Source organism: Ixodes scapularis, unplaced genomic scaffold (assembly GCF_016920785.2).
Source record: "Ixodes scapularis isolate PalLabHiFi unplaced genomic scaffold, ASM1692078v2 PGA_scaffold10__122_contigs__length_95168666, whole genome shotgun sequence".
Classification (NCBI taxonomy): Eukaryota; Metazoa; Arthropoda; class Arachnida; order Ixodida; family Ixodidae; genus Ixodes; species Ixodes scapularis.
This window is the reverse complement of record NW_024609836.1, coordinates 24,070,645-24,214,823: the sequence shown is the minus strand read 5'-3', so window position 1 is coordinate 24,214,823 and position 144,179 is coordinate 24,070,645. Positions and strand designations below refer to the sequence as shown.

The window sequence follows — 144,179 nt, the reverse complement described above, 5'->3', positions numbered from 1 at the left end:
ACTTGTTAAGGAAATTGGGTGATAATTAGTTGGGCTGGATTTGTCACCACCTTTATGGATAGGAATCACCTTCCCCACCCTCCAGTCCTCGGGAAGGCTTCCGAGTTCGAGTGATTGCCGAAATAGCTTTGTTAAGATAATAGAGGAATACATAGTAGTGTTTTTGAGAAACTTAGAGTTAATATTATCAATTCCACAGGATGGCGATAGTTTAAGATTGGCGATGACTCTCACTATACCGGCACATTCTATATCAATGGAATTCATAGCACAAATATTGTATTCATAAACATCCGGATAGGAATTAGTGGTTAAATTCGAAAATGATTTTCTGAATAATTCGTTTAGCACAGCTGCACACTCATTCGGTGCTATCGTCTCATCATCCTCGTTGTTCAGCACTCCGTCAAGCCTCTCAGAAGGGTTTACGACGTTCCAAAATTGTTGAGGGTTGTTGCGCAACATAGTGGGTAGGGTACATTCGAAAAAACTGCGCTTGGCTTCGGCAATAGACGTCTTATACACTGCTGCAGCAGAATAATATGCTGCCCAACGATGCTCTGCGTTGGGAAACATGGACAACTTTGCAGCACGAAACATCCTTTTTTTCCTATTTGAGAGCCTTCTGAGCGTCTGGTTGAACCATGGGGAGTGTGTGTAATTACGTACAGTCCGTACAGGTACATATTTATTTGTAAGGGAGGCAACTTTTTCTTTGAACAACATCCAACTATCCTCGACAGAACGCTCAGAAAAATTACGCAGATAATCGCTTAAAAAGTACCCAATTCATGATTAATACCTCCAAAATCTGCTCGGGCATAGTCAGATATCCGTTTTACTTGCACTGGAGAGCGACACACCGGAACAACAAGGTCAAAGTGGGGCAATGAATGATCACTGAGACCAGGTAGGTACGTGAGAGACGATATAAGCTCGCGTGACGTCGTCAGCACAAGGTCCAGCACCGTGGCCGAAGAACAAGTAACCCGAGTAGGCTGCGCAACAACCTGAGTGAAGTTAAAGTCGGCGCACAGATTTAAAAAGTCATTGGATTTTGTGGAAAACGTACTTAAACAGGGGCCGTCGTTTGACCACGTAATGTTCGGATAATTAAAGTCTCCTAACACTAAGACTGGGACTTACTGTTAGTGACAAAGTGACAAAATGGTTACAATTTCACTAGGTAAAAAAATCCATTAGTTTATTGCCCCATGGAAGAAAGAAGAATATTTGAAGTCATCATGCATATTTCTATATTGTTTAATTGTTCTAGTATAATTTAGTCTAGCCGAAATGTTTTTGGAAAATTCGATGTATCCGTCACTATTGACAATAAAGATTCCATTATTAAAATATTATAAATTACTAAATCTATTTTCGGTCTGACCTCCATTGGCTGGATGATTATTCCAGCAGTCTTGGCGCAGGCACAGAATATGAAGCTATTATATATAAATTTCCCCGCCAGTTTTTGCAGGCGTTCAATTTTATTAATTCCATCTGCTGTGCGCGGGTACCAAATTGTTTGAGTGCATTGCGGTATTGGTCGTACGAGTAATTGGTAATAAGTCTTCTTTGTTTCGCTGTCCGCGCCATTTAAGGTGCGTAAGTGCATTCAATTTTCCTTTAGCCGTATTAGCTATGTCATCTACATGCTGGTTCCAAAGTAGTTTATTAGTAATTGCCACTCCAAGGTGCATGTAGCGGTCAACAATTTTGATGGGGTTCGCATTTATTGAATAGCTATATTTAAAAGTATTCTCTTCCCAGATTACTGACATCGCAACGGTTTTATCGTAGTTCATTTTAATTTGCCAGTTGCCTGTAAAATTCGTTAATTTAATTTTATCCCTCATTGAATATTACCTGATATTGGGGTGATTTTATTTGAGAGTAAATAGCACGTTCATCAGAAAATTATTTAACCAGAACATGAATGCCCTTAACGATATCATTTATATAAATTAACAATAAAAGAGGCCCCAACACTGAACTCTGTGGAACCCCCAATGATACTGGAAGCAGTGAAGAAATATGGACATCTATATATAAATGTTGCGTTATTTGAACAGATTAGAGGCCACCCAAGTAAGTAATTGATTATTTTTATAGATAACATAAAGTTTCCCGAAAAGTGTAGGATGCGAGTGATTGAACGCCTTTGAGAGATCAAGAAATATTAGTCCTGCCTGACTCCTAATATTTATTGAATTTGAAAGCTTATGAACTAGTTAGATCAACTGAGTACTCATACACAATGATCTAAACCCGCGCTGGAATGTAGTAGGAATATTATGATCCTCAAGATTTTCAATCATATGTGAAAACATCATATGTTGGAGAAGCTTCCAACACGTAGTAGTTTAAGGTACAAGCCTATAGTTCGGTGGGTTGATTCTATCTCCTGATTTGTGAATAGGAATATTTTTCCCAATTTCACATTGATTTGGTAGTAACCCGTAACGCGAAGACACCTTAAATATTATGAATAGATACATGACACTCCACTCTGCGTAACGTTTAAAAAACTCATCATGAATGGAAGCAGCACCAGGGCATTTCTTTAGATTAACGTTATTTAAAAAAAATGAAAAACCCACTCCTCCTATAATACTACGTCGTTGATGCCGGGAGATAAGTCGGGGCTTATAGCTGGGAGACGTTCGCCATCCATGGTAAATACCGATTCGAAAAATTTGTTAAATTTAATTGGTGTTATAGTTGCCATCAACGATTCCCTCTGTGAAGTTGGGAGATATCGCCAAAATTTCTGTGGTGCATGTGATAGGAATGATATCAACGCCACGTTAAAGCAATATTGTTTTGACTCAGCTATCATTTGTTTTAGTTTGTCACTTAAGCTAAAAAGTTGTTCCCTCAGGAGCATGTACAGCATCATGTCGCTTATTTATTTATTTTTTCTTGGGCAATCTTAGGCTTCGGATAAAGAATATTTCTGCTAATCCAAGAATTTTTTTACATTAATTTTCTTATTTGTAAAAGGCACATAAGGCTAGATACAGGTGTTCACAATATTCACAAAGCACAACGACAGTTGATCTATATCCGCACCACAAGTATTGTCATAACTAGCAAATCTCTCAAGTGACAATCTCTTTTGGTAAAGCCTCAGCAGCCGTTGCATTCATTTTCGCGCAAGAAACAGCGACTCGCAGGGATAGTAAGAACAAATTATTACCGCCTTTATTTTAAAAATGTACACACGCCGGCAATATGAAGGTGAACGCCGGACCGTCGACCGGTCCGTGCTATCAGCGCCATGACGCGGCTGCGGTGGCGGCTCGCTTTTTTATGGTGCGCTTCGCCGAGATCAAGCGCTTAGATCGAGCGCTGTTCTCAGCTCTACTGCTACTCCCCGCAGAAGGCTCGAGGATTGCAGAAGGAGCCTTTCAGAGGCCATCGGTAGACTATGTGATTTAGTAGTTCTTTGTTGTGATATCTGCTAAACCGGAAGGGTGCGGAACAAATAAAAAATTAACTTATACTTTCTACTTTAAAAAAAAAAAAAACAGTTATTATCGTTCGTTCCAGAATGAAGAAAGCGAGTGAGTCACTGATAAACGACAAACTATGCCGAAAAACGTCCGCTCTAGTTCACGTGCAATGTGCGAATCATTTGCCGGCAATGACGTGGGCACGGCGCCCACAAAAAGCGATGCTGAAATCGAAACCCACTTCCACGCTTTCTGCGGGGAGTAGCAGCACAGCTGAGAACAGCGCTCTATCCAAGAGCTTAGGCTTGGCGAAGCGCGCGATAAGAAAGCGAGCCGGCACGGCAGCCGCGTCATGGCGCTGATAGCACGGACCGGTCGACGGTCCAGCGTTTACCTTCATATCGCCGGCGGGTGCTCACACTTGCGGGCTTGCGCTTATGAAGCTTCAAAATCGAAACCCGCGTATCGTGATTGCGCTCCTAACTACCCAACCGCGTTGCCGCACTACTTTTGCAAAACGCCATTGTAAAATTGCGTGTAAACACACAAAAACGACACCAATATAATGTCTTGTAGAATATCACCTTATTTAGTAACAATGTGCCAATATGCAATTTAAAAAAAAAAAAAAAAATTTTTCTGACCGAAAAACAAAATTTTATCTGTTAAATTTGGAAAATATTGCACGCTAACTTATTCCTCGAAACGTAATCTATAAAAATAACAATGACTAACCAAACCCTTTAATGGTTAGTGTATTTGGACCTCAAGAGAGCGTACAAAAATGTGAGCGAGGAAAAACTCTGGGGTCAGCTGAAGGAGTATAATTTAGATGAAAATTTGATTAGGTTTGTTCAGCAGGTGTACACAGATAATAAGGTAGTTTTAACTTGGGAAACACAAACCACACAACCTGCAACAATAAAACGAGGGCTCGGGCACGGCTGTCTACCGTCACCTCTACTCTTCATGATATATCTCAGTGAAATGGAAAAGAAATTAGAACAGAGAAACTTGGGTTTTGATGCGAGCTATATAAAAGGAGGGAGGAATAATATACAGGGCTATACCAGGACCGATATATGCGAACGACATAGAACTTAAGGCAGATAACCACGATACATCAGAGGAAGTAGCTGGAATATCAGGAGAGGAAGGAGACATCTTCGACATGAGTATTTGTAGTGACAAATCTGGAGTAATGGTGTTTAACGACGAAAAGAGGATAGCCTTCACGACACAAGACATTGTAATATACCAACGAGGAAAATACAAATATCTGGACGTCTTGCTCAATGGGGGAAGGAATAGTTTAGGGGAATAAAATGATAATATAATTAGAAAGGGGAAAAGAAAATTATCTATTATGAGGCTCAAGGCACTATGAAACTATAATAGATATGAAGTGGTAAGAGGCATATTCAAAGGAGTGATGGGGTTAGGACTGCCTTTTGGCCATGGGAGTTTTGTGGATAAAATCAGGGGTTCAATCAGGTTTAGAAATTCGACAAAGAAACGTAGGCGGATTGGCTTCTGGAGCACATAAAAAGACACCAAATTAGTGTGCAAAGGAGACATGGGCTGGTCGTCTTTTGAGGGCCGGAAGGCACTTAGTAAGTTAACATTTGAACAAAGGTTACCATAATTAATGATACGCAGTTGGCACGGAAGGTATTCAAGCATTTATACAGGAAATCTTAAACACAAAATGAACAAACCAAACCCGAAAGCTTGCATTTAAATGTCTATACATTAGTGGTGGCGCCGAGTAGAGAACTTCAGTGGAAAAAGGGAGTGAAAAGACAGAAAGAAAAATGTGGGATATAAGCATGTAGGAAAAATTAGCTCTAACAATGTACAGATCACAAAAACCGGAAATAAGAAAGGAAAATGTGTTTGACGATTCATTGGGAATTTCATTACTGTTTGCGGCGAGAACAGGAGTTTTGAGGACGAGGACGTGTAGGGTAAAATTTCAGAAGACAGACACATTATGTGCCGTCCGCCATAATGACAGCGAGACAATAGAGCACTTGGTTTTAAAGTGCACGGTACTTCGCCCTGCCTTCCCTTAAAACGGATTTGGCCGGGGCCCTGGGTTTTGCTGGCGACGATGGAAGGTGGAAGAGAATAGGATTACAGTCACAAAGAGGCGATTAGAAGATTTGTAGAAGTTATTTAAGAAAATGTAATGATGTACAAATAACTAACACTCCTGGGGACAGTCGGGAAAGAGAATAATTGGGACTCCCGCCCCCCGTGGCTCCGGCCCAAAGTCTCAACCCCGTTTTCCAGTGGGTTCGGCGCTGGGGTAACGCCGACAAGGTTTGACCAGAGGAAAGTTGGCGACTGCCTCGCCGGGGAGAATAGGCGGGTTTGATATTTTAGTTTTTTTACCCGAACCCTCAAAGGTCATCCTGGTGAAACCCTACGCTGCCTAGTGATATTTATGGGGAGAAAAATGGTCTTAGAAAGGCGGAAGGAATCATGTTTGTCTTTATAGACTTAGGCCAGGTGGCGCAAGCTACCGCCCGTTACAGAATGTATATAGTTCGGCAAAACTTTGAATATTGACGAATTCGGCGGCAAATGTTTCATTCGGAAAACGTTCAGCCCATCACTACTACTAATACAGCCGGAAGTTAGTCGGCCTCAATGAGCGTCTGGTGTCTCAGCCGTAGATAAGGAATTTAGCCTGTGCGGTACAACCGCTTGCCTGGGATCTTTAACGTGTTCCACGCCATAGCGGTATACGACCGCTCGACGGTACGATGCTCATCAAGATTGAAATGGGCAGGGGTTCATATCAAAGGAACATGGTAGCAGTCAAACTTTCAATATAGCGGAAACCTGTCTCAAAAGATGAAGAAGCTATGTAACCTGTCAACACACGCGCTGCACGCAGTGCGTGTGTTGCGATGAAACTCTTCGCCACCGCGAGGGGCCCTGCAGTCTGCATGCGAGTAGTTTTCATAGCCACTCTGTGCATAACTTCGTTCCCGCCCGTACACTCCCGCTTAGAGGCTTTATACCTAATCCACCAATTTAACAAGCCTTTAAACTTTCTCGGGTGATTCTGTTTTTATTAGTGTTAAGCACTGGACAACCAACGAACGTAGGTCTGCAACAGCAATCACTGCAAAGTACGCCAAGATGCCACATCACCATACTGTACCGGTGCTCCCGCAATCGATCAGCCAGACATCCTTCTGTCTGTCCGTCATATTGTCGTCCAGCAGATAAAAGAATGGAACGCAAAACCTCTTTTACGCATTCTAGATAGCGGTTTTGATGATATTTTATAGTTTTGTTTCCCTTTAGAATTTGAATTTACCATCTTACACATGCCAGACATAGTTTTCGAGGTTAAAACCTCACTTAAGAAAAAGAGTAGTTGCGAGAGAACAGAAGGCACGGGAAGGCAAAAAACAAAGTTGTGGTAATACTCTATCTTCAGAGGATTTACCATCACCAAAAAAGTGTGGATCATAGTATTGGCCTTGAAGTTATGTTTTCAACCCGAGAAAATATAGTTGGCATCTGTAAGAGGGTAAATTTAGACTTTAAATGGAAACAAAACTGCGGAAAAACAAAACACCGAAGCCACTATGTGGAATACGTAGTAGGTCTTGTGTATTCTATCCCTTTATTGTGTGGACGACCTTATGGGGCGCTGACAGGCCGTTGTCTGAATTACAAATTACGGTAGCACTGGTAAAATTTAGATACAGTGGCGATGGGGAACCTTGGCGCAAATTGCCGTGATCGCGGTTGCAAACATGCGTTCGAGGATTGTGCAGTGCTGAACACTAAAAAAAATCAAAATCACTCGATAAATTTCAGGGGCTCAAACAATTTAATATAAGGGGTAAAGTCTCTTGGCGCCCCCCCACATTCGCTGTCAAATAATTAATTGCATAATTTGGACGAATCGGAGCAACCCGTGACAATGTTGTAGATGTCGTAATCAATACATGAATCTTGGCGTTTTAGTTCTAGGTAGCAATGCTTGGGTAATAACTCGAGAACCATAAGGTGAGGCAATAAACGTGACCAGTTGGCGCAATCCACTTGACAGCTAAATTATACTAGTTTAAAACATTAATCGTCGTGTCAGTACTTTAATGTTGATCAAATTAAAAACACGACTCTTGTTTTATACATAAAATACCATCAATTCAAAACCGCCTTCACAACTTAATTTCCAATTCATTTATTTTTCGTTAGTATTCAATAGTAAGGCAGGGAGAAAATCTGAAAGCACCCACTATCTTCGGTTACGAATAATTACATTAGTTAAGATAGGTTACACTTCGCCAGGCTCACATAAGGTTTTCGCTTCACTGCTGCTTTTAATTATTACGCGACTAAACGCACTGGAAAACACGCTTCGAATCCTTGTTGTCTGAGTTTTGTTTTTCGACGAAATAAACAAATTTGCTTAAGTTCTTACTCTTGAAAGAGGGCCTGTGAAAACAAATAATTTAGTCATTTATCTTCTAGTTTCCGAGCACATGCACTACAAATTTCCGCTGCATTAAATTTTTCACTTATCAGGCTTCGGAAGGTGAGTGGTATACTTTTCCAGCCATCATGCACTCTCTGTGAGAAAGAAAAACGGTAGACGCATCATTGCCACGAGCGCATCACTCATGGCAAGAATGCGTCTAACAATTTTTTTTTCTTACGCTTTACGTTTTACCAACAAAGTTTAAAGTTTTCATTTCACAGTTCGTCGCACCGTTGGTTTTATGTATACGAGAATTTCTTACGGTACCTAATAGTGTAAAGCTAACGAACAACAAGACGTATAAATTATAACAGGTTCGTCTCTGAGCAATTAATGTATCTTCTCCGATAATAAAATTATTTTTAACGCTACCACCGAATCCCCAAATTTTGTCCGTCGGTCAGTCCGTTCGTGCATATTCCGCTAAATACAGGAAAAAAAGTGACGTTACGTGATGTCACGTCACATATACAACTTGGGGAAATTAAAGGCACCTGACCTATACGTTAACTCGGTTTACCCGCAAAATTTGGCGGGAATTTTTTCCCCCGCTAAATTCATCGAGAAAAATGGATGTCATATGGCTTGAAGTCACGTGACCTATGCAACCATTTTGTTTCCCCGCTAAATTTTGCGAGAAAATATACGTGACGTGACACACCCTCACCAATTCCCTAGAACACAACTTCATGACTTAAAGGAGTTTCAAAGTAAATGACCCTGCCCATTTTTTTGCCGCTACTATACACATGGAAAAGAAAAGCTTCCTAGGCAGACTGTCAAGAAAAACGACTTGCAGCCTTCTCAGTCGGTGACAGCTGAAAAAACGCACGACAAGGCGATTTGCGTGCATTTTGTTTTTGATCCGCTGCACATAAGAATACAAAAGCAAAAAAAAAAAAAAAAAAACTTAAGGTTACAAGCGTGATTAATAGATTACGCCCCTCTTTTGTTAAGCAGTCAGTAATATACAGGGTGTCCAAAAAAATGACAGGCTTTTGTAATAGCGTGAAAATAAACTACGCTATACAAAACGCTCATTCTCTCACCAAATGTAGCCCTATTAGCCCCGAGAGCGGTCGCCGCGCCCTGATTGGGTGAGGTTTACCGTGACGTCAGGGGAAGTACTCTGCTTCGCAATCTCGAATCCGGCTTGCTTCCCTGCCTTGGTTTTCTGGTTTGGTCGTTGTGTGCCGCAAGCACTTCGAGGAGCGGGACCTTGTTGACCCGGTGTACAAGACGCTGGTTTGGGCCGATAGCGACGTGCTTCCGTGCCGTCTATAAGCGTGCTTGTCACTTTTACCTTTATAATTGGGTTAAAAATCTCGAAAGGTATCGGCGGAGGCGATTCCGCCAATGAACCTCCCTGTCGGTTCACACCGCACAAGGCAATCGTGCGAGGGGTGGGTGAAGCGGCGGCGTAAGTGTTTCAGACGCTGGGATTCTATTCCTGGCATATTCATGATTTTGGAGAATATTACATCCCGTTTTTCATGCCTTTTAAATGGCATTCATACCAAAGTTGGTATGAATGCCAACTTTGGTATGAATGCGGTTGGCAAATTAGCTCAAGACCCCGACTCTGCGCCTACCACTTTGCGTGCGCTGGTTCGCAGATGTCTTAAAGGCCACCGGTCTGGAGACCTTTTAACTGCTCGTAAAACAGGGTTGTTTTGCATAAGTGTAGCTTCTTCGTGAATTAATTATATAGTTCGTACACATATGCAGGCATGTTTTATTTTTTAAAACACGCACGATTACAGGAATGAGTTTCTATGGTAGCAGGAGAAATGGCCTTTTTTCGTTGCCCCCAGTTGCTTGTATGAGATATATTGAACTGCCCAACATATGCGCAGAAATAGTACCGTACTTTGGAATGTTTATACTTTTTCCTGACATTCTTTGCTTATTCCAGCCTTCTGTATTCGGAGAAACAACACTGTTTAATATGAATTGTCATTTCTAATTAAAAGAGACACTGCTGCAGGGGCCGAAACACTTCCTCAGCCTCCAATCTTCCTACAGCCGGTCTATCTGACAACGGAGCAAAACAGGAGGAACAGCGAGCATTCGAACGGCTGTCCAGAGGTAGATGATGCATTATTAACAGAAAATGTAAAACCTCTGAAGGGCTATAGTTTTCGTGATACAATCTTTGGTATTATAGCTTCAGAAAGATTTGATTGATCTAAAATTTCAATTTTAGAGCCTAAGGGACTAATAACGAGCTAGACACCTTCGCTTGCGTTTGTTATGCACAAGTTGAGGAATGATATAAACAAGTACACATACACCTCCAGTGGAGTCTATTGAAGTACTATCCGAATCCAGCAAAGGTCAAATGCGAGCAATGTATATAAATAAACGTTTCTTTTTCTTTCCTTTGCCCCCTGTACTTTGGCTGTCTCACTTGTTTGCTGTCTCACTCAATATTGTTGCAACGGTCCAGAATGGACCGTTGCAACAATAATAAATAGGGTGTAAATGTTCCCGTGTTCACTTAAAAGGGCGTGGAAGGTCCACATTTGCTCCCTCTTCAGAATCCAGATGGCGCGTCGAACAGCCGTCATCCTCGCCATCCGGCCTTTGAAAGAGTTAACAAAAGAGAGGTTCAACGCGCTGCTTTTAGGTGGCGACAGCATCGCGGGGAGTGTCAAGGCAGGATTGTCTGCTACATTTTTTATGAAGAAAATAGACTCCCCAAACGTGGTCACCGTCAGGGTGGCCAGGTTGGGCTATTAATAGCCTGATTTGGCTACTTTGTCATGCATTTGGCGTCGAAATTTGGCGGTTGGCTATGTGGCTATTTTGGGGCTATTTTCAATGCTGGCGCAACGCTTTTTGTTTGCCTAGCTTAGAGTAGATGTACAAAAGACGCATCAGCATGGACACAAAGCGAGAGTCTACCGTTCCTGGATTCCTGCTTTCGGGGATTTCCTGCGTGAAGATTTGAAGGCGTGATGCCAGAACCTATTAGCTCAAGTGAGCTACCGTGACAGATTTAGCTGCAACGACATCACTTTTGTATTAATTGTGGCTTATTTTATGCTCCCAAGTTCTTTCTGCTTCCTACTGGCGTCTCTTGTTCCCTCGAGTTTCCCACCATCCTCCAACAGGAGGCGCCTCATTGTGATGATGTGGGAGAACCAACGATGAGAAAAACGACGCGCGTGAAAACTGTGAGTTGGACTGAGCAACGCTGTGGACTGGCCAAAGGACGAGGAAGAAGACGCAGTGAACGTGGGGAAGATGGAAATGGTTAAAAGACAAAGAAGTTCAAGGCAAGAGTTGGATATACGGAAAAAACGAAGAGGACGACGAGAAGGGAAGAGGGGACACAAGCTCGTGCCTCGTGAAAGAAGGGCGGGCACGACTCGGAACCCGGCTCGACAGCGGTGGTCTCGGCAGCCAAGGAGGAGCCCGGACGGACGAGTCCAGGCCCGTGGGGCTTTCACCCAAGCTCGCTGAAAGGCTCCGCCTGTGCCTAGCAAGCAGCATTTTCTGGACAAGACGAACGCCATGTCTACGTCGACGTGCACCACCGGGCCGTAAGCGGATGCGGCGAACTGAACTTTGTATATATATCCACACCATTGTTTTTCTAACTTTTTGTTTTTACGATTGTAAATAATATCTGCCTTCTTATATTCACCGCACTGGAAATCCGAGTCCTTTTAATTATTACTTTTTTCCATCACAATCTGGCGTCCGCGACAGGACTCTCTCTTTTTAACATCTTATAGAAAGCAGAATTCCAGACGGTGCTGTAAGAAGAGTTACAACATGAATCCCGATAAATTGCTATCGGTCGGGAGAGAGCTGGGGTATGCGGGCATAGAACTCCGCGAATGGGTCGAAAAAGAAATAGTCAGGCAGAAAGAAGAACGGGTCAGAATGAGAGAAGATGCAAGAGAGGCAGCTAAGGAGGCGCAAGAAACGGTTGACAGAGAAGCTCACAGATTCCAATAAGAACAGGCGGTGCTGCAGATGCGTCTTTAGTTGCGAGGAAACAACAGTTCACCTCGAGATGAGGATCCGCAGGATACTGGCAGTGGAGAAAATTCAGGGAGGCAAACATTTTATCGTAGCCCACATAAATTAATCCCACCGTTTAATGACAAAAGGGATGACCTAGATGCTTACATCCGACGTTTCGAGCGAGTGGCGACCAGGCAAGAATGGCCCCAAGAAAAGTGGGCGATGTCTTTAAGTCTCTGCCTCACCCGTGAGGCATTAACGGTCGTTGTAAGGATGATGCCCGAAGAGTCATTGAACTATTCAAAAGTAAAGCTTAACCTGCTTCAGCGGTTTCGCTACATCGCAGAAGGCTACCTGGAAAAATTTCGGCAAAGCAAGCCAGAAGAGTCAGAGACCGAGAGACAATTTGCAGCTCGGCTCTTCGGTTATTTCGACCGATGGCTAGAGACGGGTGACACCATTAAGACATTTGAAGGGATCAGAGATCGCATGGTCGCAGAGCAGTTCTTAAGAAGATGTAGCACAAAACTGTCTATATTTTTGAAGGAGAGAGACTGCAAAACCCTCGAGAGTTTGGCAGTAACTGCAGACCACTTTTTGGAAGCGCAGGGCCAAACTAGCTTGTCTAGCTCGAAAGAAGAGGACCTAAGCCATAAGAGTGGATATCGTAATAAAGAGGGTAGTCGACTGGAAGTTCCCACCAAGGGAGTGAGCCGATGTTTCCTCTGCAACAAGCCTGGACATAAAGCCGCAGAATGCTGGACCAGTTCCAGAGCTCAACATGGATCTGCGTGCTGGAGGAGCGGCAAGCCAGGACACAAATCAGATGCGTGTCACTGGAAGCCAGAAGATAAAGGTAGCAAGACTCCTCAGGCATCATGTATGTCGACCGTCGCTGACAGCGAAAATCCAGAAGAGACATACATCGTACTGAGAAACGGAGAACGGATACCGATAGTAAATGCGGCACTCGGAAAGGCTCCACGGTTCCTGGTAGATAATATGCCAGTGGTGAGGGGAGAAGTGTCCGGTCGTCCGGTCATCGTACTGAGAGACAGCGGCTGCAACACGGTTGTGGTAAAAAGAGATCTGGTTCCCGATCATAAGTTAACCGGTGTCTCTAGTCCGGTTTTCCTACTTGATAGGACTGTAAAGTACCTGCCAGAGGCAGAGATAGAGGTGAGAACTCCGTTTTTTACGGGCAGTCTAACAGCCAAGTGCATGGACAACCCGTTGTACGACTTGGTGTTAGGAAATGTTCATGGGGTGAGAGGAATTGATGATCCCAATGAAGAATGGAATGACAAGGGAAGACTAAGCGGGTCTCAACTGAACGAAGAAAGACAGACAAACAAGGGGACGTCAGGAAAAAGTGAGACTGGCGAAGGACTCGTTCTTGACGAGAGTGGAAAAGGAGGCTGTGACGTCTTGGTGCGGGAGATCAATTCTGCGGGAGCGCTGAAGAGAGTAGCCGGCAAGGAAAAAATTACTACCAGTTATGACTCTCGAACCGACGGGAATTGACCACAACAAGCTGAAACTATCTCAACGTAATGACGAATCATTGAAGAAATGCTTTGATGCCGTCGGCAAAAAGTATATCTCGGGAAAATCACACGAGTCTGAATTCGTATTGCTTAATGGGATCCTCTACAGGAGGTACAAGACGCCGGCACACAAGCAATGGGAACAACTAGTTATTCCGATAGATTTCTGAACCATCGTCCTGAAATTGGCGCACGAAGGAATCATGTCCGGACATCAGAAAACTAAGAAGACCACTGATCGCATCCAGGAGGAATTCTACTGGCCTGGAATTGCAATGGACATCAAGCGATTCGTGAAGTCGTGCTACATGTGCCAGAGAACCGTTCCTAAGAACATGGTGCCGAGAGCACCCCTTGGAACCATGCCGATCATCGACACTCCCTTCCAAAGAGTCGGCATTGACATCGTCGGACCTATTGCGACCAGCTCAGAGACGGTCAACAGGTATATACTGACAATGGTTGACTTCGCTACCAGATACCCAGATGCTGTCGCTCTGAAAAGCATTGACACAGTAGAGGTAGCCGAGGGCCTACTGCAAATGTTTTCTCGAGTAGGCCTGCCACGAGAAATCGTCAGTGACCAGGGATCATGCTTCACCTCGGCTCTCATGAAGGAGATCAGTCGCGTATTGTCGCTCAGACTGCTGACGACAACCCCCTACCATCCAATGTGTAATGGGCTGGTTGAACGATTTAATGGGACTTTAAGACAAATGATCAAGAGAATGTGCCAGGAGAAACCGCGATGCTGGGATAGATATCTCACCCCGGTACTTAATCGACCAATTTTACGAGCCTTTAAAATTTCTCGAGTGCTTTTGTCTTCATTAGTGTTAAGCACTGCACGATCCTCGAACGTAGGTTTGCAACAGCAGTCAGTGCAATGTACGCCAAGGTGCCACGTCAACACTGTTTCTACACTGTACCGGTGCTCCCGTACTCGATGATTCAGACAACAAGCTCTCTGTCCCTCTTATTGTTGTCCAACAGATAAATTAACGGAACACAAATCATCTACGAATTCTACATAGTGGTTTTGACCATTGCTTTGATGATCGTTTATACAGTTTAGTTTTCCTTCGGAATCTGAATTTACCCGCTTACATATGCCAGCCATCATTTCCGGGGCTGAAACATTAATTAAGCATAAAAAATAGCAAGCGAAGAGAAGGGCACAGGAAGGCAAAAAACAAAGTTGGTTGGTGTGTGTAAGAGGGTAAGTTTAGACTCTAAGGTGAAACAAAACTGTACAAGACAACTGCAACAACAGCACTGAAGTCACGATGTGGAATACGTAGATCTTTTGTATGTAGTGGAACACGACACGCAGGGTCCGAGAGCCGGTGAGGAAGAAGAAGCAGCTCGCTCCCGGCAGCTTTATTTATAACCCCCTTAACAAACACGTGGCGCCCTCTAGGTTAGTGGCGCTACTGTACGTCTCTCCTTCTAACAAAGATCGAAGATACCGTTGACGTCTAAAACCTAAAACCATAAAACCGTCGACTCCTCCCAACACCACAACAACATCACAACACCACCACAACGTTGGAAAGAGTACATCTCCTTTCGTAGCACAGACGGTAGTTATAGGTTGAGTCTTTTGGGGCGGACTATCGCCCGACCATATCGAGACCTATGAACTACTTCAGACTCAGTACCCAATGGTTTCTGACTGACGACGTCAGGGGTTGCTGGACGGCTCAGAGTCCGCTGCTGCAGATCAAGAGGTCCATAAGAAAGTGACTCGTCCGACTCCCGTAGATCAGGAGGTTTTGGAACAGGCGCCACTGGAGGCTTTTACGGCACCAGATGCTTCCGGTTCCGCTGCAGAACTCCTCGGGGTGTCTCCAACACGTAAGAACGTGGTCGCTGTGCTTCGCTGCGAACCTTGGCACCGCACTGGACGTCCGTGACCCAGACATCCTCGCCTGTAGCGAGCGGATGCAGTTCCTTCGCCGCATGTCGACGATTGAAGTCGGTGGCCTGCCGACGCTTGTCTGCCTTGTCCTTGTTGAGGAAGACCTCCGTCGATGGCCACCAGGGTCTCAGCTTCTCCGACGGCTTCGGTAAGCTCGTCCGCAGCCGTCGTCCCATCAACGGCTGTGCGGGGCTGAACCCAGACGGCCCAGGGGTGTCTCTGAAGACCAGTAACGCCAGAAAAGGGTCGTCGTTCTTGGAGAAGAGGCCCTTGATCGTCCTGACCGCGCGTTCAACTTCCCCGTTGGATTGAGGATAGCGCGGGCTGCTCGTCACGTGCTTGAAGCCATAGTCACGTGCGAAGTCCGCAAACTCCTGAGCCGCAAACTGCGGGCCATTGTCGCTTCGGATGAGCTTTGGAATGCCAAAGCGTGCCACTACACTTTTCACCACCTCGACCACTGATGAGCACGTTGTGCTTCTTAGTGTGATCACTTCAGGGTATCGTGAAAAGTAGTCAATGATCAGTAGGAAGTCCTGGCCGTTAAATTGAAACAAGTCAATTCCCAGCTGCTGCCAGGGCAGCTCGGGCGAAGGTGATGGCAAGAGAGGCTCTGCACGTTGGATTCGTGTAGTCGCACACTGCTCGCAGTTCTTCACCATAGACTTGATCTGCTTGCTGATTCCTGGCCACCATACAGAGTCACGCGCTCGAGCGCGGCAGCGGTTAACACCTTGGTGACCCTCGTGGATGATCAGGAGGACCGCGTCTTGAAGCGACGACGGGATGACCAGGCGACTCCCTTTGAGGAGCAGCCCATCGCACACTGTAAACTCGCCACGGTGCTTCGAGTACTTCAGAAGGTTGACTCCCACCTTCGGTTTTACGGGCCAACCATGGTTGCAGTGCTTCATGAGCGCCATGCACTCGCCGCCTCTAGCCTGCTCCTGACAGAGCCTGTCGAGTCCAACGGGCGATGTGTCTTGGATCCAATGGACCACATTCTCCACGAAGAGTTCCATTGCGCCGACCACCGCTGACGCTTGTCCCAACGGTGCCCTGGATAGGGTATCGGCTGTCGCCAACAGCTTGCCAGGAACGTGGAGTATCTTGAACTGGTACCTCATTAACTTGAGGCGGAGACGTTGAATCCTTGGCGGGAGGACATCCACATCCATGCTGCCAAACAAAGACGTCAGGGGAAAGTGATCCGTCTCTACGAAGAATTGCAAGCCTCGGACGTACTCATCAAAACGTTGAACCGCCCAAGTGACCGCCAAGGCCTCCTTTTCGGTCTGGGTGTACCGTTGATCAGTGAGAGTCAAGGACCGAGACGCGAAAGCCACTGCTCTTCGCTCTCCTGAGCACTGGTCCTGCAGGAGCACAGCACCAAGTCCGAACGAGCTGGCGTCAGCGGACACAATAGTAGCCAGCGCTGGATGGTACCTTGCCATGCAGACCTCTGAAGACAGCATCTTCTTCAGCTGCAGGAAGGCAGAGTGCTGATCGTGTCCCCAGGTCCAGGCGCTATTCTTGCCCAGCAAAGCTCGAAGAGGTGCAGTCGTGTCCGACAAGTGTGGCAAGAACCTGCCCACGTGATTCACCATTCCCAGAAGTCTCCGGACGCCTCCAACGTCGACGGGTGGTTCCATCTGTTGAACCGCTCCACACTTCTTAAGGTCCGGTGAAATCCCATGCTCGTTCACGACGACACCAAGGAAGTCGACGCTTGTCACGCCGAACTTGCCCTTCGACTTGACGAGCGTCAGTCCGGCCTTGCTCAGACACTCGCTCTCGGCAGCTTTATTTATAACCCACTAAACAAACACGTGGCGCCCTCTAGGTTAGTGGCGCTACTGTACAGTGTATTCTATCCCTTTATTCTGTGGGCGATAATATGTGGAGCTGACAGGACGTTTTCTGAATGATGAATTACGGGAGCACAGGTAAAATATAGATACAGTGGTGACCGGGAATCTTGGCGCGCATTGCCGTGACCGCGGTTGCAAACTTACGTTCGAGGAATGTGCAGTGCTGAACACTAATAAAAACAAAAAATATACGATAAATCTTAGAGGCTCATAAAATTGAAGATATGGGGTACAGTGTGTTGGCGCAACCTCAAAGTCGTTGTCAGATTAGGAATTGCATCGTTTGGACGAGTAGGAGGAACCAGTAACAATGCTGTAGATGGCAAGCGTCCTGTACATGGATTTTTTGGGGGATTTAGTTTTAGGTGGCAATGCTTAGGCAATACCATCCGAGTCATAACCTGAGCCGAAAAACGTGGTTAGTTGGCGCGATTCACTTGACAGCCAAATTAAACTAGTTTACAACATTAATAATCGTTTCAGTACTTTAATGTTAATCAAATTCAAAACGACAAGTTTCGTTCTGATATGCAAAACAACATGAATTCAAAACAGCCGCCTCAATTTAATTTATAACACATTTTATTTACCTTGTATATTGAAGAGGAAGGCAAGGAGCGAATTTAATTGCACCCACTATGTTCTGTCACAATTAATTGCATTAGTTAAAATAGGTTACACTTCGACAGCTTCAAAAAAGATTTTCACTTCACTTGTGTTTTTTCGTTTTTTTTTTTCAATTGAATAAACGCACATAAAACATGGTCGAAATCCTGGTTGTCTGCGTTTTGTTTTTCAACCATACAAATAATTTTGCTTGAAAACCTATTTTTAAAGCGGGCCTGCGAAAAGAAATAATTGAGTCACTTAGCTTCTAGTTTCTCAGCACATGCACTACGATGTCTGGTTCATTAAAGTTTTCATTTATTAGACTTAGGAAGGCAAGAGTATACCTTTCCAGCCATCACGCACTTTCCGTGAGTAAAAAAAAAATGGTAAACGCATCCTTGTCACGAGCGCATCGATCGTGGCAAACATTCGTCTAACATTTTTTTTTCTCGTTACGCTTAATCTTTAACCAACAAAGTTTAGTGTTTCCAATTGACATGTATTTTGTCGCGCCGTCTGTTTCAAATATGCTAGAATATCTTATGGTGCCTAAGAGTGTAAAGCTCACGAACAACAGGACGTGTAAATTATGACAGGTTCGTCTCTGAGCTATTCATATATCTTTGATGATAAAATGCTTCTTGCGCTACAACCCAATCCCAAAACGTTTGACGGTCCGTCCATACGTCCGTGCATTTCCGCTAAATTTAGCTGGGAAAGTGGCTTCACGTGACCCATACGACTTTCGGAAATCGACGGCACGTGACCAATAGGTTACCTCAGTTTCCCCGCTAAATTTAGCGGGAAAATGTACGTCACGCGACGCGCTCTTGCCAATTCCCAAGAATGCCACTTCATGCATTATAGACCTGTCTGTATTATGCAGGGTGTCACAAAAACCATTTACAGGGTTTTTTAATAGCCTCACTATAAAGTACTCTATACAGAACGCTCATCTTTCGGCCCAGTGTTGCCCTATGCGGAGAGCAAGTTCGTCCGCTTCCATTGTGCGAGTCGTGGTGGCGTCAGAACGCCGAGTTCCGATTGGCTTTAATTGAAAGATTTTTGGTAGAATTCAAGGCAGCTTGATTTGAGGTCTACCCAGTGGCATAACCAGGATTTTATTTCGGGGGGGGGGGGGTTAACGGGATCCGCCCCCCCGATGACACACTGTGAGCTCGCCTGTACGGACGCTCCGGCAACGATCAGGGAGGCGCTGTTAAAGGCCGACGACCAGTTCCCGCTTTCCACTTTTCCCCTGAACCCTCCTCTCCCCCTTCTACCCTGTCCACCGTTGTCTGTTTCCTCCTCCTCCAGGGCGAGAAGGATCTTCTGCCTTGCAGAATTTGGTGTCTGGTCGTTGGCCTTTAAGATAAAACGGGCAAAGCTGCATTGTCATTTTTCAAAATGGACCAGGCTTCATTTACAGGAATACGGGCGTGGTGGCTCACCGTCCTACTGTCGTCGTAGTTGCGGCCCACCAACTTTAGAAGATTCCTCGCAACACACAATTCACTCCGCTTTTGAGGTAGCACCTCATTATCAACCCCTGAAGGCCAGAAAAACACAGATATAGCTATACTGTCACAAAAAAAAAAATAAGCAGCAAAAAAAATTTTGACGCTGAAAAATTATAGCAACCGGCCACGCACGAACACGATGGCCCATATATAGGGCGAAGGTAATTCGGAACAATCACAAAACAAACATTTATTATTTATTAATGGTTTAACAAATTCGTGCTAGAGAACCAGATGCCGAAAGAAATTAAAGTCTTATCTTTGCTAGGCCGCTTTATCTTGTAGCGTGGTCCAAAGGCAGCAGCAGCAGCATATCCTCGAGGTAAGGAGAAGTCATCCGTCCTTACTCGTCGTTCCGTCACTCGGAGAAATCACATGAGGCACCACACACAAGCTACTCGCCGAAATTGGGAAGGAACTGACTACCCTTGCGCCTATGCGTAATGAGAATATGAAGGCTTTGTCTCTTCGGAGTTTCTGATGTTCCGTGCAACAAAGAGATTAATCTAATAAGGAATTGCATCGGATGCCACCTCGACATGCAAAGCAGAAAGCGAGACGGAATTCATCACATTCATGAGCGACGATTTTCGCAAAGTGACGAAAACTTAGCCAAAAATAGGGAAATTTTAGACGTTCAATCCAAGAGGGAGAATCGTGAAACGCTTGTCACGTCTGCGGTATATACGGGGTCGCTCTCTGTCCGGAGGCCCTATTTCAGAACGTCAATCGTCTCCTCGTGATCCTAGCGACTCTGCCCTTGACAACGGCGCAAGCTGGGCGCTCGTTTTCTTCACTACGACGGTTGAAAACATAACTGAGAGCGTCCACTTAGAATGAGCGACTGCTCAGTCTATAGTTCGTTTCAGTTTAAGTTCAGACGCAGCCGTTGCTGCAAGTGCGAGCCTTTTCGCCCTGAACAGTGCTTGCGCTACACGAGCGTGCGTGCTTGGCAGGGACGCCGAAAGCCAGGAGCTCGCGCTTGTAGCATCGGTTGCGCCTGGACCTAAGCTCAAACGAAGTATAGCGCTTTTGAATGTTCACCGCAACATTAAAGTTCAAGCGCAAGACGTCCTGGATATTTTTTTCCGTGAACGCAGGCGGTTGAATTATAATGTGTAGGTGCTTGGCATAAATGAGATGATCAAGGGGACCTGTAAATTGCATTCCACAATAATTAGGCACAGTTACCTTCTTATTCGTGCAAATTTCTAGACGAAAGCACGTGATTCTGATCACAAAAGGTGTGCGTGAGCGCAATGCCATCCATTCTTACAGTGCAATTGTTTTTTACGATTCATTTATTATTCCTTAGATCACTTACCTTGATTTATGCTTTCACCGTGTGTTCGTTTTATTATGTTCAATTTGGTTTGATTGAACTGTGTAATTCAATGAAAATAGTTTGTTATACTTTGCCTGTTTCTAAATATCCGTTCTCTATATATCTGAGATCAAGTTCCGCACCCCATCAAATAAACAGGAGTGAAGGAATATTACATATTTTATTAATTTGAGCATTTTCTACCCCACAAACAATTTTCCCGAAAGCATGTAAGTTGGAGTTGATCCGAGCGTCCCCGTTGCTCCGTGCCTCGTGCAAACCCGACTGCGAGCAGGGGAGCGAGCGGGCCTCGTGGGGGGTAGGGGGGGGGGGGGGGGGGGGCTAGCTTTGGCTTTCAAGGGGGGGGGGGGGGTACAACCCCCATACCCCCCCCCCCTTTCTGCCTACGTAACTGGGTCTGCCCACCATGCTACAATTAGAGCTCGGCGTTCTGGCGTCACCACATTTCCTGCAAAAACGCAGACGAACTTGCAGTCCGCATAGCGGTCCAAACCAGATGGCAAAGTTTTACAACTAACCGTTATCTTAATCAAAAAATATAAATGATTTTCTGAATTTCTCAATGTGAAAATGGCAGCCAATTGACCTCTGATGTTACATGGAGACGAATTCAACCGTAGCCGAAAAACGGTGAAAACGTGCTGCTTTTCCCATTTAAATTCTCAAAAGAAGCACCTATAGAATACGATTGAGATAACGGTTAGTGCTGAAGCTTTCGCATCTGTTTGAACCATTACCACTACATTTGGGCGGAGAATGAGCGTTCGGCGTTGCGTACTTTATGTTAATGCGAAACCATTAGATGTCCCATTGAACTAGCCTATGTCATTAGCTTTGAAGCCGCGCCAAACGGCACCTAAACTCCTTTCTCCAAATGAAGCCGCGATCTGATCATTCCCAGCTTTAAAGTCGCGCAAAAGCGTAGCCAAACGGCACCAAGTTTCCCTGCTCGCAATGGAGCGCAGTGAAGCCCAAATCTGGTGGATTTCGTCTTCAGTCCCATTGGCTGGCGTGCGTCATAATTTCAATGAACAAGACTCCAATTGACCGCTGCGCAGCAGTTTCAACCACCGCCACCCCATGGTGCTGCGTGTCCGCGCCGTCAGCTCGCCGGTACAAAGAATTAGCCGTGACGCCACTCTGGAGAGCGGCAGCATCGCCGATGTCAGCGCAGCACGGCCACTTCACGAAGACGCGCGCCAAAACGACGTTCATGCTTTCGCATTCACAACTCATAAGAAGTGCTTGCGTGTACCTCGAGCCTTTTTGAGACAACAAACACAGTGTAAATATATATATATATAGATACTTTTTTTTTTTTTTTTGGGGGGGGGGGGGGGGGGGTTGCGGGGTGGGGGGGGGGGCGCTATATGTGCTTTGTTTCAGGCTAAATCCAGACACAAAAGACGCTACCAGCAAGCGGCATCAAACAAGCTGCGTCAAATCCGGAAGTCGCTGGGCTTTTTCTGTAAATCATTAATTCACCGACGTTAGACGTTAGAACACGTTACAGAAACGTGCCAAACAACATGGCGGTGTGCTCTTGACGCTCTATGATATGTCTAATCACCTCGTAGCGTCGGAGGGGTCTCGAACTTCAGCTGAAACAATGTGTAAAGTCGCTGACATCTTAAGAACAGCAGAGAGTGGCATTGTGTGTTCGCGCTCCTCAAATCGTTCATTCGTTCTTCAAAGTTTTTATTGGCTAAAGCCTACACCTTATCGCTTGCGCAGCACTATAATCAAACGCTCCAGATGCACCACGCCGTGTCGTTCTCGAACTGCCAGTAGCCATTGGCAGCTTAACAGATGCAAGCAGCTGTTTATTACATTCCCGATTCTTGCCTCGTCATTTGTGTACTCCGGCGTTCTTATCGTCCAAATGCCTTGTCCTCAATGGCTTCGGATCCATAATGAGATGCTCCGGAGACGCCACGTACTGCATTTGAGCTTTTTTAAGCTTTCATGAGCTATACGGAAAGCAAATGAGGGGGAGGAGGAAACGAGAGACCGCGGGGATGTCAAAGCGCTGAGCTCCGATTGGAAGGGTAGTGGGTAGACGGAAAGGCTAGCTGCCTCTGTCTCTTTATGTTCGAACGCGTTCGAACGCCGAACAGCGAACACTGGCAACCGGCGTTTTTGAGCGAGACGCAACGCGAGGAGCGGACGACGCTCTCGTTCGCTCTGATTGGTGGGAGACAGCGGGTCTACTCACTTATCCTTCCAATCAGAGCTCGGCGCTTTGATGACGTCAGCGCACGCCCTATGTTCTCCTTCTCTCCCCCGATTTCTCTCCGTATAGCCATATCTGTGCTTATTCACACGAGGCGGATACGAATTTGCGTTGAGTCGTTTTTTCTCCTGGCTTTTTTTTTTTTGGCGGCTTCCAATTCGCGGCGTTGGGGTCGCGTGCGCTAACCAGCCTCACCAAAACGTGGCGTCAGACATGCTCACGCACTGAGCCTTCGTTGGGTAATTGTTGCCTGTCTCCATGCAAATGCTGCTCCAAAATTACGTGCTGCGTCCTCCGTCAAAAAAACGAGGTGCGCGGAGCATTAAAGCAGTCCATCAGCGGGAATCGGGCGAAAAATGTTAGTCGTAATTGAAAAAGAAAAAGAGAAACATTCCACATGCGCCCCGACTGAACACCAATCGAGTATCCACCCAAATTAAGGTGCAACCCCACCGTGCATGACGTTTTGGTGCTTTTTTGACGGCTTATAACTTTCGTTCTATGTGTCTTACAATTATAAAAATAATGTCAAATTAAATACTGGTTTTTGACAATCCTTTAATGTCTCAAAATTACGATTATTTTTAGCTGTTAGTTAGTTATTTGGCTTTTAATAGACCACAGTCTCTAATATTGAAACATTTATTTCCCGAATTATAATGTCCCATCGTCCACGATATTTTACGTGAGCGTTCGGTTGCATGTAATAAAGTAAAACAGTAAGCAACGAACTGTGCAGATAATGGATATTATAAAATAAAAAATAAAGTTTGAAATTACATTATTTTATGGCGCTATAAAAACGGAATCAGGTCAACTAATCAAAATAACGAGACATTAAATTATGAAGCATCCTTCGATATTAAATTTTCCAGAACTTCCATATTGATATACTACACGTTAAAAATGTTATAAGACCTCAAACTTTTCCCATTCAGTTATGGCAAATTGTAGTTTCTTAATATAAAGTACAGATGGCGACACGTGTTCAAGAACAGCTTGATGTGCATCTTCCGTCGTGTGCCGCTTGGGACGCCACGTGAAAGACAGAAAAAACGCCAGATGCCTGGATGCCCGCAGCGAGCGAGCCAGAGATGTCAGAAACACAAGCGCGAGGCTGCGGGTGCACCATCGCTACTTTTTCGCGCGTTATATTGTGGTTCGGTACATATTCCCGACGCGATCCAAATGAAATGGGCGCCATGAAATTCATTCTGCCATTTTAGATCCCGCCACGTATGCGAAAACATTTTAATGTTTTTATCACTTAGAAACACCATTTTCGCAATCAAACTATTCTAGTCGGAATAGTTTGACTATGCTTTGTTTCAAAAACCACCTCGGTGGCTCTTAAGTGGCAATGATATTAAAACAAAACACAAAACATTAAATCGTCTCAGTGTCTCTGAGCCAACGCGCTAGCCCATAAATCCACATTTGTCGGGTTTAAATATCGGCCGAGGTGCCCGCAATCCGACGGAGGCCAACCTGAGATTTTGGTTGCACGTCAAAAGATCTCCAATTAGTCAACATAAAACCCGCATTTCTTTTTCATTGGGGCGTGTTAAGTGATTTTTGTTGGTTTGGCTTGTGAACCCCTAAGATCTGAATATTCGCTTTGCTTTACCTTAGTTCGGAGCGCAGCCAACGCTATGGGCTGATAAAGCCACTGAAGCAGCGCCAAGAGCGCGAGGTGAAGCTGTTTGTTCTCTTTCTGTGCCTATGTGGTCGGGCTGAACTAGAGCCACTAAGTAAGCTACGCTTCATAGACATCTTGGTGCTTAAAATAATGGTTGTCAGTTATCTGAAGCTTTTGAAATCACAGGAAACGCCTTTCCGTCCTCCACAAATGTTTAAACAGTTCGCGACAAAGCAAAGCAATATTACGCGAGCTGCCTGACACCGAAACTAATGTTCACACACAGCGAAAAAGTACACCCCTGGACGTGTAAACCGTTGTCCCAGGGCGGACTCCCCAAATGGTGTTCGTTTTACACGCGAGGCTCGGTGTATTTCGTTTGCACCCGAGGTCTCGTGTAAAATGAACATCTTTGAACGTGTACTTCGTTCTGCGAGCACACGTCTAGGGGTGTTTTTTTACAATGGCGGCCGTTTGACGCAAGACGGGTTCTACGAGAGAGGCCCAGCGCTTTACATGGCTTTTCGCCGCAGCGAAAGCGTAGTTTGCACGTGTTCGTTCGTAATCGTCCATACGTGCTGAACTACCGCAAGCATTCACCCCCAAGCGCCGACGCCGTATCCATTACGGCGATTACGCGACAGTGGGAGCGACCATCGACTGCATCCAGCAGCGTGCTTCCCCATCGAGCAGGTCTCGTTCGCGTGGCGGTTCAGCCGATCGCCGAGGCCTCAAGCCGGTTGCATTGTCACCGACGCCGGGTAATTTCCACAGCAGTTATCTTTTCGCGACCACAGACATGAACTTTATTGAAAAAGCCCGTTTGCCGCGAGCGACGACGAATAGCTCCGACACCGACCCTACCCAACCGGCGTTACCGACGTCCCGCTCACCTCTTTACCGCGAGCAAAGTTGTACGCGACGTTTCGACGTATCCACTCATATCTCGTGTGTACGCAAATTTTGCGGCTTTCCGGGTACGAATCGGCTACCGAAACGGCCAGCGAACGAAGACGAACTGAACGCCGGCGCTATGCGCCATTTAAACACGCAGTTACTTTTCTACTAGACTGTAGCTATGTGGTGTGGTTCCTTACACATAAATGGACTATGTACAAACAAAGCTAAAATAAAATTGGGCGGCTGCTTGCGCCACCTAGCGAGTATGCGGAAAACTACAAAAATGAAGACACATTTCGGCATTTGAGGAAGTGACACGCTCGAACACGGACGGCAGCATACCAACACATACATCACAGCACATACCACAAGAGCCACAAGATCAACATACAAGCATCTACATACACAAACAACGAACAGAGACACTAACAACCCGACACTCCTACTCGACTACAAAAGAAACCCACTCGGTATATATAGCAGACTTTTTGTTTCAAACGAAGGTCCGGTGACCCCCCCCTGTATTTTACATGAACGTAACGATATTACACAATTATTACTTATATAGTACGGCGACATAAATATAATTTGGGAAGGTACACATTTCTCTTAGTCTAGATTATAGCTAAAAGACACCCTATATTTAAAAAAAAAATGTTTCGAGCTAGCCAAAATGTAGCAAAATCTGGTTTCGTTTTCGGAAGTTCGAGCGCTCAAGGCTGGAATGCGCTAGCGAAGTGTGTGCTTGCTTCTGTCAAACTATAATCCGTTGTATGACGCTCTCAAAGCTGCTGGCTGCAGCCCCCGTCTTGGTTTAGGGTTTTATTTACACGCGCTCCCGTGGAAATGAAATTATGCGCGCTCGAGTCGATAATATTGACAGCGTGAAGTATAAACCGAATGTAAACGATTTTGCGAGCGACGAGAACAGCGACGGCGACCCGCTTCGCTGACGCTCGGTCACTCGCGCGACGACGCAAGCCGCATGAAAGCGGAACGATGTTTTCTAGAAATCCAAAAACCGAGTGACGCGACGAGCGATAGTAAGAAATCTTCGTAATACGTCGCTGACTCGTCGCTGTCGCCGTCGCTCGCTAAATCGCTTTATGCAGTTCAGCCTTTATACTCACGCTAGTGCCGACCTGCATTACCCGCTGAGCCCAAGCAAGCGATAAGGATATTCAAATATGTCATAACAGTGGCGTGCATTCGCTAAGAAAACATATATCTCAAATTCCTGTAGTTTGACGTCGGGATCCGTTACTTGTTCTGCTGTCACCTTGGCGAAACGGTCACTAAAGAGAAACTAGTCAGTTTGTTTTATCAGAAATTATAAAAACCTTATCTAGCCACTGTTATGCACAAAAGCACTCTGGAATTTCATATAAATAGTTTAGAATAAACCGAACACAATCGGTAACTTAATTTTCCAAGCATAATAATAAAAAAAATCTTAGAAAACAATGTATTTTTAAGGTGTTTCAAATAAAAAAAATTGAAAAAGGAGCCTTATTTCAGCTGCACTATCACGTAAATACTTTGGGAAAAAATATCTATTGAGAAGTAGGTTTTGCAATCTCTAATTTGCTTCTTTCAACTTTCCAGTTACTTTATGCATACTTGCAGATTGTATCCTGACAAATCTAGACAAAATTGTATAAAAAGTAACAGTCTATATAAAATTTATAGCTTAATTAAATTCACATTTGTTTGATAATGTTCAATCTTAAATATGAGTTTTAAATTTCACATCTATTATTACAAATGATTGAATTACATGCTGCTTGATGCATGCTGTGCTGCCCCCCCCCCCCTTTTAAATATATATATCCTGAATATTTGCTGGTTAGTTGTTGTAAACCTCTTAATGTCGTGTTATTTGTTTGTTGTTGTAGGTGTGTGAATGCATATGTTGTACCCCACTCCTACTTGGGCCTTCAATGGCCAGTAGTATCCTCTAAATAAAATTAAAAAAACAAGTGAGCAGTAAAAATCTGGAAGACAAAAGTAAACACAGAGCCGTGCAAAAAGGCATTCAGTATATGAAACAGATACAGATATGGGCCTCTGGCGGTCCATCGGTTCAGCCTCCACACCGCCTAAAGACGGCAGTGTTGCAATATTACGAACCAGCGCACAGGTAGACAGTTACCAAAAATCCAAACACAAAAAACTCACATCAGCGCTGTGCGAGTGCATATTTTTGTGTATTTGGATTTTGAGTAACTGGTCTACCTGTGCGCTGGTTCGTAATTATGCCGTACCAACTCGCCCAATCTGCCGTATTAATAGTGTTGCAAAATACTTAGATCAACTATAATGCTAATGACTGCAGTGTATAAAAGCAAGCTACTCGTCGGAACGAGCTTGACGGTACGAGAATAAAGAGAATGTTTTCACAGTTAAACTCAGAGTCTGTTGCACCGTCTCTTCCGTCCTCAAGATCGAAGGTGCTACAGATTGGTGACCTGGACATGATGATTGACTCCGAGCACCTGCTATCCAGGGGAATGTTCTTCGTGGCCAAGGGCACGGCAATGGCTCTGCCTTTTCGGACGAAAATGCAGTAGGCACATATTCAACTTTCTCAGCCTCCACATCTGCAGCGCCTCCGCAACCACCTCTGCTCTGTCGCATCTAGCACCGGCATCTCCCAGCAATGGGCTGCGACCACCTTGCTTGCCCCACCGGCTTGGCAAGTGAATATTCATCGACATCTTCACACTGTTCACAAGGCATGTTGCTAGCCGACCAGGGTCTCCTCATCGTTGCCATGTCAGGCATTCGCTCTCAGTTCGGTTCCTCATCTTAGGGGATGTTGCATCGGCCCCGCAGTCGGCCGGCATCCCCCTTTCAGTTCGAGGCTGTACACTCCAAACTGATCGAGCCGGACTGAAAGCATGACAGGGTCGATTTCCCCCGTCTGCTGCCTCATTTCCTGACCTCGGCGTCAACTACCATGCACGGCTTCCAAACGCTCTCTTTCCTGCTCTCTAGTATGTCATCCTGCTTGCGGTACATGTCAACAGCAACGACACCTCTCTGGAGCCGCAATCACTTCAACAAATTCGTTCCATTCCTCACAGTGCAGAGCTGAGGGTGATAGCTCTGCGGCAGTCTATCGGTTCAGCCTTGGCATCGCCAAAGATGACAGTGCTACTCATACTCGTCACCACGAGCTCAACGACATGAGAATAAACAGAATGTTTTAATTGCTCGGAGTCGGTCGCAGCATCTTTTCCGTCCACAACATCGTATACTCTATAGGTAGTAAGCAAGAGACACACTTCAGATGAAAAGAACAAATGCTCAGATCACACATGCCGCGGGTGTCCAAAATTATCCATCATGTTGAATATTGTTTTGGTTTTTTTTAATTCTAACAGAAGACAAACATCATTATCGCGCAATCAAAATGAATACTTACGAAACACCTAAGTCGCAGTGTAAGTGCTCATCGCTGAGCTGCGGCTGTGGCATATATGTATTTATTTAAAAGTGCACCGATGATAAAACCTTCAGGTTTGGCAACAATACCGAGATTACAACGGTTGTTGTCCATTATAAAATACAAAAGAAATAAAAAATACCGGAAACAATGCAAGGTACAAATCTGCACAACAGGCTTCCGAATTCAACTACTTCGTCGTACTGGAGTTTGTTACAGTAATAACAGCTTTGGATGGGCTGTGAGGACAGCATTCACACTGAACTGGGTGCCTTGGTGACTATCACCAGTGTTGAGGAGTTGCCACTCCAGAGTTGGAACGATTCCGCACTTCCACAACCCTGGAATCGAATGCAAATAAAATGGTGGCAGCACTGGAATGGAATGGGAATGAAATTAGTAGTTACATTTTGCCCAGAATAGATTAGGAATGGAATAGGCTTTGTTCTAATGCAAGCTGCTTAGATGCCGTCAAAGGGGCTTTCGAAACGGCATTATTGCACTTAGGTAACTGACGGTTTGGTTATCTGACTGCTTATGTTCTTTCGAGGATGAAAGTGGCAACCCCAGTGAAGCAACCCAAACTGTAGAGTTGTAGGCTGACAAGGGCAATTTACTCGATCTTAATCCAGGGTAAGGGTTTTGCACCTCAGCGTTCCAAAAACTACCCGTGCCCAGCACTTTTCAATCTGTGTTGTCACGTGACACGACCCACCGGAGTAACTCGGATCTATTTGGGTAAGATTTGGAACACAGCCAAAGTGTCGTTCCTGGTGCTGCGAGATGCAACCATAAGGCTGTTGGGACCATGTGTGATTACAGCACCAGTTGCAGGCCACCAGGCAGGGACAATGTCACACCGCCCGCACTTCGTTAATACACGTGACTCCTCACTTATTATGTATCTCGTAAAAGTGGAGGACATATACGGTTCTTTTGTGGAAAAGATGGGCGACTTAGTTTTCCTCTCTGTTACGTGCCTTTTACACCTGGTGGTGCGATCAATATCTGCAGTGCCCCCATACCAATTGCCACTAGTGCTATGTGCAACCAAAGCTCAACTTAGTAAAATCAATGATTGCGGGTAGGGTTTTGAATTTTGCAGTTGTCTACGCATTTCACAACGCCAGCTTTACGCCGACGTTATTTTCCGGTAACTTAGTACTAGCTGTCAAGTGCCATTTTCACAATTGGGAGGGATTTAGAGGAATGGAATGCAGCAGTTCAGCCATTCCAAGAGTGGGAATGGGCCCAGTGTTTCCTTTCCAGGAGTTCAAAAGAATGGAATTAGTATTAGAAAATTCCAATTCTCTGCAATGGAGTTGGGTGGAATGGGGAATCTTTTGTTTGTTTGCACGCCTAGAATGTTTGAGATGACTCGAGAATCTTGTTTGTTCGAGCTCGGAACCTTCTAGATACCTACGGGCTTACAAAAAGAGCTTTGCATGGCTGCTCGAGTCAGTCGTCCTTTTGTCGCTGTCAAAGTATGTGCGGTCTTTGTTACTTTATGTTTCTCGGCACAAGTTCGCTGCACTTAACATTGATCTGAAGTTTTATTAATCAAGTTTGTTTTTGTTCATGACATATTGGTGGTTGTGCAAGGTAACGCAGTCTATGCCCATAAAGCGTACCATCTGTGAACACGATAACTCTGAAGACGACGATCGTGAAGGAGACGTCCTTGAAATCATCCGAGGACGACTCCAACTCTGACACCAACGACGACCTCAACTATGGCCTCGGAAGCGACCCGGACAATGAACTTGACAAAGCCCCTGGCTCTCTCCAAAGACCAAACCCGGCTACAATGTCCACAACCAACCTGACAACGGCCTCGATGACAAACAGTCTTCAACCGTGGTGACGAGACTGATGACGACACTGATGATAACCCAGGCGAAGACTCAAACAATTTCATGGAAGACGATCCCGACTACGGCTTTGACAGTTATCCAAGGGCAATCCGGACGATGACTTTAAAGGGCAACTCCGGCCAAAACTCGAAATTAAAGAAATTACTGGTATCGCTGTAGTGACACAAAATACGACCCCAGCCAAAATATTACGTCCGTGGGATGCCGCATTCTCAACTAATGCCGATAATAAAAATGTGACCCGCCGCGAGCCGCTGCACCTTAGCGGTCGGCTAGCGGGTTGCCGATCACTAAAGCAACATTGGGCCGTGACGTCAGTATCGTTCTTTTTTTCCTCCAAGCGTTACGCGGAGTGCGCTTCTTTGAGCCGCTACCACCGCTACTTGGACTTGTGATTGTCATGTTTAGCCATTGCCTTTATCTGTAGCCCGCGTAGCTTCGGTATAGCCTTTTGTTTATTTGCTTGTGAGGACTCAAAGACTGGTTTTAGCGAGCAACTCGTAGCGCCCAAGACTGCCCAGCTGTTCCTCGAAGGATGCCGACTAGAACTTGTAGTGCTGTGGGCTGCTCAAACAACCCGCTGCACAACCCGGAGGTGCTTTTTCACAAGTTTCCAACGTACCAGAAATTGAAGAAGGTGTGGGTAAACGCTGTTCGACGAGTGGACTTTGGCTTTTACGCGCCCAAGGAAAAAAGAATGCAAAAACAGACATGTACAGCCCTAACGCAGCAGCCCGTGCCGGAAAGCCTCAAAGCTTCGTGTCTGTTACTGACCCGCAGCGCGAAAGCGAGAGGGCACCCAGTACTGTACTTCACTGGCAGCGCGTCGTAGAGCAACGCCGCTCCATCCACGGAGCCCCGATGACAATTTAGGCCTAGCGACAGAGTACGGAAGACTGCACACACGGCGACAGCCGCTGAGTACGGTACTGAACGAGTTCACTCGTTTTCCAGTCGCTACCTTTTGGGTATACTAGCGACAAGTACGGCATGGCACACGCACGGCGGCAGCGGCCGCCGAGTACGGCACTGTACGAGTTTACGGGTTTTCCAGTCACTAGCTTTTGGGTATACGCACTAACTCTTCCTACATGTGCTGGATAACTACCACATATACAGAATTAAAATAAAATCAGCTTACCTCCTACCTTTAGACGGCTAGCGCAACAGAAGTAGCTGCTGATCAACCTGCATACTCGTTGAACAAGAACGATCCTGACGTCACGTTCACATAGCGGCTGATTTCTAGTGCTGACAGGGCCTCGAGCGGCTAGTTTCGGTTTTGTTGGCCGTGCCCCAAACAAAACTTTGAGGCGTCCATATCTTTAAAACTACGCGCAATAACGAGGAAAAAATTACACCTTGCAATTCAGGGACGCTGACTGCACTAAAAACAGTCATAATCCCAAAATTGAAAGTATGGTCCGGAGTTGCCCTTTAACGACAACTACGACTACAAACTTGACGGCGACCTTGATGATGAACCCGATGACAATACCTACGGCAAGTGTGGTATCTGTCACGAAGACGAACAGGACAACGACGCCTGGTATGTCACTCAACGAACGGAGGAAGTTTGCCAGCTTGGTAGCATTTTGATGCAAGCCAAAACTTCCTGACGATGACTGCTACAATCTTTGTCACCACGACGCCCAGTTTCAGCCTGGCTACCGACTGTGAATCTAAACACCAATTCATCGTCGCAGCAAGGAACTGTTAAAGTGGAGCTTCGACCTCAAGGTTATTCGCTACATGAGACCCAAGTTGTAAGTCGTTGGCCAATGGCACATCAACATTGTCACGCTGCCCTCTGCGACCCGTAGGCGATTCACGTCTTCCGACTCAACTGAACTAGATATGCTCGGTAGGACTGTGAAAATCTGCTATTTACGAGACTGTATTTTGACCTAGTCTTGTTTAAGCTGTTAATTTAATTTTGTGTTGCATAAAGACGATGAGTCTTTCACAAGAGGGGAGAAATGCCACGTGCAAATAGCCGAGTCAGCAGCGTGATCGACTCACATGCCGCTGACCCCGCCAGCGCATGTCCTTCTTTCTATTGTTTGAGTGACTGGAATGATGAGACGACTCTAAATTTTTTTTGTTCGAGCTCAGAAACTTCCAGATACCCACGCGCTTACAAATGTACCTTCGCTTGGCTGCGTGAGGCAGTTGTCCTTTCAACACCATCAAAAGTCTTTGTTAATTTATGTTTCTCAGCACAAGTTCGGCGCATTACACACTGATTTTAAGTTTAATAAAGAAGTATGTTTTTATTTGTGGCAATATTTAGATGAATTTTGATAATTCAATCTTCTGATATTTCAAACTAAAGTGTGTGGCTTCCAGGGCCCGTTTGCTCAAGCGCTAACCGCGGCTAAAGTTAACCGCAGTACCTAGGAGAGGGATTTTGAAATCACGTGACTGGCTCGGCAGGAATGCAGGGAAACATGGCGGTGCCCCGGTAAGTGAGCGCCGCTCGCTTTGAAACTAATATGTCGTTGTAGCTGCAATATTGGGCGCGTTAGTCAGCAATGAATGGTGCCAGAGGCTTTCGCTTTGCCTTACCTCATTTAAATCGCAAAGCATGAGCATATGACCTCGCCACATTTTTTAGATAGTCTTTCGATTCTGGCCATTCCTAAGCCTAAATGAATGCGATAAATGTTAGCATGGCAATGTCTTTGGAAAGTGGATTGCCTTGACTCAATCGGCCGGGTATTAATAGCACACAAAAGCAGACAGCGTCCCAATAGACCATATTAGACCTTTCTCTAAATTTCCCAAGCACCGAGGTGCATGCTACAAGTGTAGTTACACGCGTTGCACGTGCGTTGGTCAAATATTTATTATGATTATTTACTTCGAATCCTTTATAAGAAGAAGGCCAGTGCGTGCAGACCGCAGAATTATACTTCCAGCGTTCTTCTCGATGCTTGGGTAATTTAGAAAAAGGTCTATAGGGATGCTGTTTGCTTTTGTGTGCAATCAATACCCGACCGATAGAGTCAAGACAATCCGCTTTCCAAAGATGTTGCTAAGCCGACAATTACCACATTCATTTAGGCTTAGGAATGGCCAGAGTCGAAAGACTATCTAAAAAATGCGGCAAGAGCCTTGCTCATGCTTTGTGATGAAGTGAGGTAAGGCAAAGCGAAAGCCTCCTGCACCATTCGTTGCTGACTAACGCGCCCGGTATTGCAGCTACAACGACATATTAGTTCCAAAGCGTGCGGCGCTCACTCACCGGGGCACCGCCACGCTTCCCCGCATCCCTACCGAGCCAGTCATGTGATTTGAAAATCCCTCTCCTAGGTACTGCGGCTAACTTCAGCCGCGGTTAGCGCTTCGAGCAAACGGGCCCTGGAGTTTGAAAAAATGAGAGTCGACTGTAAAACACCATTTTTGCTACCCCAAGTAGCAATTTATTTTAGTGTAATTTCTGGAATCTTTTATTCAGACCGAACACTTCTTTTTCAATAAGCTTGTCGGCATAAAATTTAGACTATTTTTATAGCCTAAACGTAGCAAGCGTTCAAAACAAATACAACCTAGTGCATCAGATACACAGAAAACACAATATTAGCAAATGCTACTTTTATTGAACACATCTGGAGTTTCTGTTGGATACATACAGCGCTGTGAAGAAGTACACCATTCTTATATGAAAACAAGCTTCCCACCAGTGAAATTTCTCAAGTTGGACAGCCTTGTTGTAAGTCAGGCACGTTAAAGAGAACCCTGCCCAAGTTTTCATAGACACTCTTACGAAGTTGTTTCATCCGTACAATAGCGACTTCAAGGTATATGTGTAGAAACTTCCCAAAGTGCAAACATCATGTGAAGAAACTGCATTTCAAAGTTAACGTCCTCGCAACCCCCCCTATCGGTAGCTGCTCTACCGGCAACAATGAAAAGAACTATAGAAAGACCGCTGAGGCCACATAACGTAAGACATGTTGTCCAAGATTCGCCATGGACAGCATTGTTGGTAGTTGGACTTGTTTGTGCTCACTCTTTTACCCAGTCTGTCGATTGACAGCTATTTAGAGTGCATGATAGGAACTATTTGTGCTGTAGACATAAAAACATGTACATGTTACCCCCCCCCCCCCCCTTTGAATCTGGCAGGCGAGACCACTCGAAAATGTTTGAGAGTAGCTGTGTAGAACTGACATGTTCTAACATTCTGATGACACAATTATTCATATTAAAAGGTATGCTTAACCGAAATTCGAAGCTTGCAAAACAACACTGGGGCGGTAGGCGGGACGCTGCAAAACCCCCAAAACATCACACATAGAGCACTATTTCTAACGGATGGCCATATTTTTGGAAACATGTGGGATTCAACAAGGCCGACGAGACATGTGATGTCGCGATTCTCATTCCCTCTCCTCTAGGCTTCATCCCCTTAAGCAGGTGAACCGAAGCGGGAATGAGAGAAGCGAGGCCGCTTCCCCTCATTCTAAAGTGTACCAGGAGAAGTATGATGTCACATTTCTTGTTTGATTGTGCCCTTTCCTTTCCAAGAATACGGCCATCCGTTTGAGATATTAATGTATGAGTGATGTTTCGGAGTTTGTAGAGCTCCCATTCAAAGCTTCCGCGGTCTTATTTTATGAAATCCGAATTTTGGTCCAGCATCCTTTTAAACAAGCTTTTTCAAATATTAGCATAATGAACATACAATTGGACAACTTGCTAACTCACAACAGCATCCTCCCGATGATGCCGTACAAAGGTTCTGTCACACGCACCAACCGAGGGGATTGCTGCAAGTCCATCCACCCTCAACTTTTAGTCACCTTTGAGACTGAAGAACTGCTGTATGAGGCCCGTCCAGCCACTGCGCACACAAAGAGAAACACGGGAAATAACACTCAGTGACGAGCAAAGTCTCTGGGCGGAAAGCCCTCTATGACAAATGAGCACTGTTGGGTTACGGCAACGGCGTAATACACAGGTTCTGCTTCTTGGATGCCTTCACCGCTGCGGTGGGTGGTCGTAGCTAGTCGTAGCAGATAGTGTCACGTTTGTTGCTCGTACCAAAACACCAAAGCCGTGTAGTATTCTTGTTGCCGAAGTTCATAAGCCTACGTTCCCGGTCTACACACACTACACAAAGCCAGCCACGAGCAAAGCTAGCTAACCCCGTTTCTGCTTCGGCGACAAGCCGCCAGGGCGGTGACACCGCCGCTGAAACTTCTGCCTCGGCTCTTCAAACCAGGGCCCCTCAGTGCACAAGCATGACACTTGCTAGGCTGCTCTGCCTGTACCAAGTGACAAGCGCCCGCATGTTCCCTCTCATAATTCTTCTGACTGTACGTGCCCCGTATTGTACACGGCCATACTGTGCACATGGCAAAAGTTCCCTTTTGAAAGTGCTCCACGGTCGGCTTACAATGCTGCGAACACATAGCACATGACCACTATAGGTGACGACACTTGGGACACTTGCCATCCGTCGTTGTGGCGCAAAGTCGCTTTCTCAGTCGTCCTCACAAGGGGCGAGGAAAGGCAGGCACTGCATAAAAAATCAATACATATTATAACACTGGCTGTGGCAAACTAGTTTCAAAGATGATACAGTCATGTCTTCTTAATATGGACACCTCCGTACTATAAAAAGATTTTTTTTTCTATAATGTAAGGTGTTTATATGAGAAAATTAAATTTAAAACAAATATTGGATAACAAGCATAACCAAACAAACAGTTTATTCAGCCAAAAGATAATGAGATGTGAGTTTGCTCTATCGCTTTAGAGCCGTTTAACATGTAGCACTACTGTCGTTTACAAGAACAGATACCCAGGCTGTAAAGTGATGATCGGCTGAATAGCAAAAGATGTTGCACTGTATGCACAAGCCGGATGTAATTGACACTTAGCTGCCGGCAGTTAGGATCCTATAATCTTATGATCGCAGACGGGAATTACATCTGGTGCCTACGGCTGGAATAATGTCTCGCTTCGTAACAGAAAAAGCACAAAAAAAACACAGGATGGAGAAACCGGGTGTCACAAATTCAGGCTTCTCTTCATTTTTTTAAATACTTTTATGATCTTTTTTTTGGACCACTTTAAGTGTTGGTACGGTCAAAAAGGGGGAGTGTGGTGCCACTTTTAATCTCAGTTCGTCCCGTCGTAGTTCCTTTCTAAGTCCCCAACGAATTTGCTCGTTTGCGGAATGGGTTTTTGTTAACGGGCGACGCAGGTCATCCCAGGTCACAGTTTGTGGCTTTGACCTCGCGGACGGAGGGGTGCGTATGCTGGCTCGCGTATGGTGCCGATTTGACATGCAGGGGCGCCGCCGGGATACAAAGATGTTTACGCTGGCTAGCACGCTTTTTGAAGGCGGCGGCTTTGCTCAGTCTGCCGCCTGTCGTGTTCTATGTATCGGCGATAATTGATGTTTTTGGACTCGTAAGGGGGAATGGATGGGCACATATGTTTGGTTGTCTGAAAAATGTAATAGGTTTTGCCATTTGGGTCGTTGCTGTGTTTTGTTTTTCTTGAAAGTTGACTGACCCGAAAGGCGGGGAAACGGGAGGTTGGTCGGTAGACGAGCCTATAAAAGGGGGTTCGGGAACAAAGAAGGTAGTCCAACCCCAGAGCTGGCCGGGTCGCTACTCAACGTGGTTACTCCCTGCAGATGAGTCTTGGAACGTGTAATTTTTGGCTTCTGCCCTGCCTGTCGGACAAGTGTTTGAGTTTGTTGTGCTGAAGCGTGTGTGGCTGTGTGGTGCGCGGTGTCGACCTCATCAAGCCTCTAATTGGACCGCTGGACTTCGAGACGCCGTTCTTCGGCCGACAACTCCAGACTACGGACTGCTCTGAACTCGGCACCTACCGGAAAGCTAAGCCTGGTTTTCTAGGACTTGTCTACTGCATTCTCTGGCTCTGAAGTACGAATTGTTGAATGTTGGGAAGATTTTTACACAGTGCTACTTTCTGTCGCAACTGTTTTGGGGGATTATCCCATGTGTGTAGCGGTAACGTTCGAACTCCATCTCGGTTTGCTCTCGTTGTTAGTGTCGGGTTTTCGTCACTGTTTTGTTGGCTTATTCCGGTTTTATGAGCGTCGAGTCTTTTTAGTATTAGTTTCTGGCTCGCAGGGCTCCATAGCTTTGAGCTGGAGTGTGGTTTGTGTTGAGTGCTCTATTGCCGTGTACAGCTTAGTTTTTCACTTTATTAAATCTAATCTTTTGTTTGCTTATCCTCCCTGTGTCATCATGTTTCTCTACTGATTATACACCAGGCGTGGACCTAGCGCTAGTCAATGGTCGAACTTAGCTCTCTTGTTCTTTTCCCGTAATTTCTCGTTTATTCTCAGAGTGGATCATTGAATTATTTTTATTAATTTGAACCCCACTCCGTGACACCGAAACAGATGGGAAAGCACCACAACGTAATAAACTAGTCGAACATTAAATGTTCTTGAATTATACCTCACCCATGCTTGCTACGTGATGAAGCCCAAAGGTTAGTTCAATACCAATCAATATTAAATGTCTTTAGATGGGCACCTGCTGCCCGATCATGGCCTTTATTGCAAAGCACTGTTCACACATTTGCGAGTCCTGCAGTGCCTTGTGGAATGGTGGGCGATACTTGCCGTTCCGCAAGGCACTGCAAGACAGATCAGGCTCAACTTTTGAATGTCGACGTGCTTACGAAATGCTGCAGCAAACCAATCATTCGCCGAGGGAAAAAGAAAGGAAGCTGCATGCCTCCGTGTGCTCATTGCCAGTGTTTTCTGCTCTGCTATGTACCCTGCTTGTGTGCTGTGATTTGCAAGCCAGCGCGGGATATATTTCCTTGATTTGTTTGTCTGTTCAGCTGTGCGAGGTTGTGATTGAAACAACCAAAAAGTATAGACCGCCATTCTTTTCATCAAGCTAAGGCTTCGCTCATCCGAACCGGGGACGATGACTGCTGTTGTTTACACGATTTTCGACAGCTATGTGGAGTGGCTTTGTGTTTAAAATTGCAATCCTAAGTGCAAAAAGAAGTTACCGCAGACTATATTGCTAAAGGTTGATTTCAACTGGCAGGCTCTGGCTACAACCACCTTAATATTCATTCAACATTGTTTGCATTTCTACTTACCCGTGATCGCTTCATTTGCCAAACACGTTAGTGGCCGGTCACCTTACCAATGAAACTAATGTGCTGGTGTCTCCGGCGAAGAATTCCCTCAGGGCTACATGCAATGCACAACCCAGTTTGTAGCCCGTTGTGACTGAAAGCTTTCACACTGGGGAAACGTTGTTGTCACAAACACAGTCAAAGAATGCGATAGGATTGAGGGAACAGGGGGATTGTCCAAGTTGACTGACTGCATGAGCATATGTTCCTATCGCCACCGTGTTTCCTCCACGCAGGCGACGGAGAAAACGATATAGAGACTCCTCGCGCTTGCCAATGCCAAGTTTCTCTAAAACGTCGAAATACGAGACACCCAGCAGCGAAGTGTCGATATTGCCGGAGAGAGCGGCGGGACAACGATCAGCGCAGGATCGCGGCTTCGCCACTCTTATGCGACGGTGTCTTCGGTTTCCGCTCTCTGCAGCTTCCACCGGGACGCTAGCCGTGCCTAATTGTGCTAGCTTTGAGCACCACAGTTCATAGGGTTCACAGCGCCCGAGCGAAAGCTCGCGCAAAAGAAGCGGCGAGCAGTCGAGTCGTTTCCAATCGACGGGGTGGCTAAACGCCGGTTGTGTGAATCGGGCTTAACGCCTGAGCCGGCTTGCTCAAAGCAAATCTAACGTTCTTGAATGTCATGTAATAAAAATCTGAGACGTGCTACATTCTATACAAACTTGATAAAAAAAATCAAACACTCACCTTCGGCTGCTACGTCCGCCGTACCGCTTCAAGGCAGAAGCAACATGGCGCTCGACGTTTTGGGGTGTTGGGCTGGGGTGTTTTCAGTGTTGCTTACACGCCTAGTCGTGTAAACCGAAACCGAAACACCAATTTTTACTACCCCAAGTAATTTTTTGACGATTTATCACTAGCAGAGCGTGTAAAAATATGCTAAGGAGTGAAAATGGGGTGTAAACAGGCGAAATATTACATTTTCGCTAACAGTGTGTGGTCGGGCTGAACTAGAGCCACTAAGTAAGCTACGCTTCATAGACATCTTGGTGCTTAAAATAATGGTTGTCAGTTATCTGAAGCTTTTGAAATCACAGGAAACGCCTTTCCGTCCTCCACAAATGTTTAAACAGTTCGCGACAAAGCAAAGCAATATTACGCGAGCTGCCTGACACCGAAACTAATGTTAAGAGGGAGCGCTCCTCGATATTCATCTCCGATAGGAACTTTTCAAGAATCCAGATGGCGCGCGCGTCGAAGGCGTGAAAAGGCACTCTCCCTCCGAGGCGCATGAGTGCGTAACGTATCTGGGTCTAGCAGCGAAATGAGAGCTCGTGTCCCTTAAAACTCCTCGGGAAAGAACGTAAACCACATTTTGGTTAGTTACAGTTGCATTTCCTTCAGTGTAGTCGAAACGCAACCAGAACGCCGCTAGTGACAGCCTTCACAGTGCTTCCGTGCCCCGAGAAATTCGCGGACGGCGCTTCACGTCTCCTTCGGTAGGGTGACATAAATGACACGTGATGACGTCGCATTCGATGCTCGCAGCGGATTCGCGGGTTTCTGAGGCTCGTGCCGAGTCGCCCACGGCGGTGGCGGCGGTGGGCCGCGGCCGGCAGTCGCCCCGAGGGGCTAGAGGGGTGCGGAGTGCCGCGTGCGGTAGGTAAATTTTCGCGGGGAGTGACTTCTCCGGAGGATTCGGAGAACTCTGAACGCCGATATGTTGTCCGTCCGGCGGTGACGGCTGTTCGCGCACGACTGCTCTGTTGTGGTCGTTATTGGTTTAGAAGGCCTAGACTTTCCAGTCGCGATATGTCAGTCGGCTGGCCTTCCCGAAGAAAACCGAAATCAAGAGGTAAGAACTTTTTTTATGACGTCCCCATTCAGTTATGATTTCTGTCGCAAGTGATGTACATTTTCCCTTTATCAGAATGGTGCGATTGCCACGATCGATTGAGAATCACTTTGTGTACTTCAGGTTGGTGCGAACCACACACTGAATAAACGTATAGCTTCTATTGTAAACAGATTGCTTCCAGATTCGGATGTGTTCGAGGGACGAAGTACGTCGCTATCATTACCTAGTTTGAAATTTTCATGAAAGCTCGTAACTGTTACTTGGTGTCCTGCATTGAACATAATTATTGACTCTGCTTTTAACCAATCTGCTATTTATACGTTCTAGCGCAAGACTTGGTCGGCTCGGCAAACAGTCTTATCGACTCCAGTTTGTGACCGCCTCCAGTCCTTCAACTTGGGCGGACCCGTGCCTGAAGACTGCGCTAATCTGCAATCAAGGGACATGATGTTATCATTCTATGAGCAGGCCTTTGAAACATTAACTCGCCATCGTCTTCACTGTGTTGGGGTTGTGGAGGAAGAACGAAGTCCCGCTACAGTATTCTGAGTGAGGAAAGGAACAACATGCGTTCTTTCAATTGAGAACGTTTCCACTTGCGTCTATGTTCCAAATTTAGACAAATTTCATAATAGCAATATGAAAATGCGACCACGCAATGTGAATAAAATCTCCTGGGTGCTTGTTTTGCACTTGACTGACCACCAGTTTTCGTTTCTACATTTCTTGTCGTGTCTCTATAGTCGTTCCTAAGTTTGGTTACTTCTCCTCCACTAATAAAATCCCTCTTTTGTACTCGAAAAAGTAAATCTACAAAAATATGTTACGTGAAGGGTCCGATTTTCCTCTACCCCCTAAAAGAAAGCATTAAATTGTGATGTTGCAAGCGTATTCTACATAAATAAAACGTAAAGAGGCCACTTAGCTTACTGATATTTGTGCGTCAAATATACATGCAGTTCTGTTGTGTTATGCCGCGGCAGTTTTCTCTAGGACGACTCTGTCTTCAGATAAGAACGGCCGACCGTGTCCGGTGACAGTTTTTAATTTTGACCAGAAAAATGCATCTTGCTGCCTCAATGCCCAGAAAAACGGAACCGCTCTTTGTTTTAGGAAAAAAACAAAACAAAGTTACCTTCAAGAAAACAAGTCAGAAACACCTGCTCAATCTGAAGCGTTCCCTGTGGATTTAGCAAAATTGGCATTTCAGGCAGCTCTCCCCGAAAATGTGTTGTGGCTGCTGGCCCGTATCGGAATGGTTGACCGAAATTATTTATCACTACGTATCGACGTCGTAATTTTGAAATAAAAAATCGCACAGACGACGGCACATTGAGCAATACTGCCAAAGTTTTAACTTTTTTTTTTGTCCGCATTTATTCAAGCCCGTTTTCAAACTTTGCCAGCGTGTTGTCCTCTATTTGGCTATAAATATTGTCCTGATTAGCAGGAAAAGTTGACGAGAAACGCTCAAATCGAGGCATTTTACTAAATATGCATACTTTTGCAAATCAATTAAAAAAAATGCTATCTTCGATATTTTAACTCTTCCAAAATAACGCCAATAGTATCTATGAGCATGATGTGCAAAAATATTATTGCATTGTTTCTGTGTCTTATACATACCAGTAGTTGACAAGTTCATAATTTTTACAGCCCGTAAGAGTGCTCCGGGGTGGTCAGATTGGCAGCGCAGGGGTGGCCGATAGTTTCTAAGTGATAATGTTTAGCAAGTTATTTTTTCTTCGTACAAGATTTTTTAAAAAAAAGTACGCATGAGCCGGAGCAATCGAGAGACGCTAGCCTGTCGCACGCTTCGCAGGGTATGTTTTCGGTAGTCGGGGTGTAGCGTCTCTGTGTACGCCAAGCAAAGGAATCAACAGAAGTGGTTCCGATAGCAGATGTTTATCTCAGCGTGTAAGAGAATGGGGCTGCCGAGAACAATGATCTTCGGCACGTAATCACAAAAGAAATATTATTGTGCTACAATAAATAGGACGTGAACGGGAAGGAATACACGAAGTTTCGGGCGGACGCCCATCTTCGTGTAAGAAACCAAAAATCTTTGAGTAACAAATGTATAGCCCCCTTTCCTTGTGAGGTATACGACCCTTTCTTTGTTTCTCGCCGTGTTTCGTATCTATCACTTGAAGAAGGACGTTCGCCCGAAACGTCGTATTTTCCTTCCCGTCCACGTTTTAGGCAGTGTAGCTGCATCTTTCGTGTTTTTGATTAATTGGTCACCCGGAGGATCACGTCACAAAAATGGGTGCGTTGATTGAAGGAAAAGGAGGGGAGGCGAAACCATTAGAGGGCACAACCTCTTCGGTTGCCATATATTATTAGAGAAGATATTCACATGCGACGTCATGCATAGTGACAACCAAAAAAAGGGACTTGTAGTTGCGCTCCAATCAGTGATGACACCAGCCACGATTCCGCCCGCGCATACTACGGCCTTGGGAACATTCACGAGCGGCTTGAGGAGGTTGCTCCTTTCTACGCACATTTTATGTGGGTCAGTGACGGCGGAGCAAGCTACTTCAGGAATAGGCACCAACTTCATGAGCTCACTAAGACCGAGTACTTGTCGGCCAAGTGACTAGTTTCCGCTACTGGGCATACCAAGAACGCCTGCGATGGGATTGGAGGCCTCGTCAAGCACCATGATGCAACTGTTTACAACCTTCGAGGGCCGGCTACATCAGATATGAAATGTGCGTTAGATATGGTGGACGTCCTCAGCACCAAATTACCCAACGTGGCATTGATTAGCAAGGGCTGACTTTTAGGAGTTCAGTTGAAATGAAAACAACAGCCTGGGATTCCCTCCATCCCGTGCCTGGAATTCCCTCCATCCCGTGCCTGGAATTCAATCCTGGCACTGCTGACAGTGGATACATGCGTCAACTCACTGCGACACGAATTGCTCGTAGCACGAACGATAGCGTCTACCAACAAGCCACTTGGACAATAGAGGTTCGATTCCACCCAGGCCTGCTGCCAGGCTAGTGCGAAGCGGCTACAATGAGTTAAGGCAAAAATGTGATGAAAAGGGAGCATAAAAAGTCTCAAACAAACGAACTGTCCAGCTCGCTTGCACCTTTGCATTTAACTGCATTATAAACAAACGAAAATCTTTCTTCCTCTTTTTTTTTTTTTGCGGTGTGCGGCTTACCACGGCCGAGGCTCTATTGCCGCGCGAAGGTGCCCCCGTTGTACGGCGCCCTAACCTCAATATCGTGTTAGAGCCCTATACCCTGTTACCTAAACGCCTGTTATCGGAGCCGCACCGATCGTTTCCTCTACGTGGCGTGCGCAGAGACGCTACACGCCCGCTATAGAAAACGGGCCCTGCGAAGCGTGCGACAGGCTAGCGTCTCGCGATTGCTCCAGCTCCTGCGCATTTTTGTGACTTTTGTGCTAATAATAAGGTCAAAAAAAGACGTATCAAGAATCATCACTTCAAAAGTACCCTCCACCTCTGTGCTGTCAATCTGACCACCCGGGAGAAGTTTTACGCTGTGTAAAAATAATGAAATTGACAAATAGGCGTACGCACAGGCCTCATTCATGGCAACCGCGGTAGCCTCCATTTGGCCAGATTTTCTTGCTTTGTAACTTTAAAGACACACAAATAATGCAACATGTTTTTGCACATCCTGTTAGTACATATCACTGGCGCTAACTTGAAAGAGTTTGAAAGAATCGAAGATGGCCTTTCTTTTTAAATTGATTTTCAAAATTATGCACATTTACGAAAATGCCTTTATTTGAGCGTTTTTCGTGAACTTTTCCCGCTAACAAGGACAACAATACTTGTCATGAAGATTAGCCAAATAGAGTATAACACGCTGACAAAGTTTGAAAATCCTGGCTTGGATAAATGCGGAGAAAAAAAGATAAAACTTAAGCTGTACGGCTCATTGTGCAGTCGTCTGTGCGATTTTTTATTTCAAAATAACGACGTCGATACTTCGTGAAAACAATTTGGGTCAATCATTCCCATACTTACTTTGTCGGTAAATATTTCTGGGCCAGTAGTCACAACACATTTTGGGGGAAAGTTGCTTGAAATGCCAATGTTGCGAAATCCGCAAACAACGCTTCAGATTGACCAGGTGTTTCTGACATTTTTTTTTTCTTGGAGGCAACCCCGCCCCCCCCCCCCCCTCCCCCCCCTCCCCCCCCCAAAGAAAAAAAAAGAAAACAACAACAACAACGACCGGTTCCGTTTTCCTGGGCATTGTGGCAGCAAGATGCATTTTTCTAGTCAGAATTAAAAATGGTCACCGGATATAGTCAACCGTTCTTATCTGAAACACCAGATGCACCTTGCGAATTGTGCAAAGTATATCGAAGCGCGTAGATTAAACAAAATAAATAATGTCTTCGTTGTTTGCTATAATTGTTCACGAGGCCTATTATTATTTGCTCTTTTGGTTTTTATTATTATTTTTTTTTAATATGTAGCAATGCGTTCGAAGAAAGTGTGATTTTGTTTTGGTTGGTGAATGTCATTTGTGCTGTCATACATGATGATAAGCTACGATATTGAACTGCGGAAATGAAAAAAACAATTCTTCTTATTGCATAAAAACTCCCTTCGCGAGATTATGAATTTCCCGAACAAATTACACATGGGGAATTAAATCCCCATGTATCGATTTAAGTTACCTGTAAACGAACGAGTTTTTTTTTTTTTTTTTTTTTTTTTTTATTTAGCACGACATACTTTTATCGAATTTTCCGGCATTTATACGTTCGGCATTAGTCATTTGATTACTTGGTGTTTTGAAGTTCACGCCTCTGTATTGTTCCAAACTAACCTCCGCAGGGTAGCTCGTAAAGTAAAAAAAAAGTAGCAAAACACACCTAAAATGCCTTCCGAAGTCATTATCTTGTGTAAGTACTAGGACGTTTTGTAAATTTTGGGGGTAAACCTAGGGAGATACAGGTTATCACTTTGACATAATGCCAGTGTTAGTGTTATCCGATTACCTCATTTTGCGAGACGTTTGCTTTTAGAATCTCAATAATTGGCATACTTTTCTAGCAACACACGCAGGAAACGCACACCTCAAAAAAGCGGAGGCAAATGTAAAAAAAAAAAAAAAAAAACGCGGCACGGGTTATCTGCACTCTGTCGCCCGTTGGCGAAGACAAAACGCCAACAGTCCAAATGGACTCAGATGTGCGCATTTCGATGCCGCTCTTACCTCCGCGGATTCCCGTTTTGTCGCGGAGGCATGCGGTTTAGAGAAGCTCCTTTTAGGCAACGCCGTTTTATCGATAACAGTTTATCCAATCGCAGTTTAGAGAAAATGACGGCAGCCGGGGTGCCGTTTCCGATATCCCCCTGGTTCATTAGCCTAGATTGCCGAACCCTTGGCGGTGAACTATTGGTAGTGCACGCTCAAGCTTGAGGTCATAATAAATTTTCCCCCAGCGACAGTGAGGGGCGACCGCGCCAAGCGCGGTCTGATTGGAAGCCTAGCTTGTAGTGGTGCAAAACTATCGATAGTACTATCGATCGTATCGATAGTCGCCAGAAATCTGACTATCGATAGTAAAAGAAACTATCGATAGTACTATCGAGAGTCGTCTATCGAAAAACTATCGATAGTCGACTATCGGAAATCTATGGATAGTACTATCGATACTCGACGATCGGAAAATTGTTGTTAAGCGACTATCAGAAAACTATCGATAGTCGACTATCGTAAACCTATCGATAGTACTGCTGACGGTTTACTATCGATAGCTATGCGACATTAGTAGTGTGCGTCGCTCCCTCGTCTCTTTTTCTAGCTTTATTTTTTTTTTCAAATGGGACACCAATTAGCCCGAGCAATTACCGTCTCAACTTCGGTTCAGCTTTCAGTGATGACGAAGACGGGAGTTTGGCCGAAAAGAGGAGGAAGGGGAAGCGAGCGGCGGTGCGGCAACTGTGTTCGCTCTAGTAGTGCAAAACTATCGATAGTATTATCGATAGTCACCAGAAAACTGAGTATCGATAGTAAAAAAGGAATCGATAGTACTATCGAAAAACTCTCGATAGTTGACTGTCGAAAAACTATCGAGAGTACTATCGACAGTCGACTATCGAAAAACTATCGATAGTACTACCGATTGTCTACTATCGATAGTTCTGCGACACTATCGATAGTTTTGGAAAAACTATCGATAGTATCGATAGTCAATTTATCGATAGTTTTGCATTACTACTAGCTTGCCGCCGCCTAGAAACAGCAGTTTTCAAACGGAGGCCTCGATAAAACGTGCACCTCTCGCTAAACCGTGCTTCGATAAACCGTACCCCTTTCGCTAAGATGAGCCTCGATATAACGGCGTTCGATCAGCCGTAGCAAAGACGCTTTGTCGCTGTTAGTACAAAACCTACCGCTTTCGCGTAGCAAAATATTTTATTTCACCTTCTTTTTCTGTCAACTGGTTAACTTGATCGGTTCATTGAGTGTGAAGTCTTGCGAGTCTGTAAGTTGCCAAGCCCATTCATTTGCGGGTGCAAATGCCGCCGCCGCGATCGGCAGGTTACCCGAATTTGGTTTCGCCTGCCTCCCCTCCAACTTGGGGTGAACTCGTCCGTCCGGGACCCGCTCTTCGACAGAGACGTCTGCGCTCAAGTTCAACCAGTTCAACTTCAAAGCCTCCTGCCTCCTTTTTCTCGGTTGGAGACGCGCGCGTCTGTCTCCTTGTGTTTCCCTTCACTTTCAGTGCCCGCAAAGTCCGTCTGGACGGAGCTGGCGGCACCGGGCAGCGTTGGGCCGCGTGCACAAAGTAAAAACAAAAGGAAAGACCTCGCGCGGAGTTTGCACGGGTTCTGGCTCTTTCGTTTGTTTTGGGTTAGTTTTTGTTTGGTGTTAGTTTTCACGGTGGCACTCTGCAGCATTGTTGAATGCTAGATATCAAAACAAGTAAAACACGTACAAATAAGCGCTCCGCCGCAATTTTCTTCTCCGGTGAAGACCATCTGCACGTTTCGTAAAAATGACTTTAGGAGCTACTTTTCGGTAGTCTATAGTGGCCTGCACTTCAAACACGGACTGCATGTTTGAGGCAAAAATAAGTCCAGCTAGCCGTTTCTCACTCAGCCGATCCTGGGTCTTTATTCAGTTCGTTGTGTGCGCTTGTGGTGTGTTGCTTTCAAAAAGCGTGCTCTAGCGTTCGACCTTGGTATACAAAGAAGTTAGATTTAGAAGATTTCACTGAGGTCCGGACGAAGATGAAAGGCGCAATCTTCGGGAGCAGCCCAGTGAAATGGCTTTGCCGCGCTTTTTAGATGAGTGCATACAAGTGCGCAGCTTTAGCTTCTCGGGAGCGACGGTGCAGGCTCTCAAGGAGAACATTGACGGGTTGCCTCTCAAAAAGTTCGATTTTGCGGTAGTCTACGTAGTCGGAAACAACCTGCAAAATGGCGACAGGGGGTCAGCCTTGGTCAAAGAAGAAGAGTTTACAGCACCCCAGCATGGTTGTAAGCTATGGAGAAGAATGTGCTGATTTTCGGAGAAGTGTGGTTTAGGGAAGCTCGTTTTAGCGAACACCGTTTTCGCGACAACAGCAGATCGGATCGCCGTTTAGAGAAAATGGCGACCGCCCGCATGCTAACCAACCTTTGGCGATCCACGCTCGAACTTATATTAAACTTTTCCCGAGCGATAGGGAGGGGTGCCCGCACGAAGCGCGGTCTGTATGGAAGCCTAGCTTGCCGCCGGCTACAAGCAGCATTTCTCAAACGGAGGCCTCGATAAAATGTATCCATTTTCGCTAAACCGTGCTTCGATATACCGCACCCCTTTCCTTGAAACGAACCTGGATAAAACCGCGTTCGATAACCGTCATAAACCCGTCTTTTTTTTCTTTCTGACACCTTCAATAGTCGTTTGAAGCAATCATCAAAGTTTGTTGTGCAACACGAAAATCATGCAACTATCTCAAGGTCTTGTTATATTAGTTTTATACTAGATCCCAAAGAAAAACATGACGTATCTACATATTTTGGCTAAATTCTATATTTTCGTGTTCTTTCTACCGAGAAATGCTATCACATATTTTCCGATGATTCAATAAGTGTGCGCGTTTTTGCAAAGCACAGCTAGCATTTGGACTTTGCTTTTCGGGACCTGCTCCTATGGCTCAGGCAAAGAGTACATTTTGTGTTCTGTTACAAGCTCATACCGCAACTCCGAAAGAAGGCAGTTGAGCCCGAAGTACGGTTATTCAGCAAGGCACTGCGACGTGCAATAGAGTGCACAAAGGAGCGGAACTTGGTCGTCTTGAATGTGGACGTAAGTTTGTATCTTTCTGAGTTGCCCTTTCCCATAAAATCGCTCGTCTCTTGCAAATGCAAGGTCCTTAGATGTTCTAAGAAGCTAATTAGAAGAGGACAACTATCATATGGCATACTAACTCTATCATATGACCTACCATAACACTATTGAGAGGAGTTTACGCGTAATTTTGTTCAGTCTAACGAAATTACTCCTACTTTTTGACGCATTACATTCTAGAGCATAGCGGCATTGATTTTCGCAAATGGTAAAGTACATTCGCACGAGCCAGGAGAAGCAGGAAAACTATTTTGATAATCATAGTGACTTATTTGGGTCCTCAACATTCGTATTATTACAGCGCTGAAAATAAAAGCCACGAACACAAGAACTTTCGTTCTGCCTCGGACAGCGCGCACCTCGATAGAAATTTAATGGGACCCGGAATAGGGGTAGCCACCCATCGTTCTCCCTTTCTATTTTTCCTTTATTAGACTTAATACAGATGTTTTTTAACAACAGCAACAAACAAGTATGTTATGCCGGTCTACCTGCCGGCTACCATGAACGTGTCCTCTCCTCACTCGCTTATCCCCTAATGTACTGCCTTTTATTTCGCCTATTGTAGGGACAAAGGCTGGCGCGTGCGCTAAAACCGGAAGCCGTGACTAATTTGCTTCCACGCGGTTTAAAGTTGCGTTGCAGCAATTTTAAGTTTGAATTTCGGGCACTTTGCACAACCATACTGACACAAGTGTCACGCAAGTATCTCATGCGCAACGCCATGAGCTACAAGTTTAATCGTCGCTGCGTAATTACGTGACCCCACGCAACAAGGCCACGTGATCATGTGACCACCATAGGCGCGCTATTCGCAGTTTGGTCACGTGGTGGGCGGGATCCAACTGACCATGTTCACATGACCCCATGGGACATGGTCACGTGGTCATGTGACCACCAAAGGTGCATTTTTTCCAGCGTGGTCACGTGGTGCACAGGACCCCACGGACAATGGCCCACCGATCACTTATTAGAGCACGACGAGCACGAATACGCAAGGTCTGTGGAGGGTTGCCACACGCTTTCCGCCCATAATGAACTTCAAGTATTCATTCAGAACAGTATTCGGTGAAAGTAGCAAAATCGTTGCATGGACCCTCTAATGAAACAGCATTAACCATGATCATAATAAGCCGTTCAATCTTGCGGTACTCTGAGTTGAATAGGCCTGCTCTGTCCAAATACATCCACTACGTGTCTCTTCGTTTTCAGCACAAATTTCTCGACCCAGGGCCGGGCTTAGAGCAGCAAGCGCCCTGGGCAAACTGCAGCCGTGGCGCCCCCCCCCCCCCCCCTTACACACACGTATACTATTCTCGCACCAAACATCATGTTGTAAGCAAACATGCCACAGTGACCCAGCGCGAATGGTCGCGATTTTGTCGTTGTCAGTCGAAAACCGCGTCCTAAAAACGAACGACGTTCGCGAGCATTGAGAACTTTGTCGGCACCGTGTTCAAAGTTCAAGAATCATTTATTTCTTAGATTAACCAAACTTCAGCTGTGGGTCTCCCATAGCAAGCTAACGTCTAATGGACAGAGAAAACAAAAGCACAAGTTAACCATGTCAAATGCCGTAGAAGGCAACCTTCCGAGCCTTCAACAACGCAAATTGGGCTACGTCTTGCGACATATCCAGGCTAGACGCTATCGTGTTTTCAATGGACGAAATTGCCAATGACGATATCCTGTCATCTGCCATGGTTGATCTTAGGTATGTCTTAATAAGCTTTAATTTTAGAAACTCCTCTCAGCGGTGGCCATTGACATTGGCAAAGGGAGGAGGATCCTCAATGACACCCACGTATGAGGGAACTTGTCACATAGATGGTTGTCCAGAATGAACTGGAGGACGTCCTGGCGAGCACTGCATCCAGTGGGCAGCAGGCTGCATAGTTAGATCAGCTCCTTGCAGAGATCTGTACCGTCGATGTCTGCAGTTTCTAGGTGTCTCAGACTCTCAGTGCATGGTCAAGGCATTGGCAAAGTTGAAGAAGTTCCGCTTTGTCGGGAAGTCGGGTGAGGCCGTAAAGGAACCCCCAGAAGCTCACGTGCTGCTCCATCCGCGTGAAGCGTTCTTCAATCGACATCTCACGGTGTCAATCATCTAGTAGAAGAACTCTCGCTTGAATTTTGTCTCGACATCACCAACCTCGTCCTGGCACTCATAACAGAACTGGCGCTTTTTCCGTCGCAGTCGAGGGGCCGGTTTCATCGCACTGTCAATACCCATGCTCTCGGGAAGACCGTTCGCAGTTGCCAGTTGCAGTTTCGTACCCGACATCGCGATAATTGTCGATGCAATCGCTGCATGCTTTCATCAGCTGGGTGGTTGCTACGATGTCCTTCGTTTTGCATTGCATGTTCTCGCTTACAACATTAACTTGTAAAAAGAATGTCGTACCACACAACAATGTAAACGAGAAACTGAACTGCAAGAGTTAGAGATTCATGTCGGACACCAGGTTTGCCTGCTGTGATGCGGCCATTCTTGCGCAACATTATAAATTTATATGTTTTTCGCGGTTTTCGGGATTTTTGTGGCGAGTTTCTGAATTCTGAGTTGGCAACACTGATCGGCATTGGAAGTCCGTAGTCGTCGCTGGTCGCTTACACACAAAAAAAGAAAGAGCTACCGATCCAAAGTTCTTTACACATATTATTTTCAGTTAGGTTGAAGCCTCTGGGCACAGAGACTCACCGGATGCTGAGGGGACATTGGTTCGTTCAGCTTACTGCTAGAGACTCCACAGCGAGCGTTGCCCAAAGCGCAGCTCGAATGTCGGGAGGAATCGGGTTCATTTTACCCCCGGTCAGACCTACTGAGCGAAGTCATTCTTCGGCTCAGAATAACTTAGCAAAGGGTGAAGCCTACATTTTCTGCGAGCCAATCAGAGACTCTGAGCGAAGCACGTGATAACTAAGAGCAAAACTCCGTTCCAATACTATTTTGTCCCGTGACTCGCTCCGACACACTGATTTGCTCGCCGATGGGTTTGGCGCCACCGTTTAGTAAGTTGCGCTAAGAGTGCGGCATGCTGGCTCCATCGCTTTTTGCCAGTCAGGTTTTGCTCCGCTCGTAATTTGAGAGCTGTGCGGAGGTGACCGCTTGCCTAGTCGTTCATGACTCATTCAATGGCGCTTTGATTCTCACGGGGGAGAGGTTCTTTATAGTAAAACAACATCCGCAGGTGGCTGCGGGTTGATGGACGCCAATTATAACAAGAACTTAGTCGTTGGTTTTGCGGCCGAAATGCCAAACGGCGATGCGGTCGTTTTTTGTTTTTGATTTTATCCCCTCGAGGTTTGAGCCCTGCATGACCTGGCGGCCCTTTCGGCGCCCCCCTATGAATGGCGCCCGGTGCAACTGCATAGGTCGTCCACTCCAAATGCCGGCCCTGCCTCGACTGAGAGAAAAAAGACGAAAAAAGGCCTGCTGGCGGAGGACAAGTGTCACGTATCGGGTGGCCCCAGTACAGCGACCTTGGCTGGTGTCCTGGTGGGCGCCGTGAACGTCGCTTTTGGGCTATGGGTGACGAAGCGGCCTGGCGTTGTTTGACGCCCACTGATTCACAGTTGCAAAAGTTATGGGGCTAAAGGCCACACGACTGGAGTTTGCCGAAATTTCCGAAAATGAAAATGCAGGCCTCAGTGAAGTCTGCTGGCTGGTCGAGATTTTTAATTTTTAAGTATTGTTCAGGTTCTTTTTATATTTTTCCGGCACACGCAATCACAAATATTCGCCACTCGCTACCTTTTTTCTTTCCTCGCACAACTTCCTGCGCGTCTACTTTTCCTAGAGTAGAGGATCAATCTCTGTAATCTGCGGGGGAAGCTCGGCGAATGGCGAATCCGAATTATTGTTTCGCTCTAAAAACAATGTCTTTATGACGGACAGACAACAGCCGTGTCATGCCTCTGAGTGTCCCCTCGGCGACTATTTTTCAGTCTAGACACATCAATGGCTTCGCCATTCGCCGAGCATCCTCCGTAGCTTACAGAACTGGCTCTCGAATTGCTTTGGGGAAACACAGACACAAGAGAACTTTTTTTACCGAGGTATACATTTTGGACCGGTGGCGCCCACTGTTTATTTGTTTTATCTTTATTTTTAAAATATTGAAAAGTGTCGACCAGTGCGTTTCCTGAACAGTTGTGTACCAGCTTTCTGTATATGTACATACGCATGTCAGTAAAGATATATGTAAATATTTCGTAATTATACTGCGTATTTTATGGTAGGTTGAACAAGAGGGCGGGTAAACCACTTTTCTCCTGCGTCGCCAGCAATATGACGGCAGGAGGTTCGCTTGAAGCAAGCAAATAGCAAGGCTTCTACGTATCTCAAATACTCTACTCAAGATACTGTAATTAAGATACTTTTGTCGGTATTTTGGTATCTCGAAGATACGTTCGATTGAGAGTAATTAGCACTCTATCTTAATTACATTGCTTAGTATCTTCTACTCAGTATCTCAAATACCTTTTCCGGCGTACGAAAAAGTTTGTCCCCAAAGGGGAAGTACTAAGACTAAATGTTCTTTCTTTCTCCTTTGCACGTGTCTAGGGGGACAAATTAGGTGTACACTAGGAGGTCATCGAACGATATGCGTTTCAGCTAAGTTAATATAATCAAGATGCCCCATTTTTTTATTTAGTTGTAATAACTTCAGCTCGTCGCGCGCTTAAAAAGTATCTTCGAAAGTAATTCAATTATTTTTCAAAGTATTTGCACTTTACTCAAAATAGTTTGGCGCAAAAGTAACTTGAATACTACTCTAAATACTTTCTCACTTGGGTATTTAGTATCTTGTCTTAAATACTTTTGTCGAGTATCTTGAACAACACTGCAAATCGCTGACACTTGCACCATTTGAAGTATAGATAAAATAATCGGTTCAGATCGCCTAGACCCAGGTAACACGAAAACATTAGAATAACGTTATTTTTATGTTCGTCCCAAACGTTCGAGGAATGTTCTTAATGTCCGCCTGTATAAAGCTATTTGAACGTTTGGCAGAACATTCTTATAACGTTTTGATAAACGTTATTTGAACACTTGGAAAACAATTTTGCAACGTAAATATAATGTCTGGAAAACATTAACATAACATTACTGTAAACATTGTAATAACATTTGTACAACATAAATAAATCCTTTATGCAGCGTTATTACAACAGAAATATAATGTTTACAAAACATTAAAATAATGTTCTGGTAAACGTTATAGTAACATTCGTAAAACATGATATTACTACACTATAGCCGGTGACAGGTCAAGAACGAAGTGGAAGCTCCTCCCAGCTCTTTCCACTTGAGCAAAGCAAACGCTGGAGAGGAGGTCGCCTCCTCTCCAGCATTCGCTCTACTAAAGAGGAAAAAGGTGGGAGGAGCTTCCACTTGGTTCTTGACCTCTCACCGACTACAGCAAAATGTATGCAAAATGTTCGGAGGAGTGTTCTGAACCATGAAGACAAATATATACTGTAAAAGTCTGGTTCAGCCAGTTGTGTTTGACTGCATTGCCAGGGCTGTTGCCGAAAGACTGTGAATTACCATGGCAACACCTGTCACGTACGGTAACTCAGTCGTCTTACCAAAGTGCAAGCCCTGCAACACAGTCAAATTAGTGTTTGAAGTAGCCTTAGTTCAGATGTGCTCTACACACAGTATATATTTGCCTTAATGATTCAGAAGTGTTCCTCCAAACTTTGCAGACATTTCACCAGTGCAGTAACATTCTCTTCTGTTTCACAAGCATTAACACTCCTTGAAACAATGTATGGTGAGCCAAAACAATTCTACACAGCAATGACACCCTAGCTATTATTGAGTATTGTTTACTCAGAAGATGGGGGCTTTGCAATGAGCATAAAAATGTGTGGCACAATCATTATTAGACCTTTTCAAAACAACGAATTAACACCTTTCAATATTCCACACCAGTGAAAAGACTAAATAAAACAGACATGTATGGTTTGTCTTCGTGACCCCCAACAGTCCCTACAAAGATTTTTCCAAAAAAGCAATTGCATTTTTTTTCGTGAACACTAACCAAGCTAGCTGCGCTTTTTGCTAATACAATCATAAAAAAAAATAAAACCAACAAAGCCACAGTAGCATGCAACCTTGAACTATGTGTGCGCGTCCTGCCGGTGGCGTGGTGGAACTATCCCCTCCAAGTACTGGCAGATTGCGAGATTAGCGACTATCAACACCCAGTTATATGACCTGCCCTGCTGCCGTACTGACAGTCATTTGCCTAAAGTGGCGCAATGTACACTGACATTGAAGCGTTTTGTCAGCTGAACAGACAATGCGCTTTTCAAGAACTTTATTGGCAACGATGCATGCTTTTGGTTGAATATGGTTGTCGTGATGTGAATCAAAGCTTATTGTGCTTCACTGGAACTGTAGCGAAAACAGAAGGGAAAGACATTCTGTTGCGTTCCGCAATTCCAAGTACACACGATCAGCTTATTCGATACAGATCCCAGCCTTATCGAGACGCAGTGTAGAGTGCCACTCTAGGCATATGGTCGTTAGTATGGTAACAGGGCGGCAGAGCAGGTCATCTAAACGGATGCTGACAGCAGCTAATTTCACAGCTAGCTGCAGCAGCCATCGATACTAGTTCTTTTCGCTGCCGTTATGAAGTGCGCGAGTAACTCGAGGCCGCAGGCTCCTGTGGCTTCGTTGAATCTTTCCACGTCTGTACATATATGTCAGAAAAGGGTTCTACTTCAAGTGGCCTTTTAGTTTATGGTTATTGTAATATCTTTGCACTCTTCACCCAAAGTTTCAAGTGAGATCTAAGCAGAGAATGATAAAGAAGCAAACAAAAGCTGATCTAAGTTTATCATTCTCCCAAACTTGTCATATCTGTTTGGCCATATACTGGTTGTCCCAGTATTTGAACTAGTGTGTTTGTGAGAGGCATAATAATTTAAAATATTGAACACTAAACCATCACAACGCTTCTTTGTGACAACAGCTGTAAGCATAAATATAGAAAGACACTTGTTCGGAACATAAACAGCTGTGTGCGCCTCACACTTTCCCGGAGAGGAATAATCAGAAATTCATTTAGTCAGCTTAGCCATAATGCCACTCGACACACCACTAATTGAAGAAAAAGTGTCCCCTTGGTAGAAAGTGTGGGATACGACTATCACCAGATTTAGCACAGCACAAACAAGCATTCATACAGGTGATTAATTGTAGAAGAACTTGTAGTTGGGCTAGTTGGTGAACGTTGGAAATCATAGTGTAAGGCGCAAAAAAGCAATGGACACAAGAGAGAAAACAGGCATACAGGTGCCACTCACAACTGTATTTGAAAAGTGCAGAAAGAAAGGAATACATACATTGTCATCTTCATCACGTCCACGCATGCGCTTAGCCATGTGTTAGATGAAGCGTATATCACAAGGCTAAGCGCATGCGTGGACGTGATGAAGATGACGATGGATGTGTTCCTTTCTTTCTGAACTTTTCAAGTATATATAGTTGTGAGTGGCACCTGTATGTCTGTTTTCTCTCTTATGTCCGTTGTTTTTTGCGCCGAACACCATGATTCCCAGGTGATTAATTGCAGTCTACCCCTGCTGTAAAAAGAAAACAGTTTGGTACATGTTTATGAGTACATTTATTGACTCTCCAAATTTGAGACATGGAAGTGTACATGAGCAGCGACAATATTGCTAAACTATGCAGTTAAAATTATTTTCCCTCTAAAAAGAATTAAAGTGAACAATTATGAAAGAATTTCACACTTTTGAAGAAACTTGAAGGCCTGTAAATTGGGTTTATGAAGCTCACATAATTAAAGAATGGAGTGAGAAAACTCAGCAGTGTTTCTCTACCGCAAAAATAAACTAGACATCACAATGACCTCAAACTCTGGTAGAATGTAGCCCTGGCGATTGGAGTAGGGTGCAAAAGTTTGAGAACACGACATTACATGGATCAAAAGATAATAAAGAAAAAAATTAATTTCTCTGTGAGCTGACGTCCATCTTAAGCCTAATTTGCGGTACATAAAAAATAGCACCGAGAATGCTAGCACTAATTTTGGTGGAAAAAGCTTGCCATCATGAAAGAAAGCATGATTATCTTTCCTGCTCACAAACTTTCTCATTGAAATGAATGTCACAAGAACTAAAATGTCATCTTACGGTTTTACAGTGGACTCGCTTCATACCAAAATTGTTTCTCTTTATTATCATTTTATTAAATGTTCTCAAACGTTCACATCCTACTCCAACCGCGAGGGCGTTTCAGATTTTGAGCTCTCTGCATTCTCATGCCGAGTAGCTATAAATGTTCAAGATGCAAAAGTAAAAATAGAGCTATAAAAAGCTTAAAAACCTGCCTGGAACACATGATTAGGAAAAGGCTTTAAAAGAAATGTCCACACCCGATGACTAGATGAAAGCAAGACATAACAAAAAAAAAAACATTGCCATACTGAGCAGGTGGAATATACTCATGAATAAATTGTTTTTAAAGGATAAAATAAAAGTAAACACTGAATGTCGTCTTTCTAAAGCTGAGATTCGCACCAGTACTTCCTGCTTTGGACACGATGCTTAGGGCTTCTTTGCCTGCAAACAAAACAACACTATACTAAATGCAAAACACCTAAACTTGTTAACAAGGTGCTATAAAGGAAGCATGCTTTCTTGAACTTACTCCGCTTAGTTCAATATTCAGCCCTTTGTCAAAGATTTGTAGGGATGACGGAGAGATAATGTGGGCAGTTGTCGACTAATAGCAAACATTTTTGTTGAAAAAGTAGTGCGAGTTGCACCTGTTTTCAAACAAGGTTTTCGAAAAGTTCTCCCGCCCTCCTTGCCATTGCGCGTACCTGTGGGGACTGTCATTTTCAGCTTTTGCAACAGTCAAAACAAACAGTCGTGTCTCCATGTGGGACCAGACCTCTCACTAGCATTTGCCCAAATTTCACGAAGAATTTCCAAAATCGAATGAAACTGCTGGGCACACCGTCGCACTGATGACCCAGCCCATGACTCACTACTATAGCTCGTTTGCCAAGCTCAAAATACCTACACTTAAGCTGGACGACCGGATTTCAGTACCACCCAACTCTGAATCTGTGTCCACGCAAAGTTCACTGAAACCGTTCGGTAGCACTGCTTAAAACCTCTTTCGCTCCGTTGTCGCTGTCGTCTGCTCTGTCGACCATCAAATCCCTATTCGCCGCCACAAAAACCGAGTTCCGAAAAGAGTAAAGCTATACGCACTCCGGAGTGCGCTTCGGACGGAAACGGCTATACGCACTCCGCTTTTCTCGTATAAAAAGAGTGGACACAACGAGTTTCCTAAGCGTTTTCCTAAGCGATAATCCGCCAACCTTTTGGTTGGCGGATTATCTTATCTCTTTATTATTTACCCAACCAGAGAGAATTCTCTCAAACATGTTTACCTTCAAGTTTCCTAAGCGGTGCTATGGCATAGGGGGTAGGGTGTCCGCTTCATACGCAAGTGGACGCGGGATCGATCCGCGGGGGCTCTACTTTTTTTTTTTTTTTTCTCAAACATTGTGTTTTGTCGAGGCATTTGGCGATATTTACGACATTTCCTTTTTTGCGATGAACAGTAAAAAAAAAAAAAAAGAAAATCGAATGTTGTCGAGAAACTTCGCAGAACTAAGATGGTATCGGACTCCCTTTCGGGAGGTGCGATCGGGGACAGCGGGGCTTGGATTGCCGGCTGGACGCCGCGAAGCGGCCTGTACTGGTTACGCTTTGTAATTAGCAGCCGATACTGTCGCCGCGAAGCGGCGTGAACGCAGGCGGGGGGCTGTGTTAACGAGCGCCCCAGTGATTCACGCGCCGTTCGAAAAGGGTGGCCCGAGCGGCATGATCTCTCGGAGGAGTGCGTATAGCCATTTCCGCGCGAAGCGCACTCCGGAGTGCGTATAGCTTTACTCTTCGGAAAAATGTCTGCAAGATGGTCACGCACGCTCTCGGCAATAAATCTTTTTTGCCGGTTGCACAGACGATGTAACGGTTTTCTATGTCATTTCATTTTTCCCCCTCTTGTTACTTTTGAAACAAAGAGAACGACAGGATACCAGTTTACGTCAGATTGTTTTCAAGAAAATAAGCACGTGCACAGTGGCTATCAAAAAGGTGGTTACTTACGGCTCTCGAGTCCGGCCGTCCAGAAGCTGTTCGGTTGTCCGCTTTATCAGTCAGCAGTCACTGTTGTGGACGCGGCTGGACTTAGCTTAATTGGAAATCAAAGTAACTCAAAGTTCAAACTAGTTCAAGCTATTCAAACTGTCCCAGAAGTTCGCTCGAAGAGAATCGAACGACGAAACCAGCGGTGGCAGTTGCAGGTTGCAGTCAACTTTTTGGTTGCAGTGGCGGGAACGCGGATGGATGAATATTGGCTGTTCCGGCTGTTCCCTTTATAACGGGCAGTAGCTTGCGCCACCTAGCCTTGAAATAATTAATTGAGAAAAATTTCCTTTTTTCTTCTTTCCATTTTCTCCCGTACCTCCTTGCAACTATCACCGGGCAGGAAGAGTACTTTTCAGAAAGACCTTTAAAAAATCAGGCGAAAAAAAAAGGAACCGGCGAACATATATTTTTTACGTTATTTTATTGTTTTACAAATAAAGTTGCACAAATGTTTCATTGTTAACACGGAAGTAACGTTTCTGAATGTTTTATTTTCAACATTATTTTATTGCTCTACAAATAAAGTTGCATTAACGTTTTATTATTAACACTGAAATAATGTTAGTAATAAATGTTCCAAAATCATTATTTTAAAGTTCTATTTTTAACGTTATTTGACAATTACATATGTGATGTTACATTAACGTTTCAATATTAACACAGAAATAATGTTAGTAATAAATGTTCCAAAATCATTATTTGAACGTTCTATTTTTAACGTTATTTCATAGTTACATATGTGATGTTACATTAACGTTTCAATATTAACACAGAAATAACGTTAGTAATAAATGTTCCAAAATCATTATTTGAACGTTCTATTTTTAACGTTATTTCACAGTTACATATGTGATGTTACATTAACGTTTCAATATTAACAGAGAAATAACGTTAGTAATAAATGTTCCAAAATCATTATTTGAACGTTCTATTTTTAACGTTATTTCACAGTTACATATCTGATGTTATATTAACGTTAAGAACACAACATATAACATTATATGTTTTACTGGAACGTTATACTAATGTTTCAAATACAACTAAAACATAATATGTTTAACTTGAACGTTACATTAATGTTCAGGTATAACACATAACGTTATTTAAACATACGCAACAATAAAATAACGTTACTACAATGTTTGGTGCTACCTGGGGAAGCTGCAAACGAAAACCGCCTTGGTGTCGAAGCGCGAGGCAGTTGATCGGATTTGGTCGGACACAGTGGGTCTAACGAATACTGGCAAGTGGGTTCCTAGCGGGTTCCGGGAGGGTTGATGAGGTGATGATTTCAGCAGTCCACCAGCCGGATTTCGGTGCCACACGAATCATGACATGATAGTCAGCTCTATGTACGCGAAATCATTAAAACATCCACCAAGCAAAAAGTACAGTACATCTCATTCACATCCTTCAGTCTTATCAACGAGAAGAATTTAGCGCTATGATTTCGTCTCGTCCTGCGATGGTCGTCAGCCGACGCCACGGCCCGTTAGGTTCAATCGGGAGCCAGTCACGTAATGCATTCCTTCGACGCGCGTATAAAAAAAGCACGCTAATGCACACGTGCCTATAACTGGTCTGTGATTGGACCTGGTGGGCCCTAACCTAGGTTGTAGATAGGGACTCTAACTTTCGGACAAATGCTATAAACTCCGTGAAACACTCGCCGGTAAACCTATCGCAAATTCGTATTTATCCGAACAACTCCGAATTCGACGGCTGTCAGTTGTAAAATCTTGAGCGGTCTTGACCTTTTCCAGGGATCCGAGGACAGGTTTCGCAACCGTTTTTCTTTTTTTCTTTTCGTAAGCGTCAAAAGAAGCGTCTTTCTCTGCACATATTCCTTTGTCATCCTCGTGGGCAACAGAAATTCAATAATCAGTCAGACTTTCGAAGTATCCGCACGGAAAAGGCAGGACTCTGCCAAGGAATACAGATATTTTGAAGTAACTGACAGAGACATTGTATTGCCTTTGAGGCTTTATCATACAACTTGAAAGTCTAATGAAAGAAAGAAAAAAAAAAAAGAACACCCGGTTTATAAATCAACTTCTGGAGGGAATATGGTAGCAAAAGGCTAGTTCGTTTCACCTTATGGGCGAGCGAAGCCAACTCTACAAGCGCGAGCATGCTGCTTGTAACAGCGCCTGTGGTGCACGTACGCACGTGCGAAGCCGGCACGCTCGGAGCCTTGGGCTCGCGCTTCTACCCGAAGGAAAAATCCATCAATGTAACGCTGTTTGGCAGTCAATGTTTTCTAGTGGACCGCTGACTGTGCCTGACTGTACGTCAAGCATGTCTGATTGGACAACAAGTTACTCTGACCGACAGTCAAACTCCAGTCAGACCCCGCTTGTCGGCTTTCTGATGGTTTCCTGGTGGCAGTCGGCCGCCGCGAAATGCCATCAGGATGTCCTGGTGGTGATTCTGACTGTACATCGATTGTTTCTGACTGTACGTCAGAAAGCTTTGACGTGCAGACAGAAGTACGGTCAAAGGACGTAAAGTTCGTTCGGATACCACTATTGCGTCAAATCTATGAATACGAAAAGTAATCTATGCACGAGAAAACGATTTCGGGACGTGAGCCCATAAAACCGCTGACGTTAGAGATGTGACACGCAACCGACCGACAACCTTGATCAGAAGCCCGCCGAAGCCGCCGAGGCGTCGAACACGACACCACGACACTTCGCACGTGCTTCGCACTTCGCCTCGCCCATGTGGGCTTCGCCGAGCTTCCATGAACGATCGCTCTCGACTCGTTTTGTTTGCCCGCTTTCTCCAACCTGTCGATCCTGCCCGGGCTCTACAATGTCTTACGTTTTAGTAGAATTTCTACTCGACAAGACCCAGCCTGTTGTGAGTTCCGACAATGTAAGGCACTTTAGCGGTGTAGTTGAAGACGACAAGGTGTACTACTGGGCCGGAGACGCTCCAACGAAAGGAGGATTCTACGACGCGAAACTACTGTGCATGGCAGGTGAGTAGAACTGAAGTACGGCGATTGATGTACGATTGCTTGGTTTAACTGCATATGCAGCCGAAGCACTTTTTAGAGCGATGCACTCATTGTCGGAACCTCTCGCTGCAATACTGAAATGCTCTTGACTCGGTCCAAGAGGTTTAGGCAAGAAAGTTTATATCTTTCTATCAGGTGTGCACGGTAAAAACGTTCCGTAAAAAAACGTAGCGCTTCTCATTAAAAGCTACGGAGAAGCATCCGTAATCTGAAATACGATTGACTTGTCCGTAAATCAAAAGTTACGATTCTTTAAACAACTAAAATTGTTTGCGACAAGCTGGAAGTTGTTTTATTTGGTTTAGACTGATAGACAACGGTTCTCAAATTTTAAAGAATCATTTATTGCACTGTCAATGAACTAATGATAAACGTTCCGAAACGAGGTGGCGCTAGTTACCGCTCAATTGAAAAGCAAGAGGTGAGATTTTTGTCTAGTATAATCACACTGCCGCTATCTCTTCATCTACCCATCTCCGCTCGGTCGTTTTGCTGCCGTTACGGCCGTTACTGCCGCGCTTGTTTTGTCGAGGGGTAGAGGTGCTTGGTGGTTTTTGTGCGAGCTTTCCTTGTTGTTATCAAAACGGTGAGTTTGTTCTGCTCTTTTTATTAACATTGATTGGGGACTGTCATATATACGTTCGTATTTTTGACACTTCTTTCCTCGAAAGAAACGAAACCACGGATTTGCGTCGCTTGAAACTTTCGGGTTCAATGACTGTCGCTGCTATCTCAGTTCGTGTTTGACGTTCTTCTCAGAGTTGAAAGCTCAAGTCGGGTGCTCTTTTGAACCTTGTGTCATGTCGTGAGCTCGCTGGGACGCGCGGTTCGTCGTTTGTAGCGATTGGGAGGCTATTCGCGCGTGCTGGCTCGCAAGAGTTGCAGTAAAGCACGTGACAACCCATCGTCTGAGTGCGTGAGTGCGCTTTACGAGTTTCGCATCGTTGTTCGCGCTTCCTGTAGCCTTCTCATTTCGCCGAGGGGTCCATATCGTTTCGTCGAAATTCGTTTCGCGGCAGTACGTTTCGTGGACAACTTTTTATGGACACGTTTCGTCGACACGAACGTTTCATCGACACTCGTTACGCGAATTGCATGCTGCAGTGACGTTTCGCCACTCGTGTGTCATTGAAGTGCGCGTAAACCCACACCCCCGCCTGCGTTCACACCACTTCGCGGCGACAGTCTGCGGCTGCTCGTTACAAAAATGTTAACCCACCTAACCGACCCGTACAGGTCGCTTCGCGGCGACAGTCTCATGCAGCTTACCCCGCCCCCCCCCCCCCCCCCCCCCCCGAAAAAAGAAAAAAAAGGTTAATTCGAGCTGTCGATGAAACGATCTGTCGAGGAAACGTCGTTCGATGAACTGATTCCCCATTGGTGTATCACCACTGCGTACTTCACGTTCACTGGTTGGTTAGCAGTCATAATGCAGCCGATGAATTTCTCATTTCACAGAATGCACTTGTGTCACTGTACGCTGATTCCCCCCAACCAGATGGTCTAAGATCATCGTATTGATATTCATTTTTATGCTCATAATATTCTATGTGTATATTAAAGCAATATACCTCCGCTCAATACTTGCACGGCGCCACTCAGGAGGGCGCGTAATACCACTGTTCCACGGACTGCAAAATTGTGTGCATTAATCTTGGCTCCTCAGTCAGACTGTTTGTAAAGTACATAGCCACGGTTCCTGCAGTTTCAAATTGTCTGAGATGCAAGCTCATTTTTTTCAGGAGGCGTCTTCAACGACAATTGCTTCCTTGTCACTGAGCATTGGCCAATGTTTAAAGAGCCTATGCCATTCTTGAAGGCGGTATGCGTCTTGTTTGGAGCTTTTTACGTGTTGAATTTACCTATTCAATGGAAGCCTTGGCCACTCTCGAGTTTATGCAAATGTGAGAAAATCTTGAAATGCGTCAAGTCCACAGGATGTGTCATAGAATGACATAATCTAGATTACCCTATCATATATCGTGCCGTAGCGCCCTTTTTCACAACTCGCACAAACATTTGAGCTGTACTAATTTTACAAAGAATTACGCTGCTGCATATTTATAATGAATTGATAACGTGGGAACACTGGTTGTCATTAGGCTGTAACTTTCAAGGCAGGGAAGCATGGTTATCTTGTATAGACCAGCACGCAGCACTGACGTCGCACAGCTGCGGTGGCGCTGTCGACGGCACAGCGCAGACGCTTCACTTTACGCGAATTCGGTTTTTGCGCACGCACAGTGCTCACACCTGGTCTGGCCAACGCGGGCTTGCTTATAAACAGCGTGTCGGTCTATAGAATGTGTGCTTGTTCAGCAGTCATTCAGGTTTAACATGTTCCAACACTACCATAGTCTGACTTGATAGTAGAAAATAAATGGCTTCACCTTTACCAGGCTGAGTATGCTTGAAGCAGGCATGGCATTAATGTTAGATGATGCAATATATCCTCCTAGACCAATCTTCCAAATCAACCTGGAGAAGGGCTTGAAGAAAATGGGAGCAGTGAAGCGAACGACGGCCCAGCTCAAGATTTTAGCGATGCTGAAGGGCTTCAAATGAAGTCTCCACAGAAATCCCTTGAACCTGTATGTTTTTTTATGGTAAGTGCAAATTTGAATTCCTAGACATCTAGCATGTACCTAAGAGGAAGACAACTCTAATGTGACTGATGCCAATCTTTTGAGAAGCGTAACAAAGGGCTTTGTGAGTATTCAGAACTTTCAAATATCGAAGCGAATGATGTAATATTTTGTTTATACTTTCATCGGATAGGACGGTTCGGCAGTTGTACGAATTTTCAATCTGAGAATGCTCCAGGACACACCATCGTAAAAAAGCAACTGAAACGACTCACAAAAGCCCACACAGAAGTCTGGGAACTGTATGCAAATAAAACTTATTTCAACTCGTTTATTTAAAACGGGAAGGCATCCTGTAATTGTAACCACAGATGGTTGATCTGTAAAATGTTTGAGCCCCCAGAGCCAATACATGATTTGCTGCGGTATGCTGCTGTGAACCGGTGATGCATGCACGCAGTGCGAGTGCTACAGTGTCAAGGCAGATGTGGGCGACATGATATGGTATTCATATCCCGTGTTATTAGGAGTCTGCGTCTGTTTAATTACAGCAACCGGCATCCTGCCACTTTACAAATTATCTCCTTGCAACTTTTTTGCCCCTTGCTCTCGCACAAAATAATTATTCGTTTGATATTTAAATGTATTATTATTAGAGAGGGGGTGCAACGATTTTATGATTAAGAGAATTTGCATCTCGTCATTTTTATGTTGTTTATCACGTCCCGGAGGATACAGAAAACATCTCCTTCATTAAGAATGTTGCGATTCCGCTGCATAATCGCAAAACAAAAGCCCAGCTTTTTCCCCCACTTGCAGCCGCAAGTGGCAGCCGAAGGAACTACGGCTAGAAGATTACGTGCCCTCGCTCGGCTCCAAGCTGCAGCATAACGCCCGCTAATGTCAGCAGAGAGAGGGAGAGAAAGCGTCCTCCGGGATGGCACACGGGAACCTACACGGCACTCCGAATGACGTCACTAGGAGTGCGACCAGGTGTGACCCTGAAGACTGGGAGTGAGTTGAGGGGTGCCCGAAATGCCAATAGCTGTCTTTTTTTTTACGCAACAACGAGGACGCGCAGGCGAAATCGGTTTCCTGTTCTTTACTTCAGAAGTGTCGGAGAGCAACCTCCACAAATTTTTGACCGAAGTCCGGAAATCGTTGCACCCCCCTTTATATAGTAACTTTTAAGCTTTGAACTAAGTGAAGCCTCATGGTTCTTTCTTTTTGTTTTATAGAGGTTTTTCAAAGCACAAGTCGGCCGGTCTGCCAGCCACCTGCAGCCATGCTTGCACTGCATGATTACTTAGCATGTCCAGTGCCAACTGCTATTGAAGCTGCTCTAACCTGATTAAATTGACAGTCTGACAATCTTGTGTCTTGTTTTTCAGAAAATACAGTGTGCACCTCAAGACGTCGAGCTATGTTTGACGACTTAACCATTTGAACCAGTTGAATTACGGAGTCAACTTCTCTTTTGTATTTTTTTTATGGTAAGTCTCCAGTCTGAGTTCTTACAGAATGAGCATGTCCCTGAGGGGGAGGCAACGCTCAAGTAGCTGATGTCACTTTTTCGACAACTGTTGTAGCAATATCAGCCATATCTAACATGTTGCCCCTAAAGCCCCAGTTTGAACATGTATCAAGCCTTTTTCTAATGCATATTTTAGCAGATTATGAGTTAACATCAAAATGGAACTGCATGGTTTATTCTTGTTTTGTAGAGGTTTTTCAGGGCACAAATTGGCTGATCTCTTGCAGCCTCCTGCAGCCATGCTTGGACTGCAGGGTTACTTTGCATGTCCAGTGCCAACTGCGGTTTAAGCTACTCTCACTTGCTTTAACTGGCATTCTGACAGTCTTGTGTATGTCTTGTTTTTCAGAAGATACGAAATGTCGAGCAACGTTTTATGATTTAACTATTTGAACAAGTCGAGTTACGGAGTCAACTTCGCTGGTGTATTTTCATGGTAAGTAAAAAGTGAGTTATTACAGATCGAGCACGACTCTGAGAGGGAGACAACGCTGATCCAGCTGGTGTCACTTCCGACAAGTTTTGTAGTAGTGTCCGTCGCATGTAACATTGTTTTGACCCCAACTGGTGTTACTATTCACTATATCTAGATTCAAACCTAATATGCTAAATTCATTTGAATCTAGTTACTATAGCTAAATTCAAACATACTAGGTGACCTGCTGCTGGCTTTTTGTAGCCGATGAACTTGCCACGTTTGAATCGCAGGTAGTATTAAGTAGTGACACGTTGCAAGCAACATATTGATGTAACAATTGTTTTCTTGGTAACACTAACTGTCACACACTAAGTTCGTGGGAAGTAAGTTCTGTATCACGTTATTTTTACTGAATAAAAAAGTAGCAATGTTCTTTTGGAGTTAATTTTCTAATTACAGTTACATTGAGGAGCATGATGTGATGCATACCTTATATCTAGATTGTCATGGATAAACAATGACCAAAAAGATTATGCACTTCGGATTATGGATGACAAGTTCCAATGACAAAGCGCAGCTGGCAATGCAGAGAAAACACTGACAACAGATAAACAAGGAGAATATTTTTTCTCAACTCCCTCCAAAAGTTGTGCTTACAGTGAGGAGCAGTGGTGGAGAAAGGTAACCTCAGAGGCAATGGCTTTGTATATTGTTGAGGTTTTAACCAGGAACAAATCCTTGTGCATGCAAGCCATTCCACCGAGTGTGCCAGTTGAAAGTTTGTTCAGCGATGGAAATGGATGTGCTTGCCTTCAGTAATGTAAAATTGGATGAAAATTTAGAAAAGCAACTGCGGCTTCAGTATAAGATGTAATAACACTGATACCGGCACTTTGTGCAAAAAACCTGAGCATAGCCGGTTCCTAGTTTTCCTTGTTTATTTGTTTAATAAAAGAAGTAAAGTAAGATAATGGAATTACCTCTTAGGAGTAACCAATATAGGCTACGTTTTTCTTAACTAGCTTCATTAGGTAGTCTTTTTATATAAAGTATCTTGCCCAAGGCGACAAATATTGTAAGGGTCCTCTAATCGCATAATTTTTTCGCTTAGTTTATGTCGATGCCTACAAGGTCTTGCTCTAAGATTTGAAATCTGTTTTCTTGTATATTCTAACACATTATAAGGTAACCTTTAAGTAAAGGGAACTGCATGGTTCTTAAGTCTTGTTTGTAGGAATTTCTTGGAGCACAAGTCAGCTGATTTCTGGCAGTCTCCTGTGGCCATTGTATTGCAGGATTACCTTGGATAGTTATAGCCAGCTACGATTTAAGCAACTCTCATTTGTATAAATTGTCATTCGTGTTTGTATTTTTTTTTTCAGGAACTACATTTGGAATTGTACAACGTGGAGCAGTTTTTGACGATTGGTCACTTTGAAAAAGTCATTTTGTGGAGTTGGCTGCACATGTTTTTTGCTGGCAAGTAAATAGTTCAGTTTTTAAAATCTAGCATGGTCTGAGAGAAAAGCAAACTTGATGTGACTGACAGCACCCTTCTGAAAACTGTTTAAACAATATTGATCACATCTAACCAGGGTTTTTCTCACAGTGGGTGGCAGTGGTTTCGCTGCCCACTAGTCCTGCTAGCTGCCTAATTCTTTGAAAAATGTCTTGTGGCCTTCATGTCTTGGCACAGAAATCGCTGTGCTCGGCGGACTTCTGTGCCAAGACATGCAGGTACAGGTCCCCACAACCCAAATTAATACGACTTGGTCGAGGTGCACGCAGAAGAAAGATGCAGCTGCTGCCTGTGTCCCCCTCCCCTCCACAGTCATAGTCGGATGCCTATTTGTCCACAATGTATGGAGAAAAATCTGTCTAACATTTATTCTATCCTAACTTGTACAGCTTCACTAGATCAAAGGCCACAGTTATTAAGAAGGCCTTCCACAAGATTGGCTTTTTCCGCATCTGTGCAGATCCGATGTGGTCTCTATAAATTAATTTTATGCGGTTGGCTTCACATATTTATTTCTTGTAGATATAAAATAACTGGTGTAATGAAAGTTTCATGGTACATTTTTTTTAATGGGTTGCTCGTCTCGGCTTGACCTATTTTCACTTTAAGTTCGACAGCATTTGTGGGCGAAACTTTTTGTCACTTTTCACCAGTCGGTTGGTCTGTTTTATGGTTTGTGTGACCGATTTGACTCTAGCACAGGCAGGGGCAGAGGCACATGATGACAGCTTGGTTTGTATGAGCGCTCATGCAGAGAGAAAGCTTTTTAAAATCGTGCATCTGACCGTATGCTTTTGTCAGCTCCAAATCCAACTTGTAAATTGGAGTATATGGCATGCAGGTACACCAAAATGCATCGTTCGCACACATCGGAACAGTCTCTTAGAGAAAATTATGAAGAAGGGTCCGCCTTTCAACGGGCAACAAAAGAAATGCGCAGCCAGTATGCGCTGACGAGGTGGCCAAGCAAGCTCCTTGAGTGGTAGGCACTCGGGGGAAAAGGAAATGGCTAGATCACATTTTGGGGGTAATCAGGTGCACTAAGTGTGGAGCTTGCAAACAGACTTGCATGCCATATATAAATACTCTGTAAATTTTTACCACTCGCTCAACTCAAAAACGTGTGCACAGGTGTGCTCAAACGTGGGTAGGATGGAGCTCCCAAATTGTAAGACTGGGGACTATGGACTAAGCTACTGCTTAGTCCCCAGTTTTTGATAGCAGTTTTAGTACACATGCACTCTTTCACCCGCTCAGTTCTGTGAAAACCTTCTGGGATATCTAAAGAGAAAATCAAGTTTCTATGTTCACACACTCTAAGCACTCAAGGCTGACCACCTGATTCGACAACGAGAAAGAGTGCAACTAGCCCTTCGTTCTAATGGGAGATTTTGAGTGGCTGCCCAAACTTATGAAAGTCGGGGATATGAGCTTAGCCAGTTTTACATAGACTCTTCTGCAACATCTCATGAACCTTAGAAATAAAGCATTACTCAAACTGAATCGAGTTTTCCGGTTGGTTCATCAGTTCTCAAGAAATGCCTCACATTATAAACCAAATCACTATTGCAATTCCGGCCTTGCATTTGTTTCTAAGTTTCGAACGAATTTAGGCTTGAAGTGTATCGGTTTTGACTAAGGAACAGGAGAACAAGACCGTCAAGTCAAACATTGGTTTCAGATATCGGGTCACAGGATGAACAATTAGAGGCCATGTCCATTTGACTTTTGTATAAGATTCATGGCTAATAATTAAATGGACTGAGGGGGGCTGTGTTTTATGCACAAGCTCAATTTGCATCTGCTATAGATATTTAATTTTTCTCTGTTTTCTCTTTAGCACATCATGCTACATGCAGCATCTGAAAACAAAGGCCAAACACCACGGGGGGCTCTACTTTGGCTCTTCAAGGACCCAAATAAAGTGTTCGAAGGTACTTTTCTTATTTTCTCATCAATTATTCAGGTGACATTGCATGAGTGCTGCAAGCAGCATAGGAAAGAGTTTTTAATATTCGTTTAAAGAGATCCTTTTCCATTTCAAAATTCTGTAACTTTTTTTTATAGAAAACCTGGTTGTATCAGCGTCATAATGAACATTATTTTATGTATAGGACAGCATCACTAAGCGACTGCCTGTTAAATGAACTGGAGAAATCTGCACCTACAAGCATTGAGCTTGTATTCTTACCAAAGGTCTATTTTAGCAGTGAACACCATTGTGACATGTAAAGGCACAGCTCCGTCTCTGTGGAATGTGAAAACAGCATTCTCTTTATTTTCAAGCATGAGTGCCGACGCAGATGAGTGAGAGTGACGTTTGGTGTTGTCGAGAAGGTGCTTTATATCGCTGTTTAAAAATGCAATGACTGCCGTGGTCGTTCAGACTGCAGATAATGTTTTGTAATCCCACTACCTTCTATAATTGTGCACATTGGTCTGAATGCCAGAACTGACAGAAGAAAAAACAACTGACATTGAGGAAACTTGCTGCAGATGCATTGCTCAGCTGTGTTGCCTGCTTTCCACAACAGGTTGTGGCAGCTCTCGATTCTATACATTGGTGCCCATTGTCAAATTCAAATTATGTAGTTTTATTTTACACAGACTGGAGTTGCACCTTAAAAGTTTTCATGGGAATCTGTGTCTCAAAAAGAAAACCTTTGATAAGTTCAGCTTGCTAGATGAAGGCATTAATTCTTCGAGCTCATTTTACAGCCTACCTTTCTATTGACACCGCCCTATGCGGAGAGTAAGTCGTCTGCTTCTTGCACAGACATTACGGTGATGTCAGAAGGGTGACAATCTCTCATTGGCTTTGATTGGAAGGATATAGTGGGTAGACCAGAATGCTAGACACCATGAGGTCTACGCACTATTTTGTTTGTTCAATCAGCCAATAAGAGCTCGGCCTTCTGACATTACCGCAACCCCTGTGCAAGAAGCAGACAAACTTGCGCTCCCCATAGGATTACGGATACTCAAGAGTGCTTTCCGTAATATAAGTTACGGAAAGCCTACTCTGTTTGCCCTTTTACCGACAACTTTTATGCACTTTTACGGATACTAGAGTGATTTCCGTAATAGGTTTTACGGAATGCATATTCCAGTCCGTTTTATGGACAGCTCTTGAATAGCGTTACGGATAGTAGAGCACTTTCCATAATCTGTTTTGCGGAATGTCCTTTTATTTACGGATTGTGTATATGTTTAAAAGGATTTTTCCGTTATTAGAATTACGGATGACCTTTCCGGCAGCATAGGTGCCAGAGAATTTCTCCGTAAGAGAGGCAAATTTTTTTACAGATGGGCTATTGGCATTACCGCTATGTCGCAGCTCATTATTATTGTTTCATGAAGAGCGCAGACAAAAAGCATCCGTGAGCATAGTTCAGATATGTCTGCTGCTCGTGTTCATCCATGGAAGCAAGGGACTGCCTGTCGTAGCATGCATGCTTGCTCTTTAGCTTCAGCTGAGTCGCATACGTTTTGTGAATTAAAGTATACGGTCGTCTCGAAAGGTTCAGACATCGAGGGCGTTTCTCTGAAACATGCTTTGGGTGCACGTGGGCCCGTTTGTGAAGGAATGTCCCTGTTGCCTAAAAAATCAAATTTCAAAAGTGAAAGAAAAAAACAAGAAATAAGGATGGGTACACACTTATTCCCTTGTTCGAATTCAATATGAGCAGCTGTCACCATTGCTGAGAAACCCTCAGCTCCGGCATTAGGTTCCAAGTTGTTATAGCATTTTTGAACTTCTGCATTGGAAATGACGCAATAACATTGGTAAAATGTTTGCTCCAAAAGTGAGAATGTCTGCCCCAAAACCAGTTTTTGCCTGCTACAAGAGCTCCAAATCACCATTTGTCAGTTTCACCATTGCAGTTACCACCTCCTTTAACTTAATTTATTTTAACTGTGCTGTTTGTTTTACCTTTTCAGATTGAGCATCGCTCAAGGCAGGCGTTTTCTGTGACCTAATAAAGATACAACAGGTTTGATTTTGCATTTTACTTGTCATTTTATTGGCTGTTCTCCTTGAAGTTAACTTGCAGTGATCCTATGGCAGTCGAAAGTATGTAATAGTTTCTCTGGCAATGCTGCAATTTGGTTAGGCTATCCTATCAGCTCAGCAGTGATCACAATCACACCTTCCATCAAAGACCACCACAATACGTTCCATCAAAGACCACCACAGTACGTTCCATCAAAGACCACCACATACGTAATTTGGGACATTCCATCAGTGGCAGTCAGACGTCGTCTGATGGACCATCAGGGCACGTTCCACCAGGGCTGCTGACTGGCAGTCAGTGTCCCAAATTACGTACCTTGATGGAATTTTCAATAGGGTAGCTTTGACTTCGCTCGCACATGACGTGAAACGAAGTATATACACCGACACGCGGCTCCGACGCCGTCCCTCTGCGGTGGCGCTGCCTTGAGTACGGCGCACCACGCAGAGGCGGCTTCTCTTCAAAAACGAGACGCTGCGATTCCGCAGTGCCCACACCCGGTGTGGGCAAAGCAAAAATTGTGTTTGTAAACAGGGCGGTCTTCGCGCCCTCGTCTATAGCCAAAATTGCGGGCTCGCACCGAGAGATGCCAAAGCACGTATACTCTGCATAAACAAAAAAATAAAATAAATAAATAAATAAAAAAAAGGTTGGGCAGTGAAATCGCCGAGATGTCGCCACTCCGCACAAGCGAATGTGTACGAAGGCGGTCACGGTGGCGAGACAAAAAAGAAAAAGAAGAAACGCCTGCTCCCCGCAAAATCAACCCGCAAAAGCCTGCCGGGTAAACGCGGGCGCAGACAACTGCAGGTCTTCAACGCGCGCGGACGGGTCTCCTCACTCTCTCTCATTCTTTCTCTGCGTGTCTTTGTTTTTATTTATTTCCCCCTTCGTACCTCTCTTCCTCGACCCTCCTTTGCCCCGGGTTCGGGGTATGTTCCGTTTCTCCTTACGATGGACCGCAGAGGACCCTACGAGCTATCGGAGCCAATCCAATGCCGCGTGAGCGGCACGTCAGCTTGAGGACAAACACAACGAAGCACGAGGCGCGTGGCACGTTCATATGCGCTGGATTGGCTGCTACGACCTGTAGCTCCAATTCCGGTCCATCGTAAGGTGCGTGCAACGGCCAAGAAACTCGCTCCGCGAATGGGCACGTTGTTCGAAGCGAGGATCGGTCGGGCAACCACGCGCAGTACTCTCGGTTTGAAGAGGCACTGCCGTTGTTCGTGGGAAAGACGTTGTTCGTGGGAAAGAACGTAGTCCGTCGTCGCGTACGGCGACGCGGGGCTTGCGTCCTCGCCGTCGCAATGTTTAATCTTCGTCTGGCTCTTGCAGAGCATAACCAACGTGTATGCTCTCAAAATAAACACCCAACTGTGTGGACAACAATCTAGACAAAGCGGCCCCTATATTTCGATCCGCTCCCCAATAGTTCAATTCACGAGACGCTCTCACTGTTCAGTAATTATTTCTAAGCCAGTTCATTCATGCTATAACGAGTCGTAAAAATTCATCAGCCTTGCTCTTCCAAACGATAAAACGAATTCCGAGTAGGATAAATTTAAACTCGTTTCAAAGTACACTGCCAAGATAAAGCCGCCCATATTAATTGTCTCTAGAACAGCAGTTGCAACATGACGAATCACGGAATTAACTCGAGATATTTAGCACATCTTAGTTCAGCGGTTCTCAAACTGTGGTCCGCGGCGACGGTTAAAGGGGTCCCGGCTCATTCGAGGATCACCCTGTATATGTGTTCATGTGAGTAAAAATAGCGGCGCACAGACACAACTATCGGGAAGAAAATTAAAACAAATGCGAATTTAATAATTCGAGCAAAATAAGCGAAACTGCACTGAACGTACGGTTGAATGCACTGACCGTAGGTTCAAATAAACACTTGTCAACTACAAACACATGGGACACGAGGCGACAAAGACAATCACAAGACATTACTTCAAAATCCGTCTTTACAAGTGGACCGGCGTGGAGAGTTCGGCAGTAGCACTGTCAATATATAATAAATATTTTTTTTAATTACACAATATATTTCTCGCGATACTGTATTACATAAATGACATTGATAAAACACTATCAAATGATCTGTGCCGCGAGAGGCGCTCCGGAATATTATTTCTCACTATAAATATTGTGTTTGCAATTAACACGCTATTTATTTTGTACGATGTGTTAGCGAGTGATTGCTTTATTCAACTATGCAGAAATAGCGGTACTGCGATTCCCGTGGCCAAACGAGCCAATTATGTTTTGGCCATAAAAAAACTGAAAACCTAGATACCTAAAATCCCTTTGGGTTTTAGCAATACGTCCAAATTTATTTACCGTCTAATGACTTTAAATATATAATTGCAACACGAGCAATAAACCCGCTCGTGGGAAACTTGATTAGCAGATTTTAGTTATTTACCCACCCAGCTTATCGCTACAATGATCTCCCATGTAATGTTCGCCGAGCCCCCTAAAGGCACAGTGAATACGGCACTAAGGTAAATGCCTCCCCCTCTTTTAAAAGAAAAGCACGTTCCAGTTAAGTAAAAACAACACTGTATATTAGGTACTTTAAAAATAAATACATATATGACAAACTACCGGCATATACCTTCGTTACTTCATCACAACTAGCCAGCAGCACTGCACAACAAAGTATTTTTATACAATTTTTCACGACACTGATTGTTTCTTATAGTATTTCGTAGACAATTTGTAATGATTGGCGACCGGGCAGTTTTTCATGACTTGAGAACATATCTTCCAATAGTCCTGATCCCCACACGTTCTGCTCCTCGGAAGACTTCGTAGAAGGTTGAGCACTTTCGTGCAGTTCGTTCCACACTGCAGCAGAATCGTTGAATCTAAAAAATAAAAGCAGAGAAAAACACCATGAACGGTTTTAGGGTCTATTCACGACCTGAGTCATCGCCCACAAACATGACCGCCAAACGATAACGCAAAACTTTGATTCGCGAGAGCTGTGAAAAATAAAAGACAACGCAAACTCGCCAATGGGATAACTTCGTTTGCCTTCGGTGGCCATACTTCTGTGTTGTGACTCGGCATCAAAAGGCAGTCTGACGTCATATAAATACTTGTAACCTCCTTGCCTACTAGCCCCGAGAACGAACGCAAGCGTCGCTGTTGTTCGAGGCCTTCGAGATCGTTTCATAGGTCACAAGGATAGAGTGCAGAGAGTTTAATCGCAAAAGATTACAATCGCACGAATAGAAATATAAAAAATGGCGCTAAACATAAAGCAAAAAGTTACGGTGAAGTTATCAGCGGTCAATCACCAACCGTCCGCAACGTGAGTACTAAAGGTGTCGCGAACCAGCCGACGTTCGAGTTCGACCAGGTTCGAGCTTCTCGAACCTTTCCCGCAAAGTCCGACAACGTGCGTACTTGGGCACACGTACGCCCAAGTATGCATGCGCCCACTCAAACACGCACGAATTAGGCACTCATACGCATGCGCGAACACAGATACGCGGATGCACGCGCAGGCACGGATGCAAATTCACGTACACATGCACAAGCACATCCGCGCACACGTACGCACGAATTACAGACGCACGTGCACGCGCGACCTCGCACAGGCACGCGCACTTATGAGCAGGCAAACGGCCACGCGTGCAAACACGCACATGCACGTATAACACGCACACAGATACGCGGGTATATATACTCACGCGTAGGCATGAAAACACGCATGTGCATGGGGGGCACGCACATAAGCATCCTCGCTCATGCAGGTGCACACGCTAGCAGACACGGACGTGCAATTACGTACGCAAGCGAGAGCACGCACATAATAGAAAAACTAGACGAAACGTCACAAGGTGTATCGATGAAACGAACGCCGGCTATTTCAGATGGAACGATTTATCCTTGAAAAAGTGCAGCTTCGAAGAAACGAGCTGTCTAAAACGTCGTCTGACGAACTGACTGCATGGCACCGCGTATATTCGGAATGTATAGTACATAAAACAGCGGTCACTAAAACAGGCACACAAAAAGCATAACTGTTTCCAGTGCTTCGTGAGAAATCGTCGGACCCCAGTTGCCGAAACAAATCTTGCATTCACAGAAATACACATACAACAGAGAGGGATTCTAACCACGGTCGTCTCACCATAAAAATAAACTGCGCATTGCCAAATGCTCAGCGTCCGCCCAAATGTAGCCTAGCGACAGAGACTAATGTATTTTCGTGGCGAGAAAAACATGCTTCGGATTTCTTTCGAACGCACTCTATAGAAATGTATATTATATCTACGATCAAAATTCGCGCCCCTTTTAGAGGAAGAAATGTAGTACTTACCGTACCAGAAGGAGCGTCGTTCTTGTGCCTGTACGATCGCTTTGAACCTCACCTGAAACCTCACCATCCGTAGTTTCAGCAGAAGGTCGCTTACGTGCAAACTCTATTTGCGACTTCGAGACCTTTCGCTTGCCATATTTATACATCTTTGGACCCATAGCTGCGAGGACGACCTTTCTAGTTATGAAAACACGCACAGCTATCCGCCTGACACCCCACCCCTAGAAACAAAACCACTCTGCCTGGACGGGTCTTGCCGACTCTGGACCACCACAAGCGCGTTACTGAAGAGCGCATGCGCGCGGAGTAATACAAAATCAGAGCAGCGTGCGTGGCGAAATGGTGGCGCCCTCACGCGGCGCTCGTCGAACTAGTCTTGACCGTCCAAACGAGGAAAACAAGCCACAACACCTTGGTTCAGTTTTTTCGATGTAGTTAAAGAACGGATGTACTTACAGCTATAATTTTAATATAATTGAATTCCGTGTTAAATTCCGCAGATATCCCACAAGACACATTTGTAGTTCAAAATTCACAGGTTTTTAAAAACGCGTTCTAACGTAAACCTGTCAAAACAGCCAATTCCGACCGATTTCACGATTTAATATAAAATATAATAAATGTTTTTATGAAAATTATGCTCTGTGGGATAGTTGGACGAAGAATCAATCTTTTTATAGCAAAAAAGTTTGAAAAAATCGGTGTAACGGTTATTAAATGAGAATTTTTGTAAAATGGCAGAAAATCGCGTGTATTCTCTATGGGCTTAGAGGAGCGCTCCCTCTTAAGGAGGTCGCACTTTTGAATCATGACGATCGGCAGTTGCGTTTGATTGTTTACTAACCACCAAGATGGCGGCGCCCACAATAATATCGGGGGAAAAAGTGCGGATACTCTAAGCGTAGCTTATTTGGTTTAGCTCACAGGCTAAACCAAGTACGGTGGGGGATCGTTGGCCGAGTGTGTAGTGGCACCGCAGAACAGAGCACGTGGAGAAATGCTCGAGCGCGAGCTCCGTTCAAAGCACGGAGCTCACGCTGCGGAACCCAACGTTGGCGGAACCTGTAAGGACTAAATCTACGCGATGTGCTTGCGTTCGTCCTTCAAATAACCTCAAAGGTGCCACTGCACGAGGCCCGTGTCTCGAGCGGCCCTTGGAGGAAAATGGTGGCACAGCACTAAAATGACTGGCCCTTGAAAGCGAATGGCAGCGGAGCACCCCCTCATGGCGCGTGTCTTGCGCGGTTCTACAACAATGGTTGGCGGTACTTGTAAAAAACGTCTTTATCAAGGGGCTTTAGCAGGAACCCTGGATTCATTCGCCCATCTGCATCCTACCGTCGTGCGATCGTGTACCACATATACTGCGTAATGCACGTTAAAGACCCCGAGCTAACAGTTGTACTGCACTTTTTATAACCTTCAACGGGTAACAATGTCGCCCTACGAAACTGCTACTCTCTAAAAAACTAACGACTAGTTTTGAATGTGCCGTTACATTGCATTTTTAACGTGTGTTCGCTTGTTCGCGTTGAGTGAGTGAAAGCGATGTTTATTATATCTTTTTTTTTTGGAAAAATCGACTGTTGCTTGTGCACTTAGTGTGCACATGTCACTGTGGATAGGACAGGGGATTGGGTGAAAAAGAAAGGATAGAAAGAGAGAGGATTAGGTTTGGGGAGGCGGGGGGGAGCCAGGTGCAGGGGGATGTCCTGGCCGTCGCCGGCATGTCGAGTCATAGGACGACCCAAGCCTCAGAACGCAAAGCCTGTCGAAGTTTGATGTGGCGCCGTCTTAGGGCGAATAGCTAAATATCTTAAAGCTGCTTTGGCTGGTAACTGTGCTTCAAGGCTAATATCGGCACGAACGTTCGGTTGAAGGGATGACGTTTCTTGTCTTGGCAGAACAAGCTGTGGTCTGAAATGCAGATTTCGTAATCATGAGCTGGAACGGTAGATTGGGTAGTCGTGCCTTGTTCTGGTGTGTTGAACTGTAGGTGGTCTCCTAAAGAATTTCTAGGAGTTCCGTGTCCTTCATGTAAGTTATTAGTTTTTTTAGTGCCATGTCTGTCAGCTCGCGTTGCCCGCGGATGCAGAAGGTCCTCCAGGCTATCACTGGAGAGTCCGAGGCGGGAATAGGCGTTATGGAGGGCAGTACGCTCGTCATTGTAGTCGGTGCAGTGTAGGAGGAGGTGCTCGGCGTCAGCAGTTTCCTGGCAGGTTTGGCAATTGGGGTTGAGATCAGGCCTGAAGCGGCCTATCCACGCTGGTGTGAAAGCGCTTCCGGTCCGCAGACGGTGGAGCACCGCGGCAGTGTGACGATCCAACCCTCGTGGGAGACGGGCTGAGAACGTGCCGTCCGCCACTCTCGGGTCCGGATTCTGTCGTGTGATGGTTCGTCTCACCAGAAGCTTAGCGTCTGAGAAACGGGGAACTGTAGAAAGCGGACATCCGGGGTCTTTGTGAGCCTGCGCTACTAGGGAATCGGCGACTTCGTTTCCCCTGATACCACAATGACTGGGGATCCACTGGAAGATAATCTCGTGGCCTTTCTCCCGGAGCTCGGCTGCATCTTGTGCGACTGACCGCGCCAGAGGCGTAGCCCTTTCTAGCCCCGATAGTAGCCTGAGAGCCGCTCTTGAGTCGCTCAGGACTACCCAGCTGAGCCCCCGTGCGCAGCCTGTCCGAATTCCCCAGAGGGCAAGTCGTATGGCCGCCAGCTCTGCGGTAGTACAGGATGCCTGATGGTACAGGCGCTCGTGTATACCTACGGCTGCAGCCTCAAAGAATGCCGCTGCTGTTGCTGTGCCTCCAGATGGGTCTACCGACCCGTCGGTAAAAACGCGTGTCCGCCCGTCGTACTCCGCATCCAAGTGACTTTCCGTCAGCTGCCGAGCGGTTACCACTGCTGCGCTCTTCTTGGTCCGCAGCCCTGGTATGCTGATACTAACCCTCAGAGGGTGAGGATCTGTGTGTAGTGCTCGAAGTGGCGCTAGCGGTCCTGGTGTACCCGCGATGTCGCCTAAAGTGCAGAGCTGCGCTCCCAGTTCCGAATCTGTACGTTCGGCGATGCCTATCAAAAGCGTGATGGTGGAGTCGCAGTTGCTCATTCGGATGAGATGTCCGAGCGCTCGTTCTTGCAGAAGGTTTTCAACGGTATTCATACCTGCTTCGGTAAGAGTGTGTCGTGACGATGCCGAACGGGGAACTCCGATGCAAATTCTTAGAGCTACGCGTTGAGCTCTCTCTAGGTTCTCGATCTCATTGCCGCTCAGTCGAATGAGCGGTAAGGCGTAGAGTGGGCGAGCCAGAATGAGACCCTTGTATAGCTGTAGTAGCATTTGTTGTGATGTGCCCCAGGTAGTTCCACCAAGCGCGCGGAGGATATTTGTGTGCGTTCGCATCCTCTGAAGCACCGCCTGCGTTGCTGGGCCCCAGGTTAGCCTCCAGTCCAAGGTGAGTCCTAGGTACGTGACTGTCTTCTCCACTCTCACCGGGACATCTCCGATGAACAGGGTCGGTTGGAACTTTGAGGGTCTCCTTGGTGCGTAGCATAGAGCAACGGTCTTTTCTACCGATGTTGTCAGACCCAGTTGATGCAAGTGTTACACAGTGTTTGTAAGTGCTCTCTGAAGGGCGCGTGCCATCCGTTGCCTACGGTAGCCTGGGGCCGTGGACCAGAGCGCCACGTCGTCCGCATAGACAGCCATGCTTATCGGGAGTGCTGGTTCCTCGCCTACTCTTGCTGCGGCTGGGAGTCATGCAATCGCCAGTGCAAACAGGAGCGGACTGACTACGCTCCCTTGGGGAACGCCATGGTCGACTCGTCGGGGCTTGCTCAGCGCTCCGCCGACCTTTACGCACATGGTGCGTTCAGTGAGGAATGCGAAAATGTAGTTAAGAGGTCGTCCACATACCCCGAAACGACGGAGGGCTGAGATGATGATTCGGTGCGGGAGGGCGTCGAAGGCTTTGCGGATGTCTAGGAATACGGCCATCGCCGACCAACCTTATGCTTTGGCCTCCTCCAGTGAGCTGGTGAGGTTACCAATTGCGTCCGCGGTGCTCCTGTGGTGGCGGAACTCCCAGAAGCAGTCTGGCAGAGCCCCGGCCGCCTCAAGGTGGTACACTAGGCGACGTAGCACCATTCGTTCCATCACTTTGTCGAGGCATGATGTCAATGAGATGGGCCTATAGGAGCTTAGTTGGTCTTGGGGTTTCCCGGGTTTCAGTAGTGGTACCGTGGTTGCTTCTCTCCACGCCTCTGGTATTTTAGAGGTCCTCCACACATGATTGATTAGAGTCAACATTGCTGGGACAGCCGACTCGTTAACGTTTCTCAATGCTTGGTTAGTGATTCCGTCTGGGCCTGGGGCCGCACGGTGTCTCGGGAGAGCATCGAGAACGTGCTGCAGTTCGTGCAGGGTGAAATATTCGTCTGGCTGCTGCATGGGGGTCGCTGTTGGGTGACGGAACTTGCTCCAACCCTGGGGGGTGGGCTGGCAGCCGGCAGTGGTGGAACCTCAGTAAATGCATCCGCGAGTAGTTCGGCCACCTCTGTTGATTGAAGGTTCATTGCCACGGCCATTCCAAGGACAGGGTTTTGGGGGATTGGGCGACCTGCTAGTGTTCTCGCCATCCGCCAGGCCCGGCTTCCTCCGGCTGGTTTGTCTAAGGTGGTGCATTTGAGGCGCCATTGTCGGCGTGCTAGTTTTTTACCGTGCCTCCTGAACTTGGCATCCAGTCGCCGGTATGCCAATACATCTGCCGGATCTCCAGTGGCCCATGACCGTCGCTGGGCGCGACGTCTTTTTGCCCGCAGTTCTATTCATTTGAGGTCGGGGTTGGGACGTGTTGCTGGCACTCTGACTTTGTGGGTGACCTTTTGGAGGACGCGGGAGAGTGTTTCCGGGGTGAGGGATCGTCCTTCTTCCAGCGCTTCTTCGAGCGGGGTACGGAAGCGATCCCAGTCGACGACGCGGCAAGTCTTCAGAGGAGCTTTTAGCGGCCTTCCGATGACAATAGGTAGATGATCACTTCCCCAGCTGTCTGCCTGAGGAGTTGCATTGAGACGTAGGGCCCAAGTCGTGAAAGTCAGATCAATTACGCTTCCCGTCACTCCAGGCCGTACAAATGTCGGGTTCCCACTTGTAATATTTCTGAGGTCGAGCTTATCTAGCACTGCCTGTAGCTCTCGACCTCGCCGAGAGTCCTTTCTGTCCCCCCAGGACTGTGAATGGGCATTGAAGTCGCCGGCAATTATAACCTCTCCCTTGGCCCGTGCGCGAATGTCCGCGAGTACATGGACGTCCCAAGGTACATTAGGGGCTACGTATGCCGAGACGATGGTCAGGTAACGGTCTCCAAATTCCAATTTTACTGCCACAAAATCTGCTCCTTCACTGCAAAGATCGCTGAGGTCTATCTCTATCTGTCGTAGGTTTCGTCGAACTAGGAGGGCTGCTCGCGGTGTCACTCCCGCCACCAGAGGCCTGCTGCAGTAAACTACGTGACCCGCAATGCGTATGCTGCCGGCTGGCATTCTGGGTTCCTGGAGGGCCACAGCATCGTAGGCGTAGTGTAAAAGGTGGTCGCGTAGCTCTGGGAGTCTCGTTCTCAAGCCGTTACTGTTCCACTGGAGGGCGGAACAGGTGAGAGGCTGGGAGCGGGCTGTAGATCTTCTACTAGTGTCCCCAATCGTGGATGTCTGTGGATTGGTAGTTAAATCTTTCTCTTAGAAGGATTGATACCCGAGATTGGTCTTTGGGTCGGGCTTCATTGTTGTAGTAGAAAAAAGAAGAAAATATCTGTATCTCTAGAGGAAAAATGTTAGATTTTTGTATCACTGCAGTCCGTCTCGCCTGTAAGAGCTCAGGGAAACGAGTTTGAAGGTGATTTATATTCCTCTCAGGTATGAATGATTGTTTTTGGTGACGAACGCGCGTAAGTTGCTTGCTATGCTGGTTCTTTTCCGGTTTCACAGTGATCTCACAAGTGGAAGTATCATTTGAAGAAATGTAAGTATGCAACGTGACCACTCCGAATTCACTGTTGCTAGCAGCGTGCAAGCCATGTTAGTTGCTGCCTTAAGAAGAGGAATCCAACCCTGGCTTGGTGGTGTTGTTCTTGGTGGTGGTGGACGGGACCTCTCCGAAGAACGTTCGTGGTTGGCACCTTTAGACACTGTGGCCTCAGTAGTGGTTTCTTGTGGTCTTTCGTCTGAATTCTTCCCATTGTTGGTAATGCCTGCCCTTGGCTTGCCTTTTCCCTGTCCCTTTAAAATAGAAGCGTATGTGTCTTGGTTCTGTCCCTGCTTCCCGGTTTCCCCGGCCGCAGACATCTGGGGAAGTGGAGGAAACTCATCGCTGCCCTTTGTTGGGTTCGGAGCGTTCGGCTCTTGTAAGGCGACTTTGGCGGTGCGAAAGTCGACCGCGTGATGTCTAGCATAGTTGCGAGTTTTCCTTTCTTTCCTCCATTTTGGGCAAGATGGAGATTTGGCAGAATGGGCTTCACCACAGTTTACACACTTCTCTTGTGCGGTACAGGATTCTGTATCTGGATGAGTGCCACTGCAACGGTTGCAGACAGGAGCGTTCTTGTAGGATGCCTCGCGATGCCCGTAGCGACAGCATTTGCGGCACTGTATAGGGCGCTCTTTGAACAGGGTCACGGGATGACGCACAAGGCCAAGGTAGACAAAATTTGGTAGTGCTGTACCGCAGAAGGAGATCTTCATTGTTGAGCTCTGCCCAAGTCGACGAAGTCTTGCTACCCTATTTTCCGGAGATCTTAAATGCTCCCAGACATCTGCTTCGGACAGCGCGGTGTCCACTTCTGTGATTACGCCTACAGCGTAATGCCGAGGAAGTGGTTCGTAAGCTCTTACTGGAATCCCACATAGCTTCTTGCAGTCTAGAAGAGCACGCGTCGTCTGCCCATTCCTTGTATCGACTGCTATGAGGTTCAGCCGTCTGTTGTACCTCATTTCTATGATGCACTCTGGGCAGAGTAAGTTCAGAGCATCGGATACTTTTAGACTGCTCAATGACGTAATTAGAGTGTCTTCGGCAGCTGGTACAAAGATAACCGTAAGACCTTCTGTCATTAGGGTGCCTGTGCGGATTGTGCCGGTGCTGTTGCTTGAATTCGAGCTAGGTTTTTTCCGCTTTTTTGATGTCTTAGCTGGGGTCCAGCCTTCGTCATCGATGTCGGACATTTCCATGTCATGGGGGGGAATTATCACCCGCCGCTAGGATGTGGTAGCACCCTGATCCACTAGAGTGGGTCCCACAGCAGGATTTCCAGTCAGGCTGTTGTTATCAGATTCTGATGCGGATATTGAGTCACCGCATATGGAGGAAGGCACACTGTACCTTTCGGTGGTGGCCTTGTGATTCGAATGCAGTGAAGATGACTTGAGGGACATGGCGAGGTCGATTCACTTGCACTGGGAAAGACCCAGTGCGGGGATACCCGCCAGTTGATGACCGGATAAGCGTTCTTCAATGTTGATTCAATTTCTGGCTATTAAGGCAGCTGATAACAATAAATATTGGGTTTCAACCGAACGAGGCTAGAAAAGTGCAACCTTCTTAGAGACACTTCGTCTTCCTCCCGCTTGTTCGTGTTCTTTGTTTTTTTGTCTATATCTTTGATTATGCGGCCCTTACTTATGATGAACCAGACTATAGGTGTCGGACTTCTAAAAAAGTATTACATAACTAAGAAAATGGCACGTGGACGGAACAGACAAAAAACAACAGCACATAGGCGCACTTAATAAAAATAATTGAAATAATAAAATTGATTATAATTGTGTTTTCAGAGGTTTGAGCGCACCAAGAGCTATAAAAACGAACTCGATGCTTTGGATGGTGCGTTTGTTCATTGGAAGTATAGTTCATGGCAGAATGCTCGCACTTGTATGTTCCGCTTCGCTCGCAGGGTAAAACAAAATACTTTACTGGTAATGTATTTAGTGAAACAAAGCTTATCTTCTGTATATGTGCAATGCCCTCAGTTTTCGCGTGATTACACGCTTGTTTATCATCATTGTTTTCGTTTCCCACAGCAATTCAGTTCGTGTTCTTTTGTATGCTACATGCATTAGAGACCAAAGTAAACCAAGAGCATTCTATTTCGCGGATTGTAAAAAAACCTAAGCAACTTGCCACGTGTGCCACAATCATTACAAAATATTCTAAGCTTCACATATGACCGCTTGCCTGAGTAAACATTGTTGTTTGTCACGAACAATTGTGATTGTATGAAACCACGTGGGAAAAACTCGTTCTAAGCACGCGACCGTTGGCGTGCAGTGAATACTCATAATCGGCGCCGAGATGATTGATAGCTGTCAGCAGGTGGAGTTTCTCTATCAACCCAAACTAAGAATGTTTCCTTCTTTCTGTTGTAAGTAATGAGGAGAGGACTTACACAAAAGCTGAGGGTAATAAAGTACTATGAGCATTTAAACATAATGGCCTGAGCAGTATATGTGTACAAGCTTTAGCCTTTAATGCACCCTTAACTTTCAATGCACTCAACGCTAGTGTAAAATGTAGGGTTGTTTCATTCTTAAGTATCATGTGAGAGCTTACACTATATTTTATACAATGTCAAACTCTACCCGTTTGCATCGTTTTTCATTTTTGCACACCACTACTTGCGCGTATGAATCACCAAATTAAGACTGGCACAGGATGTCACAAAAAAATTACAGGTTTTTTTTTGTACCGCAAAAATAAAGTACGCAACGTTTAACGCGCATTTTCCGCCAAACGGAAGCGCTAGGTTACTACCAGATGCCAAAGTTTCATCCCGAACTGACACCTTATTCAAAAGTTATAAGTGATTTTCTGAAAATTTCAATGGGAGAACGAGGCCCATTTTTGTTCGTTTTCGGTTTCTGGTGCCCATATAGCCCTATGTATTCGAAAACTCCGTCGGCCGCCATTTTCACAATGAACTTTTCAGAAAATCACTCATAACTTTTGAATAAGGTATCGGACCGGGCTGAACTTTGACATCTGGTTGTGACCTCTAGCGCTGGCTTTGGGCGGAAAATGAGCGTTCGGCGATGCCTAGTTTATTCTTGCGGTAAAAAAAGACCCAGTAATTTTTTTTGTTTTTGTTTTGTGACATCCTGTACATTGTTTAAACTGTGTAAAAGCTATCCACAGACCAAGAATTTTTGCCTGGCCAATCATTGCATTTATCATTGAATTCGTATTAAAATTAATTATTATCAGTTATTGCTGTGAGTGAAATCTTTAACATCGGCATTTTTTTTTATTATGACTCCCAAACCAGCCCTACTTTGGGTTTACCAAACTCACCATCTAAACCTGAGTGTCATTTTTTGTGTTTTCCAGTCTCGTGGTTTTGGTCAAAATAAACACCCAGCTACCTAAATGAAACACCTGACCGCCCAAAAAATAGTTTATTATTTTTTTATTTTTTAGGTAGTTGATTCCTCAAGCTAGATTTTTGGAAGCCCAAGTCTATTCCGCCATCTCCTTTTCCTGGAAATCCACAAAGAGCCAAACACATGCACGACAAAAGGGCCGGCCTGTCATACTGCCGCCCGCCGAGCCGAGAAAGCAACGCTCGGTCACGGACATCGAGAAGATTCGCGTTCATTCTTGCACCATACGTAACTTTCGCCCTGTTTTCTTGTTTTCGAAAATGCCAGTTCATCCTCGCCCCGAGCGGGCGACGCTCGAACCTTCTTTTCCGAACTTTCGAGATGGTGACGCACTGTAGATAAGCAGCTGCCAGCGACATTGTCGAGTCACTTCCCCTCTCGCTCTCTGTTACGCTGCCGAATCGCCGCCGGCTTTTCTTCTGCCTCGACGCTCTTTCCTTATTTCTTTTTTTTTGTTTGGCCCAAGTTCGCCGATTAAACCTTTATTTTTCAGTTCTCCATTCGTCCTCTCGTCACCGTCATTCGTGACAACATAAATCTGATCATAGTGAAATATGTGTAATTGGCATCTGAAATCGCCGATAACGGCGCACAGGCACTTTTATATATTTCAACGCGTCGGTGGTTTGGTTGTGCATGTGTCTCGCCATTTGGCTCAGGACGATTTTCGCGTTTTGTTCTGCCCACATTTGCAAGAGACGTGAGCTCGGAGCGTAGGCAACTGACCCCCTTGCACGAGAACTGGCGCAGCCGTGCGCGTTCCAAGGAAAGCTCGTGCAGAGAAAAACAAGCAAGGGACCAGGGCCCGTTTGCTCGAAGCACTAACCGCGGCTAAAGTTAGCCGCAGTACCTAGGAGAGGGATTTTGAGATCACGTGACTGGGATCGGTAGGGATGCGGGGAAACGTGGCGGTGAGTGAGCGCCGCTCGCTTTGGAACTAATATGTCGTTGTGGTTGCAATATCGGGCGCGTTAGTCAGCAACGAATGGTGCAGGAGGCTTTCGCTTTGCCTTGCCTCACTTAAACCGCAAAGCATGGGCAATGACATCGCCACATTTTTTAGATAGTGTTTCGATTCTGGGCACTCCTAAGCCTAAATGAACGCAATAATTGTCGGCATAGCAACGTGTTTGGAAAGCGGATTGTTGATAGCGCACAAAAGCTGCAGCGTCCCAACAGACCTTTTTTTCTAAATTGTCCGAGCACCGAGGTGCATGCTACGACTGTAGTTGCACGCGTCGCACGTGCTGGCGTCTGCAGTAGTAGCCGTTCCAAAGCAAAAAGTATAAAACAAATTTTGTTTGCACGCGCGTTCGTTAAAACCTTATTATGATTTTTTACTTCAAATCTTTTATAAGAGGAAGGCCAGCGCGCGTGAACCGTAAAATTACACTTCCAGCGTTCTCCTCCCTCGCGATGCTTGGATCATTCTGAAAAAAAGTCTGTCGGGACCACCGTGGTCGGGACGCTGTCTGCTTTTGTGTGCTATGAACAATCCGCTTTCCAAAGACGTTGCCATGCCGACAATTATCATGTTCATTTAGGCTTAGGAATGCCCAGAATCAAAACACTATCTAAAATATGCGGCGATGTCATTGCCCATGCTTTGCGGTTTAAGTGAGGTAAGGCAAAGCGAAAGCCTCCTGCATTATTCGTTGCTGACTAACGCGCCCGATATTGCAACCACAACGACATATTAGTTCCAAAGCGAGCGGCTCTCACTCAGTGGGGCACCGCCCATGTTTCCCCGCATCCCTACCGAGCCCAGTCACGTGATTTCAAAATCCCTCTCTTAGGTACTGCGGCTAACTTTAGCCGCGGTTAGCGCTTCGGGCAAACGGGCCCAGGATATAGAAAAATACCCCACTGTATCGAAGGCGCCACCACAGACGATTTCTCGGATTGATGTACAAGCCTGGAAGGCGATCCCACCGCCATCTGTTAGTTCAGAATCACACTAACCAAGGGTGGGGTTGCACCTTAAGAATAGAGCTACGGCTTATACGTGCTCGTGGTAAATGGTGAGTCTCGAGTTTGATTTTCATCGTTTTAAACATTGTTTATATTGCAAATTTGGCAGCATGTTCTTTCCTTTTTTTTTTTGCACCTAGTTTGCACTGTTTAGGTATTCCTATACTCGTTGGGAAGATATACGCAGAAAAACGTAAGGAAAGGAGGAGCGAACTTCATATCTCGCGCCAGGAGCAGGCGACGCTCTTGCTCGCTCTGATTGGAGGAAAAGAGTGGGTGCAAAAAAAGGCCTCTGCGTGTCCGCCAGGGATGGGCAAAATACATGCAAATATGTATCGAAATACAAATACAAAATACTTCGTCAAAAATGTATTTAATTACAAATCTACTCACATTTCCAAAAAAAAGCATTTAAATACAAGATACAAATACAACCAAATGTATTTGGTCTCCTCCAAATACTTTTCCAAATACATTCCTCAAAATTTGCGTCAGCGACTTCAGGGCACCTGCAACGGGTTTCGGGGTATCTCATTTTCATTTTGAATCGCACACTCGGGAGTTAGTAAGCGGGGCTCTAGTAACGTAATAGAAATATAATCACAGAAAAATGTAATCAGCTTGGACGCAATAAATGAAAAAAGTACAGAGCTTCAAGCAGCTTTTTTTGTCGATTACATTTTGATATAGGCCCGCAAAGAACCGAGACGACCAAGACGCGCAGCACTAGCTAGAAAATTTTTTATTGTTGCAACTCGCACCAGTTACGAAAATCTGGATGACCCGCGCATTTAGAATGTCCAAGGCAAAAGTATGGATGGAAATCCGGCTGGAAAGGACCACAAGTTGTCACAGGCACTTAATAAGCCAGCCTGCCTGTGAACGTTAATTTCGTCACTATTCTTGCCCTGGACTAGCACCGTAACCACAAAGTCACTAAAGGCTTGTGCTTGATTGAGAGACACTGCATTCGGTTCAGAACGTAGTTTTCTTCCTGCTCTGGACAGTGACAATAAATTTGAGGGATGTATTTTCGCCCACAAAATTGTATTTAATTACAATTGTACTTAAAATACCCACGTTTTAGTATTTAAATACACATGTCAAATACATTAGCCAATTTGTAATTAAATACAAATGCAAAATACACAAAGTATTTGAAATACGTATTTCAAATACTTGTATTTGAAATACTGCCCATCCCTGGTGTCCGCACTATCCTTCCAACCAAAGCTCTGCATTTTAATGTGCCCGCATGCTCCCATATCCTCCTCTGCTTAAGTTTGTCAGCCTACTAATGAAGTCGAGACAATCAAAAATTATATTTCTTGGGCCATATGCCGTATGGAGAGCGAAGGTATGACAACGCGACTTTGCATCAGATGAGAGATAAAAATAAAAGTAATTTTCTCTGAGCCGACTTACACCTATGGGCCCTATATACATCCAACAAATAAGTGGCATGGGAACGCTTCTGCCATTGGGTGTAGTGGAAACAACTGGTCAACGAGAAGGAAAAAGGGGACTGTCTTTTTAGATAACACATGTGGTGACAGTTGAGAATGCACGCACTCACGCTATATAAAGTGTTATCGAATGTGCTAAATGCGCTTTAGACTGGGAATAATATTGACGTTGACGACACTACTGCCGTATCATAGCTAAAGTCGATGTTCCCGTCGCGTCAAGTGGCATAAAGAGTATGTCATCAATCTCATCTGCTCCTCAAAATTGAGTACGCGACAAACATTTTTTTTATGCACGGGGTGGTAAGTTTTTATTTTAAAGTAAATACGCAAATTCACTTTCAATAAATATTACATTCTATTTCATTCATAGTTATGCTTTCTGATCATATATTTTTGGCAAAGCAGATCGTTGGCTCTTTGGCTTCCTTCAGCGTTTACCCCTGTGGTTTAGTTTACTTGGCTGATTATTAACGGTCACATATTTATTCAAACTAAGGCACCTTTGAATATACGAGGACGGTCCGATAAGTACTTAGCCTTACCGTCCGATGGCGCCACTATCGCAAGGGAGATTTACTATCGTCTAGTACATTCTCGTAGACGGCTACTATCGAAATTTCAACCTAATCTGACTCGTAGTTTTGTTTTGACCGCATGTGGAAGCGGGCGTGTCCGCGAATTTTAGAAAAATGGAAAAAAGAGCAATATCGGTCGGTGACTCGATTCTTGTTTTTGGAAGGGAAATCGCGCAGTGAAATCAAAGAGCGCGTGGATGCTGTGTACGCTGACTCTTCTCCTTTGATGGCGACCGTCAAAAATTGGTTTAACAAGTTTCAACGTGGTCGCACGTCGGTTTTTGATGAGTCACGCCCAGGTGCCCCGAATACGGCTACCATGGAGGATAATGTGACAAAAATCCACGATCTCGTATTGACAGACCGCCGATTGAAGGTGCGCGAGATAGCTGAGATAGTATAGGCATCTCAAAAGACCGCGAGGGTCATATCCTGCAGGGAATTTTGGAAATGGGAAAGCTGTCAGCGCGATGGGTGCCGCGTTTGCTCACTCCGGACAAGCGCAACCGTGAGACCACTTCAGAGCATTGTTTGACGCTGTTTAAGTGCAATCCGAAGGAGTTTCTGCGTCGTTTCGTGACCGTCGACGAAACATGCATGGATCCATTGGTACACACCAGAGACCAAGGAACAGTCGAAAACGTGGATTTCACCTGGCGAACGAGCTCCGAAGAAGGCGAAGACTATCCTATCGGCCGGAAAGGTTGCGGCCACCATTTTCTGGGATTCACAAGGTGTGATCTACATCGACTACCTGGAGAAGGGCAAAACGGTCACAGGGCTGTACTATGTCGAATTATTGGGCCGATTCGACACCGAATTGCAGAAACAAAGGCTCCATTCGGCGAAGAAAAAAGTGCTCTTCCACCATGACAACGCACCGGCTCACACCTCCGCACTCGCCACGGCCAAATCGGTCGAATTGGGCTACGAACTGCTGCCCCGTCCATCGTATTCTCCACATTTGGCCCCATGCGACTTCTTTTTGTTTCCAAACTTGAAAACGTCACTCGCCGGGCACAAATTTGAGTCAAGTGAGGATGTCATCGCCGCCACGGAAGCCTGCTTTGCAGACCTCGAGAAAACGTATTTTTCAGATGGGTTAAAGAAGTTGGAGCATCGCTGGGTCAAGTGTATCGAACTAAAAGGAGACTATATTGAAAAATAAATCGCCACTTTTCAAAAATGTTCGTTTTTCTTTTGCAGACTAAGTACTTATCGGACCACCCTCGTAAGCTACAGTCACAAACCGCCACTTAAAAAGCATGCATACTACGACAGCCTGCATGCTCCACCGACACCCAGATTAAAAAAAACGAAAGTGGTGGCTTATTGTCTTCATATTAGAACAAAGCATAAAACAGCTTCAAAACTTGTTTCTCACAAAAGGAAGTGCTGATAGCTAGGAGAACTTTCGGCTTCTACATTGTTAAGAACACTTCGAGCGCTAGTATCAAGCGCATAAATTGCTGCGCGGGGCCTGATGAATTCGTGGAATCCGCGTTAGCATAAAATGTTTTTCTCAGGGTTATTTTCAAATCTTAAGGTAATATACATAATGACAAATACACAGCGCAAAGTGACAAAAAGGGGAGAGACACACCGGATAGAACAGAGCGCTTACTCGCAACTAAATACTTGTAATATTGGCGCTGTGTATTTGTCATTATGTATAACCACAACCAACTAGCCCAACGTTTTTACGTTATTAACGTAATAAAACACTATAGTTGGGCACGCCTTGGGACGACTAATGCAGACATAGCACATTAGTCAGTTTTATTTTAGCCTGCTAGTTGTACTTTTTTTTCGAAATTTTTCAAGCATCCTGCCGAAAACAAAAACATGGATTCATTCGAGCAATCGTCATTATTGCCATTCGAAAGACTCGTACAAAGGAACATCTGAAAACTAGTTCAAGACAATAGAGGCTGTGCGCGACGCCGACTGAATTAAGATGTTACTAGTTAAAAAAAAAAATTAAAACGCGGGGAAGAAAACCATCCAATTCGTGTGCAATCTCGCAGGAGAAGTATGGTATACAGTCATGGCTAGACTTCAAATACAACTGTACGTTGTAAATCAAGAAAATAACATATAATAGGTCATATGGCTCCGTGCGGCTCTGTGGAATATAGGTTGTATGGGTGTGCATATGTTTCCTTTCTAATAGGTTCCGCAGGCCGGCCCAATTGAGCCCAGCCCTGCTCTTAACCACCTCATCCCTATCTTCGCTCTTATTTTCGCCACCCGCAATCCCAGAGCATAAGTATTGCCACTGAAAACTTCAAAGAAAAACACATTATGTTAGCTACCTCTTGAAGGCACCTTCAAGGTATTTAAAGAAATATCATTTACCCCGGACTAAAAATTTAACGATTTTTAGGTGGCCCTGTTTATTAGCATTTCATTTTTTACTTGTTGTTGCCTTTCCCGAAAGAATCAACCGTTGCAACAATAATAATTAGGGTGTAGATACTTCTGTGTTTACTTCAAGGGGTCATGAAACGATTTTCCTACTTCTTCCTCCTTAGCTTTAATCCTCAACTCAAATGCGAATTGTGAAATCACGTGGTCGTGACATTCCTTCGGCACCGGTGCGATGACTCCTAGGTTCCAGCGTGCTTTTTATGCACACCGTAGAACTTGTCATTCCCCAGTGACAATAAGTTTCGTCAGGGCACTCATTGGCCACGAACGCGAACCCAAATATTCGTCGACGGATTGATTGTTGACGAGCGCATACGTCCGAGTAACGCAGTTCTCGTGTCCAATGCGTGAGCTGGGCTCTGCTGACGTCAGTTTGGCGCCGGTGACGCGCTTTTGGAACCGCGGATGTATCATAGTGAAAAGGCGGAGAGCTTTCGAAGGCAAGAAGGTACAACATAGTCCGCTATATTTTCAAATGTTCGTACCGAAAAGCTGGCTTTTGACTTTCTAGCCTCTATTTTTGGCCAACTAAACGATATGCGATTAGTAAAGTCCCAATTTAAAATCATTCATCCCAACCCAAATTCGTTTCATGGTCCCTTTCAGAGGTCGTGGAAGGTCAACATTTTATCCCTCTTCAGAATCCAGACGGCGCGTCGAACCACCGTCATCCTGGCCATCTGGACATTGAAAGAGGAAATAAATCCAGAGGTTCAACGCGCTGCTTCTAGATGGCGCCAGCATCGCGGGGAGTGACAAAGCGCGCGGTCTCCGCCACATTTTTTATGAATATACTCCTCAAACGTGGTCACCGTCGTTCAGTGGAACTTTCTCCTCCCTCTCGCGCGTTTGTTGCTGGCGCTGGTGCGTTAAGGCCCGTTCACACTCTTGCAACCGAGCACGACCGAGAGAGACCAGACCGGTTTTTAGCCCTCTTGCGACCTCTTAGGACTGGATGAGCTACAGCGGAGTTGGTCCTAAGAAGTCGCAAGAGGCTTAAAAACCGGTCTGGTCTCTTGGTTTTACTCGGTCGCAAGAGTCTGAACGGCGCTTAACTAGTCCGATCTCTGCGCTATTTGGTTTTGTAGTGGGTGAAGGTCCGTTCACACTCTTGCAACCGAGTACGACCCAGAGAGACCAGACCGGTTTTTAAGCCTCTTGCGATCTCCTAGGAACAACTTTGCTGTAGCGCATCCGGTTCTAAGAGGTCACAAGAAGCTTAAAAACCGGTCTGGTCTCTCTCGGTCGTACTCGGTTACAAGAGCGTGAACGGGCCTTAACGCTAGCAGATTCTAGAATATAGGATGCCAGGATCTCTGTTTGTGCTAGAGTAGAACAATAGTTTCTTTGTGTTATTGCTACTTAGCAGATACAAAGATTATCGAGCTGTAAAACGTTTCCACTCAAGACAGTGTCGCGAGTGTTGGCCGCGCCGGATCTCTGGGGGCGGTTGTGAACATAACTGTTTGGATGTTGGCTTTGCAGCTTTACACTTAGAGGACAGTAGCTGTTGCGTGGCCTTTTTCTACAGTAAATCAAAATGTTGGTCCTTTTTTTAGGCGTTTCTGTATATAGTTTAGATTTTTACCTGAAGTGATGTGCAGTAGCGCTTTTTCTGAATCGCACTTTGCCGCGAGCAATTGAGACTCCTGTTGACATTTTAGAACGGTCAGTACACCACGCGGATTCAAGTTTTCGGGCCGCGACGTAAATATTTTTGGACGCAAGTTGCCTTCAATGGTACAGTAGCAACTCAATTGGGAATTGTCCTCAAGGTGCGCGAACGTCGGTTGATAAAATAGCTGCGTTAGGCTGAATTTACCCTAATCATTTTTACCAAAGACTTTTATTTGTTTCAACACATATCATGGTCGACTCTATTGATAACCTTAGCTTTACTGAAGCCACGGATTGTGTGGTCTTTAGGTAACTTTGGTTTCCAGGAGAAGTATGATGTCACATTTCTTGTTTGATCGTGCCCTTCTTTTCCAAGAATATGGCCATCCGTTTGAGATATTGATGTATGAGTGATGTTTCGGACTTCGTAGCGCTCCATTCAAAGCTTCTGTGACCTTATTTTATGAAATCCAAATTTTGGTCTAGCATACTTTTAAACAAGATTTTTTCAAATTTTACTTTACAATAAACATAAAATTGGACAACTTGCTAACTTACAACGGTGTCCTCCAGATGAAGCCGTACAATGGTCCTGTCACACGCACCAGGCGAGAGGTTTGCTGCAAGTCCATCCGCCCTCAACCTTTAGTCCCCTTTGAGCGCGAATAACTGCTCTATGAGGGCCGTCCAGTCACTGAGCACAGATAAAGAAACACAGAGAATAACACTCGGTGACGAGAAAAGTCTCTTCTCCATGCCAAACGACCAGCGTCGGGTTACCGGGACCGCGTATTACACAGTTTGCGCTTCTTCGGTGCCTTCACCGCTACGGTGGGTGGTAGTATCACATCGTTTCGCGTCTGTTGCTCGTACCAGAACAGCCGAGCCGCGTATTATTCTTGTTGCCGAAGTTTATAAACCTACATTCCCAATCTACACACACTACACAGAGCCAGCCGCCAGCAAAGCTAGCTAGCCCCGCTTCTGCTTTGGTGACAAGCCTCCAGGGTAATGACACCGCTGCTGAAACTTCTCAATGGTGAAAGAGGAGCGCTTTGGCACGCTCCCACTTATACACCGTGGAATGCAACCAGCACTGTTGCAAGCAACCGCAGCAGACGGCACTCGAGAGCAAGCAGGGAGTGCCTCGGCTCTTCGAAGAGCCAGTTCCTCTCAGTGCGCATGTGCGACGCTCGCTAGGGTGCTCTGCCTCTATCAAGTGACACGTACCCGCAGTTCCCTTTCATAATTCTTCTGACCGTACGTACCCCGTATTGTACATGCCCATACAGTGCACACAGTGAAAGTTAATTTTGAAGGTGCTCGACGGGCGGCCTACAATGCTGCGAACACATACACTTGTTAATGTAGTGATTGCGCAGGCGAGCTGGTGGATGTTAACCATTTTGTTCTTAGCCCGAGACTGAGGCAGGAAAAGAGGAAAGTTTCGAAGTAGAAGAAAAACGAACAGTCGAAGACACGTCTCTAACACAGCTCTTTTTTTTTTTTGAGCTCTGTTAGACACGTGTTTAACACATGAGCTGTGTTAGAGACGTGTCTTCGACTGTTCATTTTTCTTCTACTTCGAAACTTTCCTCTTTTCCTGCCTCAGTCTCGGGCTAAGAACAAAATGGTTAACATACACTTGGCCTATATAGGTGACGACATTTAGAATACTTGCCATCTGTCGTCGTGACCTAAGTCACTTTCTCAGTCGTCCTCACAAGGGGCAAGGTAGGGCAGGCACTGCATAAAAAAGCAATACATAATATAGCACTGGCTGACACAAACTAGTTCCAAAGATGATACAGTCATATCTCCTTAATATGGGCACCTGCGTTCTGTAGAGTTTTTTTTATAATGTAAGGTGTCCATATCATAGAAATAAATCTCAAACACAAAGATTGGGTAACAAGCATAGCCAAACAAACACAGTTTATTCAGCTAAAAAATAATGAGATGCGGGTCTGCTCCAACGCTTTAGAGCCGTTTTGCATGTAGCACTGCTGTCGTTCACAGGAACAGACACGTAGGCTGTAAAGTGATGATCGGTTAATTAGCGAAAGATGTTGCACTGTATGCACAAGTCGGACGTAATTGACACTTAGCTGCGGGCAGTTAAGATCCTATAATCTTACGATCGCGGACGGGAATGACATCTGGTGCCTACGGCTGGAATAATGTCGTGCTTCGTGGTAGAAAACGCACGAAATAAACACAGGGTGGAGGAACCGAAACCGACAGGAAAGCACTATTTCTACCACGAAACTATTAAACTCGTCGAACATTAAATTGTCTTGCATCACACCTCACCCATGCTTGATACCTGATGAAGCCCAAAGCTTAGTTAAATGCCAATCAATATTAAATATCTTTAGATGGGCACCTCCGGCCCGATCATGGCCTTTATTGTAAAGCACTGTTCACTCATTTTTTACTACTGCAGGCTGAACTTTCGAATGTGGACGTGCTTCCGGATTGCTGCAGCAGACCAATCATACGCCAAGGGAAAAAGAAGGAAGTTGCGTGCCTGCGTGTGCTGATTGTCAGTGCTTTCTGCTGTGCTATGTTTCCTGCTCGCGTGCTGCTATTTGCAAGCCAGCGCAGGAAATGTGCTTCCACGATTTGTTTGAGCATTCGACTGTGTGAAGTGGTGATTGAAAAACCGAGAAGTATAGTTCGCCATTCTTTTCATTAAACTAAGGCTTCGCTCAGTCGAGGTGGCTCAGCCGAACCGGAAGGAGGGCCCATCGTACCGTATCGGACGTGCCAAACTGGTTTCCTAATACTAATAGAAAGTCTCAGGGAACCGTTTTTGCACATCCGATACGTTGCGATGGGCCCTCGGTATCAACTGCTTATATGCGAGCCTTCTGTGGTAGCTCATGCGCAGTTCGTACCGGAGGGCCCATCGTACCGTATCGGACGTGCAAAACCGGTTCCCCAATACTCCCAAATAGAAAGTTTTAGGGAACCGTTTTTGCACATCCGATACGGTGCCATGGGCCCTCCGGTATCAACTGCTTATATGCGAGTCTTCTGTGGTAGCGCATACGGAGCTCGTACCAGAGGGCCCATCGTACCGTATCGAATGTGCGAAAACGGTTGCCTAATACTTCCGAATAGAGATTTTTAGGGAATTGTTTTTGCACATCTGATACGGTGCAATGGGCCCTCTGGTATCAGCTGCTTTTATGCGAGTCCTCTGTGGTAGCGCATGCGGAGTTCGTACCAGTGGGCTTATCGTGCCGTATCGGATGTGCAAAAACGGTTGCCTAATACTCCCGAATAGAGAGTTTAAGGGAGCCGTTTTCGCACATCTGATACGGTGCAATGGGCCCTCTGGTATCAACTGCTTTTATGCGAGTCCTCTGTGGTAGCGCATGCGGAGTTCGTAACAGAGGGCTCATCGTGCCGTATCGGATGTGCGAAAACGGTTGCCTAATACTTCCGAATAGAGAGTTTTAGGGAACCGTTTTTGCCCATCCGATACGGTGCGATGGGCCCTCCGGTATCAATTGCTTTTATACGAGTCTTCTGTGGTAGCTCATGCGGAAATCGTACCAGAGGGCCCATCGTACCGTATCGGACATGCAAAACCGGTTCCCTAATACTCCCTAATAGAAAGTTTTAGGGAACCGTTTTCGCACATCCGTTACGGTGCGAAGCGCCCTCCGGTATCAATTGCTTATATGCGAGTCTTCTGTGGTAGCGAATTCGGAGTTCGTACCAGAGAGCCCATCGTACCATATCGGATGTGCGAAAACGGTATCCTAATACTCCCGAATAGAGAGTTTTAGGGAACCGTTTTTGCCCATCCGATACGTTGCGATGGGCCCTCCGGTATCAACTGTTTATATGCGGTTGATACCGGAGGGCAAGTCAAGCCTTCGTCGTCCGTCCGACCGGGGACGTCGGTGAGTCTTCGGACTTCGTCTCAACTTTCCCCAGAATTTGGGTCCACCAGTGGGGCTTTTCTTTCCTCGGAACTTTCGTATCCTTTGCCTGGCTGAACGTTGTTTCCGGCTGCATTTGTGCTGCGAAAGGCAAGTTGTTTCGCGTTCTGTCGGGAATAAAGTGATCTTTTGTTGTTCTTCGTGGTTCCACCGCCCGAAGTTGCTTGAGTGGGTTGTGGGAGGGACGGACGTTTCGTATTAAATGTGCGTATTTTTAGAGCGCAGCTCTTAGGGGCCCGTTTCTGGCTTGAGCGGCGTAGGCGTCGGCGTGGCCGTCAGCGTCACCGCCAGGCCACGTGAACCCCCACGTTCATGTGACCCCCCAGGTCACGTCACCCCACCCCCGAGGTCACATGACCCCCCGCCCCGAGGTCACGTGACCGCCCCTCCCCGCCCCGAGGTCAGGTGACCCCTCCCCCCCGAGGTCACCCGACCCCCCCCCCCTATGTCACGTGAACCCCAGGTCACGTGACCCTCCTGATGTCACGTTACCCCCTGATGTCACGTGACCCCCCTGAGGTCACGTGATCTCAAGGAGTCACCTATCCCCCAGTACGCTTCCATCCTCCTTCCCAAGAGCTGCGCTCTAATCCGACGTTACGGAGAATTGTAAACGGCTTTCATTTTATTTGTTTTTTTTGTTTTTTATTCCTGCGTGTTGTTGCCTCTCTCTACTGACTTTACGCCGGGCGTGGACCTATCTCTTGTCACCGGTCCGAACTTAGCATTTTCATTATTGTTTAAGCAATTTCTTGTTCAACCTCGGAGTGTTTCTTTTATCGGGTATATAAAATTCCTCCCCTCCCACACGCACGCACACACACGCACACACACTCTCTGATGCCTTCACCGTCGTCTTCGGACGGGTTCGGCCGACCTGAGGCGATTAAGTGTCGCCATCCCCAAACTAAAGAAAGAATGTCGAAAATAAGCGCACCTCAGCACGGCAGAAATATGAAACCCTCCTGCGTGCGTCGGGGTAACTGGTCTTTGGCGGTCATTACTTTCCTTCAAACACCCTGTCCAGGCGAGCTGCCTTCAAGCTACCATTAGCACACCTGAGTAAGAAAGGCTACGAATTACCAACTTCAAAAACCTTTTATTGCCATTTCCAAGAATTTATTCACAAAGGAAATATGAGATGAGCTAGCGTTATTGTGAACAATCTCAAGGTTACTGGCTGGCACTCCGATGTCTTCCGGTTCCCGTGTAGGGACATAAAAAAAATGTTTGGTTTAGACGAAGGTGATCATGTTTACACCCAATGGCCTCTCTGAATGGCAACCAGCAAGTGAATTAGATTTTGGGATTCGTGATTAGAGTGTGTTTCTGAATGGTGCGTGAGTCGACTTATTTTTGCTCGCCCGTTTGGACTTTATTGGATACATCACCTATAGCGCAGCGAAAAGGCTAAGTCTTCGTATATCGTCCAAAGCTTATTTAGTGCTTTTTTATACCTTAAATCAACCGAGTCAGGCTAAAAGTGTACTCTGCGCATAATTTGATAAAAGATTCGTACTTATTTCGCAGGCCTTATTGTACCCCGCATTCTGGTGTAGAGCTTATTGCAATGTCTCGAAACATAATAGCTGACGCTCAAATGTCCTGTTGCAATCTCGAAATCTGAAATGCATTATGAGGATCCGAAAGATGTGTTGTCTAATTGGACTCGACGCCGGTGATCAGAGTGTTTGTCACGCGTGAGTACGTTGATTGAGTGATTGGGGTTTCATGGCGCATGAACTACTAAGGCCAAAATGCGCCAAAAATAAAAACTATTGTATAAGCAAGGGTTTCGAAGAAGAAAGAGCTATAGTAGCTGATGATGTAATAAAACTATGTATATGAGATTGTATAAGTGTATACATGATGAAGATGAGTTCGGATTACTAATTAAAATTATAGACGGTGTATAAGGCCGATGTCCTTAAGAAAATTAAGCAGACGGAATCAGCGGCTTATCGCCAAGTAAAATGACTAAGTGCAATGGAACATACTTGTAAATATATCAGCTTGAACTTTACAATTAAACTAGAACACAAAGAAAGTACAGGATAGGACAGCTCTGTGGCCTATCTTGTCCTTTCTTTCTTTGTGTTCTAGTTTAGTTCTAAAGTTCAATCTGATATATTTGCAAGTATGTACCAACAAGCTCAACTCTTAACCGTTGTTCAGTGGAACATGTTCTTTATATATTTGCAAAAAAATTGAAAACGGTCTTTGTTCTACTTGGGCAACTCAAGTAAGATGTGTGACATTGTTAGTGGAATGTCGCAGTGTTAACGCTCGGGGGCATCCTCTCCCCGCGAAAGATGCCCAAGGGTGTGGCGCGCATGACCATTCCGTAGCCAGTACAGAACCACCTCATAAACGCGTTCCCGATGCCGGGCGCTCTCTCACTCAGTTAAAAAAGGCTTTTGAGGAAGCATGCGGTTTGTTATGTATTCATTATTCCACTCACGTTGCCACTTAGATCAAACGCTACATTTCAAATGGTTTTGATAGTCGTTGTATGGTATTTTATGTAGGGCTATTTGTCTCTCAAATGCAGAAAATGCAGCACTATGGGCCTTTCCATTACCTGGGATGCCGACCCGACTTGGGACCCAGCAGAAAATTATCTCAATCTGCTGGCATGAGGCTGCAATAACTTTTATTTTGTAATATTACCTAAATTACAAATAGTGCTCAGACAATGACAGACGAAGAAGTGGACAGGACGGGCGCTAACTCACAACTGACAGTTTTATATACAGCGATAAAAAAGAAGGTGAAGGGAAGGAAGTGGCTGGTGTTGAAAAAAAGACAGAAAAAACGCCAGGCCGTATCACATGCCTTTTCTAAAAAAAAAAATAAAAAAGACAGAAAAAGCAATGTTTCCTATTTATAAATGCCTCCCGCACAAGGGTCTCAAATCAAACAAGGTGATCGAGCGTGGATCGAAACGAACGGAAGCCGCGCTGATATTTGCCTAGAAAGTTGCTTTGTTTCTAGATAATACATACATCTTTTGTTTATCATCCTCTGCAGTGTTTTTGGGAGACAACTTGTTTGTGCTATCGGTTTGTAACTGGATGCAGATAAAGTATCTTTGCCTGGCTTCAGCAAAGGTATGGCAGTAAACACCTTCCATTACGACGGGAACTGACCCTCCGACCAAACATGGGTGAATAAGTACAAAATGAGTTCAAGGGTTGAGGGGTGTAGGTGTCATAGCATAGTGTGGTGAATACCGTGACGGCCAGGGGTAGTCTGCTTGGGACCATGCAGTACTGCCTCAAGTTCATGCAGATCAATGGCACATTATAAGGCTCTTGATTGCCTCCTCAACTAGATATACTTAAAGATATTTTCTCGAAATAGAGTTTATGCCGAATGAAAACTGGTGTATAATGATCAGAGCTTGAGACAGATTCAAAATTCTCGCCTAGTAGATTAGCTTGCTCCGCGATACATTCGGGGCAGATTCCATGTCTAGTAAAAAGAAAGATAGAACATGCACGCTAGCATCCATTGATCTTATGGGCTTGGTCCCATACCTCTCTGCACGAAACACTACTGTTTATGGAAGATGTGTATCCCTTGAAGCTATCTCGCTTAGACTTGCTGCGAATAGACCGAGCGCAATATTTCATATCTTAAAGGTTATAACAATAGTTTGTGTAGAGTATCGGCGGAAAATTCCCCCCGCTTTGTTTAGTTTCTTGTTTGCTATTCGGCAGTCGTTATTCCACCATGGTTTCAATTTCTTGGGAATATGTGTTGATGTCGTGGGTATGGCAAAGATTGGTGCTTCTAAAATATGCATGGCTATAACCTCAGTTATGCGATCAATGGAGTTCTTATAGAGAGATGTACATGTTAAACGGGATGTCTGTTTAAAAACTGACCACTTCTCTTCATCAAACTTCCAGCGGGGAGTTCGCATTGGAAGTGCAGCAGGTCGTCCAATGCAATTTAAAATTATGGGAAAATAGTCACTTCCAAATGGGTTAGTATTGCCCCCCCCCCCCCCCTCCGAAGAGAGGGAACAATGGTGGGTCAGTAAGCGAGAGGTCCATGAGCTGAATGACCGACTTGGAGCAATGAATTATGTGGCCTGGGAGTTGTTACGCAGCTATCCTGCTGCGTAATCGCAAAGCAAAAAAAAAAAAGGAAAGCCGTTTACAACTTCCTGTAACGCCGAATTAGAGCGCAGCTCTTGAGGAGGAGGAGGGAATGGTACTGAGGTTCACGTGTTCTCGGGGGGGGGGGGGAGGGGTGGCCACGTGACCTGAGGTCACTTGGTGGGGTCACATGACCCCCTCCCCAAGGTCACGTGGGGGTCACGTGACGTTGGGGGTGTCACGTGTGCACGGGGGTGACGTGACCTTTGGGGGTCACGTGACCTCGGAGGTCACGTGCCCCCTCAGAGAAATTTTCCGCTGGATTTAGCGGGGAAATTTTTCCGCTAGATTTAGCGGGGAAACTTTTCCGCCAAATCTAGCGGGGAAATTTTTCCACTAGATCTAGCAGGGAAGTTTTTCCGCCAAATCTAGCGGGGAATTTTTTCCGATAGATTTAGCGGGAAAATTTTTTGCGCTAAATTTAGCGGGGAAATTTTTCCGCTAGATTTAGCGGGGAAATTTTTCCGCTAGATTTAGCAGGGAAAATTTTCCGCTAGATTTAGCTTGGAAATTTTTTCGCTAGATTTAGCGGGGAAATTTTTCCGTTAAATTTAGCGGGAAAATTTTTCCGCTCAATTTAGTGGGGAAATTTTTCCAATAGAATTAGCGGGGCAATTTTTCCGCTAGATTTAGCGAGGAAAATTTTCCGCTAGATTAAGTGGGGAAATTTTTCCACTAGATTTAGCAGGAAAATTGTTCCGCTAGATTTAGCGGGGAAACTTTTCCGCTAGATTTAGCGGGGAAATTTACCCATAATGCACCGCGCGGTTACGCCGACGCCGCTCAAGCCGGGAGCGGGCGCCCAAAAGCTGTGCTCTAAAAAAGAGAAACTAATTATTCGCCGATCTGCAGCCGCCTGTCGGGGTTACAGAAACTAAAATGACACCGTCTCTGGGGGATACGCGGAAGTCAACAAAACCTGCCGTCAGCCTCGTGGGGAACCGTTCTTTGTGTCGATCGCTCGCCGCGACCTCCGACGAGGCTAATCCTTTAAAAGTCGACAATCGCGGAGGAAGCGGCTGGTCTCTGAAAAGAGATCCCAAGGGGAAACTACGTGAACCCCCAGAGTACGTCACTCGAAAGTCGACGTGAAGAGCAGAAAGACACTTTGACTTTCGATTTGTTTCATTTTTTTTAAAAGAACTAGCGCTCGCAAGAAAATACGGTTTTGTGCTTTTCGTTCCATAGGTGACGCAGATTAATTTCCGCAGTTAATCGGCCAAAGTCTGAAAATTGTTGCACAGCCCTTAAAGGATCTCTTCTTCGCTAGTGTGCAGGAGGTCGTCCTCAGAGATGACTCCACGAATTGTGTTTAGCGTACGGTGAGGAGACACTATCACGTTTACATCTCCCACGGTGTTCAAGATGAGCAAAGCCACACTTTGTTTCTTCGAGTTTACTCCCACGAGCAGGTCTCCCAAATACAGTTTTTTCGAAGGCACGAGTCAAGGACTTTTCCACCAGCAACAGCTGAGAGCTTGGGCATTGGACGCTGACCATTTTCTGAATGAAGTACAAGGAACTTTTTAAACATGTCTGACTTCGACTCCTTAGATATGACACGGGGTTTGGGGTGCAGGCGCTTGCCTAGTCGCCACAAACCGGGTTTTGGTTTAGGAGGGGCAGCCATAAAAAGGCAAACCACTTCGACCCCTCATAACATAATGGGCTTGTCCGAGTATGCCGCTCTGCCAGTGCTACCAAAACGCTATAACCAAGTGTGGTTTAGACAAGGGTATATAGTGCTACCCAAGGTTAGCCCTTACCACCAAAGGGAGGAGGAAAAGAAGCAAAAGAAATGAGAAAGAAGTAAAAAAAAAAACAGGAAAGGTAAAAGTGAAAGATCGGAGGGGATAGTAAAAGAAAAGGCAACTAGACTGAATCGTCCGCGCCAGGCCTTACCAGGACTCCCGCCCGTCTATGAGAAGCGGGGCCAAAGTGGTGTATTGCCTCACCCAGAGGGCCCGGAAAGGTTTAAACCTACCCCGGGCTCGACTCAACCACCAGGATCCCCTTTTCCCCGGACACGGGAAAGCCACGCACAGCCAGACGGGGGCGGGCGAACCCGCATGGCTCGGTGTCCGTGGTTGCGCCGCTCAGAAAGCACCTGTTTTCACAGGTGCCCCCTCCAGGGCACGTGATTAGTGTTCCGTTTTTTTGGGTAAATACAGAAAATCCAAAAATTAACCTAAAACTTGTTTTATCAAATAAAAAAAATAAAAAATAAGAATCTTGAATTAGAATGTCTCTTAAACATCTGGAACCCAAGATTCACGGAAAGAAAACCTCTAGTACAACTTTATTTTGTTTTGAACAGGAACGCAGCCCGCACGGAACTGTCCACGAGGCTGCTTCCTCCTTCGGACGTCTTATCGCCTTCCTTTCTCTCGTCGGTCCGGGATTCACGCGCATGCTCCATTGGAGGCAAGGGAATCCTATGCCCTTTTTTTCTTTAACACAATAGTTGATAAACTCCGATTTGTACGCGAGTCAGACTGGTCAACATCCAGAGCGTCGTCTAGCAGCTAGAGCTTTCATTGCCACGAGCGCGTCTCCGCGCCTTGGTGCTGCCTAGCTCATAGATTTGGTAGGGTTTCGTATTTTCAGGGTTTACTTTTTTTTTTTTTTTGAATTCATGGATGCTTTTTCGGGGTTTACTCTTCCGAATTTTCGATGTTCTCTTTGCCAACTTTTGGTATTGCACGAGAAAACGTGTTTTATCGCACCTTCTGTTGAAGAAAACGGGGCATGTGAGTCTTCAATCACCGTGGAGCATTTGCGCGTCCCGAAAGATCGAGACGCATCCACGAAGCGACCAGGGAAAGAAATGAGATGGTGGGATACAGAGCAAAAACCAGCCTCGCGGACAGCTCGTTGAAGGCAGTGTTTTGTGCCAAAATAAAACTGTACATACAAAAGTTCTTCCCGCAAAGGCTGAATTTTTCTTATATATGGACCGATTTTGATAAAACCGACTTGGGGGCAATTTCTCTGGTTTATCGGGATGCACCGTAAGACCTAAACCGTAGTTTTAGATCGTGCGCAGCTAGCACAAAGTTAAATCAAGGCTCCGTTATGCCTTGCTTCGAAGCAAGAGATATCGCATTCGTGTCTTGAATTGCGACACTTCATGTCGCTCGGGAGGAAATAACTCTAAATTATTTACACGTGTTTAAACAAAGATCCAACAAGCAATGAGGCGTGCAGCGAGTACTCCCTCTCTGCTCCCTCCTTTCTTTTTTTAATCCTGAGGCCCCCTTTTTGATATCCTCTTGATCCGCCGCTGGTATTTATAGTGTCCTAATGAACACCATAATTTCGTTCGAATAGAAAGCTGCATGCCCACTAAAAGGTCCGCTAAAATATCTACTAAAATGGCTGCCAAAAAAGTGCATCTCGCGGTAAAAATCAGATGCGAAATTGAAATAGCCGGAGCATTAGGTGGGAAACTAATAATGGATGAGCCAATGATTTAACTAGGATGCATGTATTGGTTGTAAGATACACAACCAACAGTGGTCCAATGATTGCTTAGGTTTTTCGGTTGAACTGTGGCCGACGTTGGTTTAAAGTGTTGTTGAGAGGCGGTCCACCAACGGCATGCATGATGGTCCAATGTTTTTTTTTTAGTAATGGTTTAATTGTGGTCCAACATTGCAAGTTGTGAATAGTCCAACATTTGATCGGGTAGCGATTTCTAGGAAGCCAAGGTTAGGGCAATATTGGAGCCAATTTTCGGCAGTGGTGTGCCAATGTTTCTCCAACAATGGTGTGCTGCTTCGGACGTCAATCGTGAAACTAGAAACTCCAAGTGATCGAAATGGTGATCGAAATATCAGTAGTCCAATACAAGATCGAATTGTACAATCTATTAAACTAAAATTTTCAAAAGTGTAGGTGGAACACAACCACTGAGAACGAAATATGTATGTGCTCATGGTGGATCAAATTGACTGACCTCGGGATTATATTGAGTAGTGCTGAGAATAAATTGAATAGCGCTGGAAATTAACTGAGTGACAGTTGAATTAAATTGACGACCATTTGGAATAAAATAAGCGAGAAGACCTTCAGACATAACTATCTAACAATAAAAACCATAGGGGAAGGGGGAAAAGGCGGACAAACGACTAAGGCTAAAAGATTGCGCGCTTACGCCTTTGCATTGAGTGCATTATCAGCATAGCTGTACTTTTAAAACCAACAAAAACGTCTTTAATGGTGTTGTTTTTAAAAACTTTATAACTTGACATTATCTCCATTTTCATGTATTGATTAGAGAGAATAAACTAAGGCGACAATTATAAACCAATAACATAACAACAGCATTAGTGGCGAATAGGTAGGGCAGAGAAAGCCTGGGGCACTTATTAAAGCAGACATTACAAATGCTTTGACTCATATGTATCAGTGCTAGAAGAAGGTTCGCGCAGCGGGAGGTCAACTAGGGCTAGCCTTTTATTATGGCGCCTCTGCGATCTGCCCGGGCACGAGCTTGCCCGGCACGAGCTTGGTTCACTTGTGGACCACGCTCCCGTTACACATAATGGCCGAACAGTAAAATACAGAACGAGTATAACTAAAGCACGACGTCGTTCCGTCGAAGAAAGGAACACTTCTTTGTGATAGATTTTCATGTTCTAATACTACAAACACGACGAGAAGCACACACCACAATATTTGCAACCTTAAACCTCGCCTCGCAAACACAAATCATGGTAGCATGTTATTGAATTTAATTAACCTCTGTTACTGTAAAACACTTGAGCATCGCGGCCCCATTTGTTTGAGAATAGGGCATCGGGGTTATCTTCGCGACAATTAATTTTCGCAGCTTCTAAAGGCTGGTATTCGCCTCTCTGGAAAACGGACATATCGACGTCCCATAAAGTTCGCGTATTTTCAAAGTCTGAAAATTAAGAAAAATTAGGGGCTTGCAAAAATTGGGGGTCTAACGGTATGTGCAATGTGTAAGTATATTTCGAATTTACGTCTCCATAACACTTCTCATTGAAAAAGCTTTTCAAGCCACTTTGGAAATGAAATAAATAAAGCACAGCATAAAACCACACCGAAAAATAAATGCGCCACGTTTATGTCGTTTCTTTATGAGCACTTTTGGCCCCACAAAGTCTTGTTTGCTTGTTGCGAAAGTCAATAAAGCGAAGTTTTCGACGTATTGGATTTTCTGCCTCCGTCAATATTGCCAAACAACACGTCCTCATAAAAGAAGGAACCGAGCTCAAAGCACAAGGAGAGAACCAAAATATGAACAGGACAAGAGATTACTACCAACTGATCGTTTAATGCATAATCAGGGAAAGACGGAAAGGAGGGGAGAAATACTAAATTCAAATGCTAATTGTATTCGCAGAAAAATGTTTAAGAATTATTTGATAGAAAATTAACAAAATTAAATTAAAAATTATTTGATAGACAAAGAAAATCATCTAGATTAAGAACAAAGGTTGAGGTACCCTATCTCTTTCTCGGACAGTAATATTGATGGTGTGCTAATGCACGTGTCTCCTTTGTCTATTATAGTTTTTCCCTCAAAAATATCTCTGGCTCTCTTGCTCCGAAAGCGATTGACGACTTTTGTTTGATTAAATAGAAGAGTGCATTTTCTGTCTCCGACATTTATGGCCAGGTGTCCTGAGGGTGACGAATGTAGGAAACGGTCATGCTCTCGTAGTCGCACATTTACGCAGCGCCCAGATTTAACAACGTACACTCTCCCCATCTTCACGAAATTTTGTATACGATGTTAACGCTGCAGTTACCATACTTATATACGTGGTGAACTGAGCATTTCTTGTTCGTTCTTGGAGCTGATTTTGGGACGCAGATTTTTAAGTTCATCAGAAGCTGATGCTACAACATGTATGTCATATGTAGACGTTATACGTTTCAAGTTGTGTGAGACTTTGTGTTGGGAGGGTATCACTGCCCGATCGGCGTTTTTTAAATCTTCTTCTTTTCTTATGAGTGGTCAGGCTCTCTCTTATATCGAACATGAAAGGACTAGTATATCCATATTCATGTAGTTTTTGAACTTGTGCTTCAAAACTCTGCTTGGCTGTGTGCTCGCATGATTTTTGCAAGGCTGCTATGAAGCAGCTTTTTACAATTCCTCTTTTGATTACATCAGAAATTGCCGAATCAAATGGAAGAAGTGATTTTTAAACTGTTTTGTAGGTCAAACATGTTAGGTTGTCCTTAAAGGACAGCCGAAGATATAGGAATTGAAGCTTGCTGTCATCTGGTAGCTCGTGGGTGAACTCTAGTCTCTGAGATTGAGTAAGGAATGTGGTGCAAATTTTGTTTACGGTTGAGTCGCTTCGTTCAGGTCGTTCATGCAGCAGGACAAGATAGTCATCGGCATATCTGAACACTTGTGATACTATGTTTGCGGGAAGCTTCTGGGCTAAGTTCTTGCCACATTGGGCTACGAAGATGTTACACAAAACTGGTGCTACGTAGTAGCCTATAGATATTCCTTTATTTTGGATAAATGTGTTGTTGTTGAACGTCCCTGCAGGGGAGGTAAGGCAGAACTTCAGAAGCTCTAAGAGTGACTCTACGAATAGGCTCATGCGTAGCACCAGTTCTGTGTAACATCTCCTTAGCCCAATGTGACAACAACATAGCCCTTAATGATTTAAAAAGCGCAAAGGACAGACACAGGCATGCAGTAGACAGGACAGCGCTATACTCAAAACTGGGGTTTTAATGGAAAATAAAGAAGAAAGGAAAGAAGCGAAAGAAATTCTACGGAAGAAAAAAGGACGAAAATACATGAAAAAAATAAAGTATGAGAATTATAGGGATGGTAGATATAAATTAACAGGAAGAAAAAATAGATAAAAATTACGAAGTAAAATTTATTATTAAATGGATTAAAAATAATTTTAACAATATTGCAGCACGACTTTGGAGGATGAAGTTTGAGATATTCATGCCCCTAACTGAAAACATTTTGACACCTCATGTGGGTTGGTGTAGGTATAGTAGTTCTTTGCCGGATAAGGACACAGAAGCTTCACTTACACACATGTCACTACAATCTTTGATTGTCTGCGCCTCGTAAAATTCTTTTGATATTTTGCCGCGGTACTGTCCGAGGACTTCTGTCTTTTTGAAGATCGGTTGGCAGTGGCAGTCACGGACGTGTATTGCGAGATTTCCTGCCGGTGAGGATTTGAGAGATGTATGTTCTCGCAGTCCGGTATTCACATACCGGCCAGATTGCCCCACATAAACTTTCCCGCAGGTGAATGGCATTTTGTATACTACACCGTTGCGGCGTGGTATATATTTATTCTTGTGCTTTACATCGCAATCATCTTGATGGTTTTGAGGTGAATTTATCTTGGGGCACAATCTCCTCAGCTTGTCCGGAGCCGAAAATACCAGTGGAATGTCATACCTGGATACCACTTTTTTTATGTTATGTGATAGCCGGTGTACGTACGGCATAACTGCTGGACGTCTGTTCTTCTTGCTTTCTTTTTTTGTTGTTTTGAACTTATCATATTTTCGACGACTTCAGATAAGGTGGTATGGGGATAGTCAGACGATTTGAGTATTTCCACTTATAATATCAGAGCTCTCTCTAGCCTTATGGTCACACGACTTTTTGAGAGGAGCGGAGAGGCAGGTATTCACTATTGCCCTTTTTGTCAGTTTGGAATGCACAGACTCATATTGAAGTAGCTTTTTCTTTCTTCTAGGCTTGTACTTCCAGCATGTGTGGTCGTTCAGGAAGATCAGTTTTAAGTCTAGAAATTGTAGGGTGTTTTTCTCGGTTGGCAGCTCATAGGTGAATTTCAGCCCCTGAGCATTTTTCATAAAGGTAGTTTTTATGCCGTTGCTTTCTTGGTAGTTGTTCATTTCGCATGGTTTGTTTAGAAGGACCAAAAAGTCGTCAACGTATCTGTAGACTGTTGCTACTTCGGTGGTGGAAAGACTCTTGGCGATGGCGTGGTCGCATTGTGGAAAGATATCGCATAATACACGCGCCACACACGACCCGCTACAAATGCCTTTCTTTTGCAAGTAGTTATTTGCCGTTGAACCAGACAAACGTTGACGTTAAGTAAAAAGCCAACAGTTCCAAAAACCATTCTACATGTACCGCTGATTGATTTTGAAAAGAAACTGTACCATTTTTCTCGATGCATTCTTTTACAGCTGCAAAAAAAATATTGTGAGGGATAGAGTAAAATATATCTTCCACTTCAAGTGAGAAGCCAAAATGTCGTGTACTGGCATTATCTTTTAAATAATGTACCAGTGTGTCAGAATTCAGTATTGAAAAATGGTCATCTAGTTGAAGGCTGGATAAATGGCGAAAAAGGTACCTTGCCATGGTCCTTTCTCTGTGACAACTACTCAAAAAGGGCATTCATCTTTATGAGCTTTTGCGGTAAAAGACATTTCTAAATGATATTTTTGGTCGTTGAAATCTGTTTTTTTTTTTTCAGGTTTTTAAGACTAAGTTTAAGATTAAGTTTGAAGCACAATTGAAGAGCTCTTGCCTTGAACTTTTTTATCTTGGTTCTATAAAATATTTTCGTGTTCACGTCTAGCGAGTGTACCCCCTTTCCCAGCCGGCCGCTGACTCTAGCTTAGTGAGCGTGCGCCGGAAGTCTGCAGTCCTTCGTTCTGTACAGCCGAGGAATAAACGTCTTCCATAATTACTGACGGACGTCCGCACCATCCTTAGGCAAGACACCAAAACAAGCTGGTCGGACCACTCGGACAGCGTCAAAAAGGGGTCATAATGATGTTCATCCTGTTTCCGTACGAGCTGTATCATCGCTCAACCAACCATTCACAACAACCCCAAAAAATTTAAGTGAGTTGCGCAGTTGACGCTGCTTGATTGTCCACACGCTAAAACGAAGTCCAGGCGCAAATCCTTTAATTATTTCACTCATTCTACGTACGTTCAAAATATTGCCTTTCTTATGCCCATGCAAAAAGACACAAGTGAGCAAAAACCTCAACTCGCACGCCCTTCTTGTTAGTGTAGAAAAACACTGTCGCTACGAAAACGCAGTTTCCGTCGATTTATAAATAAGAAGTAACACAAAAGTAGCGTGCGTCACATTCTATCGGTAACGCTAATGCGTTCCTCTTATGCTGGTGCAACGTAGGTCGGAAACGCGTTTATTTATTGAGCGAGTAACAAGAAACGTATTTCGTTACTTTCTTTCGGCAACGCCTGCAACAGTTTTGTTGACACTGGGAAGGAAGATATCGACAGTTGCAAGCCTGCGTGCAGGATCGGTCGTGCACGCCTCTGTGAGCGGCGACAGCCAAAGGAAGTCCACCGCGAAAATTCGAGGCGCAAAGTGATGCGCTCGCTTCCCAAGCCGTTCTTTTCCCTCTTTCCACGATGCCCACTTTTTGTCCAGTCCCGGATAATTTCCACTTGACTACGGCCGAGCCCCGCTTCTTCTCTATCACGCTTTCGCTCGTCAACGTAAAAGTTTCGCTGAACTATAAATGTATACGCGCAGAAAAGGGAGATATAATCTTGACGTCTGAAGAGAAGGAAATCGCGCAGAGGGCTACCGGAAGACTTCTTCGATAGGGTAAAAAAGAAGGAAGATCATTCTGAGTAGCGTTATTAAACTAAGAACAAAAAAGACGAACTTTTGCTGACAAAGAGGCGATTTTAATATACAGCATCCTCACCAACATGCGTTTCCTTTTTCGTCAACAGCTACTCTTAGGGTATTTTCATGTGCATAAGTACTCTTGTAATTTTTTTTTTAATCTGGCTACACTAGGTTTTACGAAAACTTTCGAAGTGTGGGGGCTGCAGCCCACGCGACCCAATAAAAGCGTCAGAGCAAGCCACGTGACAACACAACCTACTGGAGGCCAAAGAGGTCTCGTTACAACAGTCTGCAGGGATCAGACTCTTGCCCGGTGTTGTTGATTTTGTGGCAAAGCCGAACCATCCGAGTAATATCTGAGAAAACCACAGGAACGTTGAAACGTTGAGCCATTCTCTATAAGTGATGTGACACTACGGGTAAGTATAGAATAACCGCCGGCCCTATATTAAGGATTCTCGCTAGCGGTTTTTCTATTTCTCTGAGGCTTTTTAACAAGCGTCAGACGGTGTGCTTGTTCACTTATTCGTTCTTTTTTGTATTTTCGGCGTCATTACTTTTTAAAGACCAATTCAGTTGCAACGCTAAATGTTGCTGGAAAATCGATGTCACGTGACCTAACGTCACGTGGCCTATAACACCATCGAGTTTCCCAGCTAAACTTAACGAAACATTATGTCACGTGACATATTAATTCCCCCACTGTAGAGGTGGTCGCTTTTATTTATTACATTTTTTCCGACCGACAGGAAGGCACGCCCCGTTCTGTTTTGTTTAGTCGCTTGAAGGCGCTTTGGTCGGGAATGGGGACGCGCTTTGGGAGTCGAGTGTCGCGTTTCAAGGGGTCCCGTGCCGTTAAAGGTTGGAATTCTGCTTGTTTATGAGCTTTTCCCGGTATCGGGAAAATGGCCGCGGGCAAGTCGCCCTCTTCGTTGCATTTCCTGCGGAACCCCGGTTTTAGAACGCACGTGAAAACACTTAACTTGCCGACAAGAGGCTGCTGTCTCAGCGCCGCGTGCGTCTACCCCTTGACCCTGAGACGCGGGGCCAGACGCAAAGCTTTGCCGGGGAACCCGCGGCCGAGACAATAGGGAGTAGTAGTAGACCGTTTCCGCAGCCCGCTAAGCACCCGGATAGCGGTCCGTAATCCGCCACAAGACCTTGAACTGTGCAGACAAGGCTGGCGGCGCGCATGCGCAGCTGCGGTATTTTCTTCGCGGATACCGTAGCGGAGGAGGGAAACGGTCTACTACAACACCCTATTAACACGTCACCGGTCGCCAAGTCGTTTGCTGGGCGACAAAGTGCTCTTTTGTCGCCCTCAAGTGTCCCTCAAGTAAGAGAGGGGTTTTTCTTTATATTCTCCTGAAATGCATATAATTTAAAAGGGGATGCACCCACATATTACCTCAATTGCTTTGAGCTTTTTTTTTTTTTTTTTTCTCGGATATATATCCGTGTTGCACTCCCCCTTCCTTATCTACAGACCGTTTCAATAACGAGCTCCTGCGCGGTACATTTTCAGCGTTCGTCTGAATTATGGTGCCAAGTACATCGCTCGCTTCGTGAAGCTATGAATGCGCTCGTGCTGGAATGTGAAGACCGTATACTGGGCCATTCCTTTGTAAGTACTGTAACAATGTTTACCTGTGCAAGGGTGAAGACCGAAAAGGAAGGATGAGCATTGAAAAAACCTTGACCCGTGCCCTTTGAAATGTGCACGGGCACTGTACCAATGCGATCTTGTGTGATCACGTGTGCGTGATCCACTTTAAAGGCCCAAGTTGAGAGGTTGTATTTAAGTACCTGGGAAATAACGAAAATGTAGATAATTTCATGAGTACAGATTTGTTCACCGCGATATCAATTCATCATTTTACTTTTCCGCAAAACTGGTATTTGTTCCTGCTGACTGATTCATCAGACTTTTATTCTTATACTATATATTCAAGACTGCTTACAATAATCCTGCTGAGTAAAAAAATGCACAATTGAGGAGGTGAAGTAACGTCTGTTCCAGCTCTTGCTTCAAAACTTCCAAGAAATTGCGTCATCTGTTCTAAGTGTGTCATCAGAGATTTATTTCAACAAGCTCAAAGACTAGTAGGAAGTATGAGCTGTTACTTATACATATCTGAACTGATGCCGACCAAGAATTGTGCCAACGTGGAGAGACAAAAGAATACCATCACTCAATTGTGAAAGACCAGCCTTTCCACCCCCATCACAAAAACGTGCTTTCCTGATAACTAGTGTAATCATGTCGTCCATTCGTCTGAATTTGGAGGGCCAGCCTTTTATGTGGCTTATGGTAGTGCAGCACAATATAGTGGGACTTTAGATAGTTTTTCTTGGATCTGAAGAGTATTTATTCAAGAAGATATACAGCATGCATGCGAGTAGAAAAAAATATTTTCTTTTCCTACTCGTATGCATGCGACCAGACTTGCGGTGGGTCTCATTTTTGTTCGCCTCTCTGCGTGTGTCCTTAAACGTTCAGGTGGCACTATTTAACAGAATGAGCCACCCAGCTCAGCTTCAAGCCGTCACTTAAATTTTTTTTTTAATGTTTACCACCTTATTGTATGAACTCAGATATCAGTTGGGCTTCGTCATTCGTTTTCCATGAATCGGCTATCGTAAATTTCCGGGATACGAGTTTTGCGCGGTTGGCTAGTAGGCAAACTCGCAGGACTTGTTTCCTAATTATATGACAGTCTCCAGTCTGAACATCAACGCTTTCGTGTCAGCACCCCCAAACCACGTTACTAACTTCGGAATGACTGTTCGGTATATATTCGTTTAAGCTCTTTCCCAATTTACAGTGACGCGCTCATAGGGGCATTAACGCCAGACGAATTTCTGAATTCAAAGGGGCAGGAAGGAACGGCTTCGTCCACACGAGTTGGGCACAATGGGAGCTCGGTTTCTAATGTCATTGATGCGCCAACGACGACGGCGGGAGGCGCTGACCAGTGAGGCGTGCGGCCAAAGCGCGCTCGCTCGTAGCGCTCAGCTTCGCTCACCCCCGTGCTCCTAACACTGTGTGTTCTGCGCGCTTGCCGCGCCAATTCGAACGCCTCCCTTTTATCAGCTGACCCCGCTCTCTGTGCGTGTGTATGGGCGAGAGCGGAATCACATGACGAAAGATAGACGTACAACTGTTCCAACGAGTGCGTGCCTTCCGCAGCACTGTCAGCTTAATGGTGAACAAAGCATAGCCGGGATTCGAGTCGGCCGAGACGCCACGGCGTAATCGAGTTGGGGTTCGGAGGAGTGCGGTCGCACGGAACGACGCAACTTCGTGTGCTCTTTCATTGGCTCTAGTGGCAGTCATTGTGTTGCAAACAATCTGGCAGCGCCGCCATGAACGAAGAGCCTTTGTTGCGTTGCGTCTGACAGCTGGGTTACCTCACTGGATCGCCCGTGTCTGTGGACCGGCGATTTCCCTCGCTGTTCTCTTATAAAACATTTTATGTGAACATCCGGTTATTTTATGTGAATCTGCGCACTCATATGTGCGGCAACGGAGGGTGCAGGGCGTAAAATATTAGCTACATGTGCTTCCAGCCCGCCCAGGATAAACACGGTGAACTGTACATGATACTTAACAGTTTGAATTCTTGTATAACTATGCACGAATCGCATTGACATTCAAAATCCGAGGCGGAAGCTGAGGAAGAACAAAGCATAACGTCTTAAGCGCGAGACACATGGACGGCAGAATCGTCCAATCCGACGTCCGATCCGACAGTCCGAACGCCACCCCGGATTGCCGCACGCGACAGTTTGAGACAAACGTTTCCGACGTTGCATGCGACACGACGATCCGTTGGTCTCCGTCCAAGCAAGTGCTCCAGAAGAGATTTCTTGTACCAGATTGACGGTTCAGCTCGCACGAGCAAAATTAGGAGCTCGTTCTCGATAGCGCGTGCATTCTTTGCTGGGGCCATCTTTCTCGAATGAATCAGCGGGATTCACGCGTCCGGCTGCCTGCCTCCCAAGTCAGTCCCGTTTTCTTGTTTGTCCTGCCAGACCCAGTGCATCAACATGACGTTCGCGCTAGCTGTGTTGTCATTGGCTGGACGCTTCGGACAATTCGTCCGCCGTGCGAAACTATCTAGCGCTTTGCACGCACGTCGGACCGGCGATCCGACGTCTGAAGCGACCACACTTTTCGGATCAGGCAGTCGTATCGCCGGATCGGACGTCGGGTCGGATGGATTTTTCGCGTATGTGTCTCGCGCTTTAAACAGAACTGCTTAATTTTATCTACCACGCTTCCTTTATACGTTCAAATCTCTCCTATATTTCTCTCCCAAATTTCCACAAGCTACGCATCGTCTGCTAAAGTTCAATCGGTGGCCGATTGGACTTTAGCGGACAATGTGGAAGATATTATTCTCAGGTATCTTTTTCATTGCGCCTGTATCAAATGTTATAATTCCTGGCGCAGGCATTGTCCCGTATACTTCGTTATATTTGTCATCTCTGCCTAACTCTTAGGTGTTTGCGTACGGCAGCCGTGTCCCAGCAGAATATAGGATAACGCGTTGAAGCGCTGGAAGCGGGCTTAGCTTCCCTGTTGTTCAGCCTGAGAAGAAAGTTCGCCAACCAAAACAAGTTTCCGTACCTCTCTTTAGGAAGTGCCAAGTTGAAATTCAAATAGAAGGTGCTGGATCAATACAACACTTTCTAGTAAATGTAAAGATATTCGACAATTAGTGGAGTGTTTTTGTTTTCCTTGAGGGTAAAAAGATGGCTCAAGGATAACTTCATTCTTTCCATCTGCCTCGCCGAAAATAAGTGTCGTAATTTTTTTTCTAACATTCTGCAAGTGTGTTTTCATCTAAATCAAGAGCTCTAAGATTCTATAAAAGGCCAGCTCAACTTAGGAAAATAGAATGTAAAGAGAGAAAGAGACAGGTAACCGGCGGACTACGAACTGTGGTTTAATGCTCCCTTCTCTTTCTGAACCTTGACTTTGTGTTTTCTTCTTTGGCGTTTTGCTTTTTTTTGTATTAAAACCCACATAAAAGCAGAGCTGGTATCCGAAACCTAACTAAACTAAACTTTCAATCACCCGCACTTCACCGGGTCATAAAACGCCGCAAATATGACTCGATGAAGTGCGGGTGATTCAAATTTTAGTTTAGTTATTTTCCGAATATAAGCTGTGTATTTATGTAAATTTTAAAACGAAACAAAAAGAAAAAAAAAATCTGAAAGTCAAGGTTCAGAAAGAGGAGGAAGTATTAAACCAGAGTTGCTGTCCAGCCTGTAATTTTTTCTCTCTTTACATTCTTTTTTCCTGAGTTCAGCTGGCCTTTTATAGTATTATGCACCAGCAAGCTCAACTACAAGCTGTTACGCTGTTAGATTCGAGGGGAAACATGGAAACTAAGAAAAAAAAGATGTGTATTCGTCTGCCAATTTGCAGCTCTGTCGTAAAATTGTATTTAGCCCAAGTATAAGTTGGAATTATGTAATTTACAGAATTCGTTGCGGAGTATGCAATATTGGTGAAAATATATGTTGACGACATTTAAGTATGTTTAAGGAAAACGGGGTTACTACGAAAATTATAAAAGTGTAATTACAAATGCAACGTTAGTATAGACCTTTCTCGCAATTTTGAAATGATGCATAGATTATGAGCAGCCACCGTTAGTCGGTCATGCACTGTGAGCTCGCATTGGACACGAGTGCTTCGTCAGCGAGTGTACTGGGATCAAAACCGCATTCCATACGAGTGCTGCGTTGGTGCTCGGCGCGAACTCAGGACCAATCGCGGGCTTTACGCCGGAAGCGAAGAGACCAACTAATGCCGGTAGCCATATTCTATTCTTAAATTTACGTTTTCGGAAAGGGTTTATAGACCATTTCTTGAATTACAGTCGGCAATCCTAAGGCACCATGTTTGACTAGGCTACATGCTACAACGGGCAACACTGTTTACGGGCTGCTCCGCCACGGGTATGGAGGTCGTCGCCGCAAGGAGTGCGGGGAACGCAGTTGCCGAAAGTGTGCTACTGAGTAAAATCTCGGCTGCGACTACGAACGGTTCCATAATAGGCGAAGCGAACATGTACAATGCCGCCTTGAAGACGAGTGACAGGAAATGGTGGCGTAGCTACAAATTTGTCACGGAAAGCAATCTCGAGCCGCTCTCAGTTCCATCATCCATTTATTTGTCGACAAATAAAAAAAGTATGCCAAAGTAGTTGCCATTACTTACGTACTCTTCGTAAATAGTTTAATTATTTACTTATCGTATACCCCCAATTGTGTGCCTTTCGCAACACAGGTGTTTCCCTTGTCGCATTTTACTGCAGAAGAACTTGTAGTTGAGTTAGTCGGTGAACGTTGAATATCATGGTGTAAGGCGCAACAAAAAAGCGGACACAAAAGAGAAATCAGACATAGAGACATATAATCAGACATACTGTATGTCTAATTTCTCTCTTGTATCCGTTGTGTTTGCGCCTTACGCCATGATTTGCATTTCACTCAGCCGCCAGTTTCTTGTGCGCAACTGAATCCCTCGAAAAGCAAACATATATACAGTAAAAGACAACAGGCAGCATAGCTGACCAGAATGAAGCTCATGCAAAAGTATCCTTATGTTAATGACACTACTCATTGATCTTTCAATATCGTCATTTCCGCAAAACTTGAGTATAGTAGGCGCACATGTGTGCAAGGAGCTTTCGAAGCCTCTGTTGTGACAGCACTGATAGGGCTATCCCGAGCACACTTTCGGTCGAGTAATTAACATACCACGAATATTTGCCCCATCGTAGTAGAACACCCTAAAGACTTGTAAGTACTTCCGATTCGCGTGCCCATTCCGTTCCTGTTCAGGACACTAGGAACATGCTGAATATACTCATTCGAAAAACATGTTTTTTCACCCTGTCTATATCATTATAATTCGCACCTGTCCGGGCAATATGACGTGACACGATGCAATAAAGAAATAATTTACGACTCGCGTTGGAGCAACGGCAAAAACACAAGTGATTCGAACACTCTCGCCATATCATTAGCGGCTGAGAATGGCCAGCCTCAGAGCCCGAGTATAGTTTTGAAACGCCGCCACTAGATGACACTAAATTGCCGGAAGGGTCTATTGGCATTCAGTAATAAAGGGTCTGTTGGTAGAGTTGTGGAGTACTTAGATTTAAGCATGTATGTGGGAAGAATATTGTGGTGAGTATGCAAACTGGCGCCCAAACCTTGGTTGTCGTTAAAACTTGCCATTCCAAGTTGGTCAAAAGAGGTATGATTATGTCTTTGTTGTTTGCTGACTTCAAGAAATCTTGTTTACGCAAAATTCCTATGACAGAGTACAATCAGTTTCTTATCTTGAAGTATACGGGATACAAGAACATCATAATGAGAGGGTTGCATCAAACCCGTAATGAAGATATGTGGGATGAAGTGGTGCAGACTACAAAACTTAACAAGGTAATATGTGTTTTCTCTTTTTAGGGTTTTTATCATGATTTAATGTTCATTGCGAAAAGTTCAAGGTAAAAGTGGTGTTCACGAAGCACTCCAAGTCTCGCAACCGGAAGGCTTTCGTAAATGGGCTACATGGGTGTCAAAATGAACACAAAGATGCTTCTGTCGGTTGTTTCGGAAGCGTTAATTGTTTACGACATTCCGATGGCGTACGGAGTTTCTTATGTCGGGCGAACAAAGCGTTGTGTAAATAGCCGTTTAAATCAACGTAAGACATTTTTCTAACCCCGAAATGGCAAGGCGCCTTCAGGAATGTAATAGTTCTGGCGGAATTGGATGTTATTTTTTGTTATTTTTTAACATTTCATAAAAAGTGTGATAAGGACAGTTATAAGAGTTGATTCAGTAGTTAATTGTACAAATCAACTTTCAACGTGAGGGCCCGGAAGATTTCGGTCGTGAAGAAACAAATATTACCTGAGAGTGATTGTCACCGATTGAACATTAACAGGCTATGTGAAACGTGTGCATATATTTAAGAGGGCACTGGGTGGCGTTTACAGGCATAAATTATTGGAATAAATGTTTATTTGCGAGTCATATATTTTCAAGAAGTATAATAACGAGCCGGTGTGAGCCTCAGGGGGCTTGTGCAACTGGCTCGTCACCTCAAATGGCAAATCCAAGACGTAACGCAAAAATTAAATGTTCATACACCGACAAAGTTACACATTCAAGCAAACAGCAACACCACAGAACATTAGAAACTATTTCGTGGACAGACATGTATATTTAGGAAGTTTACTTACAGGAAGATCCTTTTATTGATTCTGAGCTAATACGTTAGCAGGACCCGTGCAAACACCATGCACGTTCCCCTTCGGGAATGGGCTAGCGCTGACCTGTTAACTCTTCTCTCTTCGATTACTCTTCTGCGCTCTCTTTTTTTTTTCTTGCTGCCTCTTTTTGGCCTTGCTATGAGGTCAGTGTTAGCGTTTTCCAAGGGATGGCGTATGCGGCTTTTTCCAAATGTGATGCTAACTGATTCTCTAAGGGTACACCAATGATCCATTGGTGAACTTTTAGGGAATCAGTTAGCATTATATTTGGAAAAAGCCACACACGCCATCCCTTGGAAAACGCTAACACTGACCTCATAGCGAGGCCAAAATTAATTGTAACGTCTGTAACGCTTTTCACCACCCTTCTCCACTCCGCCTCTCAGAGTGCGTTGGATTCTTCTGATAGGGACATCAGCATCACTCGTGGAAAGAGCCACATCTATACTACACTTGTAAGAAACTGTATCCATATCACTCGTGAAGGGAACCGCATCTATTGTTTTAGATAAACACACCATCACGGCCCTCGCATCTCTAGTACGGAAACCCGCAGCGATGAAAAACCAGCGTCGGCAGAGCGGAAACTGAGCACGCCTGCGTTCCGCCGCGCAGCGGCGCCACACCGAACTAACAAATACGTAGTACTGAATGAAATAATGTCATCAGAAAACGCCAACGCTTGGTAAGATTGGACGCGACGATTGCGTCAACGTTTAGCTCAAATTTAACTTGTAGTCCAACGCCGACGCAGCACTTGTTTCCAACCTGTGTCCAGTATTTCCCCCTCTGATGATGCCATGTGATTGAGCACTACGACTTTGTTTTCTAGGAGGTGCTGCGCGGCGCCTCCTCTCTTGCTCCGCGCCAGCTGTGCGCGTGACTTTGCCGAAAACTAAAGGGCTTGTTCTGACGAAAACCCAGCGGTGTCTGTCAGTTTGTCAGCAACGGAGAGAGAGGGCTACATTGGCGCGTGCTGACGTCAGCACTTCGGACAAAAGGGACCGTCCCACGTGTCACCCGACCCTTTCTTCTACCTCTCTCCCAGGCCCTGATAAGCGAAAGACATCGCCGGTCTTCCGCCAAAAGGAGCGTTCTAATGGTAACGCATTGGTGGCAATCATCTAGCTTTCAAATTTCACTGATCTAGATTTCGTAGGGCTTTTTTAAGGTTTTGGCCTGATGTGACGGCAAGTAAGGTTCTGGCATGCTATTAAATATTTGAGGCACATAATACATCCGCGTAATTTATCAATCATTGTTCAGTTTCTCGGTATGCTAAATGAAAGTGATTGTCTATTTGGGCGCCCTTGAACGCGGCATGTGCCCTTCTTTAAATTCACAAAATCTAAAGACTTTGGTCCTGCCAAACGCAATAGTCGGCAACATACCTTTCAATAAATAAATAATTATCGCTTGCCGAAACAAAGAACACCCTGGAAAGAGGGTTATACTCTCTGCCAAAGCGTATGTTATAATATTTCTAGCCGAAAAAAGTAAACACAATGTAACATCGTAAAAAGAGCATGAAGCACTTAACCGTTCGCACATGTACGTCATACGCGTACACAACAGGCACGTAGCCAGGGGGGCGGCCGATGGGGTTCGCCCCCCCCCCCCCCCCGAAATCTTCGATTTTGCTGGGACCTTTTCTCCCCCCTTCCCCTCATACAGCATTTTGTCATGGGCGGGCCCCCCTAAAACAAAATCCTGGCTACGTGCCTGGTAAACAACCATAAATAACTGTCAAAGTACAGGGTGTCACAAAAAAAAAAATTGCAGGATTTTTTACCGCAAAACTTGACTAGACATCGCCGAACGCACATTTTCCTCCCAAAGGTAGCGCCAGAGGTCACAACCTGATGACAAAGTTTCAGCCCGATCCGACAACTTAATCAAAAGTTATGTTATTTTCTGAAACTTTCAACGGGAAAATGGGGCCCATTTTTGACCGTTTTCGGTTTCTGGCGCCGTAGAGCCCCATGTATTTGAAAATTCCGTTAGCCGCCATTTTCACATTGAATTGTGAAAATGGCGGCCATTCACAAAGTGAATGACGGAACCGCCATTCACATTGCGCAGAAGGCTACCTGATAGCATTTTTACCACATGTAACCCAGATGATAACAGAGATGCGCCTATATTATATAACTTTGACAGATGCTCAATTGTATCATTTTTGTGTCACTGCTTCATTATATTTATTACCCCCCCCCCCCCCCCCCCCTTTGGCAGCAGCAGCGGCATCAGTGGTGCACAGCCAGATAACATCTCGCAGTCGCCCCTTCCAGGTATAGGCTTTCCTTTGATTTTATATAAAATGAACTGGTTGCTGCTGCTGCTGCCGAACATCAGCCTATTTTGAATTGTTTCTCGCTTTGCCGTCTTCTTGATGCTGTCGTCGGAGGATGATTATGATAATGTTTGTTCAAAATACCGCACCATGATCGGGAGCGATTTAAATGCCTTGACATGTTCGAATTGTGACCGTTCTTACCATTTGGGTAAATTCTCTGGTGTATCTGAGTAAAGCATAAATGTAAAGAAGATGGTTACAAAAATTTGTGGCAATGCTTAAGCTGCAAAACAGCAAAATCTAAGGGAGAGCCGGTAGGGAAAAGTAAACTGGAACTTGATGTAGCACGCTTACTAGGGGATATACACCGTAAGCTCGACGGCCTGTAACCCCTGAATGTGACCGTTGCCAACATAAAAAAAAAAATTTTAAGAGGTGTCTAAACAATATGGAGTCGTCCAAAGACACCGAATTCGGCATGACAAAGAGAGTAAAGATCTGAGAAAACGCATGAATGCTTCCGAAAGAGCAAATCCGCCAAATAAAATCGCGCGCCAGCAGAATGAAATCGCCGATCGTGAGTGGCAATCAAGGAAGCTGAACCTCGAGGGTCACGGCGTCAACAACAATGAAAACGAGAACTTGCTTGATGCGGTCAACGAGGTAGCGCCCAGATTGCAGCTTCCGCCCCTAACAACGAACGATGTAGTTGTTACACACAGATTACCTGCGAAACCCGATAAGGTGCCGCTTATCATCATCCGCTTCGCCAGACAAACCACGAGAACGCTGTGGTAGCAAAACAAAAGAAAGCTGTTCGGAGCCAAGCCGGGTATGTTTATTGTTAAAAATATAATAATAATAATAATAATAATAATAACTTTATTTTCCATCAAATAATGGGAGGCCCAAAGGAAAAAAAAGTGAAAGCCGTTTACAACTCCCTGTAACGCCGAATCGGAGCCCAGATCTTGAGAAGGAGGAGGGAAGGGTACTGAGGGGAGGGTAGACACCTCCTCCTCCTCCTTCTACTCCTCCCCTCATTCTTTAATATGCTCCGGGGGGTGACCTGACCTCGGGGGGAGGGGGTCACTTGACCTAGGGGGGGTCACGTGACCTTGAGCTGACCTTGGAAGGGGTCACGTGACCTTGGCAGGGGTCCCGTGACCTTAGGGTGACCTTGCGAGGGGTCACGTGACCTGGGGGTCACGTGACCTTTGGGTGACCTTGGTTACGTCGATGGCGACGCCAACGGTGACGGCGACGCCGCTCAAGCCGGAAACGGGCGCCTAAGAGCTGCGCTCTAAAAAAGCTGCTGTAGGCAGCTTGACTGGTCCTCGGGGCCCTTACACTGCTCAGCAGCAAGAGTAAGAAAAAAATACCGGAAAAGGCAAAACCGTTGCACATCCACGGTTGACATTTCTACAAACCAAGGTTCACCCAAGTGCAAAACATAGAATGAAAACAAAAATCACGTACAAAAATGTAAGCGCAGGTCCTCGAAAGTTTAACTTTCGAGATATATTATCAGTGGAAAGACTATTTACTAAATTGTGGTAGTGTGAAATTTAAAATTTGATAGCCATAGTTTGTTCATTGAAGTGACGTAGAAACAAAATAAACAAACAAACATTTCTCTGCGTTGCGGGTCGAATGATGTGGGAAAGGTTCCCTTAACAACGCCAGTTTTTCCAGAAACACAATCACTTTTTTTTTTCACTTTTAAAACTTGTGCCGAGTCGGTACTGATATAATGTATAAATGTTAATTATTTTACAAATTTTAAATAAATGAGGAGAATGAAAGTGATATGGCACATTATAAATTCCTCTCAATATATATATATATATATAAAACTGAGAAGAAAAAAACCCTTAGTGAAAACAGCAACAACGGACGATTTAATTTTCGACGTTTCGGCCGGAGTCCTTCTGCCTGACGAAGGCCGGACTCCGGCCGAAACGTCGAAAATTAAGTCGTCCGTTGTTGCTGTTTTCACGAAGGGTTTTTTTCTTCTCAGTTTTATACCCAAACCTTCGGCCTCCCGCCACCATGCCCGTTATATATATATATATATATATATATATTGCAGCAAAATTACTTTATTTTTATATTAGTCATTTTGGATGTGCCCCGAACTAGAAGACAATACGTTAAATGGGTATAGAATAGTGATATATAGCGCAACAATTTAACGCTGGTTGGTAAAACAGATCGGTAGCCATTTACGATTCCAACTACCCAAACAAGCTTTCGAAAATATAGTTTTTATGATTATCCCATCTCATTGTCTGACTACAAAAACAATCCAAGTGTTTTCAAACAACTAGCGATTTCAATGGAAGAGGAGTCAAAGCTGAGAGCCTTCGATATAACCAGAGACCTATTTTTTGGTTGAAAAATGACTGCTTTCGTTTTATTTATTAATTTTCAGTGAGTTGCTATACCCCCCGCCTTTTATGTTTAATAGAGTAAAGTTCGCCATATCAATTAATTCGTCACAGGCTTCGGCAGAAAACATATGGTAGTGTCATCTGCATAAATTACAAATTTCGCCTTAGTATGCACGTTGAATATATCATCATAGTATAAATTAAAAATAAATGGTCCCAGTATGCTTCCTTGTGGAACGCGTTACGCAATAGACCTTACAGTGGAAAAATGACCGTTTATGTAAACATATTCCTGACAACGTCGTAGGTATGATTTTAAGAGCTGTAGGGCATGTCCACAAATGCCGTAAAATTCAAGCTTTTTCCATAATACTTCGTGATTAGGACAGGCAGAGGGTTTTGTAAAATCTAGGAACACTCCTAAAACTAATTGTTCACTTTCAAAGCTTTCTAAAATCAATTCTTTTTGGTTAATAGAGCTGTTGTTGTTGAACAGTCTTTTTTTTCTGAAACGAGATTCCGAGGAAGTTATGAGGTAACTTTTTTTTTCGAGAAGTCTACTAAACGACGATATACTAGCTTTTCAAAAACCTTCGGAAGTACGGGCAATATAGAAATAGGTTTATAGTTGCCTAAGCCATTTTTTTTATACAGTACAGACAGCCTTGGCTACTTGCATTCTTCCGAAAAACACATAAGACTCAAAAGAAAGATTAAAAATGTAAGTTAACACGGGAGCAATTAGGCCGGCAACATACTTAACGTGGCGAATTTGGATTCCATCAGCGTCACTGCCACCACTATTTTGAGGTGCGAAATTACATTAATGATTTCTGAACTAGCAATTGGCCCTATAAATATAGACAAACCGTTTCTCTGACAAATATATCTACAAGAGCCATTAGTATCGGCAATAGTAGATATATTTACAAAATATTCATTAAACACATTTGCGAAATCCCGGCCGGTTAAACGTAATACACATACTGCAATGTTTTAGTGGTGTTTGATACGGGAAACCCTCAACCATTGAACCAAGATGTTTCCATATTACGTCGGTGCAACCATTTACCAACGAGAAAAGCGAAGAATGATAAAAATATTTCGCAATCCTTTGCTTCTTGGTTAAGCTGTTCTGATCAGACTTAAATTCCTTAAGAGCATCCGAGTTGTGTGTCTTAACGAAACTTTTATATTGCATATCTTTCTTACGTTTTTTTTGTTATCAAACTGGACGTCCCGCACGATTTACGAATCTTCTTTTATTTTTTTATTTTTACGGATATTGAGGGAAAAAAATGTTTATAACCTTAAGAAATTGTTTTAAAAATACGTTATAGGCATAATCAACAGTTCCTTGCGTAAGCACCGTATTCAAATCTACCGCTGCGATGTCCCTTCTAAAAGCACCGAGGCTATTTTTATCAATACTTTGGAAAATAGCAGGTTTGCATTTCGTTAACTTGAGAGATATATTAAGCTCAACACACAAGAAGAAGGGAAGATGGTCACTAAAGTCACAACTTATAACTACACTGTTCACCCGATTTTTATGAAAATTAGTTATAAACAAATCTTAAACGGTTTTGGACTGTAACTCTTGTAGGATTGACTATCGTGTCGAAACATCCGTACAGGCGAACTACGTTCTCCATTTCCCTTTTACAAACACTTTCAGAAGACATATCAGTATCAAAATCAATATGACCAAGAAAAACATGGAACTGCTGTGGACATCAAAAGTGTGGGCCAAAGGGGCAGGTTTTTGGTACGTGTGGCACCGCAACGGAAGTATTTTAGAACGAAAACAGGGCGGTGACCGACCGGTTGTTGAAAGGAGCCAGGATAACATGCATCGCCATTCTTTCCTTCTTGTTTTGAAACAGATTCTTTTGTCCTCAATGGTGAACAAAGCTTCATTGCTTTCTAATTAACTTATATGTCGTCCTTGAGCAAGAAAGTGGTTCCGATTGGACTTCTTTTCATTAAAATGTGCAATCAGCAGTAAATAATAAACCTATCCTTGAACTTCTTTTCGATCAGTTTAGTGGTCTTCTTGATGTTATTACGTTTACCGAGACTTGGTACACCGATAATTTTGATATATTTTGTTTACCATCGTTTAGAACACATATCTTAAATCGTGCTTTAAAACGCGGCGGAGGATTAGCTCTATTTATAAAAGAAGACATAAACTGTGATCTTCTGAGGGACTACACTTTTATCACGAAGGATGCGGAAGTATTGTCTGGGAAAGAACGAGAACGTTTTTGCTGTTGTTTTGTCCACCAGATGGTAGCATTTCGGTATTTTTAGGCTTTTTAAAATTTTTTTTTGCTAGTTTTATAAACGAAGGTTATTATAACGTCACATGTGGTGGAGATTTTAATTTAAATATGTTTTCTGACAGTGCCACGAAAAAAGTAAATGAAGAACCTTGTTGTCGTGCACGGGCCCATTAATACAATCACTAATTCCAATAAAAGTATTTCGGACTCAACAACTGTTTTAGATTTATTTATTCCTTTAACTTTTCAACAACATAATCGAGACTTGTATCATACCTTGTGCATGAAAAACTGCTGTTGTCAAACCCCTATTTAAGGGAGGTCACTGAAGTAAGGTAGAAAACTGTTGCCCAATATATATATTACCATGTCTGGCAGAAATATTTGAGAAGTATATTTGTATCACGATGTAATTCTTTATTGATCAATATCAAATCTTGTCTCCAAGTCAGTATGGCTTTATTGCCGGCCGGGAAACACAACCTCTCTTGGACATGGCTTCTGACGGCTTAAATTATAGCTTTGAAACTACCTTGTTCACGTGCGCTTGCTTTCTTGACGTGTCAAAAGCGTTTGAAACAGTTAATCCCTCCATACTACTTAGCAAACTTTCAGCCATAGGGTCCCGTGGACCTTTCTTGCCGATTTTAACAAATTTTCTTCTTGGACGCCCACATTTGGTTTTGGTGAACTATGTGCAAAGTTCCAAAGTTAGTTCAAAAGCTGGCGTTCCGCAACGGTCCGTTCTTTCTATGTCCACGATTTACTTAGCGTGGTTTCAAAATGCATTCTTTACCAATACGCAGATGACACTCTTTTATTAACACGTTTACTTCCTACCGAGAAGCGCTTTGATGCTCCAGCACTCCTCCAACAAAGTCATCCCTATTGAAAAAGGCCAATATGAACTCAGCTTATTGGAAATATTGTATTCCAATGAAGTTGATGGAAACCAATAAAAACTTATTGTTATCCGATTAACCCAATACGCACGATGGGAATTCATATCGGAGCACAATATCCCGATATTGTATGCGGTTATTGGTATACAACAGGATATTGGAGCACAATATCCCGATATAACTTGCGGTTATTGGTATACAACACGATATCGAAGCACAATATCCCGACAGAACTTACGGTTATTGGAATAGAATACGACACCGCGTGCATATTGGTGACCGACATGGACATACTGTGCGGCCACACGATATATAAATATCGGTCGTCGATCACGGGCCCAAAGGAGAATACAATATCGCGTGGATAAATCTCAGAACGAATTCCAAGTTACCAACATGAATTACGTCGGCATATACCGCGGACTAAGAGGATACGTAACACAGTATAGATCGCCCGTGAAGCAACATGTGGATATCGGTACGCCCACAATACGACATCGCGTGAATGATATTGTAGAACAGCAGGAGTTACCATACGGCAATACGAGAGAGAACGATATTGGAGGTGGATACACACAGAACACAAACGTTCCGCGTTGCAAACACATTCACATTGATCGAAAGCGCAAGTGTACGTACGGCACACAGTACACACAGCCTCGAGCGCTTGAAATGCTAGACAACCACAAAACCATTCAGAATAGCTAGCTGGGACACCCGCGACCTACCTTTCAATGAGAAAGCCCAATAACGACGTGCTCATTGGAGTGATCGTTTTCAAACAAATGTTTATTGCAGTTTTAATGCAACAAAAGTTAGGTTACCGATGTTGGAACCCAAATCGAACGCGATACGTGACAATGTCAGTTCGCACGATAAAATAATGAGGATTAATGGGCTTGACAGGTCACGTGCTTCTTACCCGCACATTTATCGATATTGACAACCCTTTCTTGGTAATCCTACGTCGTACACAAAATCCACAACCACACGCGAGCACATTTCACCCACCACTCTTCGTCGCCTGTTTCGCAAGATTCACACACTGTAAAAAACGACGGGAAAAATACGTGCATTTGCGCCATCAAACGATACGTTACAGACTCGTTTTATGAGAAAAATTTCCATCGTCAACCCGCGCGCGCGAAAGCTCGAGCTCTCGAGCTTCGGAGGCAGTTCGAACTCCGAAGGGAGGCGAGCCCAGCGACAGCGAGCCGGCGCGCCTGCGCGCATGCGCTGCCAGACAAGCGGCTGAGCGAGCCGCCGAGATTGCGCCGCCATTGCGCAACGACCGCGACCGCGCCAACCCGGCGGAACCGGCGGATAACAGCTCGTCAAGTTCGTCGCGCACTTTGCTTGTGGGTTCCAAGTGAAACCAACGCACTTTCAATCGCTTCGAAAGGTAAGTACGTATAGACGACTTTATTACTTCCAGCATTTGAGTGCTTTGGTATACACGGATCAAAGTGAACACTGAAGGACAGAAGGGAGACATGATGTTTTGAAATCGCAGCTTATTTGAACGCATGCGTCCCCTGCTGAAAGCGTCTGGCTGTGCACTGTTGCAGACGTCATTTCGACTGCGTGTACTCTGATGTAACGTCAGTCAGTGTTTACACTCGGCTAGCTATCACTCCTCTTGTTATCTCATGTGCGAAATAGACGTAGAAACCAGCGCCTCGTCTCTTTCGGATATTCAACCTCCAGCCCCCTGGCTCCCAGCGTGCTTACCGGCGCAAACCGTTGGACGTGTTGGATTCGCGGGCTCGTTCGAAGAGGCGTTGTTTAAAGCTCACGAGTCGCCGAAGTGTTACCGGAGCTTCTCTTTACGAAAGTCGCGATCGACGCTGGGCTCTGAGCTCGTACTTTTTTCTTCCCTGGTAGACTCATCTGTGGTGCCGACTGGCGCCGTACGAAGTTGAGAAAAGCTAGCCAGTCTGTCAGATTTTCGTGACGCCGCCCAACTGCTCTGCTACCGGCTGCGCTCAACAAATAAAGTAATAAAAAAAGAAACGCGTTTTTTTTATTTTCAAAAATTTTTTTTTGCCATGTTTCATTTTAGTCGCTGCAAAGTAAATCGCGGCCGTACGTCGGTTGACTCCCTATTACTGTCTCTACATCGTAGATTGTCTCACCACACTGGTGCCTCGTTGGTGTGATCTTATTCTGATATCGTTACATCTTGCTTTTTCATCTTGGCTGCACATTTCTAGACGACCTTCTACACGTTGCACTCCTTGTCGACATGTCGCTGGTGTTAGAAACAAATCTGAAGTCGCTGTTTGCTCACTCCTTGGTGCACATATTTCATGTTCAACATCAGGTATCTGAAGGAGGCGCCATGACACCCTGGAGTTTGTTTAGAGGCACCTCAACATACTGTATACAAGTGTCGTTTTGTGTGTTATAGTTTCCTACAAAACCAAATTACACTTTGTTCGTAATATACCCTATAACTGTTCACAACAATTAAAGTTTCTATGAAACATTGGCAAAGAGAGGTGACTCGGCCAACGCAGCCTGAAAATTCCTCGCCTAATTTTCTTCATGGGTCATTTTGGACAGTGAGAAATTTTCTTGTGAATAACGAGTGCTATGCACATGTGTTCTACTTTTCGTACAGGTACTTCAGTTAGATAAACCCCAGCAAAGGCAGCAAGACCGTCTCATGGGGTCACACCAAGGATGACTGCATTCCTGCTCGAGTCCGGAGTCTTGTCACCAAACTTCACTGAACATAATGGTACATTCCGTTTCCTTAACTTTTTCTTCTGAAATGTGTTATTTCTTTTATTGTTGCTTTTTTGTATTGAAAAAAGGGTAGTACAACGTTTAAACACCAATTTTTTTTTTCTTTTTTTTTGTAAAATGTGTAGTACATCGTTTAAACACCCAAGCGTTCATAAATGGTCTCTGTACCAGACAATAGGGTGTCTTATACTCTGTTTCATACTTACCGTGCAACGCTGTCAAAGGTACTAAAGTGGTGCGCATGAAAAAATAGAAAAAGTGTTACTCCGCGCGTTTCGTGGACGAGTGGTAGAAGGCACTGCTCTGGCGATATTGACGTCTCGGTGGCCGTGGTTCAAACCCATTTTACGCGCAAAGTTTTTTTTTTTTTTCTTTTTTAGACATTCTTTTTCTGCAAGATTGTGCGCATTGACCAAGTGCATATTTCAGTTCCTCCTTCTTGATTTTTATTTATAAGTCGCCGAGAGGCCAGATTTCTACCATCTGGTCTGCCGCTTTGCAAGTGTTATTTGCCTCCAGCACCGAGTTATATTTTTCTTTCGTGCAGCGTGGAATGAGGAATCGCCCTGATAGCGGCCTTGTCCCAAAATTTATAATAAAACATTAACGACAATAGTTGTGGCCTGTACAGTTTATTTTGAAATAGCTGTCAAGGGTAGGAATCTCCCTCTCGGAGCACTTGCAATGCACCTTCAGGCGAATGGCGTTCTGTGTGAACTCGTCATGTTTGACGGTCCCCGTGCTCGAAACTTTCTTGTTGCGAGGTCTTTGCTTCGGGGACGCCACCTTGCCAGATAGGCACTGTGCCTTGCACTTCGCGACAGTACAGGGCACACTCCAGTGTCGTTACTGGCCGTCTCCAGGACTTCACGACCGAATTCTCCGGGGAATGTGTTCTTATACTCCCATACACATTGGCGATCATCTGCTTGCACTCTTTCAAGATTTTCGCACAACGAATCTTCGAAAACATCCGAGCAGGAAAGGTACTTGAGCTTGCTGCGTAAGAGGCCATCTTCTCAAAACCAGCGGCTGCCACACGGATGAACACGAAAACAATTTAAGGTGGTTTACATTATCTTTTCCTTTTTCTTGAAAAACATTTGTGCTCCGTTGAAATCATAACGCCAATATCAATTACTAGCCCCGAGGAGGCACATTTTCCGACTTTTTAAAATTTTTCTGCAGGGGACGCACTATCTTATAGGGCGAACGTAGGCACGGTCAGCAATGCAAACCGGTGCGCTAGCTTTGACTGCGTTGCACTCTATGTATGAAACAGAGTATAGGATCGCTTCAGACGGGGCAACCTTTCCAGCAATTTTGGGGCTGCTGGCGGGTTGTTCCCTAGTTTTCCCTAGATCGACACGAATTGCTGAGATTGGGTCCGGATCGAAGCGGACAAGCAACTCTGACTACTCGGAGATGTTTGAAGCGGCAGCAGCCAATCAGGAATGCAATATTTTCACGTGACACCCCTGTGGTCGTGATGATGAGAACTGAGGACTTAGTTCTGGTTTGAAATGGATCATTTTTGAAAATAAACTGTTTCAAAAAGACGAGTTAGTATTCTCAGCCCAATTTAAAGATATAAAAACATGTTTTTAGGATATAACTGTGTGTCTAAATACTGTAAGAAAAATAAAATTTCATGATGATGATGGCAAGTCGTAGCAATTCGGTTGCTGCATGTGAACGCGGGTGGCCCGTGTTGCTGGTGTTGCGACATGAAGTTGCTGGGCGAAATTGTTCCGTCTGAAGCGGGCTTTAGGGAACTGAATTCAAGGGCTGTGGAGCTCTGGGGGCAAGCACACCTGGAAACATTTATTTTTTTATTTTTTGCCTTTTTTAGTATTTAAATAGATATATATATATACATATATACTTTTTTAAGTTTTAACATATAGATGCATAATTTACACTCTAATTCATTTTCAGAAGCGCTTTTATTCACACTCTGTGGCTTTCTAGTGCTTGCAATAGCTTCTCGGTGAGCTAATGCCAGCTCTGCAAAGGGAGAGGGATCTTCCCACGCTTTGCAGGCTGTAAAGCTGTGGCTTGCACAGCTCTAGTGTGTCACACCTCGCTCACTGGCTCCATCGCGAAGCATAGGTGCTTCATGAGTCGCGCCACACCGTAAGCCCAAAAAACGGTTGGGTGACAAACCTGGGACCATTTGTCACTGCACTCAGCTATGGTATGGTGGCATGGTCGGGGCATGAAGCAGGGGTACAGCTTGGAAATTCTGATCTTCATGACATTTTAAACACATTTTTCATTACTTTTGTGTCGAGTTGTCAGCATTCTAAAGGTGAGAAAGCAAGCTGCAGCGACAGCAAGAAAAGAAAAATTTAAGACCGCTTTCACCAAGAATCAATTACGAGCACTAGAAAGGCATGGAGTGTAATTAAAACGCTTCTAAAGGTGAATTAGCGTATAAATTAAGTACTTGTGCCTCAAAAATACAAAAAGCAATGTAAATATAGTTATAAGGATAAAAATATACACCAGGAGGACTTAAACCAAAACTAGAGTCTGTAAGTTTGAAATTTGACACCTTAAACCACTTGGCCACCACCCAATTTTATTTCCAGGTCGTTCATTGAGGTATATGAATTTTGTTTGCAGCTGTCGGCTGCAAGAGAGATTGCCTTATTTTCATTTGCTTTACTATTCCCACCAAATATGACAAGTGATAAAGAATAGAACCTCATTTGGTTGGCCGAGGCACTGTGCTTGCATGAAGGCAAACTAGCCTGTCTTGCTGTGTTCATATTTTGTTTCATCATCTGTTTAGGATTCTGTTGTCGCTCATCAAAAGAAGAAAAAAAAAACTGACTAATTCTGACTTATTCTGGTGTGCAGGTACCCTTGGCAGTAAATGTTCAGAGCTTGTGTGCTCTGGGCGCGTGCACGATGCGCTCCTGGCGCCATCTTTTGGTCTCCCCTACAGTAAACTCTGCTAAATGCGGCAAAATATAGATACTTTTTTTAGCAAATATGCATCGTTTTAGCAAAATGAGCTACACTATTTGACTAACGTGAAACAGAACGAGCCTCTCCACTTGGGTCTTTTTTCATCTCTCGCAGACACTATTTCCTGCTTTTTGTGGTTTGTATCAGACTTTTGTATTCTGTCCGGCCAAAGCATCTGTGTTACACTAAGACTGGGTTCTTTAGGATATCTACAGGTATTCTTCGCAGCAAATGGCTTCTAATCAGGAACACGAGTTCGTTCTCGGCCACCGAGAGCAAGTATTTTCAAGGTGAGCTATTGCCCGCCTATGAGTTTTGTATTTCATTCCTCTTAAATGCCATAACTTATGTCTAGTGGTCTTGCATTAGTATTTTGTTTCCTCTCTTCTGCAAAAACACCCAAGTTTGACTAAGACCAGGTTCTTTCTTATACATGCAGGTCTTGGTGGCAAGCACCAGCCAATCAAGGCCAGAAGTTTGCTCTTTGCCGCGCATGGCAAGTGTTTTCAAGGTGAGTGATTCACGCCTATCTGAGTTGTGCGTTTCATCCCTCACAGACACTCTATTTCCTGTCTCTATAGTGGCCTTGTTTCAGGCTTTTGTGTCTCTGTCCGGCCAAAGCATCTGTGTTAGACTAATCTTTAGGATATGTGCAGCAATTCTTGGCAGCAAGTGGCTGCCAATCAGGAAGACGAGTTTGTTCTCGGCCACCAAAAGCAAGTATTTTCAAGGCGAGCTATTGCCCGCCTATATGAGTTTCAGCATTCATCAAGGAGCGCAAAATCAAAGCCCGGGGGTTGGCCATTGCAAAAATGTTGACTCGGAAGCGCATAGGGAGCAAGCTTTATAAAGGTATCCACCTGCTTCTACAAGACAAACCAAAACTAAGAATGTGGGTTCCATTTGAAAAAAAACAAAACAACATTGTCAGCCCGAATTAACTCGGGGGCGGCACTGAGCAAACAAGCCACGGTTACGAGTATGCTTGGTTCAGGCGTTTGTAGGGGTGGTAGTTGATTCGGTGTTTTCTATAAAAAATATTTTTTTTTTCTAAAAGTGTGGTGGTCGAATATTCAGGGATGGGCATTGAGTCGGGATGTTAAGGTAAAAATTTCATCCACATGCCGGGATTCATGTGCCTTGTCCCCTTAGCGAGGGGGACAAGGCCTTCAAAATTTTGGGTTCGCAAAAGGGGTGCGTCAGTATTGACGTCTCATTTTACATCATTCGTCTCAATTTAAAACGCACTATAAATGACATGCCTGAGATTCGTTTGGGTGCACTTCCTCTCAGCAAGTATATGGTTCTGTCTCAAAAAGGTCTAATCTGATGTTGACCGCTCCTCAGGTCTGCACCGACGATTCATCAGGACGAGACCCGACCGGGACACTAGGGAGGAACGGCTTAAGCAAGGGAGGCTACATATACGACAGCTTCTTGCGGACAAGAAACGAAAATAGATAGATAGTGGGTGTTTCATTTGCTATGCCTTTTGGCGTGCACATTATGTTTGTTATGTTTCAAGATTCCTGCAGAGTTCGGTTTCAACTACTGTAAAATACCGAGCATGCGCCCAGGTCGCAGAAGCGCCTACCCTCTGATTCGGAACGATCCGCAAATAAGCAAAGGGCATACCAGACACCCATCCACCTGTTTTGAGCCATGCTCAAAATATTGAAAGAGCACATCAAGCGTCAGGTGCTGTGGCGCCTTTGCCACAATAGCGCCAGTCGCAGGGCTGACAGATCCGTGACTGGCGCAAGCCATGGCATGGCCTTTGGGAACCAGGGAATTGAGATTAAAGAAGTAGCGCAGAAATTGGAGGCGAGTGGTGAAGGTGAGCAGAGTTAACAGAAAACAAGGATGAAGGGAGTTCCGTCGCATGAGGCATCTGTGTCCCGTGCATGTAATTTTGAGTGTGCTGTAGGTGGCTACCCAAAAAAATTGTTACTTGGACGTAACTAATCGCAAACCTCTCTTGCAGTTTCCATGGCCCACAAGCCAGCCGGCGCCAGTTCGTTCTCGTTCAAAGGTGAGGATTCTAGATTTTCTAGATTGCTCTGAAGCAGAAATACTGAAGCCAGAGAAGCGGTACGGCATATTTAATTGACAGAACGACTGGGGACGCTTTCACTGAAGCTTGTTTTGCTGCAATGCACGTGTGTATTGCAGCAAAACAAGCTTCAGTGAAAGCGTCCCTACTCGTTCTGAGCTCCGTCAATTAAAGGTGCCGTACCTGTTGTCTGTCTGGCTTCAGTGTTGCTGTAGGCGACAAAACGTGTGCCCAGTTTTGTCACAAGAGGCATATTATGTCACGCACATGTAATTTTGAATTTATCGGGCTTAGTGTGCTGTAGGTGGCTGGTCAAAGAAATTGATACTTGGACGCAGCTAATCGCAAATCTTTCTGGCAGTTTCCACAGCCTAAGAGCCAGCAGGTCCCAGTTTGCTTTTCTTCAAAGGTGAGAATTCCAGATTCCCGAAGGAGGAATACTGAAGCCATATGACCGGTACAGCATTTTTAATTGACGGAGCTCAGAACGACTGGGAGCTCCTGCATTGAAGCTTATTTTTCTGTAATACAAGCGGGCGACATTGACACGTGCCCAGTTACGTCGCAAGAGGATATCTATGTCCCGCGCATGTAATTTTGAATCTTTCAGACTTAGTGTACCTTACGTGGCTACTCAAAGTAACTGCTACTGGGACGCAACTAACTGCAAATCTCTCTTCCAGTTTCCACGGCCTACAAGCAAGCAAGCACCAGTTCGTTTTTCCTCAAGGGTGAGCATTCCAGATACTCTAGTTAGGTGCGAAGTAGGAATAGTGAAGCCAGAAGAGAGGATACGTATATTTAATCACAAATTTTTATTTTGCAGTTTCTATATAACTACAGCTAGCCGGTGCTGTTTTCATTAAGGTGAGGATTTCACATTCTGTTTTCAAACATCAAGTTTTTGAATGAGAGTCCTAAACAATTAACTTTCTTTTGCAGTAAATGCCAGATCCTCCAGTTCAGGAATAGGTTAAATATATTTGGTATGGATAAGTCCAGTGTTTTGCTTCTTTATTCACAATTTCACAACAGCAACATTTTTTTAATTTATCACTCAGAAATACACACAAGAAGAGACTGCGTTGCAGAGAAATGTTGCGCTGAACGTGATATTCCAACTCGTATATAGTTTCATCGGTAGCCGATATAATATATTGGATTTCAATATCCATAATACGCTGAGTATATTGGAATTGTAAACCCTTATTGGATCCCCATACGACACATGGGGATCCAATAAGGGTTTATACGGTATTGGATTCCAATATTTTCAGCGTATTATGGATATTGGAATCCCATAACAAATCCTTATTGTAATACAATACAATAAATGTAATGTTTTCCAATACACTGTCTATATTGTATTGCAATACAATAAAAAGATATTGTTTACCAATATCCATAATACGCTGTTTATATTGGGGTTTTCCAATAGGGATGGACTGAAACATAATGATAGACCGCGCACAAAGAGAGAGAACAGACGAGGTAAGAAGAGAACGGAAGAGAAACACGTACTCACAATTGAAATCTATTGCGTGAAAAAAAAAGAAGATGAATCATGGACTGGTTTTCTCGTAACTCGATTTCTATAAATGTGTCGAAACAAGGCTCGTCTGCTTTCGCAATCCCTTAAAAGTAGGTTTCTTAAATATCCCTTTTTTGGCTAGACACATCAACTGTACCTCGCGCCACTGTGCTGAAGTGCTGTATTCTGACACTCTAAAATATATTATTAACACTTTGACTATAATCTTTCGTGGAATTTCAATCTAACGAAAATATGTTTGAAAATGAGAAGCGTTTCTTGTTCGCTTTAAAGGATCAAAGCGATCATGTCCGTCGGCTTACTCAAACGCGTTGCTTATTCGTTAGCGTATAGTCACCTGCCCTATGGTATAACAGTTTTGGGTTTATGCTCGAATTTATGGCAAACGAAAATAGACAGAGTCTTAAAGGTGACTTTGACAAGCGTGTGGTATAATCTAATTTGTTCTAATTTAGACCACTTTGAGACATTGTCTATACTGAAATTTCGATCTCTTTTTTCAGAAACACTTGTCATCAATCACTACTGCTCTCAGGTCTTTAAATCTCCACGCCCCGTATCACGGCAACTACGCAACGTTTCCAAATATCTCCTTCCGAATCCGAAATGCTACACACGGTATGGCAAAAATACCCGTTCGTTCTACATTCCCCACATTTTGAATTCATTACCAGCAGCTCTCTCGAACCTTACTTCAAAAAAAAAAAGCTAAAAAGGCGCCTCCTTCATATGCACATATTAAAAGCAAAAGTATAACTGTCCTTCTTCACATTTTTGTGGTGTATGTATCTGCGGCTCCGCAGACTCATCACCTACACGTTCTGTCCCTCATATGTTTGTGCCGATTTTCGAATGTGCTGTGAACAGACGTGCGATGTGAGTGCCCTTTTTGTCAGTCTGCTAGACTCCTCATCTCGAAGTCCTGTGCCTGACATTTTTGTGTAGACATTTTTTTTTAATGTTCTCTGACCAGGCGGACAGACCAAGTTTAACGTTTGTCTTCCTGTCTCTCTGTGTTTGACATCAACGATTTGTTTACTAATGCTTTATATTGATCAGTACTTCTGAAGTGAGCATTTACTGTGTCTTGACTTTTTTCTTTTTGGCCGACTATGTTGCCAATTATACTTAAAAGGGTTCAGTCACACAAGCTCTTGTCGGCTTTGACGAACGTGACCGCCTCGTCATGAGTATAGTCGTCGAAAATAAATGTATAGTATTGTATTATAATTATTATATTTTTTCTTTGTTGTTGTAGTTGTGATTTGTTTTGTATTGGGGTTGTTTATTGGAAGCTTTTTTGTGTGTGACTGATTACGGTTATCTTTTGTCGCCTGTCTGACTTCCCCGGTTCAGTCGTACAAGCCTATGATGGCTTAGACGGACCTGTCACTTGTGTACTGATGCCTGCTGTGAAAATAAACATTTATTAGTATTATTATTATTACTTAGAAATTTATTTTGACTCTGATTTATCGTGGAACTCCCATCTTTTCTACATCATGAAGAAGCTGCCGAGCAGCATCCTGCACCCTCTACAATATAAGAACATTTATCCCCATGTCAACCCGAAGACTCATTGTGCACGCACTCGTTTATAGTGTGCTTCCATATGGAATTACCTTGTTCGGGCAGTGCACAAACCTATTAGAAACTAAAGTGTATTCTCTCTTAAAGGGCATCTTGCGTAGCATGGCATATGGCTGCAATAATCAAACATCCGACAAAATTTTTGACGATCTCTTTTTACCATCTTTTCGAGCCCTATTTCTGCATACCGTTATACTCCGACATTACTGGGACAATACCTTTAAGGTTCCCAACGTGGTTTGTCGTGACCTTCGGAAAGTGGCACCATATGCCACGCCGCGAATTAGTACTCATTTTGGGACATGCATTCGGAGTTATTATGTTCCAAACACCTTTAACAAACTCCCACCTGTGCTGAGTGACATTACTTCTCGTGGGAAGTTAAAAAGAAAACTGAAGACGATGTGCTCGTCCATAGGAAAATAGCGCCAACCTTCAAGACTTTTCGTAATGAGTGTGTACTGTGCAATTCGTCGTTAACGATATTTACCTTGTCGCGTCTCTTAATCTCTGTAACTTCTTTGTTCTGTTTTTTTTTTTGTGTGTTTTTTTTTATTGTTATGCGTGCTTTTGGTAGATATTTTGTTGGGATCAGTCCTACAAGTCTTTAGGACTTTGACGGTCCCGAAATGATACTCTGAGGACGTTTAAGCACCTGCAATAAATTTATTATTATTATTATTATTATTATTATTATTATTTATGCAATCCTTGTTTCGCTGGGTGGGGAAATTTAGAATATCTATGAATGCGTTAAAAAGCAAGCAATTATTAAATGCGCAAAAAAATCTGGAAGGCACCGTTTTGTTTCAGCAAACTCTGATTGCAGAGCTGCAGAACAAAGCATAAACAGTAATGAGAATGTATGGCGTAAATTCGGAGCTAAAGTAACGCCATGCTTTTGAATGGCAGTAACTACTAACAGACTTAGTTACTTTTTGATTGAGTAACCAATAATGACATCATTCACTTTTCTTCAGTAAGGCAGTAACGGGAACATGCCTGTCCAACAGGCCCATTGAGGTTTTTAGGTGTGGCTTCTATGATGTGCCATGATTCCAAGAAAATGGCATATCAGAGCTTAGACCCAGCGTCTTGTAGGAGTTATAATTTTAATGACAATTTAAAAAACCCTCTGCTTATCAGTAGTTAAACATCATACTGAACACAAATATTGCGCAAGTACGTAGTTTTGTTTCATAGAAGCGCCTCAGTTACCGACATCAATGCGATGGAGATGGCAGAAATTGACCCGATTGCGCGTCTGTTAAGGCCATATTGTCGTGCGGGGAGCACCATGACAGAAACATATACAAACATTTTAGACATGAATGGAGATAAATACTGAGATTTATAATTGATTTTCTCATTTAATTAACGCGAACGTAATGATCTGAGGTGCGTTCACTACTCCAAACACACACTAAACTACACAGTGAGGGTCTAAGTCATGCTTCAGTCAACCGACAGTCTCCTTCGAAATCGAATAATTTTCTGTTTGGCCCCTGCTGACGCGTGGTCTCAACGAGTTGACGTTAAATTTTTGCATATCGTCAAATCGCGCAATTCGGGTATGACAATTTGATGCGTTGCTCTATGAGTTTAAATGGTATCTTCTTTGTAACGCTGAAACTAACGTATAAACGCCCGCCCTACCGAAGTGACCATCCGCTAATAACATTTGAAAATAGCCTTACTTTGAAACAAATAAAGGTGGCATTGGAAATCTACTCAATGTATACGTTTGGGAACGCAACGCGTGCATGTTGTAAGAAAGTTTAAAACAAAAATTTGAAATCCCGATGACTAAACCGGGCACAAAGTTAACGACACCAAAATCGCCATCTTTGAGGCAGGGCTCTTCTCAGACAAGCAGGTGTAACCTCTTCGGGAGAAAGGCAACATTAAAAGTTCAAAATTGCTGGCACTTCCTCACTTTGGGCGCCATTTTGGGCTTGCCTAATTAAGTCCTCCACTCCGACGGCGGATTCGGCAGGGTTACGAATGATTTAAACAAAGCCAGCGTTCAATTCGCGATCTAGTGTTGTTTTTAGTGTCCAGCTTAGAGGAAATGAATGAAATAGGACGTCACCGGAGTTCCTTCCTTCAGATAATACAATTGCAGGAAGAAAAGTCGAAGGGAATGGTAAAACATAACAAAAATAGAAAGAGAGGGGTCAGTATTTCTGCCGTTCTTGTTTGCTCTATAAGCTTTTCGGCGGAAGGGGCTTGAAGAAGTGGCTCATATTAAGTGCATTTGTTACTTTTCTATTAGTTTTTTTTTTTTCGAGACAAGCAAGTGGTGTGATAAAAGTAGAGGAAAAGAAAGATTTTACATCCCGTGTTGTTGGTTTAAGAAGCACAAATCGCAGTCACCGGACTAACTCAAATAAACTAGAAAGTGGTGAAAAAGCCGACAGAAAGCTTTGAAGCATCCTCTAGGCCTCGGAGACTTTTCGTAAGTCTTACTTTAAAAACGATTATCCGCTCGGACGCTCGGCTTCCGACAGGAATTAGGCGCACAACGCTGGCAGGCACTTTGCACACGCTTATTGCCGGCCGAGCCGAAGGGCGTGACTTCCAAATTGGCCTCTCAAAAGGCAGCTCGCCCAAGTTGGTCCGTTCACTCGGCAGCGGAAATTTCCCAGCAGATCTACACTTCGTTTCCCCTAATGATGACTCTGCAATGGGTTCCTACGCGATCGCTAGACTAACCAACGGCCTCCATCTCATCGTCCGACGGAGCTCTACGCGCGTGATTATGGTCGACAGTTTAATCACGTGGCGATAGGTAGACGCATGGCTGGCCTCCAATGAGCTCGTAGTTCTCGCCCCACTGTCGGCTAGCGGTGAACAGAGTATAGGCGGCAGCAGGCGCTCTTTTGCGCTGTGGCAGTTCTGAGCTCCAATTAGCCATCACTCGCACCTGGGCGTATGGCCACTATTTTGCATCCCGACGGTGCGAATTCTAAAAGCTGCCCAAGTTTGCCGGCTCGCCCATGTTCTGTGGTGCATGCGTCTCGGAATTTCGCATCAAAGGCGTTTCTGAACTGGGGGCCGTTGTATGCATGGGATGATCCCAGCTGCGCCACTGATTGTTGAGCCATTTCCGATAACTTTTTTGAAATGCGAACTTGTTACCCCCGGAGAGTTCGGGAGCTGGAGACACCTTTCAATCTTCGGTGTGCCCGTTGTCACCTGCTTAGAAATAAACCGTGTACACGCCACTAATTGCCGGGACCATGTAATAGGTGTACCCCTAACTCCCTAACTCCTAACCAAAGAAGAAAAATAGATACAGTGTGTTTTTTTTTTTTTAACCTTCCAGAATTCTTTTAAAAAAAGTGAAAGCTACACTTATGCGGTTTGTGCAGGTGAGTTATGTGGCCAGGGGGACATAGTACAGAGGGATAGTCGCAACAATCAGTGGGCTTATTAAGAAAAAAGTTGTTAATTAAATTTGAATTATTACAAATAGACATATAGTTTGAATTAGAAACTTGCTGAGCATTATCGAATCACCAAATCAACTCTTTTTGGAAGAATATAATACCGGGACAGCATTTCACGGTGAACTGAAAAAACGCTCTATTTACGCGCGTTTCCGAATTTCGGTTTCTTTTAGGAGTGCATCTACACGCCCGCGGTCCAGCTCTCCAGCGGCTGAGACGCGCAACACTTGTACGCCCTATTTGACTCCATTCTACGAGGGAGGCGAGGGGGTGGCTTCGCGCCGCGACCATTGGGGAGCAGGACCGCGGGCGCAAAGGTGCGCTCCGATAAAAAGTCGAAATCTAGAAACGCGCCCAAATGGAGTGTTTTTACAGAACGCGGTAAAATGCTTCCCCGGCGTTATATCCTTCTAAAAAGAGATGATTTAGTGGTTTTCGATGATGCTCAGCAAATTTCTAATTGAAACTATATGTCTATTTGCAATAATTAAAACGTTAATTAATTAACACAGTTTACTTAATCAGCCGACTAATATTTGTGACTATTTCGCTATACTATGTCATCTTGGCCGTATAACTCACCTGCACAAACCGCATCAGTGTAGCATTCACGTTTTTTTTTTCTTTTTTTAAAGAAATTTTATTGATTAAAATAAAGTAAAACCGCTATATGTTAAAATTACCCGTGTGTATTAAACATTTAAAATTGCCCGCATAATATTACCAGTTATCTGAGGAAGGTTAGAAGCGCCATCAGCTTTGAGGCGCTAGAACAAGCGTGTTGTTTCAGTTTTCCTGTCAGCGACTGCTTCTCCATCGGCAAGTATGTGAGCTACTCAGCTAAACAAAATGACAAAAGAGCCGCCAAACGGATGTTTGAAGTTGACGAACAATGTGTAATCTAATTTAATCTAGAGGGCTAAAAAGCGCAACGACAACAGTCGAGAATGTATTCGGCATTCACGATTGATATCGATGATTTGTTTTATTCGGTACCACGCGGAGGGCTCTTTAATGTTGTTCGCGCCAAGATCAATCAATCAGGAAAGATGGGGTTTTAAAATTCCACAGGTTTTAGCAGTAACCACTTTTTGACGTTTTTGGAATTTTATCTGCTGTCGACGGTCGTCACCTTTAATGATGAGTTTTATGTGCAAAAAGCGGATATTTTTATTGGTTCCTTGGTAGCCCCAATTTTGTGTGATATTTCTTTAGCAACCACGGACAAGCGCACATTGAAAGATTTTAATGAGATGCATGTGCCTAAGATTTTTGTACATGTAGACGATTTTCTGGTTATTGGGGCTGATCACTCAGTGATGTGTTTTAATGATGTTGTTACAAAGGTCGTCAAATTGTTTGAGTCCAAATCGGACGGTCTGAAGTTTACTGGGACCTTCCCATGGACAAGTGCATTCAGTTTTTAGACCTACAGCTTACGTTTAGAGATGAACACGAGTGCTGGTTGTACAAATCGCGTTAAAAAAAAGACATATTGTCTTTTGATCGCGCTCATTTTGAGCTGATAAAGCGAGGAATTGGTCTCATTTCTCTTCAAGCTGCCCTGAAAA

The 144,179-nt window shown here is 44.7% G+C and overlaps 1 pseudogene; it reads right to left on the bottom strand.

Moving 5' to 3' along the window:
- Positions 1 to 78,814: 78,814 nt before the first annotated feature.
- On the bottom strand, positions 78,815 to 80,150 carry LOC120840755 (annotated as a pseudogene).
- Between the last annotated feature and the right edge of the window lie 64,029 nt (positions 80,151 to 144,179).